This window comes from Canis lupus, chromosome 9 (assembly GCF_048164855.1).
Source record: "Canis lupus baileyi chromosome 9, mCanLup2.hap1, whole genome shotgun sequence".
Taxonomy (NCBI): Eukaryota; Metazoa; Chordata; class Mammalia; order Carnivora; family Canidae; genus Canis; species Canis lupus.
In genome coordinates this window covers 32850636-32994814 of record NC_132846.1, presented here as the reverse complement: position 1 = coordinate 32994814, position 144179 = coordinate 32850636, and the positions used below count along the sequence as shown (strand labels likewise).

General features: G+C 36.8%; 1 protein-coding gene and 1 pseudogene across 13 annotated transcripts; one reads left to right on the top strand and one right to left on the bottom strand.

The window, feature by feature from the left end:
- Window positions 1–8850: 8850 nt before the first annotated feature.
- On the top strand, window positions 8851–9886 carry LOC140640003 (3-beta-hydroxysteroid-Delta(8),Delta(7)-isomerase pseudogene; annotated as a pseudogene).
- A 15684-nt stretch (window positions 9887–25570) lies between these two features.
- On the bottom strand, window positions 25571–130698 carry KTN1 (kinectin 1). Of its 13 annotated transcripts, none has more exons than XM_072838676.1 (44): window positions 130566–130698; window positions 94026–94578; window positions 90211–90348; window positions 88664–88834; window positions 87380–87510; window positions 81817–81933; window positions 79144–79284; window positions 76020–76126; window positions 74848–74980; window positions 73386–73473; window positions 70669–70835; window positions 70187–70255; window positions 68939–68976; window positions 68167–68257; window positions 67732–67800; window positions 67186–67223; window positions 66950–67031; window positions 66112–66180; window positions 61222–61256; window positions 60729–60819; window positions 60087–60155; window positions 59460–59497; window positions 58560–58650; window positions 58324–58392; window positions 57217–57254; window positions 56218–56308; window positions 56073–56141; window positions 55595–55632; window positions 53139–53229; window positions 51340–51408; window positions 50325–50362; window positions 48216–48306; window positions 45874–45960; window positions 42323–42412; window positions 37770–37850; window positions 36897–36986; window positions 36674–36766; window positions 35704–35775; window positions 35376–35459; window positions 35138–35221; window positions 32663–32746; window positions 30734–30826; window positions 29766–29886; window positions 25571–26049 (listed from the first exon to the last, which is right to left on the bottom strand). In XM_072838676.1, exons 2-44 carry the CDS (start codon window positions 94546–94548, stop codon window positions 26045–26047), a joined length of 4074 nt encoding a protein of 1357 aa, XP_072694777.1. In that variant the 5' UTR covers window positions 94549–94578; window positions 130566–130698; the 3' UTR covers window positions 25571–26044. The 13 variants fall into 13 exon arrangements, with proteins under 13 accessions (XP_072694777.1, XP_072694778.1, XP_072694780.1 ...); XM_072838677.1 differs by lacking the exon at window positions 130566–130698 and adding an exon at window positions 129658–130361; XM_072838679.1 differs by lacking the exon at window positions 35138–35221.
- Between the last annotated feature and the right edge of the window lie 13481 nt (window positions 130699–144179).

Genomic DNA, 144179 nt, shown 5'->3' with positions numbered 1-144179 from the left:
CTGATTTGTCGTTAGTCAATTCTGGACGCATCTCCAGACAAAACAGCAGTCAGACACTCTGGCACCAAAAGAAGTCATCAAGAAAATGCTGAACCCTAGCAAAAAGTCTTTTGACTCCAAATGCATCAGACTGTTTTCATTCTGGTTGTCCCTGCAACAAACACATCCACTGACAAGCTCCTTTCAGAGCAGGCCTCAGTAACTGCTGCTTCTGAGGCCAGAGCCCCCAAGACACCCAAATGGAACTTCTTTGAAAAGCCCAGGGAGGATCCCTTTAAATGACTTCTCCTCCAAGCTCTGACTCCAGGAGAAGCTCCAGTCTCAGTTTAAGGGGCATAGACCTCACAGTGTACCTCTCTGCGTCAGGGCTGAGGATTTTGAAGTGGAAAAAGACAAAGATGTGGACCATGCACTACTGGTTGCTTTCCCAGTCCCTCGAAGACCTTCCTCCATCTTCTCTGTGATCTGACCCAGCCTAAAGAATTCTGAAGTCATGAACTAATCCTTCTTCTTCTCAAGGGAGCTGCTTTCATACTGACATTACCAAGGCAGCCTCTCATCATTAGCTTGGAATGGAGGTTCAGCAGCTTTGCTATGGGGTGGCTTTGCTCTGGCATTTTCATTATGATATCTACAGAAGAATTTGGGGATATTTTATAAACCCTAAAGACTTAAATTGGATTTCTAGAGAAATTCAAATTAGCCATGAAATCTTAAGTTATGTCATTGTTGTATGAGAGCCAATAGAAAGGGATTTGAAATATGTGTCTCTAGTGACCACATGGTTTCTCACAGTTTGACTTCTGTACAGCCAGGGCCAACAGATGAACAAGTGACATGCTAAAGGAGGTGGCATTATTAGAGGACACCAGGACTTCTGTCAGCATTTTCTTAGTCCCTGTAGGGAAGAAGTTCCATTTCTTATTTCTTTGTTTGCCAACAAGATGCTCAGTTGTCTAGAATTCATCTGTGAAGAGTCCCACAGGAATCTGGAAGTCACATCAGAGCAAAGGAATTCATTCCAAGTGATTAGAATGGAAAGTTATAATAGTAACTTGCTAATATCATTAATTCACAACAGAGATTTGCCGGCTTTGGGGGCTGAGCCATCATTTTGTTTATTAGGAAGGAATGATATAAGACTCAGAGGAATTCGGATCATCTAAGTACAATACATTTAAAGGCTGAAAGCATACATGCCAGTGCATAGACCAAAGAGAGAAGATGCAGCCTTATCAAGGCAGGTCCGGGTTAAACAGCAAGGAAATGAAAGATGGTCAGAAATGTCATAGTCCTCTGATTCTGAATTCCTAACTTGCCATGGAAACACTGGAGATCAGTCTCCCTGATCAGAGTCCACCTCTCCCATGTAGTTGCTGGGTTCTGCTTCCCATACTTTCTGGTCCATGGATAGAGCCCCTTCTCTTTTTCTTTTTTTTTTTTTAAGATTTTATTTATTTATTTATTTATGATAGACACACACAGAGACAGAGAGAGAGAGAGAGAGAGAGAGAGGCAGAGACACAGGCAGAGGACTCAATCCCAGGTCTTCAGGATTAAACCTCCAGCCGAAGGCGGCGCTAAACAGCTAAGCCACCAGGGCTGCCCTAGAGTCCCTTCTCTAAAACTAAATGGCATAGGACAGTGGCCTAGATGAAAAATTTAGAAGGAACTTCACTTTGAACTCCAAAGCCCATGTTAGATTCCTTGTAGTCAAAAATTAAAGGCTAATTATTTTAGTTGGGAAGCTCAATGCCAGGGCAGTAAAGTGAGGGGAAAGAAGGGTGAGTTAGGGAAGGATGGAAAGTAAATACAAGGTCATGTCTCATGCTGTCCAATATGTCCTGACAATTCTTTTTTTTTTTTTTTTTCGTCCTGACAATTCTTAAAGAGAGACAACCATTGTCCAATAAGTATACCTGCTTGGCCACACACAACATCTCCATTCAGGCTATAAAGAGGGGGGGAAATGTACCATAGGGCTCTCCATCAAAGGGAAGAATGGAGAGGGAATTTACCCATCTCTAGTCTCACTGGCCAAAATGTGGCCCATTTAATTTCCCTGAATTTCTGAGTGTCATTGAATGGCCCCGACCTCTAAGAAAACTAGGACCCCCAACACACATCTGTGGCGTGATGCTCATTCACATCCAGAGGTGTTGGAAGGAGACAGACTCTGGGCATCAGAACCACACCAGAGCCTTGCCAGAGTCAATCCCCATCACAACAGCTGAGATGAAGTAAGGAGCTGCATCTAGGAGGTAGGTGGAGGCCAAGAAAATAAGAAGGGACTCTGAGATGTGTCAGATAAAATGACATGATTTGTAGTTAAAGGAAATCATTACTCTTTGCTCCTAATTTTCAACATAACTGTCAATTCTGAACCCATCAATTGGCAAAATCTGGAGGATGTGTGAAGGCCAACAGAAAGGAATCTGAAATATGTACCTCCAGTGACCACAATGTTTCTCACAAGGAGACTCCTCTACAGTGTAATGTGAGGCAAGGAGCTCCCTACCCCTCTGCCTCTCTAAGTGACCTTGAGGAATGGAAGACATCTAATCCTTTGTTGCACCTGCTCTCTGAGACAGGCTTTCCACTTTCCATCCACAAACCTAATGTTGACCAAATTAAATCAGTTTTGGCCTATTGGACTATTGTGGGACTCCTCTCTAGTTCTTGGTTTGATGACACATATCAAGAAGCCAGAAAGAAAGAAGTATGCATGCCCTTTTACATATATTGAAGCAGGCAACATAGCATTAGGCCAAGGGTTTTAGGTTGGGCTCTAGAGTCAGCCTAATGTAAGTAGGACCACCAGTTCCCAGTTATGTAGTCTCTCTCTCTCTCTCTCTCTCTCTCTCTCTCTCTCTCTCTCTCTTCTTTTGTATAAAAATGGGTGTAAAATTAGAACCTCTTCAGGAGCACCTGGGTGGCTCAGTAAAGTATCTGTCTCTTGATTTCAGCTCAGGTCATGATCTCCAGGTCCTGGGATCAAGCCCCACGTTAGACACTGTGCTCAACATGGAGTCTGCTTGTTCTTCCTTTGCCCTTCTGCCAGTATGTGCGCAAGCACACTATCTCAAAGAGATAAATAAAATCTTTTTGTTAAAGATTGTATTCATTTGAGAGAGAGAGCGGGGAGGGGGAGGCAGAGGGAGAGAAAGAAGCAGACATCCCCCCCACCCCCCAAGTAGGGAGCCCAACACAGGGCTCCATCCCAGGACCCAGAGATCATGACCTGAGCCCAGGGTAGATGCTTAACCATCTGAGCCACCCAGGTACCCTATAAATAAAATCTTTTTTGTTTCAGATTTTTATTTATTTATTCATGAGAGACAGAGAGAGAGAGGCAGAGACACAGGCAGAGGGAGAAGCAGGCTCCATGCAGGGAGCCTGACGTGGGACTTGATCCAGGGTCTCCAGGACCGCGCCCTGGCCTGAAGGCGGCGCTAAACCGCTGAGCCACCTGGGCTGCCCCATAAATAAAATCCCTCTCTTCATAGAGCTGTAGTGAGGACGAAATGAGACATTCTCTGGCAACTGTCTAAACAGCACCTAGAAGTCAAGAAATATTAGCTATTATTAATAATTAAAAATTCTCTTGCCCATTATTATACTCATTTTTTGTCCTAGCTGCCAAGAAGTTGAAAGGTGAATTGTGACTGCATTTGACCTCATCATTTACAAACTTGTTTATTCATCCTGATTTCCTGCTTTATTGTATTTGCTTTGTCATATGAACGTCCTTTATAATAAGCTGCATCTTTTATCGCCATTATCCAGCTTCATCCCATGACCATTTATTCCAGATAAAGAAACTGGCAGCTGGCTTGTGTCCTGCACCCAGAACCCTTTCTAGGATAGGTGGCTGGCTGAGTACTGACCCTTCGATATTTTGTGTCTGGAAATGGCTGTACCCATTAGAAACGACGAATACCCACCATTTGCTTCAATGTGGATGGAACTGGAGGGTTTTATGCTTTGTGAAGAAAGTCAATTGGAGAAGGACAAACATTAGATGGTCTCATTCATACGGGGAATATGAAAAATAGCGAAAAGGAATTATAGGGGAAAGGAGAGAAAATGAGTGGGAAAAATCAGAGAGGGTGACAAAACTTGAAAGACTCCTAACTCTGGGAAACGAACAAGGGGTAGTGGAAGGGGAGGTGGGCCGGGTGACTGGGTGACGGGCAGTGAGGGGGGCACTTGATGGGATGAGCACTGGGTAATATGCTATATGTTGGCAAATCAAACTCCAATTTAAAAAATATACAAAAAAAAAAAAAGAAAGAAACAAATGGCTGTTCCCTCCATTAAAAGGTGAGCGTGGGGAGACAGGGTCCAGCTGTCATCATCTGTAATGCCAGGGGCAGCACAGTGCTGAGGCAGAGGAACTTAAGAGTAAGTAAGTCCTTAAAAATAGACAAATCCCTCCTCAGACAGCTTCGACCCCCAAAGGCCAGCTCCCCACCCCATGACCATTCTTGAGCCATTTAGTACTGGTCAACACTCTTCAGAGGATGTAGGAGGCATCCTATTTCCTCCTCCCCAAGGGTGCTTTCTGTTTCCTACAAGGGTGAGTCTCTTGGGTAATGACAGGGAGCTCATTACTCCAAATGTAAAACTCCAAGCCTCAGAATACAAACAGAATTGCAGTTTCCATGGGGCTACTAAAGCTGAAGATTTCTACATAACTTACCTGGGTCCCCAAAAGTCTCACTCACCTGTGTGATTCCTTCACAACTACCAGAAAGTCCCCAACAGCTCAGAGCTAGTGGCTTTTCTGAGATGCAGCCTCCCAACACAGCCTTTCATACAACAGAGAGAGATTGTACAAGGTGCAGAAGAGAGGAGGATGGGAGCCAGCAGCCATGCTGATGCCCACCCTACATCCCCTGCACTCCATGCTGCCACTTCCCCCACGCCCAGGGGCTGCATGCTTTCCCTTATCCTACAGTGCACCATGCTCCAGCATCTTCTCTGCCCAGTGCTCTCATCTGACCACCCCCACCAGCCAGGAAAGTCGTTTGCGCTGCTGAAAGAAAAACTGCAGTAAATGTTCCTGCTGCTGGGGATGGGAGGGGACATCCTGCTTCTTCAGGACCCCAGATGGTCTTCTATTGTGAGCACCTTTGGGTCTCTGTATCTCCAGGACCTTTACAGTCATATCCATCATCTCAGGCCACATGGGCACAGAATGAGAATAGGGAATGAGCCCTGGAAATGTGGAAGAATCCACTGCAAAACACTCAGAGCCCTCCTGGTTCAGGAACCCCACGTGGGCCAGGAGAACTGAGCTAAAATAAAGGGTCTGGCCTCACAGTCCTGAGAAACTTTTTAATCCAGAACAAAGCAGGAAAAGAAAATTCAGGTGCAGTCCACTTTTAATAATACCCAAACAACACCTGCTCATTTGTTAAGGTCCCAGCTAAACCCAACAAAATAAGTAGAGCCATTCAAATTTCATAGCCTTGACTCAGACTGTCAGGGTATAACATTAATTTTATATCAATCATTTTCGGGATCTGAGCCCCCATTTTGCTGAAGGCAGCAAACTTAATCTTGTCAAATTTAAATCAGTGTTAACACACACCATATCTTCATCAGTCTGGACCTTTTTCAGCCCCTCCTTCTCCTTTCAGGGAGGCATAGGACCTTTGTGTACTCTCATTGCACTAAGATGGGATGCCAGGACCCCACCATGCTGCCTCAGGGCCCCCTGGCTATCCCCCTGTAACCTGCGACTTCTCCAACTCTGTGGTATTCAATCAAGGACAGGGAACACAGGTCACCCATGCTCTGGGGTCACCTAGACTTATCTGGGGTTGCTATCAACATCTTTCCTCTCACTGAAATACTCCTAACATCAAATTCAATTCATCTATTAACTCAGAAAACAAAACCAAAGCAATTTATCCAAGGCCAATAAAAAGTTTGCATTTGTCAAAAAAGACTGTCCTTATTTATTGTTTCCAGTCCTATTGTGTATGAAATCAATCTTATGCTCCTTTGGGTTTTTTGACTTTTGGAACTCAAATAACAATAACAGTAATAATAACAATAAAAATGATAATTTTTAAATAGCATTGATGTTTCTCCTCTTGGCAAGGAACTATAGGTTTCACTGCCCACGGTATAGCCCAAGGAACTAAGAGATCCATATGACCAATTTATAGAGCCTCCCTTGTTCTAGGCATCTGCCTTAGGTATTGAGCCTGAAAAAACAAAGAAAGGAAATGCTAGGTTATTTAAATAAGTTACCTTTTGGAACCCAGAGGAAGTAAAAATGTCTTACCCCAAACCAGTGCTATGCAAGCACTTGTCCAACAAAAACAGAAATGGCCTCTTCCATCAAAGGCTGCGGATCTCTCACAATTGTCTCAAAGGGAAACACCAGTTAATAACCCAAGTTGCCCTTCAAATTGCCATTTCTTGGGCAACCCTGGTGACACAGCGGTTTAGCGCCGCCTGCAGCCAGGTGTGATCCTGGAGACCCGGGATCGAGTCCCACGTCGGGCTTCCTGTATGGAGCCTGCTTCTCCCTCTGCCTGTGTCTCTGCCCCTCTCTCCCTCTGTCTCTATGAATAAATAAAATCTTAAAAAAAAAAAAAAAAAAAACACAAATTGCCATTTCTTGATGATTTTCCCTCTTCTTTGTGAGATCCTTGTAACCAAAATATAAAGCAAAGAAAATTGAAAGAGAATATCAGAAAAGGAGCAAGTAAAGATCACAGGAATATTTACCAGCCTATAAAATTGGGAGAGTTTTAAAAAAAATAGAGATTAGTTTTCTGAGACACAAATGCATAAATAATAAATGATTTTTTAAAAATTATTGATTTTAGAGGAACAGAGAGCATGAGCAGGAAGAGGGACAGAGGCAGAGAGAGAGAGAATCTCAAGGTGACTCTGGGCTAAGCATTGAGCCCAATGTGGGTGGGGTTCAATCTCATGATGCTAAGATCTCAATCTAAGCTGAAACCAAGAGATGGATACCCAACCAACTAAGCCATCCAGACGCCCCCAATAATGAATGTCATTTTATTTCATTTTATTTCTAATTTAATTTTAACTTTTCCTCTATTATATAAATTATGATTTCTAACATTGATATAGTACTATTATTGACCATACTCAAACTTCCTCAATTGTCCTAATGCTGTCCTTTAGTATCTGATTTTTCCCCAATATCTAGGGTCCAATCAAGGATCACACATTGCATTTATTTTTTTTTAAGATTTATTTATTTGAGAGAGAGACAGGATGCATGCATGTGGTGAGGAGCAGAGGGAGAGAGAGAGAATCTCAAGCCAACTCCAGGCTAAGTGTGGAGCCTGCGTGGGGCTCGATCTCATGACCCTGAAATCACGACTTGAGCCAAAAGCTAGAGTCAGACGCTTAACCGACAGTGTCACCCAAGCACCTCCATACATTGCAGTTATTTCAAATGTCTTGTTAATTTCCTTTTCTCTGGTATATTTCCCTGATTTGGATGTTTGTTTCTTCTTGATTAGATTCAGGCTCAACACTTTTGGCAAGAATCCCATGGGGGTGGTATTGTATCTTCATGTGTCACACCAGAGGCCATGAGGTTGATTTGTCCATTATTTATGATGTTTGATCACTTAGTTAAGGTGGTGTCTGCAAGATTTTTCCATCATAAAGGTGCCTTTTTCCTTTTATAATTAGTGAGTGATATATGCTTTGAGACTGTGAGAATATCCTTCATGCAATGGCTCTATTATCTATTAGTAATTCTTACCTGAATTAATTATTATGGTCGTGGTTGAAAAATGATGGTTTTGTAATTCTGTCATTCCTCTGGATTTATTAATTGGCATTCTCCTACAAAGAAAGGCTTTTCCTTCACCCCTCTCCCTTTCATTTAGTATAAATGTAGACTGATAGATTCTTTTGTTAATGCAATGTGTTACTATCCATTACTGTCATCATTAATTTTGATACTCAGGTTATCCCAAATTTGGTTAGGGGAACCCCTTTAAACAAATTTTGTGTCCTGTTGACATATCCACTTCAGTTGTTCTTTGAACATGTAAGAGTGGTATTTAAAATGAAAGATGGGATGAGCACTGGGTGTTATACTATATGTTGGCAAATTGAATTTAAATTTTATTTTATTTTTTAAAGATTTTTTTATTTATTTATGACAGACACACACAGAGAGAGAGGCAGAGACACAGACAGAGGGAGAAGCAGGCTCCGTGCAGGGAGCCTGATGTGGGACTCGATCCCCGGTCTCCAGGATCATGGCCCCGGGCGGAAAGCAGTGCTAAACCACTGGGCCACTGGGGCTGCCCTGAATTTAAATTTTTAAAAAATGTAAAAAAGGGGCAGCCCCTGTGACGCAGTGGTTTAGTGCCGCCTGCAGCCTGGGGTGTGATCTTGGAAGCCCAGGATCGAGTCCCATGTCAGGCTCCCTGAATGGAGCCTGCTTCTCCCTCTGCCTATGTCTCTGCCTCTCTCTCTCTCTCTCTGTGTGTGTGTGTGTGTGTGTCTCTATGAATAAATAAATAAAAATCTTTTTAAAAAAATGTAAAAAAGAAAGTGAAAAATAAAATGAAAGAAAAAGATTGAGAGAAATGTGGAAGAAGGAAGAAGAACCATAAAGGATTGGACAAGAGGATACTTATAGTTTCAACTAAAGCAGAGATCTTCTCTTCAGCCAGAGCTTCCCATTGTCCTCTACAGGGGTCCAGATATGTTCAGGGGCCATGGGAATGGGTCTAACAACAGTCTATGTGCGTGAGACATAGTCTTGTGGGAAGAACTCAAGATTTGCCCTCTAATAGATTCAAAAACTGTATTATGGCAGGAGTGTGTGAGAGAGGCTGCCATGACCACACCGCTGGCCATCAGCCTACAAAGACATGACCACCAACGCCAGCCCCTTGCACCCATATTGGCCTCGGCAGCTGAGGCTGGACAACTTTGTGCCTAACGACTGCCCCACTTGGCATCTCCTGGCTGGCCTCTTCTCTGTCTCTGGGGTCTTGGTTGTGACCACATGGCTGTTGTCAGGTCGTGCTGCGGTCATCCTCCTGGGGACTTGGCAGCGACTGTCCCTGTGCTGGTTTGCAGTGTGTGGGTTCATTCACATGGTGATTGAGGGCTGGTTCAGCCTTTATCACAAAGACCTTCTTGGAGACCAAGCTTTCTTGTCCCAACTCTGGAAAGAGTATGCCAAGGGCGACAGCCGATACATCCTGAGTGACAACTTTACGATATGCACGGAGACCATCACAGCTTGCCTTTGGAGACCACTCAGCCTGTGGGTGGTGATCGCCTTTCTCCTCCAGCAGCCCCTGCGCTTCGTCTTACAACTCATGGTCTCTGTGGGTCAGATCTATGGGGATGTGCTCTATTTCCTAACAGAGCACCGGGACGGATTCCAGCATGGGGAGCTGGGCCACCCGCTCTACTTCTGGTTTTACTGTGTCTTCATGAACAGCTTGTGGCTGGTGCTGCCTGGAATCCTCGTGCTAGATTCTGTAAAGCAGCTTGCTCATGCCCAGAGCGTGCTGGATGCCAAAGGCACAAAAGCCAAGAGCAAGTAGAACTAATCAGTAGTAGGCTGGGCTTGAACATTGGCTGATGAAGAACCCTCCACCAGGAAGAAGAATCCAGTCCTTACTCCCACAGGTTGGAGGAACAAAACAAATTGATCTGTCAAACTCAAGCTGATGGGTAAGGACCAGAAGGACCAAAGGCAGGGGCAAGAAAGGAGTTGTGTGGAGCTACTGCCAGGAGCCACTGGGACAAAGGTGCAGAAGAACCTGGGAGGGCCATGATGGTGGCAGTTTTTAAAATCAGGAAATAAAAGATCTTGACCCTAAAAAAACAAAAAACAAAACTGTATTATGCCTGGCAAATAACCTGTTTTCAGAGCAGCACAGAAAGGTAGGAATCATCCTAAGGGAAAGAGTTCAGCACAACTGACTGGTTCTTAGTTGTTAAAGGAGATAGAGGTTTTCATGATAAAAGTGTGGAGGCTAGTATATGAATCCACCTCCAGCCAGTCCTGAATGTGAGAGAGAGGCAACCTGATATGGAAGCTTTAATGGTACTGCTTTGGGAGTCTTCCAACAGGTGGTAACATAAAAGTAAGAGAGACACTCTTCTCTTTAGCAACAGAGCCCCACGCAGCTTTGGTTCCAGGGAAGCCACAGAAGAATCTACTATGGCTGAGGGATCATCTGATGAAACATAACAGACTCTGCAGGTGGAGACTTCTTCATGAGTACCTGGGGACTGACTCCCAGAAATATTTCAAAGTAGGAGACTAAGTGGACTATTTGGATAATTCTGCATAAAAGCAGAGACAAGAACCAGATTAATATGGGTTACAAAATAATGGCTTGGAGAGTAAGCATGGAAATTATAATTATCTCTAAAACAAAGGCTCAGTGGGATTCTTCTGTGTCTCATGGTCAAATACCTAGTAAGGGATATTCACTAGGCTTGAACTCTTGGTCCAGCATTCTTTCCACCTAGCAGAAGGGAGCTGAAGAATTCTAGAAGAATGGCAAGAGAAGATAACAGAGAGAAAAATACAGATGACAATAATGTAAAAATAACCATCAAATGGTCCATATACAATAGTCAAAGAGGCCAGCTCAGGAGAACACCATTAAAGGGATAGGAAGGGTCAAGAACGTGCCTTACTGAACTGAAATGAAGTGGAGAGAAAGAAGGATATGCTGAACCTCAACAAAAACAAAAATGATCACAAAGGAGACAGAAGGCAAGAAGCCAGAGGACAAAGAGAAAGAGTAAATTCTTCACCTTTAATATCATCCATTCATTTTGGGGGAAAATACCCACTATTCAAAAGCATTCATAAGAGTCTAGCAGGCGTTTGTGGAAACACCTCAACAAATACACATGATCAAACCTTGATGAGAATGGCTACAAACCTTTGCTTTTCTATTTTAAACTCCTGAGCATCATTTACAAGAAAAATATATTTTCCTTCCAAGACCAAGTTTGCTTATAAACATTGTCTGTTGCCTCCCTCTAGTGATGGCATATGTGATGTACACTCAGAATCCATCGACAGAGTTGGAAAATTAAATGACCAATGACAGCAATAATAATGCTTCTTTTTACTTGGACAGCAATGCATGGTTCTCAAAACGCTTTCACACATGTAATCTCTGTATCCTGACCACAGTCCTGTGAAGTAGGCAGGGTGTTTTCTACCACCAAATTGCCTCACACCAACATTGCTTCGAAGCCTAGTCATCAAACTGGGAAAAGAGAACAAGCTAGGGGTTTAGAGTCAAACCTTCATGGGAAGCCTGGTGCTGCCAGTGGTTTCCAGCCGGTAACTTCTATGCTGGTTTCCAGCCGGTGGTTTCCAGCCGGTGACTTCTATGGTTTGTGGTTTCCAGCCGGTGACTTCTATGCTGTGCCTCCATTGCTGGATGTGTGAAATGGGATTGAGACTGCATATATCACGGAGATGCAGCAGAGACTCAGTGATTGTATGTGTCCTGGCTTGTGCATGGTGCTTGGGGTGAGCTAAGGCCTGTACAAATTTTACGGTTGTTGTGAACAGCATCTTTGAGGAGTGGTTTCCACTGCCTTAGAAACCCATTTATGGTTTCTGGACCTGCTCAGAGGCATTACCTCCTTGAAACTTAAAAACATGTTGCCACTAAGTACTTAAATATACTTTCTTTTGTTCAACTATCCTCATCTTGCAGTTATTTCTCCTTTTTTGGCCTGGCTTATGTCCTGTTACATACTTCACTTCTGAAGAAGAACCCTGGCATCACAGGGGTCCCCCTTCTTCCATCCCACTCCTTTGGTCTCAAGCCTAGAGCCACTGCAAACCCACAGGACACCCTATCCTGCTATTCCCTCAGCTCATATGAGAGCTGCCCTGTCCACCCCTCAGGCACACAGGTTCCTGAGCACAACCAGAAGGGCATGTTCAGGCCAGGCTTTGATCAGAATGGATTTCTTCCACAGAGGCTTTATACCCTGGTGGATAAAGAGGAACCAGTGATCATGAGGAGGAGCAGAAAAATCCATAGGGAGCTCTTTAAGACTCTAAATCAGGGGTGCGGGTGGCACAGTTGGTGACTATGACCAACAGTAGATGACTGACTCTTGGTTTCGGCTCTGGTCATGATTTCAGGGTCAAGAGATCATACCCCAAGTTGGGCTCTGTGTTCAGTGGGAGTCTGCTTCAGATTCTCTCTCCCTCTGCTCCTGCCCACTTACTCTCTCTCAAATAAATAAAATCCTGAGGGGGAAAAAAGAGACTCTAAATCAAACTTACTATCTGAGCAAGCTGATAAAGTGTGTGTGCACACACATGCAGAGGTTCAGAGTATTTATAGGCTCAAGAGATCGATTTGAGGATGGTGTGGAGGAATTCGTATCGCTGGCTACCAAAAATAGGTCCAGCACTGGAAAGAGGAGATGTCAGGATGAAGAACAAACCATTTGTTCCTGAGCAATCACCTTTGACACTGCAGGTGTCAGCCAGGCAGCCCTCCTAATCCGTGTAATAGCCTCTGTCTCTACTCCACAGTGGGGTCAAGACCTGCCAGGTCCCTTTGCAGTCTTATGAGATAACAAGTTGGGTAGAAAGGAAAAGAGAAATCAGGGACTACAGAAATGCTTTTATTGTTTGCTAAAGAAAACGCCGCCCTTGCCGCCTCCAAGGTGCAGAGGCCTGGAGTTCTTTTTACAGCACAGTAGGAGGATACTTTCTAAAAATCATGTGCTGAGGGACACTGGGGTAGCTGGGTGGTTGAGCTCTGCCTTCAGCTCAGGGCATGATCCTGGGGTCCTGGGATCAAGTCCCATGGTGGGCTCTACCCAGGGAGCCTGCTTCTCCCTCTGCCTGTGTGTCTCTGCCTCTTTCTCTGTGTCTCTCATGAATAAATAAATAAAATCTTAAAAAAGTAAAAATCATGTGCTGGGATGCAAGACATCAGCGCCACAACCAAGTGCATGCATGCTTCTCTGCAGTGAGGTCAGGGATCTCATTCTTCAGTCCTTAAAAGGGACAGCAGGAAACCCCATCATGGTCTCAATTCCTTCAAAGCTTCGGGTCAGCCCTGCAAGCCCACACCAAGGGCAGCCAGAACTGTAACAAACCGAAGACCCACTCTGCAGATTCACCCCCCACCTCCAGGAGCCAGGGTCACTTGGGAATCAGAAACCATCTACTGGCACACACAAAAGTCTATTAGATTGAGCTGAAGTAGTCAATTCACAGGTATTGCCCATGATTCAGACATGCTTGAGGGTTTATACTCTATTCTTCCTAGAAGTAAACTTCCAGACTGAGTCTGAGCTGAGAAGCACCTCCTATAATTCAGAGGTAAGAAACCCTCCAATAAAATTCCTGTGCAGCAATGTCATGAGCTATACGATACAGTGAAAAGGAAACAGCCAAATCTTGGCCAGGCCTGGTCTGAATCCCGGTTCTACCTCTTCTTGGTCAGTCAATCTTGGAAATGTTCCTTTTCTCTTCAATCCTCAGTTTTCTCATTCTTAAAATGGGCATAGTAACAGCAGCTCACTCTTGCAGGAAACCGAGAGGATTAGACGAACATGTACAACACTGGACCCTCATAGTAAGTGGAGCTTTTGTCATCGTTCCCCTGTAACCTAATCACAGGCCCCCGGTCGCAGCAGCTAGAGCGTGGTCGCTGCCCTGCCATTTCCGGCGCCTCATCATGCAGGGTCCTCCGCTGCCTCGAGGCTAATGGCCCTCACACGGCGCCTCTTACGTTATTCTTGTTCTTCCCGGCTTCACTAATTGTTTCAGAAATCTGTTAGGCACAGCCCTCCCGAGATTCCTACTGTGCCCCAGAATAGCTTACAATTCTTCACATTAAAAATGAGCATCCTCAACTCTTCATTTCTTGCCCTAAGCCCTCTGGGACATGTTTAAAACAATAATCAAAGCAGCATAACCAGTTGACACCAGTCTTGAATAAAAGCGGGCTGTACCTAATCCCATCCCTCTTGAGCTCATTAAATGACTTTCAGTGCCGCTTTAAATCAAGTCTTTCTTTCTAGGGGCGGAGACCGAGAAGCTGTTGAACATCTTAAAAGTCACCCTGCTAGCTACTTGGGTCCTCCTCCTCATTCTTCCTGAACTCCCCCTTCCTGCTCATCCTCTTTCAACATCCTGCCTGGCTTCTTTTTTTTTTTTTTTTTTTTTTTAATTTTTTTTTTTAATTTATGATAGTCACAGAGAGAGAGAGAGAGGCAGAGACACAGGCAGAGGGAGAAGCAGGCTCCATGCACCGGGAGCCCGACATGGGATTCGATCCCGGGTCTCCAGGATCGCGCCCTGGGCCAAAGGCAGGCGCCAAACCACTGCGCCACCCAGGGATCCCCCTGCCTGGCTTCTTGCCCTCCTGACCCAATAGCCACAGACCATGATGGTGACAACTGATAACATGTATCGAACACTTACAAAGTGCCAGGACTGGTATAAGCAATTTACACATGCTAAGCCATTTGCTTCCTACAACAAGCCTAAGTGCATTACTGTTAGCCCTATTTTTCAGATGAGATGACTAAGGCCCCAACATGTCTGAGTAACTCAGGACCACAGAACTGGTGGACACGCAAACCCACAAAGCATTGAAGTGCTCTCAGGCATCTTAGAGCCCTTCCTCTTCCCCTCTCTTTTCCCCAAGTCCTTACCAAGTCCTGTCCCTTCTGCCTCCTAAATGAGCCCTGGATGGAGCCCTGACTTCATCCACTTTCTTATCTGCATGGTCCTGCTTTGGCTCAGGATTTCATCGCCTCTTGCCTGGATTCTTACCAACCTCTCCTCTGGCCTCACGGGCACTAATGTGTATCTCCTTCCCCACACGTTCCTCCACACGGCCACATCATTCATTCAGTCCTTCACTCATTTAACAAAATAGTACTAAGCAGCTCTTATCTGCCAGGTACTATGATAGCTTTGGGGTCATCCAAGTGGTAGGACAGTCCCTGACCCCAACGAGCTCGGAGTTATTGGGAAAGTCATACAGACAAACCCAAAAGAAGTATTCAGGGATAATGGAAAGGAAGATTGTATGACATGTAAGGTGGAAATTCAGAGGAAGGACTACTAGGTTCTGCTCAGCATCATGTAACAACTGATTTCTGTTGTAAATCACTCTAGTGGTTTAAACATAGCTGGTGTTTTGTTTTTTTTTAAACAAGCCTGGAGGTGAGAAGTCACAGAGGCAAGTCAGAGCTTCAAAGATAGGGCGGATCCCTGGGTGGCTCAGTGGTTTAGTGCCTGACTTTGGCCCAGGGTATGATCCTGGAGTCCCAGGATCAAGTCCCACATCGGGCTCCCTGCATGGAACCTGCTTCTCCCTCTGCCTGTATCTCTGCCTCTCTCTCTCTCTCGTGAACAAATAAATAAAATCTTAAAAAAAAAAAAAAGATTCGGGGTTTCTTTTTCCAGTTTCTTTGGTTTGTCCTACATGCCACAAGATGACTGCCATATCTCCAGCCATGTGTTCAGGCATGAAAAAAAGAGAAAAGGCGAAAGGGCTAGATCCGCTCATGTGTTCCTTTTTTCTTTTTGAATCAAGTGAGATTTTGCTTTCCTAGAAGCCCTATCCTATAGACTTCTACTTCGGGTTCACAGCCCAGATCTGGATTACATCACCACCCTTAGCCAAAAGGGAAGCTGAAAAAGTATTTGGCTTTTCAGCCTCTGTAGTGGGAGGCAGCAAAGGAGAAGGAGGTTAGGTGTGGCTGCTAAGCAGATAGGCTACATATGCTCAAGAAAGTTCCAAGGCAGAGATTATGCTTGCTCTCCCAAAATTCATGTGTTGAAATCTCACCCTCAGGTGATGGTATTAGGAGGTGGGACCTCTAGGAGGTGACTAGGTTACAAGGAGGGAGGCCTCATGAATGGGATTGGTGCCCTTATGAAAGAGGCCCAAGAGAGCTCCCTTGCCCACACACCCCCCCCCCCCCCTCCGTTTACCACGTGGGGACACAATGAGAAATCTATGACCTGGAAGCCAGCCCTCACTCCACCATGCTGGCACCCTGATCTCAGACTCAACTTCTGTTTTCAAGCTGCCAAGTGCATGGCATTTTGTTATAGGAGCCTGAACGGACTAAGATACACTTAAGCTGAGTCTTGATTCCTAATACACCATCCATAAATGAGTACCATCACTGATGTGCTGGTTCTCATTCAGAAATGCTGTGAGAGTGAAACTTTATGGACAGAATTGTCTTGTCATCATTATCATGTACCTGCTAAACGATAGGAGATACTTAGATAAGGGTGGAAACACACCTCACATTATCCATCACCATCTCCTGTACCTCCTGCTCCACTCCCTCCTCCCACTGTCACTCCCTGCCCTATATTCCCTTCTTTGCCTATGCTCCCACTTTAAGCCTTAGTTTAGACATTATGTTCTCCTGAGAGCCATCCTTGACTTGGCTCAGTGGACCTCCCACTGGAGTTGCCATGATTTGTAACCCTGTGGGGCCCCCTGAGCTCTGTGAAGACACCACGTCTCTTGTTCTCTGCTGCATCCCAGCCCCAGACCTCCTGTCTCCTAGAAGACTTATGGTAAAAAAAAAACTTGTTGAATGAAAATGCTCCGTAAACATACTGTGGCATATCCATATTTACAGCAAGTGTCTTTAATCCTAGCCAAAAAGCAAACAAGCAAACACCTGAGAAGTGAAGCCAAGAAGGAATGGGCTTAAACTTGATGTGGTCCAGTACCAAGAAGCTACTTCCTGTTAAGATCTGTAGATAATCCTATCACTGGAACCAAAATTAGAATAAGACAAACCAATAAATTAGGCTGAGAGATGGTGCTCAAAGGATCTAAGTTGGTTTCCTGGCAACAAGGACCCAATTCCCCTGCCTCAGACATACCTCACTGCACAAGCCAGTGTTTACCATATGAGGCTTATCTAGTTCACCAGGGAAGGAAGATTAACATTACCCAGGGCCCAAAATGTGCCAGGCACCACACACATGCCATCTCACTTGCCTCCCCACAACTCGGGGGGCAAATGGCTATGCTGAATAGGCTACAGGGCTGTAACATGCTGTGGGGACAAATTAGCCCCAGTGGTAAACTAAGGTGATTTCTTGCCCACACAGTGTGCTTCTGCACAGCTCTCCTCCAAGCACAGATTCTGGGATCTGAGCTCTCTGGTGTGACTCCATCAACCCTATCCTGCATTCCCAGCCGTGGAGATCTCTCACCTGCACCGGCCTTGAGGGCAAGAGCATCTCTATCCCAACTTGCTGCTTACTTCTTCAACTCATAGGCATCTGGAGTTACCTTCAACTTTTGTCTGCTGAGGTCTTTTCCTCTCAGATGGCCCTTCTGGACAGAATCCAAGACTATCCCACTGGCTTTCTCCCTCCTGTGCCTTCTGCCTGGTCCATGCCAGATATCCACATATCTTTCATTCTGAAAGATGTGGGTAATGCAGGCCATCCATCTTAGTCACCTCTCCCCTAACCTGCCTTCAAAGCAACCTTCTTGGGTGCTGGGTGGCCCAGTGGTTGACAATCTGCCTTAGGCTGAGGTCCTGATCCCAGCGTCCTGGGATCGAGTCCCATATCGGGCTCCCCACGGGGAGCCTGCTTCTCCCTCTGCCTGTGTCTCTGCCTCTGTCTATGTCTCTCATGAATGAATAAATGAAATTGTTAAAAAAAAAAAAAAAAAAAAGCAACCATCTTTTGGTGTTTGTATTTTCCAGGAGTTATTCCCTGGTCCATTCTTTTCCAAATGCAGAGGATGCATTACAAGCTCTAGAGACAGTCTCCTTGAAAGCCCTGCCTCTTGACTGGAGATGAAGGATTCCCTCCTCCTACCACCTATTTCTCTCCCTTGGTGGAGATGGAACTCACAACACAAGAAGAGCAATTTCAGAAAAATCCTCTTAATTTGTTTCTAACTTCGAGCCCTTTTATGCCATCAGAGTGGATGTGGGAATTAAGAGCAGCAGCACAATCTCACCACATATAAGCTTCCACTTGAATATCTTCTACAGATTTGGAGCTCTTGGCCAGGCACGGGATAGGGGTAATGGAACTTAGTATATCACACACACACACACACACACACACACAAAGGAGATATTATGGACCAGAGAGAAAGGGAGGGATAAAATCAATAGGCATTATAACTTTTTTTTCAAATGTTGTCAAGGGGCTAAGCCCTCCATGAGGGCAAATAACAGGAACAGTGGCATTTAGAAGCCAAGAGATCTAGAATGATATGGGATTGTATCAAAGGATAGGATATGGAGAATAACTGCAAGGTTCAACGTGTGGTCATAGGTGTAAAAGAGATGGTCTTTGGAGTTGCAGTAATTTGAACAATGCCCCTCCCCCCAAGACAGCCACATTGTAATGCCCAGAACCTGTGACTATGTTATGTTACACAGCAAGGGGCGTCTACAGCTGTGATTAAGGATTTTGAGATGAGAAGATTTTCCTGGATTATCTATGCGGGCCTTCAATATAATCACAAGAGTCCCCAGAAGAAGAAGGCAAGATGACCAAGTGATAGATGTGACAACAGAAGCAAGTATTTGAAATGACACAAGCAAGGGCTGCTTATCAGCCAAGGAATGCAGGAGGGCCCCGGGGCCAGAAAAGGAAAAGGGACATTTCCTCAAGAGCCTCCAGAAGGAATCAATCCTGATGACACATTTTGTCCAGTGAAATTGATTTTGGGTAATTTGTTATAATGGCCATAATAAACTCTACAGGAGTCAAGATCTAAAAATTGTGAGCCTAGACTGCTGAGTGGGGGGATCCATGTAGAAGAGTTCAAATCACTTGTGATGGTTGTGGAACTTGCACTGGATAGACAGACATAAGGGGGGGGGGCAGTTTTTAATAAGTGAGGATGAGTGACAAGGAGATGTGTAGTTGACAGCAAAGAGGAGAGGCAATATTTCTAGAGAGCATGCAATTCAAAGGAGCATTCTTTTAGTTCAAGCCTCACAGAAGTCTTGTTGCAGCCTAGTGATGACAAAGGAGTCCCCTGGGTGGACCTGGGCCAGAGCTGGCCTAGTCACTGGATAAGCAGGAACATCCATCCAAGGTGCAAAGGACAGAAAACTATGGGCAGGAGTGGTTGTGTTAGTTTCCTCATGCTGCTATATGATAAACCTAGTGGGTTAAAACAACACAAACTAATTTCTTACAGTCCTCAAGGTCAGAAATCCCACATACGTTCCATTGGTATAGAATCAAGGTGTTGATAGGGTTGAGTTCCTTCTGGAGGCTCTAGGAGAGAATCTTTCCTTTGGCATTTTCAGCTTCTAGAAAGTCTAGTCTTTGAGTTAGCAAAACTCAACTTTGGCATTGGAAAACTCTACAAAGACTACAAAGAATATACTCCCAAAGCAATAATACATCTTCCTAAACTTCAAAAGCAAATCAACAGCAAAATGAAACCTGCACTTAAAACACTTAGCTTTCAAAAATAAAATAAAATAAAAATAAAATAAAACACTTAGCTTTCAATAATTTTGATTGCCACTTTTTATTATCATTAATTGAATGACCCCAAATAAATGGTTAATTAGTTGCTTTATAAGGGCATCAGCCATAATCCAGTTAAAAGTTGTAATATATATTGTCTATTGTAGAGTGTTGGGTGATATATTCTAAGGCAATGGGGTAGTTTATACTCCTAAATCATTCTGAGCGTGAATAGAGAGCAAGGCCAATTGTCTGTTAAGGCTACTGATAGCATTAAAACCAGCTGCTCAGCACATGTGAGAAAGTTTTGTATTTTCTATCCAAGTGTGGGTAGGAAATGAAATTCAGGTTTATTCAAAATAGGTGTCAAGTTAGTCAAAACACTAATATTGGTTGTCAGAAAAAAAAAACAAAAACCTGTTCCGTCTGATTGGACATGTTCATCTACAGAAAATCGAGTCTGTAGAGACTATCCCTAAGGGGATATCAAACATTCTCTAAGAGTCTTTATACCTGAGTTTCTATACCATCCTCACAGTGTTGACTGCATAAATTATACTACCCTTGGTATGAAGAGTAAGAAAAAATTTTATTACAATTGATTCTTCCTTTAAGAAGATAAAAATCCTAACATTAGTCAACATATAGAATAACATTCATACACATTCAGGTTTGGAGTAGTGGGGATAGAGAAATCCACCAAAGAGGGAAAAAACTTAAGATAAACTTGTTTTTTTTTAAAAAAACAATGTGGCATAACCAGGAAATATCATGAAACACCAAGAACATCAAGAAAACCACCAATTAGCACTTTAAGTCTTTTTAGGATTTGGGAGAATTTCTTTTTCAATGTAGCAGGCTGACATACTGCAATTGCTCTCCTCCTTCCCAAATTTATAGAAATTATGGAAAAGACATAAAAATAATTGATAAATATTTAGCAATGTTTGGAAATAAGAACTCTTTATTTGACAAACCGCAAAAAAACTTGCACAAGAAAAGGAAATTAAAAACCATAATGCATGATTTTCAAAGTGTGGTCACCAAACCCAAATCAGCATCACTTGAAACTCATTCCAAATTGCAAATTCTTGAGCCCCAATTCAGATCTAATAAACCATAAACATGATGGGAACACATCAATCAACAATTTGTGTTTAATAAATAGAAAATATTCATTCTCTTCAATCGCTTAAAATATTTACAAATATTGGCCATTGGTAACAAAGGAATTAAAGAAAATTCATTGTTGCATTTGGGTTAGAACTTACTAAAGCCACATCATCTTATTACGTGCACAGCTAACAAGGAGAAAAACTAGATGCCCAGGGCTAAAAAGCCTGCACAATTTAGAAGGTGATTAAGATATGCTTATCAACACAATTCATTAATGTAAATTTCTATTTCCTACAACTATCATCTATCAATTACAACGATACCATGTGTTAGATATTTTGAAATGAATATTGTGCATCGAGCAGATAAACTCTGTATTCTGGCAATGAATGAAATCCCAAGAACTCTGTTGAATAGCTCAAGAAAAACCTGCTCTTAACTCAAAAACCACCAACTTCTTGATTCTTCATAGCAAGAGAATGCACAAATGTAAAGAAGACCTGCCCATACCTCTTTGACTCTGTACCCTAAGATCACCAGAAAATAAGTATTATCCAATTCTTTCTCATTTTCTAACTGAAGAGAATCAGAACTATCCTGGTAATTTGAAATCTCAAATCATATAATGAAATTATTTCCTGCCAAAACTTATTAGCATTCTTGCTGATAACCTCTTTTATTCTAAACCAACTTTTTTTTTTTTTTTTTGGTTTATAATTTCTTTCTTCTAAAGTCACCACAAATTCAGGAAATTGGTGTCATATAAGTCATATTCACAGACCAAATGCAGGATTAGGAAACAATACTTAAAAAATCCATGAGGTCAGCTGCCTGGGTGGCTCAGTCAGTTAAGTGTCCAACTCTTGATTTCAGCTCAGATCATGATCTCAGAGTGGGGAGGTCAAGCCCCACTTTGGGCTCTGTGCTAGGCATGGGGCCTGCTCAAGATTCTCTCTCCCTCTGCCCCTCCCCCCTTCTCCCTCTCAAAAAAAATTAATGATGTGAAAAATACTCAAAAAAAAAAAAACCCTCTCTTAAAGGAAATCAAAATTACATAAAATTTTTATAAATTAGTGCTTTTAAATGTCACTTAGAGGGATCCCTGGGTGGCTCAGCGATTTAGAGCCTGCCTTTCAGCCCAGGGCATGATCCTGGAGACCCGGGATCAAGTCCCACATCGGGCTCCCGGCATGGAGCCTGCTTCTCCCTCTGCCTGTGTCTCTGCCTCTGTGTGTGTGTGTGTGTGTGTGTGTGTCTGTCTGTCTCTCGTGAATAAATAAATAAAAATCTTAAATAAATAAATGTATGTCACTTAGAGGAGTATATCGAATCAATTGTAGCATATCTACAGTGAAAATAAAGCTTCATATATAAATTTTAAAGTTAATATTGAGCAAATAAAGCAAATAGAATATTTATATAAAGTTCAAAAACATGCATAGTTTCCAGACACATGTATATGTATTAATTGTATAACAACATGAAATTAAATGATAAACATCACCTTTGGTGCAGCTGCTACCTCTGGAGAGGGAAGGAAATGGGACCAGGGAGCATTATACAAGCTATTTTTTTTAAAACATTTTATTAAAAAAAAAAAAAGATTTTATTTATTTATTCATAAGAGACCCAAAGACAGAGACAGAGAGGCACAGACACAGGCAGAGGGAGAAGCAGGCTCCATGCAGGGAGCCTGATGTGGGGATTCGATTCCAGGTCTCCAGAATGATGCCCTGGACCCAAGATAGCCGTTAAACTGCTGAGCCACCCAGGGATCCCCCTATACAAGCTATTTAAACTGTACCTTGTGCTTTAAAACAAAACAAAACAAAAACCTCAATTAGGACAAAACATTAATATTTGATATTGAGGGGATGCATAGGTTTTTTTCCTATCTTCCATTATTTTCTGTATCTTTAAAATATTTGTGATTTTTTTAAAACTCAAGACCTGAAAGACAAAATCCTCATAAATCAAAATCGGTGGATGCAAAGAAGTACAGAGAACTTACAGTCTAAAATGAATCAGGGCAGCCCGGGTGGCTCAGCGGTTTGGCGCCTGCCTTCAGCCCAGGGTGTGATCCTGGAGACCTGGGATCAAGTCCCAAGCCAGGCTCCCTGCATGGAGCCTGCTTCTCCCTCTGCCTGTGTCTCTGCCTCTCTCTCTGTGTATCTGTCATGAATAAATTAATAAAATCTTTTTTAAAAAATTAAATAAAATGAATCAGAAAACAAAAACTGAAAATAAATTTTAAGAAGTTGGCAAAGTGCAAATAAAGACTGAAAATGTTATCATTTTTAATTCATTAATAAATGAATTAAATATCACACAAAATACAAGAAAGTGCTCATTGAATTGCCCAGTGTTGGGAAAAAACAACACGCTAAGACTAGAAATAATTTACGCTTCCAAAAGCTTTTTTGTTATCTCTATACTATTCAATGTACTAGAAATTGAAACCAAGAACAATTTTTTTTAAACTTTTTTTTTTTTTTTAATTTTATGTATTCATGATAGAGAGAGAGAGAGAGAGGCAGAGACACAGGAGGAGGGAGAAGCAGGCTTCATGCCAGGAGCCCAACGTGGGACTCGATCCCGGGTCTCCAGGATCGCGCCCTGGGCAAAAGGCAGGTGCTAAACCGCTGTGCCACTCAGGGATCCCCCGAAACCAAGAACAATTTTAAATGTCCATGTCTTATTTTAAAAAACATAACAGAGGCATTTGAGTGGCTCAGTGGTTGAGCATCTGTTTTTTTTTTTTTTTTTAAAAAGACTTTATTCAGGACAGACACAGAGAGAGAGAGGCAGAGACATAGGCAGAGGGAGAAACAGGCTCCATGCAGGAAGCCTGACGCGGCACTCGATCCCAGGTCTCCAGGATCACACCCTAGGCCACCCGGGCTGCTCTCAGGTCAGGATTCCAGGGTCCTGGGATCAAGTCCCGCATCAGCATCCCCATAGGGAGCCTGCTTCTTCTCCTGCCTGTGTCTCTCTCTGCCTCTGTCTCTCATGAATAAATAAAATCTTTAAATAAAAATAATGAACACGTTTCCATGAAATGTAACTTCACTTTCCAAAACAAAACCAACCAAAAAGATATAGTGAGAAAACTAGCATTACTTTACACGTCTGCAAATTTCTTTACTATCTGGCCTAATGGAAGAGAACTGCTTGTGCATGCAGTCTGCTGTGGTATGCTATTTGGGTTGAAGCATACAAAATCTGACCTCACACAGGTATATCATTGGAAAACAGAGCAGCAGCCATTTCAGACAATTGTGGATATTCTGAGACACAACAGCAAAACTCAACATGTCGTAATTACAAATTACTTGCAACGTGGAGTCTGTGCTTTGGCACAGTTACATTAAAATCCCCTAGTTTATCTTGCTGTTTAGAATGGATCCTGTTACCATGCACGATTTTGTCAACATTGTGCATTGGTCATTCTCCCCTCCCTGTAGGCTCTCCTCGACCTGCGTAGTATTCTTAGGGCTTCCTGCCTCAACTGGCTGCAATAGTGACAAGGGGAGTCCCTCAAGATGGAGGACAGAGGACTCTCTTTTGATGCTCCTTTCCTCTTTCAGTGATCTACTTATAACACACAGGGGGAAAGGTAGACAGTTGAGAACAGAAGAGACAATTATAAAATCCCAAATTGGACCAGCAAGGTTGTGAACTTCCTGAATGTGTATTTGGTTGGGATGTTGAGGGTGGGGACACAAATTAATGACTGAACTGAATCCTTAATTGATTAATTTAAAATTTATTTTAATTTTTAAAAATTTAAACAAATGAAGAGGTTGAAAAATAATACAACTACACATTTCTTCTGAGGAAAGCTGTGAAGGGAGAGCAGCAAGAGGTTGTAAGATGAAAGGTGGGATTTCCGTCTGCATTTTTCAAATGGCAGAGACATGGTATCTTTATAGGCAATAGCCAAGGAAAACGACTGAGATGATGATGATGATGATATGGTATCTGGCCTTCAGATTTGCAGAAAGCAACCAGGTAAGGCTTGGAAGAGTCCAAATCCTCAGACCGGTCATCACTGGCCATGAGCAGCCTCTTTAGTTTATCTCTACATACTTTAAAAATACTGATTTGGTGTAGATGAGGTTATACAAAAAGGTTGGAAGGCACCACTTTAGATAATCCTCAAACTATGAAAATGAATTTTATCCATTCATTCATTTCAATACCTGAGCACAAGTAAGTGTCAGGCACTTGCTCAGGGCTGTGGAAAAAGTGAAGAAAAGACGAGAGGATTCCTGCCCTCATGGAGCTACTTCCTGGTGGGAGGAAGAGGTATACTGGAGACTACAAACATTATAAACAAAAGTAGATAGGTGGATAGGGAGGCCGGGGAGATATGGGATGGTAAAGAAAGGCCTGATGAGAAAGGTGACAAACAGATTTCAAAACGGTAAAGAAGCATGCCAAGCCCAATACCCAAGGGAAGGGAGTTCTAAGTAGAAGCATTACTGAAATAGCAAGGAGACCACAGTACGGCCTAAAAGGCACTTTCATACTCAAGGGCACAGGACAGCTTTCAGTGCTCAGTTAGCATCTGCAGGGTTAGCATCTTAGTGCTTGCATCAAATTATTTAATTAATTAAAACTTTCTTCAACAAAAAATAACACGTGCAAACTGTGTAACACAGTACCTGACAAGGATACTAAAAAGTCAACTATTACTGGTTAAGAAAAAAGCAGAGCTCTTCCACCTGGAGTTGGGAGTGGTGAGTCTGAAAGCTAAATTCTTGCCTCATCCTTTCTGTAGCATACAGCACTGCTGGACACGGCTTACACTGCACAGAGCCACAGAGAAGACCCAGAACTTCTCTTACACAAGATAAGCAACAATACCTATCTTACCTGTCTAAAAGTTGCAATTAATAAATGGATTCTAAATTACATTGATCTGTACTGCTAATGTTAAAGCGCAATGAAAATTAGAGCAAGTCTGAATAATAAGCATCCCTTTATTTGCTGACGCCATTACAAAAAACAGATTACATTAGCAACAAAAAAGTGTTTTCTTGAAATCAGAGGCAGTTACTCCCCAAAATGTTAAGTAAAACAGTGTACAACATCAGTATTAAAATGTTAAATTTTATATTGTCTTCACCACTTTTGATCTTCTGAACAATTTTATTGAGCAAAATAAGATAAAAGATTACATGTTTATCTTCAGGAATGTAAAGGTCTAATTATTCAAACAGTTTTTATTATAAAACTAAACTCTGAAGGTGTCTACAGAGTTGGCTTTTTTTTTTCTCTCTTTAAATCAGTAGTCTAACAAGGATTAGAAAAGACAAAACTCTGTTCAGTGTTTCTGACAAAGTAGAAAGGGTGAAAACATAAATAAGGCTTTAATTTGGCAAAATATAATACAATGCCTTCTGTTATCCTTGAATGAACAGTTTCCCAGTTACTTCACTCTGTAAAAGATCAGAAAGAAAGAAATTCATTTTAAGGCAAGAAACAAAAGGCAATCAGAAGACATCTGTCAAACACCAAAAATACATATTCTATTTGATCTAGCATGGCTCTTTCAACTAGGATCAAAGCAATTACAGTAATGGTAATCAAAAACAAGAGAGAAATAGCAAGATTCAGAAGCTTTTGAGGTAGATTTAAAAATATGGGTGAAAATCTCAGACCAAATGGAGAATAATGTGAGGATTTAAAAATATTAGAAAATTTAAGAGAACATTGGGAATCCATTTTTATTAGTTCTACTCAAGAAAATATAAAGCTAATCAGGTGAGCAGCACTAAAATTTACAACTCTCCCCCCATGAATAAACAAAGTTTCAGACAGAAATTTTCTGAGGTCATGTGAAGCTTTCTAAGTCAGAATAATTTTAAGAAATTAAACTTCAAGGATGCCTGGTTTGCTTAGTTGCTTAATCATCTGCTTCAAGCTCAGGTCATGATCCTGGGGTCCTGGGATAGAGCCCTGTTTTGGGCTCTCTGCTCACTGGGGAGTCTGCTTCTCTCTCTCTGCCCCTACCATCTGGCTCTGCTCTCTCTCACATAAATAAATAAAATCTTTTTTTTCTTTTAAAGGAAATTAAACTTCAGAAAGTCATGAGAGAGACTAAAAAGACAACCAAATGCAATGTGCAAATTCTGACTAGATCCTGGTTTGGAAAAAATAGCTAAAAAAATATATGCAGTGTAATTGTGGAAACTTGACTATGAGTTTAATGCTGGATAATTTTATATAACTACTGGTTTTATCTGTTTGGACGTGATAATGGTATTATGGATTTATAAGAGAATGCTTTTGTTTTTCAGAAATGCATAATGAAGTATTTAGGGATAAAATGTCACGACATCCAAAAGTTACTTTCAAACAGTTTGACATCAACCAAATACGTATATACGTGTAAAGAGGTAAAGCAGGTGAAGGATGTGTGAGTGTTGCACTATTCTTACAACTTTTCTTTATGCGTAAACGTTTTCAAAATAAAAAGTTGAGAGGAAAAGAATGAGAAAGTTAAAAGGCAAAGTTACCACTGGCTATCATGTTCTTTAATTAAAAGCCAGATTAATGTCGGATCAGGCAGTCTACCTAGCCCACCAGAACAGGGCACTATTAAGTGCTGTATAAACACATCACAAAATATGAAAACCTGAGCTATAGGATAGCAAGTGTGAAGTGTAGAAATAAAAGCTAGTTTTTATCTGGAGCACTAATTCTTGTACTTCAATACCACTGTAAAAGAACATCTTTCTTTCAGAAACAAGAAACAACTACATCATAAAAAAAAATCTATTTGCCGCATGGAATAGGTAGAGCACATACGTACAGAACACGTACACAAAATTCCACCTCATTTTTTTCCGGATAACATTGAGAGCCTCTCCAACTCACTATTGATAAACCAAATGCTAATTTTAGGAAAAAATGAGAATTGGCAACACAAACTCTAAGAGGCTGGCAAAAAAGGATTAGACAGAATGAGGAGGGAAAAAAGCAGCAACATAAAAAGGTCAGAGCACAGAATGCCTGAATTACAGAAGCAAAGTACCAATTAAGAGCATAGGTAAGCACTGGGCAGAGCTCACCTCAATTTAAATCCCAGCTCACCTAGTTACTAGCCATATGACCTTGGGTAAATTATAGAAGCTTTGTGGATCTGTTGTAAAATGGGAATAAAAAAACAAATAATAACACCAACCTACGCCCTGCCCTGGGCTGTTGTCAAGATTAAGCAAATGACCCCAAGTCAGAAGCCTGTTCAAGCTTAGAATGATATTCATAAAGTGACTGCTATTAAAATTAACCTTCCTCCACAGGATTCCATAAACTGGTTCCAAGCTAAGAGAACTTGAGTGTTAATGGTCTGAATGTTTGTGCCCCACTTCCCACCAAGTTCGTATACTGAGATTCTAACCCCTAATGAAATGGCATTTGGAAGTGGTGGCCTTTGAAAGATTCCATCACCACGAATGGGATTAGTGTCCTTCTAAAAGGGACTCCAGAGAGCTCCCTTGCGTCTTCTGCCATGCACAGACCGTCAGAAATAAATATTATTTAAGCCACCCACTCTAAGGGATTTTGTTATAAAAGCCCAAACAGACTAAGACTCTGGAGTAGTGAAATCTTCTGAGATGGTCCAATATACAGTTTGAACACTTAGAAGACAAGCAAATATAAAACAAGGAAAAATAGATATCTGGGTACAGAAAAGCATACTTTATAAAGTACTAGTGTTGCTAGTCCAAAGCTTAAAAAAAAAAATTTCTTAATTCATATAAATGAAGGGAAGGGATGACAATCCAATCTTCTTAGGCTCTCAGAAATGAAACCCTTTCCTTATCACACCAAGGCCTATGGACTGACTTCAGCAGAGTTAGCATGTTTTAGAACTATTTTCAGTCTCTTATACTGGAAACTTATACTTTCTTATACTTTCAGTATCAAAATAAAGGCCTGTATTAGTTCTAGCAATCAGGAAATTACTAATGATCTCAGCAAAAAAGTTTTCATTGGAATGACATTCTAGAGCCCATGGAGCTGTTAATATAGTGAGTAAAGAAGTAGATACTGTGAGAACAGTTTCTTATTTTAAGAATCTCTATGAAACAGTGAGGTAAAAAAAAAAATTAAGGTGATAACCTGAAGGGAAATGCAAGGTTAAAATAAGACGTTAGAGCAGGTTTTCAAGACCTAACAGAAGAAGCATGTGCAAGGAAGAGAATAAGACTGAAGACATGGGAAAAAGTTACCCAATGAAACAGGAAGGTTATTTTCTAATGTGGAGAAGGGAGGTAATGTAGCAAAAGTTTAACTACAGGCAATGGAGAGGTCAGCTTACCAAGGATAAAAAATAAAGATACTATTATTTTTGCTGACAGGTTAAAAGAATGAGCTGGGTTTATCTACAAAGTCTTATAGAGTTGACTGACCTGAAATAGCATTTTAAAGAGAGTTTGTGTTAAGGTAGGCCAGAGGACAATCATTCCAGAAAAGCGAGACAGAATGGATGCCCCTATACCAAAATGGAGATCCATCCAACTTTTCCAGGACACCTAACCTATCTGGAGGGCAACAAAATTTCATAAAAATGGTTTGGTTAACGACAGGTTTATTTATCCTCAATTAAGCCTCTTACTTTAGGAGTTAAAAAATGGGATTTCTTTGATTATCTTTATTAGCAGACTTAAGTAAAAGTCAGTTAACAATTTAAAGAAATTGTGATGATCGGATATTCAATTCAGCATCTTATCTCAGTAAAAACATTATAGTCACTTTATTTTACCAAGTTATCAAAAAAAAAAAAATCACACAGATACTTTAACAGAACTAAGATTAGGATAAACTAAAGAAGCAATTGCCCACATTATGCAATGAACAAAACCTAGGTAAACAAGTCATAAGAAAGTTTGTTTTATAAGAAAGTCAGAGGAGGTAAAAATAAAAGGCCCCCTCCCTCTTTCAAATTGCAAGACCAAAATATATAAGAGATGGAAATAAAACCCCAAGAAAGCTAAAGCTGTCAACTGCAGGCGTTGAGAGAACGAGGGACTATTTCTACCAGGGGAACAAGAGCTCCTGTACTCCTAGTAAACCAACACTGCGCATACATTCACACACACTATGTAAATTACCCATAAACAGACAATAGTAGTTCAATTATTCTTACCTAATACCTGGTAGTGTTCTTTCTCCTTTGTGAGCTGTTGGTTTACTGCCTGAAGCAACTGCTGTAACTGTGTGACAGTCTGATTTAGACTTACAGACATCGTCTCCTTCTCAGAAGACTCCTAAAAGAGAAGATCACTTTTGATGAAAAACTCCAAACATAAGGAAAAGGCATTTGCAACCTAAAACAGAAAATACTTTATTGCTCTTTTAAATATAAACATGAAAAATCTTGAAAATGACATTAAAAATGAACAAAAAACCACATACAAAAATAGCATTTGCTATCTATCAGCACAAATTAGGTTGCATCAAAGAAAGCTATGTTGTAAATGTCACTAGGCCAACAAAGGGAAAAAATCCAGACCCTGCCTAATAGTTGTAAATCCATTTCTCCTTTCAGGAAAAAAATCTGCCAGACACTAAAGGGGAGCACATTCATAACAGTAAAAAGAAGTTCACATATATTGAGCTAGACAACAGCTCTGTTGTAAGTGCTACACACTCTTCTAAAATCTTTTATATAGTAACTTCATTTACTCCTTTAAACAATCCTACAGGTGGTACTATTATCATTGCCTTTCTGAGATGGAGCAACTAAAGCACACAGAGGCTAAGGAAAGTTGTCCAAAGTCACACAGCTACTAAGAAGCAGGGTCCGGATTCAAGCACAGGCAGTCTAACAAAGTCCGCGCTCTGAAAGCAGTACACCAAAATACTTCCAACACAAACATTAAATTAATGTAATATCTTACTAAACTAAAGTGAAAAACAAACATTAAAAAGAACACTGTATTTCAGATAAAATATCAGGAAGACAAGACAACCTTCAGTAAGAATGCAACATACCTGATGGAAGTACATTACAAAGTCATTGTTTTAGTCAGAGAAGGATCTTGCACATTTTTATTTTTCACCTAATTTACAAGGTAATTAGCATAGAGATTTAGGGTAAAAGAAAATGCATACCGCTTCTGGGGAAACATCACTATTCTCAATAACAGTAGTGTCTCCAGCAGCTTTTACGATTTTTGACTGGATAAGATCCAGCGACTGTTGAGCCTGTTAGGAAAACAATATGGTAGCTTCTAAATACTACAATGGAGTATTAGGAGAAGAAAAATGAGTGATTTTCTTATTTTGTACAAGATTGAGGTTCATCTCAAAATACAATGTACAGCCAATCTATTAAGATTTTTTTTTTCTCCAAAATGAAGTTTCCTCCCTGACCAGATTGTAAAAACATGCTGTCTTTAAAAAGTTCAAAAGGCAGAGAAAATGTGTAAAGAAATTAAAAGAAGAAATTACCACAGTTGATATTTAGGTTAACATTAGTCTAGATCAAGTATCAGCTGAATCTGGCTACAACCTGTTTATCTATAGCTCATAAGCCAAGAATTGTTTTTATATTTTTAGAGAGTTGTGTTAAAAACACAAAGAAGAAGAAGAAGAAAAAAAAACACCAAGAAGTGTATGTGGGAAAAACCATATATGTCCTACAAATCCTAAAACAGTGGCTTTCCTCTGACCATCTTGTCCAGATCCCTCTTGTACACATATATGTGCTAAGAGAAAATTTCATATAAATGGGCTTTTAACATACACGCTCTTTGATACTTTTTTTACAAAGCATTTTGTTAACTTTTTATATGAATATTTATGTGCATTTCTAATCAAGTGTTGCATAGTATTTCTGGTCTACAGATATGAGGCAGCTGTTTTCTACTGCATTATCATTTATAAATAACATGGTACGTCCATCCTTTAGCACCTGTTTACTATCCTTAATACCTGAGAAACTAAACTACTAGGCTAAAACTGCATGCTAGTTTTTTGTTTGTTTGTTTAAGATTTTACTTATTTTCTTGACAGAGAGAGTACAAGCAAGGGCAGTGGGAGAAGCCTGACATGGGGCTCAATCCCAGGACGCTGGGGATTGTGACCTGAGCTGCAGGCAGACGATTAACCGAGTTAGCCACACAGACACTCCTAAACTTGCATGTTTTATATTTTGATCAAAAAGGTCAAAAAATAAAATCATCTATCAAAGTAAATCATATTGCTCGTCCTTGACACCATATCATGAATCTACGTTTGAGCTCTGAAATAAACATCCTGAGTTCACATTTTGTCTACTGGTAATAGTAACACCAAAATAACTTGAAGCAATTCTGGATTCCTATACTTTTTTTATCATGCTAAATGTACACTTTATGGATTCCTAGACTTTTATATAACAATCAGAAGCTGTATCATACAAAAATATTTCAACTTTAAAAAAAGTGACATTTGTTTTGCTAATGACTCCTACAAACATAATCCTAGCTCTAAAGCAGCTTTAATATAAGCATATGTGAACGGCACGATTAAAAATATCTAAAAACAGAATTAAAAATAACTTGCTAAGCTAATGTAAAAAGTAAGAAATATAATCTTAAAAATTCCCCATTTATACACAAGATTAAGAAAGTCTATTTCCATGAAGAAACAAAAGGAATAAATTTCCGAAACATCAGAGGTCTACACATTTTAAATCTATAAAAATCAAAGGAAACATACTTTGTAAGCAACTACATAGGAAAATCCCAACAAAACAATATATGGATGTGGCCAAATTTTTTTAAAGAGTACCTACAATTACATTTAAAACTTAATCTATACTTCATAAAACAATCACTTATATAAATGTGTTGAAATAATGAAGCAAATTAAGAATGGAAAATAAGCCAAAAAGTTTAGTTCCAAAAATGTAACTGTAGAATAAACAGCTTAAATTTATAAACACATTAATATGCAAAAAAAACCCCATAAATCCAGAATTAGCAGTATGTTTTACTTAAGATTCAAGGCACAACACAGCATGATGATATAGCATCTTCAAGACAAGCAGTGTCTTACCTTATGCAAGTCACCAGCTACCTTCTGTCTTTCACTTTGTTCAGTTCTAAGCTTTGTGAGTGTTTCATTTAACTGTGTCTTTAACTGTAAAAATAAAGGGAATACTACAATTAACTTAATTTGCATTCCTCTTTGATTGAGACCTCTAGAAGAATGAATGAGAAAGAATGGGATCGCTAACAGTTATTATGCACAGTGGATTAGCCAATATGCTGCACCAGATGTATAGAAAAGCTAAGCAGTGGAGGTTTCCATCTGGAAAGCTAAATATAAGAAAAGCTACAGAAACAAACTATGGTTCAGAATAGAAAACTGTAAACGTAAAAACAAAAATTATCACATTCCAGTAAAGTGCCTTTTTTTTTTTTTTTTTTTTAGTAAAGTGCCTTTTAAAAGTATTACTCTTCACTATTCATAAAGTATTTCATTCACAGTTAAATTATTTCAAATTAAAAGGCAAGTAGCCAGAAATTTTACTCATTAGTTTAAGGCTTTCTGACCTATACAGTTAAGAGTCAACTGTGTATTTTAAGAGACACTGAACAGATGAATCTGTAAATGAAATCCATAAAATGAAAACTTCAAAAATTTAAAAGTTTTGATCATCTTTTAAATCATCACTAAAAGAGATCAGTGTAAGATCACACCAGCCTAATTATACAAGCGATGTCTTAAAATATACTTCTCAGTAGTCAATTTGTCCAGTTATAAAGTTCTATAAACTCTATTGCCAATACATAATGCCTCTTCTCATGATAAATGTTCCAATTAAATATGCATAAGGGAAATGGACTACACTGACAACAAATAACTTTATTAAATTCATCCAGTTAACAGATTTTGCCACACACCAATAGGTGCAACATTCCAAACAGTTTCTGGAGACCTAATAGAGAGAAATGTAAGATACTAACCTTTTGAACTGGAGAAAGAACTAGTGAGGGACATTTCATTTGGGGAACTCTATCTAAATACTTCAGTTTTTGCTCCTTCACTTAACTCTATTTAGCACATCAGAAAGATTATTCCTTCAGCTCCCAAACACAAAACGTATGTATAGGCAAACAAAGTTATTTTATCTTAAAATGTAGCAACAGTTATCCTGACCTGAGCAAACAAACTGAAAAACTAAAAGATTATGAATTCAAGGCAAAAATAAGAAATACCATTTAAAATGGTGCCCCTTAACAGAAGTAGAGAGGCAAAAATACAAAAAGAACATTAGGCTGAATGAAGACTCAATTATAATCCTATGGGTATGATGCCTCTGTTGGGAGTCAGCTACTAAGCACCAAAGTTAAAAGTAAAATCTCCAATAGTTAAAGTTAAAATGATTTTTAAAAAACACATTCTAGGGTAGAGCTTATGGCTTGTAGGTATGGCATAACCACAGTCCTGATCTGTGCAATATATAGCAAGCATATATATAAAACTTCACACTGCAGTGGGAATTATTCGATTAAATAAAATGAAAATAAGTAAAACCAAAATTTTATTTCGAAAATAAAGAGGGGAGCTCTATGTGTACATTTCAAAGAGCCCTACTTTGAAAACTCATTCCCATAAATCACTGCCATAACACAGAAGACCAACTACAAATGAGTGAGTTAAGAAATTTTTGATACATAGAGTAGTACTAAGAAAGTTCCAAACTATGCAGGGTTAATTTGGGGTAAGGAGAAACTTACTATGATCTTCCTAGAGTTCATTCAGATATTTCAAATTTAGTCAAGTGTTATAACAATTTTTCAGTCACAGAAAGACATAATTATTGTTTGAAACATACAAGATAGTCATATTTATCTAACAGCTAAGCTTGTCATAATCTGTAAATTTCTAGAAAATTTAAGAATGGGAATATAGGGTATTCTATGTCTTTATAAGGCATTTAACTTTATAAGACAACCATAGTTGTCTTTAAGTCTACAGTTTTAGAATTACTATATTCTAAATGTTATGTTGATGATAAAGAACTTCACAAGCTTTCTGTTATCTATAATCAATAGAAAGACCAGTTAAAATAAGAAGCTGGAATGAATTGTTGCCCCTGAATGAAGAATATGTATCTACAATCTTCAGTAATCTCCTTTCAGATTAGAAAATAAGAGGTCCAGTTAACTATCATTAGCTCTGAGAAGAGAATCTTCACAATTCAGGCAATCTTTATTTGTTTCACTTCTTTTTTCACTGAAAATAATGCTAAGAAATTAGGTTTTATAAAACATGAATTTTTTTCTGGAAAAGAGTTGCAAGCCAAACATGCCATTGTTAGGAGCTAAGAAAAAAGGATCATCTTAGGGAGTCAAGAAAAGAAAAGATCATCTTAAGAGTCATCAGAATATGAAGATTATCTTAAACTTACAAAAATGCCAAGCTAAAGATGTTAGCAAGGAGAAAGTTTGGATGGTTTCTCCACATGTCAACACAAGTGTTTTCAGAGCCTACTTGATACCCAGTGGAGAACAAGCTTCTTACCAAATTTAGCTCTTCATTCTGTCTTACTGCTTCAGAATATGAATCATCAAGTTTTTTCTGCAATTCAGTCAACAGATCTTTCAGCTGCAATGAAGTTTAGAGTTTAAGATTGATCTCCTTATGATATCCCATGTTTTGTATGCTACTTGGAAGTTCTGCCACAAACAATGTACACTGAAATATTTTATCACTATTATAAACTTAAATTGAGAAGCAAAGTGGAAAAAATTCTAAGTACCTCTCTGACTTCTGTAACATAGGTAGATCGTTCAATTTCTGCCTTCTCTAGTTCCATTTCCAAATGCTCTCGTTCTCTTCTCAGCTAGCAACGCAACAAAGAAGAAAAGTTATCACATTTAAGAACTCCTTTCATGATGCTCCCCCACAATGGAAAGTTATGACATGTACAAATACAACACTGTATCATCTCAAACACTACCAAGATGTTCTTAAAAGTGTAACAACTGTATCATTAAAGAAGTCTTAAAACACAGATCTTAAGACAACCCTTAATGCTAAAACTGAGTCCACAGGTTATATACAAATCAAGCAAGGAAATAACATACATTTTCAATATCTTTATTTTCTCTTCTTAATCGCTCTAGCTCTTGTTCTGAAGATGTGAATGACAACTGCATCTGAAATATGAAACAATTATATGACCAAGTAATCAAGGATAGAGAGGCTTCTATCTCGTAGAATTTTAATCAAACTTCAGAGGTTTTGAGATCTTATTTAAAGCCATACTGAATTTTAAAAGACCTTGAAAAGGAGAGCATGACATTTAACTTGATCTAAATTGTAGTCAAAACCTACTCCATTTGCATGATATTAAGGCCCAGCTCAAGGTGTGGGTTTTTTTGGGTTTGTTTTTTTTACAACCAACGAATAACTGGTCCTGGCCATATTTAATTCCCAAATACATTAACATAGAATACCACCAACAACCCTAAATTCTGCACAGGCTGGCCCAAGAAAACAAGTGAGCAACAGATTACACTCTTTACTTTCCCTTTAATTGTAATTTTTAATTAAAGTATAATTGACATATCATATCCTGTAAGCTTCAGATGTACATTACAGTGATTTGATACTCTCTTACATTACAAAATGATCCCCACGAAAAGTCTAGTTACCATCTGTCCATACAAAGATGCGACAACAGGACCCATTAACTTTTTCTTGAATACTATATCATGGGGTCACATATCAACATTGCAAAGTTTGTTCTGAACCCCCAATTCTTTGCCTTATATTACCACATAGTAGTTCTACAACCTCCAAAGCACTCTGCATTCTAGATTACCACCTTTCAGTCAAACTTTGAACCACCTATTCTCAAACATGGGTGGGCATCAGAATCAGATGTGGGGGCCCTTCAAAACACACACTGCTGTCCCCACAGAGTTTCAGGTTCAGAAAATCTCAAGTGGGGCCCAAGAAGGAGCATTTTTAACAAGTTTCCAGGTTGTACTGCCACTGCTGATTGAGGGCCCACACTCTTGAGAACCACTAGCTCTATGCTTTTCTAAATACCTGTTTAATAGTCTTCTGTGATTCATCGACCTTAACCTTCCATTTATTTTCTTCTTGCTCCACACTTCTCTGTAGCTTCTGTAAAATTCCTTCCTAAAGCAACAGTATAGTTGTTTTGAAAAATTCATGTGTTAATGACAAGATAAACTATTTAAAGCCACTAAGGAGTAAGTTAATAATTTAAAAATAAAACCAAAAAGTAGATTAAAAAATCATTTCCTACTGTTTCTGCCAGGACAGATTTATATTTTTCACACTCGAGCTGTAACAATGTATGCATTTCATCAGCTTCTTTCAACTTGTGCTCTAGAACCTACAAAGAATGAAATAAAGAAAAATTCTCTAGTTTTGCCAGTTTTGTGTGGTTCAAATTTGCTCCTGTATTTAACGGTATATTGTGACAAATGGTTTCTAACTGTTTTATAGTGAGATATTACATTTCAACCTTATTAGGTAGTAATAAAGTTCAATGACCTTTTTGGTCATTTAGGCTTTACTAATAAAACTCCCTGAGTCTGATTACTACAAAATATATAATACAATTTATAATAAACAGGCTTATCATTCTTTAGCAGGATGGTTAAAATCAAAGCAGAACCACATGTGAAGTCAAGTCACAACGCCTATGCTACACACACGGAAAAGAGGATTTTATTCATGCCACTTGAGATACATATAAATCTTCCAAATTTAAGCAAAGATAAAAACACATCTAGATTCTGAACTCTTAATGATGTATTTGGGGATACTTTAGCAAACCAGTCAGTTTCTACCTACCTACCTCAACTGATCTTTACTTTTTAAACCCAGGCTAAAAAGAGAGTAAGAGATAGTTAAATACACAGTTTTAAAAATGATTACGATACAGAGTTAAACAGCAAACATTAGCTTTTTGTACTTATCAAAGGCAATGAAGATTTATAGCATTTCTATCAAAATTTATACAAAATGAAACCACTTTCTTATACTTTCTCAAAAGGTCATTATTCTATTCATAATTATATACTTTATCTTTCCAAACTTAAAAGACAAATTCTGATTTATTTCCTTCTTCCATGTCTGGTTATAACACAGATACTTCATTTCTTGAACTAACCTTAACCTCCTCTGAACCTGAAGTTTCAGCCACACATTCTTTTGCCTTCTTTTCAAATCCACGCAACCACTCACCATAATTCTGTAAAAGAGAAGCCAAAATAACCGATTTCCAAAAATATTTAAATGAAATAGGTAAAACATTTTAAACAACCAAATTAGATGACTATAAAAAAACAAAAAACAAAACAAAACAACAACAACAACAAACCTAAAGACAAACACCACCTCCCTGGAAATTTCAAAAAACATAATTGCTGGGGCACCTGGGTGGCTCAGTGGTTGAGGATCTGCCTTTGGCTCACTCAGTTTTTTCTTTTCCCCCCAACTCAGCTTTTGATCCCAGGATTCTGGGATTGAGTCCTACATCAGGCTCCCCCCTCCCCTACCCCCCCTGAGAGCCTGGTTCTCCTTCTCCCTGTGTCTCTGCCTCTCTCTCTTTGTATCTCTCCTGAATAAATTAATAAAATCTTTAAGAAAAAATAGAATTGCTGCATAAATTGTACCTAACCCACCTTGAAAATAAACACTAAAAATATACCTCTATATTACCACCAAAATCATACCTTATTTACTTTGAGCAAGGATATCTACCACTGAACTCTGGACTTACATATAGAGCTATGCACTCAATTAATTCCAGCTTCTACCACTTACTAGTGCCAGGACTAATAGAGTCAATCTTTAAAACAGAGAAAACTGAAAATAAATTTCAAAACTTTTCTTGGGTAAACCAGTTCTCAAAAACTAAGTATTCTGAGTTTATAAACTAAGAGTTTAACTGAAAATATTCAGAGGATTTCAAACTATGAAGGTACTCCAGGGATTCTGGAAATACTTTCAAAATAAATACTTAAAATGAAATGTTTTTAAAATCATAATGAGAGATGATAAGAATACATCAACATTTACTTGTTTAAAACCAACAAAAAAATCCTGATAGGTTAGCTGATGCCAACACAAGGCATATATTTTGGTTTTAGTCATTATTCTAAATTTTAGAATAAATTATGCTATATTTTTTATGCTCCTTGTCCAAATTTTAAACTCTGATATAGAGTATTTGTTTAAAAGAGTAGAATAAGAGGAAATTTGATTTAAAATCTCTGGTTTAGTTTACTCTAAGAAAAAATTAAAAAAACAAAAAAACAAATGAAATTTCTATTAACTGCTCACATTTAAAGCTTTACTTATGTGGCCTAATCAGAATCCTCTATACTCTATTAAATAAGAATAAAAAATAAATAGAGCTGGACGCTAAGACCATCCCACAGAACAAATTGTCAAAAAAAAAAAAAAAAGCCTCTTTTTTTTTTTTTTTTTTTTAAAGATTTATTTTTGAGAGAGCGCGCGCATGCGCGCAAGCATCTGGTGCGGGAGGGGAAGCATAGAGGGAGGGAGTCTTAAGCAGACTCCACATTCAGTGTGGAGCCCAATGCAGGGCTTGTTCTCACATCCCTGAGATCTTGACCTGAGCAAAACCAAGAGATGGATGCCTAACTGACTGCAAAACCCAGGCATCCCCAAAAAGCCCATTTAAAAAAAAAAATTACATTCTTATATTATAAATTTAATCCAAGACCAAATGTATGCTATTAAAGTCCTACTTAGCTTCAAATACCAGGATTCAGTAAAAGTTAAAGTCAGCTGAAAAGCTGATTTAACTGCTTAAAGTTTATAAACGTTCTTCTAGGTTACATAGTTTAGATCTCTCCTATACAGATTTGCTTAGCAGAAAAACAATAGAAAACAGTAAAAAATTTTTTACTTCATGTACAAGACCCCTTTGTATCTACTAACTATATTAACTTAAGATTAAATTTCATTAACATTGTTTTAATGTAAGTTAAATAGAGGAGCTTATCCTTCACATTTTTAAAAACATAAAAATGCTACACTTTTTAAGTAGTAGAGTTAATATACTTCTCAAATACAGATTACATGCAGAAATATTTAACTTTTAACAAGTGATGAACAAAAGCCAAATATCATCATCCAAGTCTTATGGTGATTTATAAATATTTACAGTGTCAAAAACATGGCTACTGAGGGTAATATTGCTTTAAGAATGAATCTGTTACATTAAGAATTTTTAATGCTGGTGATCTTATACAATCTTTAAAGAACAGATAGTATAATCACTAACTGTTGGCTCATAAAAACACTGCCAAATAAATCTCTCAATTTATTTCCATTAAGTAATAAAATTATAAAGTAGGAATAAAGAAAAAAAAAAAACAGGTCATGGCCACAAAAGAAACAAATATGAAATAGATGAACAACAACCTCTTTTTTCTAGGCTCCATGTAACAGCCTAGAACTACTAGGCTCTCAACCACTATAACAAATAATGTATCCTTCAGTCTGTTCAGTACAAGTTGTCTCATCATTTGAACCCACAGAGTAGATAGCTACTAAAGTGATCAAACCTGAATGTACCCTCAACAGTGACAAAGGAAAAAAAATTTTTGCTTCTTGTACTAGTTAAATGTAGACTGTCTGTAGATATAATCTGAGAGTAACAGCTAAACTCACACTACATATAAAATAGGCTATGAAGTTTACTTATACCACACTTAGCACACACAGAAAGAAGAGCCAAGAGCTCCTTGGATAAACAGCTGATTCCAAGTTTGGGGCAGAAAATGTAAATGATAAATCAGAAACATGTTGTCATACCACAAAGTAAAGCAGCTATGAAAGTTTAGCAGTGCTGTGTCAAAAAGGATTTGAGATTTGATAGCCAGCCTAAATAAGTTCCAATGGGCCAAAGAAAAATATGGAGACATTTACAGACCTCATGATAGAAGTGCACAATACTGCCATGAAGAAGTTTTGCCCCATTCAATCCCACCTCCAAAATACTAAGCCTGAGTTTCATCAGGCCTCTACTAACTACCAATTTATAGGAATAAAAGGACAGACAACACACTGACACTACAAGAATGCAGTCAATTAAATTCAGACTGGGAAATTTCATATGAAACCATTAAGCTTAAAAGGTGGGAGGGGGCGCTGGGGGGCATAGTTAGCTAAGTGTCTGATTCTTAATTTCAGCTCAGGTCATGATCTCAGGGTTGTGAGATGGAGCCCACGCTGGGTGTGGAACCTACTTAAGATTCTCTCTCCCTCCCTCAAGGAAAGAAAGAAGAAAAAAAAGTTGGGGAAGAGAGGTGTAGCTGACATATTGGAGAGGATCTATGGAATCAAAAAGATCTAAGAGACGTCTTAAACCAATTACATATCGACCTTACTTAGGTCGTGATTATAACAAACTACAGTAAGCGGTTGTTATTTCATTAAAACTGAAAATGTATATGACAAATGGAGAAATGCATTGGCAAAATAAATGAAATTAAGGATTTTTAATGTAATTTTTTTAAAAGAGATTTTTTTTTTTTTTTTTTTTTTTATTTATGATAGTCACAGAGAGAGAGAGGCAGAGACATAGGCAGAGGGAGAAGCAGGCTCCATGCACCGAGAGCCCGATGTGGGATTCGATCCCGGGTCTCCAGGATCGTGCCCTGGGCCAAAGGCAGGCGCCAAACCGAGGCGCCACCCAGGGATCCCTTAATGTAATTTTTTAAAGGAATCCTTATCTTTCATAAATACATACTAAAGTAATTTCAGATGATATGCTCTGATGTTTGACTTACTTCCAAAGTGTCTAGGAAGTATAGGAAAGGAGGTAAAACAAGACTGTGTATTGATATATGGGGTACATCAGGCTCATTATGTTATCGGAGTGTGTATACAATTTTCCATTAAAATAAAGCTTAAAGAAAGATATAACACCATTTTAGGAAACTATATGAACTCTCACTGGCTTTCTCTACCCTCAAATATTCACTGTAATAATTCTCTGAATCAAAGCTACTTTTTCTCTCTCATTTAACCTCAAGTAAAGCAAGTTATTCTGAATTATCCTCAAGACTTTTCCTTAAAGAAGTTAACAGATGACCAAAATCTTGAGCCTTGGTATGAAAAAAGCCTGGTTCAAAGTATTAAACATATTTCATTAAAAAATAAAGTGTTCTAAAGCTAGAACCAATCATTTCTATTAAGCTCTATTTTGGGGCTCCTGGGTGGCTCAGTCAGTTAAGTGTCCAACTCAGGTCTTGGCTCAGGTCTTGATCTCACCATCATGAGTTAGAACCCTGTTGGGCTCCATGCCCAGTGTGGAGCCCACTTAAAAATAAATACATAAATATATAGATACATAAAATAAAAATAAAATTAAGCTCTGTTTTGAATAAAGCCATTAAAAACATAACTGGCTTAAACGTTAAGCAATATTTCTTTCCCAAATGTTCATGTTCCCCTAAATAAGATATGTAAATTTTATAGCATACAAAAGAGTATCAGTTGAATAAACAGAAATGAGTTTTGAACCAAGTTATCTTCCCTAATCAAAAGCACCCTAGGTTAAAAATGGAAAAAATTAAGAATAGATGTACTTCTAAACCAAGTGCAGAATGCAAATGCTGCTTATTCATAACTTCCTTAAATAATGATAAAGAGGACACATTTAAAGAAATGATAAACCAATCTTACCAAATTAGGAGGAACAGACACCTTTGGAAATAATTTTTTGAGAACTTCTTTAGCTTCTAATTCAATAGCTTCTACATATTGTTGTCTTTCCTAAAGCAGAAGATGAACCAAGTCAAACTTACAAGATTATAGAATTTTTAAAAAAAATCTTTCAAGCTCCAAGGGAGGAAAAAGTCACAATATTTAAAAAAAAATCATCTTGATACTGATGAAAGTTAAAATTCCTCATTTCAAAATATTAAAATGCTTGCATAAGAAAAAATCTGCAAAATCTCTAAAGCATCCTAAATAACAATGTCTTGTATTAATTAAGCCAAGGCAGTATCTCATAACATGGACATTTTCCTTGCTGTTAGAAATCAAGTGATCTGCTCTTCTAAAAACAATTAAAAAAACAAAGAACAAAAAAAAATTAAAAATAAGCTTCCTATAGCTAAAAGTTTAAACTACATGTATAAAAACCAAAAAACACTTCCTATAGCTAACACTTGAACTACATGCAAAAAGATGCACCTGAGCAACATAACTGAGGCTTACTGGCTGGGCAATCTCTATTTAAAAAAGGCATCACTGCTGGACTATAATGCCGTGAGATTAAAAAGGCAACTTTCACATTTCCAGCTTCAAGGTCAAGTGAAGTTACTTATGCTAAACAAAGAAAAAAATAGGCCATCAAAATTTGATGGGTGGTACTTTATGGGAAAAAGAGAAAAGAAAAAAGAGGAAAAACTGATGGCAATTAATTCACCAATACCAAGCATCAAGAAGAATAATTATGACACAGGGACTCTGTCAGCTGTAAATTTATGACAAATGCATGTCTAAATCTGGTGATTTTAAAACCAGCTATAATGGATATCAATTATTAACTCAAAACCATGGTTTGTCAAAATTAGGGTAATGACTTGATCACACGCAAAATAAAAATCTAATAAATCATCTCTACAAAACTAAAAAAATGACAGCTAAAAAATGCACATCTAAAACAAGCCAAGAAAAAAAAATACTTGTGAAGTTCAACAGGTGACAAGAAGGCAAGCAAGCTAGCAACATCTCAACCCTATCTTTCCCACATCATTTAAATGTTACTTTTGAAACCCATTACTGAGATAAGATGCACACTCATCAACTGAAATCTAAATAATATGAAAATCTAAAATTACACAATAAAGTTAGAGATTCACCACATGCTATACACACACACACACACACGAAACTTACTTTATTCAAGATTAGTGGCAGTATTTTTACCAGATGTTTTAATGGAGTATTTTCAGTGATTCAATAAAGTCCACTATTTCTCAGAAACACACCCACCTAACTGGATAAGATACATTCACTCCAGGAAAACTAAATGCTAATTCAGAATGTTATTTCACAATTAAGAGGTCATTTTAATCATCTGACCATAGAAGTCGTAGAACAATCGCTAAAGAAAAACAGGAAGAGAATACTGTGCAACCAAGTGTTTTGGAAAACTTTCCAAGGGAAAAAGAATCTAAGTAAAAGAAGCAACTGTCTAACTTATAACAAGACACAGAAAAATGAGAAGTTACTTTTGATCTGTACTAACTTTCCATTTTTAACATTTAAAAAATATTCCATTTGATATAGCAGCTTGGTTGTGGATAGCAATTTCCATTCCACTTTACTCTGGAAAAGATCTAATATTGAAAATTGCTATCTTTTTCTAAATATAATATATATGAAGTATCTTTCAAGTGAACGTATCATTTATAGTAGCTCTTCAAAAATATTTGCTACTTTAAAGATAATCCTGAAAAAGCAGTGTATCACCCTCTCTCACATTTTAGATAAGCTTATTGTTCCTTATTTATCATCTAATACACAAAAGGAATTCTACAGTTATTTCTCCTTCCAGCATAACTTGTGGTTTTCTGAGTCAATCACTTTATACCTAGACTATTTGAAAACAGTCTAAATTCCATTAAAATAGAGAAAGACTGTAAATTCTATTCTCTTTAGATAATTAGCTATGCAAGAAGCTACTACCATGCACTTGATGATGAGTTTGTTTTGTTTTGTTTTTTGTTTTTTTTTTGTTTTTCTTTTGTTTTTTTTGTTTTTTGTTTTTTGTTTTTTTTTTTGGTGATGAGTTTTGAAAGAAGGGTCAATTTTTATACTCATCACTGAGCACATGAGGAAACATGGATAAATTTTAGTTCTCTTTTAGAAACAATATGCAAGAATGCCTACACAGTAGCCTGTTAATTTCTTGCAGGAATGGTATAGTAAGGGAGTAGCACTTCCCCAAACCCCAATCTCATGAACAAATAAAAGCTAAAGGTCCAGGTGTTAAGAGTAAAAAACAAAGTAACAGAAACAACCAGAAACTACACTAGAACCCTCACTGTTAATAGAACTGACTTCAGCCACTTCCAATAAAACAATATCCTACCTAACCTAGCTTATTCTGTTCCCTGGCCTAGATTTCTCTAGTCCCAGTATCTGTTCACTGTCTCACATTTAGGTTTTAGTGAAAATTAAGGCAGGGGAATAGGTACAGAAATAAATACAAATCTATCACACAAGAGAAAAAATAACAACATATATGTGATTTAAAAAATTTACAGAAACTATCCTACTTTAAAAAGAAGTCCTCCAAATGTCATTAAGACCTACATTTAAAATTTAACAAGTTACTGCAATCCACAAAATACTTCCAGAACGCTCAACTAAATCACATAATTAACTTTATTAAGTCATCTACAAAATTCAATACTTCTGTTCCACGTTTATTCTTTCCAGGAATTTTCATAATGCTTGACTAAACTGGCACATTAATTTGTCTCCATCTTTAAGAACAACTCTTCTTAATTACAATTCATTAGAATCTTCAAATTCATGGAACGACAAACTCATGGAGAGTATCTTTTATTGTTTTGAAGACAGAGGGAGCTCTATGTTTCAGGAGTACTTTTTACATACTCAGGTCAAGAGAATTATTTCTTCTATTAATAGCCATACTAAACATAACACATACCTCATTACTGTCTAGCCACTTCAAAACCTTAAGTTTAATCTTAACGCCATCTCTTCTAAGAAACCACTCAGAATTGATCCCTTCCCTCTACTTAGCACTTTGATCATTTTCTACCTTCTGTGAATCATCTTGATGCGCCCAAACAACCTCTGAGAGTTTGTGTACATCAAGATATTCAAATGTGTTTGTTGATTCAGTTAGATTTGGGGGGAGGGGTCAGGGTTTTTACCAAAGTGCCCTTAACCAACCCACGAGGCATACAGTGTGACAGGAGCTTACATGGGTAGCACAGGTCTCCTGAGATTCTTCAGCTTAAAGCAGGAATCATCAAAGCTCAGACAATCAGGTAATCACAACAAATTGCATGCCCAAAATTAAAGCTTCAAAGAGTAGATGAAAAAAGCAGAGATGACAGAGATGATAAATGTGGATGATAAGGAGATTTTATATTTAAATTGCAGTAAAATTAAATGCTTTAGTCTGATTTTAAGACAAGCTGCAGATTTTCTCTGTTCAATGGATTGCTTCTAGGAGTTAGCATTACAACCTTGGAAGTCTTGTTCACTTTGTCCTGCAGCATTTTTTCAGTTGATGCCAATGCTTCCATTGCTTCCCAGTTTTTCTCCCGAAGGTCCTAATCATTTTTAGAAAGAATGATTTCAGTTTATCCATTATTGAAAGATTTTTGCTTTTTACTTCATCAGTATTTTGCACTGCATTTAAATGCTGGTTACTGCAAAATTATTTCAATGGGAAATATGTATATTAGCAAAAAAATAAAAGGCAATGTTTAGAAGTCTGAATGAGAAAATAAAGATGCCCACTTCCCATGTTTTAGTATACACACCAGATATGCCAGCTATAGAGTAATTACTGTGCACATGTGACAAAGAAGAAAGCATTCAAAAGTAAACACACAAACCAAGATAAAAATATGATTTCAGGTACACCAAATATTAGAGGATTAAAGACAGGGCAAATACACAAGTACAGCAAAAAGCTTTACATGTCATTTTTAAACAAGGCCCATGTTCACTCAGACTTCCACTGCAACATAACATTTTTCCCTCTAAATAGGTTTTATTGAATTAACACTTTTCAAGTCTACCTATGAATAACAGAGTCACTCACTGTGCTTGCCCATCTTTTTTGGCATAGTCAAATGTGTATGCCATAAAGCAACCTGACATGAATGCATGAGCTACTTGATTGAGGTTGAAAACAGGGAGGCTGGAAAGCTCAACACCACATTCTCTTGGAAGAGAAACAGAAGTCATTGGAAACTGAGCTCTGAAAGATCTATTTTAACAGCATTTCATTAGCAAATACCAGTAAGGACAACCTGCTATATTTCAGTCCTTCTTCAGAGTGAAATCTACACATTAGATTAAACAAAAAGCCAATCATCACCGTTTACTGAATGCTTACTTATGTGCCCAACACCAAACTTGGTGCTTCAAATAAATTCTCATTAATCCTCACAACAACACTAACGAGTATTTACTCCCATTTTATAGATGGGGAAACCACAGCTGAGGTGGGCTAAGAAGTTTGGTCAAATGTCCACAGCCAGGTAAGTGGCTGAACTAGAATGTAGAATAGACTGCCGCCGCAATCTGTTGGCCTCCAGCGTCCTGGCTCTTATCACACACTTCAATGCCTGCAGCGATGCTGCTGCATTAGACTGGTATTACTATGTCCTCCTTATCTCAGAATCCAGATAATAAAACAGTGCAGATGTTAGCAGTATACTGCCAAATTCACCTCAGGTTTTGTGGCCAAGCGTTGCTGTTAGTAAGGTTACACAAACATACAAAGGGCATATTCACATTCCTAATTTTGACAAACTCAGGGGTGCAAGGACATGTCAACTCGTTAAATTAACAAATTAATGCAAACTTTGAAAAATTAAACTTTCATTAGAAAACACTTATCAATTTCCTATCGATATCCCCTTTAAGAGATTTCAGTAACATTTTTCAACTTTAAGTCTTAGCAATCATACTTTTTTGCAAAAATTCTCTCTCTAGCAAGAATGTTTGGATTCTACTTCTGATTAGAGAGAATTTAAGAAAATCACCTAAATTCACTATTTGTCTGTTCAGCAGAAGTATTAGGATTTATACTTCTCAGGACACTATCCTTTCCCATTCTAGTATAAATGTATTCAGGTTTTGAGGCCCCTACCATGCTTAACTACCAAAATTTGAACCACCTCTTAGTTTAAAAAATGAGGCCAGAAGGCTCTGAAAGGCATTTAATTACTGAAAATACTGAGTTTCAATACTGAGTTGAATGGAAACTTAGTTTACAAAAAGGCTAGCCCAGTCAAATTAAAAGGAGATACCACTGATTTTAAAATATTGAGATGAGGGGATCCCTGGGTAGCTCAGCGGTTAGCGCCTGCCCAGGGCATGATCCCGGGATCGAGTCCCGCATCCGACTCCCTGCATGGAGCCTGCTTCTCCCTCTGCCTGTGTCTCTGCCTCTTTCTCTCTCTCTCTCTCTCTCAGTCTGTGTCTCTCATGAATAAATAAAATATTGAGATGAAAAAATAATTTTTTTTCAAATTATAGTTCAACAGAAAGTCAACTGTATTTTAATTAAAAATTAAAAATCTGAAGCTGTAATAATTATAGTTTCAATATCTAAAGTGATTAGAAGTATACAAATTAGTCTTTTCATTAATTTCATTATTCATTAAAATATCTGTTCTCCAATAAAATGATTACTCTAATAATCCTCCCTAAAAGGTACACATAAAACAGTACTTTCTTATAAAGATTAAGAAAACAACAGTAAAAGTACATTTTTTTTAATAATGGTGAAGCATGATATTTCAGTGAAATAATAAAAAGAAAAGCTTTATTCTGACAAAGATTTGCTTACATTGTTTTTCTTCCTCTGGTGTTCAACAGCCTCCTTCAAAGAATCTAACTCATTCTGAAGACCAGTTATTTCCTTCTCTCTCTCTGAAATTCTAAACCAGAACACGAATACACATAGCAATATTTTAGGTAAACAGCGAACATGATATTTATTACTACAAAATTAAAACAGAAAGTAGACGATGCTTTACAAAATGTATTAACTTAATAGGCAAACACTTTCAAGCTTAGCTATTAACTGTAACCATAGAAAACCTATTTGTGATGCATTTTTATTTTCACAAATGACTTTTACAATATGGCATGCTGATATTTGTGCTAAAGAGAAATCATCCCCTTAAGAAACAGTTCATGAATATATGAACTGCTACAGTTATAGTTGTTTCTATTTTTATCTGTGGCAAGGAAGTAGCTATTTTCAGAAGGGTGAAAACTGATATAGAAACATTCCCTTAAATATTTTTCCCAAAAGGTAATCAGTTATGACTTTCTTTAAATGGCTAACAAACAACAAAAATATATTAATGTGAGGTAGGTATCATTATTTTCATAACATTCTCAGGGCTCAGGTTTTTCTAATCCTAATGAATTATTTAATTCCCAGAAATGCAAAAGCAATGTCAAAAATTCACAATTCAATTCCACTGAAGTTGAGAGCAGCTTGGGTAAAAGTTAAATTACAAATAGCTTATCCTTAAGAACAAGGCTCTATATAAGAGGTTGGCAAATTAGGGCTCTGAGCCCAAACCACAGTCCTTTTTGGTCTGGCTTTCAAGCCAAGAGTTGATTTTATGTTTTTAAAGAATCATTTAAAAAAAAAAAAAAAAAAAGGCGAGGGGAGGGGCACCTGGGTAGCTCAGGCAGTTACGCGTCTGCCTTCTGCTCAGGCATGATCCCAGGGTCCTAGGATCAAGCCCCACATCTGGCTCTCTGCTCAGCGAGGAGTCTGCTTTTCCCCTCTCCCTCTGCCACTCTCCCCCTGCTAGTGCTCTTTCTCAAATAAATAAATAAAATCTAAAAAAAAAAAAAAAAAAAAAAGGAACATGAAACAGAACTCTATGGCTCACAAAGCCTAAAATATTCACTACAGGCCATTTACAGAAAAAGTTTGCTCACCTTTGTGCTATACAGCCAAACTCCAGACTCAATTTATCAGTAAGTAATTCTAAACTAGTAAACCAATAGCCTTGTAAATCAGTCAAGATGAAAGAACATTTAGATTACTTTTATCACCGAATACACTTAATGTGGTTGACATCCAGCAGTTCAAACATACCAACTTAACAGAAATGACCTTAAATGTACCATCTTAGCAAAAAATACAAGCCAACAATGAAAGAAAAATGCTTCAGTAAAAAAAATAAAGTCTCTTTAAGGGGAGTTTGGGTGGCTTAGTCAGTTAAGCAGCCAACTCTTGGTTTTGGCTCTGGTCATGATCTCATGATCTCCCCCTCTCTCTGCCCCTCTTTTTTGAGCTCTCTCTAAAATAATAAATCTTCAAAAAACAAAGAAGTCTCCTTAAAAGAAAGCAACTATTGGGGTATCTGGGTGGCTCAGTCAGTCAAGTGTGCAACCTCCTGATTTCGGCTCAGGTCACGATCTCAGAGTCTGAGATTGTGCACGGGGCTCCACACTGGACATGGAGCCTGCTTGGGATTCTCTCCTCCCTCTCCCTCTGTCCTACCCCCTTCTCCGCTTGTGCAATCAATCAAGCAATAAAATTAAAAGAAAAAAAGCAACCGTAAAGGTTATGAGATTTTATTTTTTTAATGCAGAAGCAGAACCTTATTTGCATTATTCATTGCCACGATATCAGGATAACTGAGATAATTTAAGGTAAGTAAGTAAAGCTCTAAAATATATTTTAACTTTATTAGATGTTTTCAAAATGCCTAAAAGACCTCACAACTTCCTTCAACAAAACTCCAAGTACCAAAAAAGGTACATCAGTTCATCCAAGGGCATAGCTCAACACTTGTGACCTGAAGAGTTCACATATCAAATAGAATTAGGTGCCATTTGAAATTACATTAAATTGCTTATCTAAGGAACCATGTAAAACAATAAAAACGATTACCACTTCCCAAACTGAATCAAAATTATTACTTACACTTTTAATAGTTCTTCATGTGGGGGAAAAGATGATGCCTATTAAAAAAGTTAAATGTTTTTTCAAAAAAAAGTTTTCTACACGACTATAAACAATTAAGCTCTTCTCATATATAAATTAACAAAGGTAAAAATACTATATATTCTGTATGCCTACCACCAAGTAATTTTAATAAAAATATGTATAAGTTCATAAAATGTACTAAGCACTAAATCAAATCTTCACTGTCACTACATACATAAACTCTTCATTTAACAAGTATTTATCAAATTTCCTACTATGTGTAAGGCACTGAGCTAATGCCTGAAATCTTCCAACTGTACAATTATTTGACTATATTAAGACTCCAGAAGTAAAAAAAAAAAAAAAAAAAAAAGACCGTAAATGAAGTCAAAAGAAAAATTAAGAAAAATTTGCACGTAAACAGAAATTTCACATAATACGTATATACACAGACCTTCACATAAAATATTTACATTCTTTAATGACTATAATCTTCCAAACTGAACTATTATACTATAATCTTCTCGTTGAGAAGGACACATTCTTTGCCCCCTCACAATACTCTAGTTTACATCCATCAGAGGGGGAAAAATAAATTTTTTTTTGTAATATCTTAAAAAATTTTTTTTTTCGATTTTATTTTTACCAAGCAGAATGATACCTTGAAAAAATATTTAAATAGTGACCAACTATTACTCATAACATTGCACAATTCCTAGCTTCTCTCCAAATACTAATTTGGGTGGGGGGGGGGGGAGCAGAAAAAGAACTGGAATATAGATAGTAATATTATTTGCATACACCTTATAAATTATAGATTATTTTATCTTGGATGTAGCATAGCAAACAGCATAAAAATTATTTTTTTTTCCATGACATCTGCTAAATACTTATAAATAAAACAAGATAGTCTCAGTAAAAAGGCAAAATAGTTAAGAATATTTATAGACAGTCATGGTTTATATAACTTTTTACCACATAAATGAAAGGCAAGCTACCTAATAGTACCTACCTGTTGGTAGTTATATTGCTTAAGCTGCTCGATTTCAGATTTGAACAACTTGTTTTCATCCTGTACTTCCTATTTAAAACAAAAATTAAACATGAATACCTGCACAGAGATTATTTTCCATATAAACTTTTGAAACCTTCCATACAAGCCAGGAAATTTCTAAAAGAGTAGTTTTTTTTTAAGTGACAATTTTAAAAGTAATAAGTTCTACATTAAAAAACAGTATGAAATTAGAATAAATAATTCAGTATCAATCTGGGAATGAGTATGTCTCAATGGAAAAAAAACAGGATCCAGAAACAGATCCAAATACCTATAAGAATTTAGTACAAAGTGACGTTTAAAGGTCAATAGGGCAAGTTCTAGTGACATTTTGGGCTGGATATTTCTCTGATAACAGGACAGTCCTGTGTACTCTAGCATGTTTAGCAGTATCAATAGCCTCCATCCACTATATGCAGTAGCACTCCTCCACCTGCTGTGACTGTCTCCAGACAGTGTCCCATGAAGAACAGAACCAGTAAAGTAATAATGGATTCTTTAATAATGTGGCTAGACTTTTTTTTCCTTCAAGGTTGAAATGTTATTCTAACTTATTCAAATAAATTACATATGAATAAGATCTCAAAAAAGTAAGTTTTAATAAACACTGAAATGTGAAAATATTTTTATGATCATAGAGTAAGAGAAATCTTTCATTCTAAGACTGCTCAGAAAATTACTTATATTTGAGTACATAAAAGTTTTAAACTTCCAGAAGTAAGGAGAAAAACACAAATGAAATAAAAAGAAAAGCTTAAGAAAATGAATCACTTCTCATATGACAGAAGGTTAATTTTTTTATGTAAAAAAAAAAAGTTATAAACTGGTAAGAATAAGTCAACCCAGAAGAAAAATGCAGAAAAAATTAAAGGCCATTTAATAGACAAATGAAGTACTTCTCTCATAATCAAGTGTAAATTAAAACAACCCAACCATCTTTCAAGCATAATATCAAATGTTTTCATCTTTGTCAGTCTGGGAGAGGAGGAAAAGGAAATGGCCCTCTGTTGGTGTAAATTTATTAAAAATACTTTTGGAAAGTGATTTAGCATTATCTAACAATATTAAAAATGAATCCACTTGGGAGAGAAAGAGAATGTAACAGAACCAACACTTGGACTATGAAATGTGAGCAAGAGTGGTTGGAGACAATGCGGCCATCTAAATTTGCTATCATTTCAAATCAATGTTCTCTAAGTACTTTCAAAATTAACAACATGGAGATGAAGAGATAAAGAATTTTCAATTTTAACTACCTCTTTTCAAAAAGAAATTGCATAAACCTTTGACCCAAAATGTCACTTCCCAGATTTTTAAATACAGATATACTAGGAAAAGTATTGAAAATGAACAGAGAAGGATATTTGTTATAGTAACAGGAAGCACAACGTTAAATAATCTAGGCATCTGTAAGCCAGGATTCGTTCTATAAATGATGACAGATGATACAACAGAATACCATGAAGACAGAAATGTGCTTATGTGGAATGATGTCAAAAACATTAATAATTGAGGGAGAAAATCCAAATAAAAACATGTGTATGGTTAAATACAGTGTGTTTAAAACAAGTACACATATACGTATTTTATGCATTGGCACTTTCTCAAAAGATACACAAATATTTGATAGTTTCCTGAAGAATGAGACCCAGCATGACTGGGAGGCAAGTTTCTATTTTCTTTTGTGGTAGTTAAAATTGTTTAAAATATGCAAAGACAATAATTAACAATAATTAATTATAACTAAATATATTCACCTGTAACAGCTTTATATTGCTAGAAAGATCATTCTCCTTCTCTTTTAGTATAGTTTCTATTCTCTTCATTTCATTTTCCTTTTCTTTCAACCTAGAATTTTTATAAAGACCTTATATTTAGTTACATATAAAAAAGGACAACCAGATTTCAATAGCATCCCTAAGAAAAAAAAAGACAGCAAAAACAATGCCTCACAACTCCTTCTTTCCATACTACACCAACTTATAAATTTGTTTTAAAAGACATTATTTCCAGAATCACTCAACTCAAAGTACATCATAAAACTGCTACAGTTTATTTCATAGTTAACATTCCTTAAGCAAGAATGGCTTTACCTAGGAAGAAAACTTTAAAAATTTTAAAAATGAAGCCATTAATTGGTTGACCCTGGAACTTAAAATATGCCCAAGCCTTTGTGAAATGATTCTACATATAATTTAATCTGGTTTTCCCTTACCCATAATACATTTTAGTCTTACTCTATCTAGCTCAAGTGAATCCCAACTGGCCTTGTCATCCTAAGCAACAGACTTCTAGTATAAACACATTATTTTAATAGTGTTAAGTGTTATTTTCTCAGGGCGAGAACCCATTTTAGCCATTCAGTATTTCTGTGCCAGAGGGCAAACAGGTTCTCAAATATCTGCTGAACTGAAAGTTATTTTTATCCCACCTTAAAATGTAGTAAGAATTTCAAGATGTTTATAGATCTACATGAAAAATGACAATAGACCACACATGAAGAATAGGATTAAAAATTTCTGGGGAGGGGGATTCCTGGGTGGCTCAGTGGTTTAGCGCCTGCCTTAGGCCCAGGGTGAGATCCTGGAGTCCCAGGACTGAGTCCCACATCCGGCTCCCCTGCATAGAGCCTCCTTCTCCCTCTGCCTGTGTCTCTGCCTCTCTCTCTCTGTGTCTCTCATGAATAAATAAATAAAAACTTAAAAAAAAAAAAAGTTCGGGGGAAAACCCCAGCAAAACTTAAATACATATTGCTAAGTGAAAGATGCCATTCTGAAAGCCTGCATTCTATAGCATCTCAACTATATGACATTCTGGAAAAGGCAAAATTATGGAAACGGTAATTACAGAGATCAGTGGTAGCCAGAGACTTGGGGGGGGGGGGGGAGGGTGGAAGAAGGAAGGGATGAATAGGTAGAGCCAGGAGATTTTTTTAGGGCAGTGAAACTATTTTGTATGATACTGTAATGATGGATACATATCATTATACATTCCTCAAAACCCACAGAAGTCTCTGGGAAACAAACTAGGGGTGGGGGAAGGGGAGGTGGGCGGGCGGGGGTGGGGGCAACTGGGTGACGGGCACTGAGGGGGGCACTTGATGGGATGAGCACTGGGTGCTATATTATATGTTGGCAAATTGAACACCAATAAAAAATAAATTTACAAATAAAAAAAAAACCCACAGAAGAGTGAACCCTAATGGGAACTATGGACTTTTAGTTAATAACACTATCTCGATGCTGCTTCATCAACTATAACAAATGTACACACTAATGCAAGATATAACAAGAGAAACAGGGGCGGGGTGGAGGAAAATAGGAACTCTGTACTTTTCTCCCAATTTTTTGTAAACTTAAAATTGATCCATCCACAAATTCTATTGATTTTTTTTTTTAAAGAAAAATGTGATGCAGAAATACAGCTAAAATCACATACTTTAATGAGTTATATACTACAAATGGGCCGGAATGTGTCCCCAAGCTTTCTATTAGCAAATGAAACAAAAAATACCTTGACAGTTACACAATGTCCCCATGATAAACAATTAGCTATACAAATGAGAATTTTAGTGTCAAGAACAGAGACATCTCCTTTGTCTTCATAAAGACAATGACCTAATATCCTCAATATCTTACTTTTAAAGACACAGTTTCAAAGAGCCACTTCTTAAACATCCATAAAGACTGATGGCAGCACAGCAAAGTAAAATCTCTTAAAAGTAATTTTATAGCATGCCAAAAAAATGAAGTCCAAATATCCTTCTCACCACTGTGGACTCATTTAAGATAAGAAAACAGACTTTTTAAGACAAAAATTTCCTAGGATGAACATCTATAAAGATGGATACCTCCTATGCTGATCAGATTCAATGTTTTTACTCTTCAGCACAGTAACTGATATGACGATATTAGTCTCCTCAAGCAAGTTAGCTTTTTTAGAAAGATTCAATAATCATCAAGATCATAACTAAGATTATCTCTTGGATGATGGGTTTGAAGGGCTTGGAAAGGATTAAGTCTCCGGGTATCTAAAAGCACAGAAAGAGCCTCTGTTTTATAAAATCCAGAGACTTACTAGTTTATTTGCCTCTGGACTATCAATTCCTAATTTAACAAGAAATGACTGAGAAGAAACTCATCATGATATTCAAGTACATTTTAGAAAATAATGAGAAGTCCCTCTTTAAAATGCAGGTGAAAATTATACTTACACAGTCTCAAGTTCTTCCAATCGTGATGCAGAACATGCCTAAGAAACAGATTTACATTTTTAATTCTAACATCAAAAAGATCAGGTAGTCATCAATGAAATAAAAACATTAACTATATGTTAAAATTAGGCCATTTATAAAACAAAGACAGAATGAACTTTATTTAACTGAATTTTTTAACTGTAATCCTTTACTTAAAGGATTACAGATTAACATACCAAATAAACATAGATACTTATGTGAGTTTAAGAGTCAATCTCAAAAAGTAAGGACGAGAAATGCTTTTAGGCTCAGGCTGACAAATCAAGGCAGGAAAACTTACAAAGATAAAATTTAACTTATTTTATCAACAACTGCTCAACCATGATACGGTAATTTTTATGGCAAGTAAACTCAGAGAACATAGTTATTTCCTAGCACAGTAAAAAAAAGATTCCTCATCTTTTATGTAATACGTTTGGTAATGTTTATACTATACCTCTTTCAAGTTATGCTGTGCTACCTCCTGAATATGAGTTTTTAAAGATTCATTTTCTTCTTGAAGATCCTGAAAAAGAACTGGTATGAATTGATCTGATACTCAAGTATAAAAAAGTTGTTTACTTTTGTTTTTAATTTCTCACCTGTAACCATTTCCCTCGACTAGCCAGGTCTTTCTCCTTCTCTTCTAAAACAGTCTTCATGGTATTCATCTGTTCCTCTTTTCCTTTTAATCTGACAATAAGGTAATAAGAACTATCAGTGAAAATGTTACACAACTACACAAACCAAAATTATTGAAGACTGGAAAAGTAGACTTTAAGCTGTATTTACAGCCCAAACTAAAATATATAAACTAAAATATACATAAAATAAATTAAAATATATTTTAAGTATAAAGGCCTACAAGATTTTGCAGATAATAAATTAAGAAGTATGGGACAACTGGAGCGCTTGGGTGGCTCAGTCGGTTAAATGTCTGCATTTAGCTCAGGTTATGATCCCAGGGTCCTGGTACTAAGGCCCATGTCAGGCTCCCAGCTCAGAAGGGAGTCTGCTTCTCTCTCATCTTCTGCCCCTCCCCCTGTTCCTCTCCTGCTCACATGTTTTTCTCTCCTGTGCTCTTTCTCTCAAAGAAAATCTTAAAAAAAAAAAAAAAAAAGAGTAGAGAACAATTAATGAAAAAAGTTCATGAATCACTGAAGATCCAAATACTAAATAAATTAGGGTAAGCCCTACTCTCACCCATATCCTGTTTAAATCAATACCAGCAAATTTAGTTCATTACTACTGGTTTGGCTATAAAATATATAGCCAGTTTCACAATGACCATCAAAATGGACAAAGAGCAACATCTCTGTCTGAGGTCATATTCAGATTTTAAATTATGAAAAATAAGACTTTCCACTCTATCCCCATTCTCAGTCAAAAAGCCTTTTAAGTGAAATTCTAATGAAAAACTTAAAACCATGATAACTTTGAGACAGATTTTCATATTCCTAAAAATGCTACTTGAAATTAAATAAAAAGCAGCTATAATTTTCATTATAACTATATTTGATTTGTATTTGATTTGTACATACTTGTATTTAACTTGTGGAAAAGACTTATTAAAAGGAAATAAGAGAAATGGTACTACTTACAAGTTCTGAAGTTCCTGAATTTGAGAAGTAATAGATAACTGAAATATAAAGAAAAAAAGCAGAAAAAAAGCAATTTATAATCCTTTCAATTTACTGTAAGCTTTAGGATAAGCTTTAAAATGCATTCAAATTACCAACACCCTAGTTGAATTTGCCAAAATGAGATGTGTTTGGATTTTGCCTTCTCTTGATTTCAATGACAGTTACAAAATAAAAATAATACGTCTAAATAATGTGATAATTTCTAAAGTTGTGAAAATTAGAGTATTAACTGTACATTTACCTCTCTACTATGTCAGAGCTCTTCTTCTTTCCAGGCTTCAAAGCCACCTACTCAACAGTACTCAACATTATCCTTTCCTCATCACACACAGTAATTCCAACAGCACTTTTTATCCCCCATATGTCGTCTCATAGTCCCTTCAGATTTTGGCTTAGATGTCAGATCCTTAAGAGACTTTCCTAATCTCTCAATCTATACTAGAGAACCGTGATTTTTTTCATCATAATCTGTTTCATTCACATATTATCTTAAATCACTAACCCAGTGCTTTCACAAGTAGAAGAAACTCAGGAAATACTGTTGAATAACTCTGTTGGATAAATGGCTGAATCATCAATTCCATGCACTCTCACTGTTTTTTCAATGAAGCCTTATCAGATTAAATTCACCAAAACCTATCTATGTCCAACAATGCCAGCTACCTCTGAAATCCCACAACGAAGTTTGTACTTGTTCTATAAGCAAAGGTTGAGCAATACATATTCTATAACAAAATATTTTAATCCATGCAATAAAAAATAAAGGTTAAAGAAAGATTTACCAAACTGTTGTGTGTTCAAGTTGGCAAACTAAAACAAAACATTAATACACAAAACTTTCTAGAAAAGAATCTTTAAAAGTTAAAAAATATATTGATCAAAATATCAAGAACATTTTCTCAAATCAAGCAAAAATAATTAAATAAAAAGCACATAACCCAAAATACTTACAGCACACTAAAAGTTTTTTTTTTTTTTTTTTTCAAGTGACAAGAAAAAAATCAAACAGCTCATAAATACACATACACTAACAAATCTGTCATGCTATGGCTCTGGGATTTTTACCTGTTGAGCCTTTTCAAGCTGGATATTTCCTATTTCTTCTTTTAGAGCCTCTATTTCCTGTTTCAAATCCTTGACAATGACAAAACAGACAAGATTGGACAATGGAAACACAGAAATTGACATAAAATGCAATGTACAGACAAACACGTGAAATTAAATGATATTCACTAAAGTTGATACACACACACACACACACACACACACACACGCACGCACAGTTTTCTCTCTCCCAATACCTGAATAGTTTTCTCCTTATTAGCAACTTTGAGAACTTCTGCTTCCAGAAGCTCTTCCACAGACTTGATCTTTCCATCCTTTTCATGGATCCTTAGATGAAGAAATGCAGTATTTTAAACTTTAATAGAAATCATCAAGATCCACCAATACATAAAAAAAATAGCACCAACAAGGGTCATCCAAAACAACTCTTCCCATTTTAGTAAAACAGCAACATATCTTGCAGATAAGGGGAAAAAATACTTAAAAGTCTTCCTAAATGAGGCATGCCTGGGTGGCTCAGTCGGTTAAGCGTACAACTCTTGATTTTGGCTCAGGTCATGATCTCAAGGTGCTGAGATCAAGCCCAGCATTGGGCTCAGCACTAAGTGTGAAGCCTGATAAAGATTCTTACTCTCCCTCGCCCTCCCCTTGTCCTCTCTCTAAAAAAAAGGAGGAAAATAAAAAGAAGTATTCCTAAATGAGAATTAACCAGTAAATACCAGATGGCTAAAGCCTATGCACACAGTATGCACAACAATACTGGCTTCCAGAGTTCTGAAAGCAGTGGCAGAACCTATACAAAATTATGGGATCAAATTTTTCAGAGATCAAGAGAATACATGATCTCTATATCCAGTATAACCTGGTTTTCTTTTTTAATAATTCTTACTGCAAAAACAGAAAATTAACAATTTGATGCCATAAGTTAAGAAAATAAATGGAATTATAGAAATAGATGTTTTAGCAATCATACTGCACTAGGAAAGCACAGCTAAATTTCCTTAATCCATCAGTGAAAAATTCTAGAGTGAAGGCTTAAACTAACACATATATCAGGCTAAATTGCACAAATCATGATTTATAAGCACTAAGAAAATGGACCAAAAAAGAATGACGAATTTTAAAATGTCACTTACACTTTCTTAAGTTCCTCAACTAGAGATGCAAAAGAAACCTGGAAATAAGAAGGTATCCTACTTAGTAATTTGCTCAAAATATAAAAGAATTCAGAAATAGAATAGTATATTAGACCCTTAAATTTTCCACTACACCAAAATCCAAAGGAAAACAGTAAACTCAGGAATTGATTCTTTCTAGATTTTTTTAAATGTCATATTATGAAAATGAAAAGCATTCTGAAAGTAAGTAGCTTTAAGTCTACTTATGATAAGTGTAGGCCAAAAGAAAAATCAATAGATACACGTCATAACTAACTTAATAATTCTAACCAGGTAAGAAAAAAATACAAGTTGGAAACTGCCTTATTTCAGATAACTTCTTCTACTGCTATTTAGAGCCTTTACATTTGTACACTCAAAACCTTTTATCATCGCATTAAGCAGCAATGATATCCCATCTAGAGTACTCTATCCGGTGCATGGCATAGTCAGCATTCAATAAATTGCAGCTTCTTATTCAAGTCACTAATCATTCACAGATTAATATTATGATTGACAAATCCCACATCGGTGAAAGGAGGAAAAAACAACAGACTTGCTCTATTTGAACATAACAAGTTTGTGTAGTTGCAGGATCTACATTACCTGATCATTTTGCTTAGCCTTTAAGTCTTGAACTTCTTTCGTCAGAGATGAATTTTCTGTTCTTATTGCCTTTTTCAAAGATACAAAAGCACAACATACTTTCACTTTCTAAAAAGTTACCTAACTTCAAAATATCCTACCTTCTCATTTTTTTTAGCTGCTTCTCCCCCTCTCTGGAAGGCCCAGACATCTCCTTGTCACACCTGTCTACAATTCTACAACTTCTAGAGATAGTCAAATGAATTTTAATTCATTTATCCCCAACAAGTATTTCCACTTATGTTTCCACAACCTCAAGAACACACAGTATACCACTGTCAAGTCATTTCTTCCCCTAACTCAAACTTATGAAGTCTGTTAGTTATCATTCGGTTATACTTTGGGCATAGGTGAAGGTAGGGAAGCATATATTACTAACCATAAAAACGGTATTTCATTAAGAAGTAAATGCTATAATCAACTATGCATTTTTTATTCCTAATAAAATGTTAAATTTAATGGGAAAAAGAGATCATATATTCATAAAATGTGGATAATATTAAGTTTTAAAAGCTGTGGGGAAAAATCTTACATTACAATAAATCCCCTTCAGGATTTTTACTGACTAACCCACAAAGAAAACAAATGCACAAAATGTTTTACATTCAGTTCCTCCTCTTTTGTGGCCACTTGAATAAGTCCAGTTTCAAGTAATTCTTCCACAGTCTTCAATTTTTCATCTTTTTCTTGAATGCTGAAATCATAAATTTAAAACATATTAACTATTTTTCAAGGTAAATGCTATCACTGCTAAATATTGCATATCAATCAACTCCTGTGTCTTTCTTAGGAAATGAATTCTAGGAAGATATCTGAAGGTCTTTGATCATTGTCTAAAGGTAGTTCTTTACCAGTAAGTAAAATGTGTTCAAGTAATTTATGCTTACATGCTAGCCTAAACAAAGTCAATACCATACATAACACTACTAACCAAATGAGATCCCAAATCAAACCAGCTAACAGCATACCACCCTCTTCCATTATGAAGTACAAAGAGTAATTTAAGAATCTAGATTAATATAGTTAATAATTCTGTTACCTTGAATTTGGTAGAAATGAGTCATTAAAATATAAAAAGAAAAATTTAAACTCTTACCATTTTTCCATTTGTTCCACAACATCTTTATTAGGCTAAAATAAAAATCACCCAAAAAAAGAAAAAAGTTTAAAAATAGAATTGTATGAAAATTGTTTAGTTTTAATTAGATCCAAAATTTAGAAGGCAATCTACACTTAAAGACTGCTAATAATTAAAGAATTAATTCAGAAAACACAAGACAGAAGATAAGCAGCTACACAAACACCACATAAAAAGATGAAATGTAATATAAGCTAGTAAAATGAATTAGTACCTTATGAATAATTTAATTACTATAAAAAAAAACCTTAAGAAGAAGAGAATTTGCCTTAATTCTTCTACATCAATTCAATTCTTAAAAAAAAAAAAAAAAAAAAAAAAACCCAAGGCTCTAAAGCCTTGAAGACCAGGAAGGAGGCTTTGTTCTTTCTTCTAATAAACTGACTTTTTTACTTTTAAAAAACTAACATTTACAAAGGCAAGTGAAAAAAATCTTGTATACAAATCAATTTTTAACATGTAGATATTATGTGACTACCACCTAAACCAATACACGGAAGTTTTAAAATTGATTAAAAACTGCAGGAGCCACACATGAAATATATTCTCCTTGTAAAGCATTAAAACATGACGTAAGCTGATCCCCACTTTAACCACTTCCCTTCTAGCATCTCCTTAAAAACACAAAAGTCTCCACTGCTATAATTTATTTTGTCCAGAAGAGGGGCTTTCCCCCTTAGCATTCCCAAGCCTCCAGGCAGCTAAGCAGCCTATTAAAACAGGCTTGGGGTCTTCTTTGATTATTTTTTTCTGCCCATCCCATTCTCTACCTGTACTCTCCTAATCTTGTTTCTTACTTTTCCCCCAATTTTATTATAACCATTTTTCACAAATACTATTGTTTCCATTGCCAAACCCAAGTCCTAAGACTTCATTTCTTACATATTTCTAAAACTGACTCCCTTTTTTTTTTTTCAATGTCTTCATTCATCTCAAACATCACAATACCAAACAATTCTTCTCCCTGCCTGTTGCCTATAAGGAATATTTTGTGAGGGGTATATGAAGAACTTCCCAATGGGAAAAATTTCTGTCACTGAAAGGAGATATGAGCTATCAAAAATACATGGTCAGGTTTATAAACTATGAAAATAAATAATTCAGTAAGTCTATAAATCTTTCATCAAGATGGGTTTTTGCCCATCTTTATTTCTGATGAATGCCATCTCACATAAGATTTAACAGGGGCATTTGGGTGGCTCAGTTGGTAAGCATTAGACTGGATTTCAGCTGAGGTCATGATCTCAGGGTGGTACGATCCAGCCTTGCATCAAGGTTCATACTGGGTATGGAGCCTACTTGGGATTCTTCCTCTCCTTCTCCTTCTCCTTCTCCCTCTCCCACTCCCCCCTACCCTGCTAGCATGCATACTCTCTCTTAAAAAAAAAATTAACAAAAAATTTATAACTATGTATGGTGATGGATGTTAACTATCAACCAGACATTATTGTGATCATTTCACATTATATAGACATAAATCATTGTGTTGTACACTTGAAACAATGTTTTATGTCAATTACATTTCATTAAAAAAAAAAACACACATTAAGTCCAAGTTATTTCCACCTTAATCATTCATTGCATTATACCTTTAGTTCTACGTATTTCTCCCCCACACAAATTCAAATACCTCATTGTTATTAGAGTGATCTAAAATGCTAGACAAAACACTCATCCTTGCATTACCCTTAAGGGATTTACCAATATGCTAGATCAAGCTCATGGTCCATACAGCATACAAAGTCCTTACTTCGTGATTGACCCTAGCCAATCCTTCTCTACGCCTTACTTTGCATGCTTTGCATTTCTACAACATGCCAATAAACTCTGATTACACCAGTCTAACCACACTGCCATGACTTTTAACACTGTATTCCCCCAGCCTAGCTTTCCCCTTAGCTGTTGGACAAATTCATGGTCATTTTTCAAAGTCAAGTTTAGCAGGCCCTTCTATGCAGTGCCTCTTCACCCTCGCTGCAGAATTCATTATCTCTTCCTCTAACTCTGTAGCAGAGTTCAAGAATTTTATTCATCATACTTTTCTGTGGTACACATCTATCTCCACACTAAAAGTCATACTCTTGAGGGCAGGAACCAAGTCCTATCTATCTCTGTAGCTTCAGCATATAGCACAATGTCTAGTATATACTTAATTCATAAGCACGTAATGAAATTAATTTCCTTTAACAAGGTTCCAGTTTAACATGTATTCTTGGTCATCAGCTTACCAAATATTCAATTGTAGAAAAGTGACCAACTTAGCATCTATCCAATCCTTTTCCTTTATACATTATTGGCCTAACCCAATCCAATTTTGTTCTCCCTAGATGTTTTTCCAAAACTACACTTTATACAATAAATTCTTTTGCAATAAAATACAACCAGGCAACAGGGCAAAGAGAAAAAATTTCTCCAACAGTTTTTACTTAATAATCTTGATCAGTGAATCTTAGAAATCTATATTTGAATAATACAAACACTCCTCCTCCTTTGCTAAAAAGAGCTTTAAAAAAAAAAAAAAAAAAGGAGGGGATCCCTGGGTGGCGCAGCGGTTTGGCACCTGCCTTTGGCCCAGGGTGCGATCCTGGAGACCCGGGATCGAATCCCACGGGCTCCCAGTGCATGGAGCTTCTCCCTCTGCCTATGTCTCTGCCTCTCTCTCTCTCTGTGTGACTATCATAAATAAATAAAAATTAAAAAAAAAAAAAGGATAACTCAGAACCCTGCCTCATCAGAAATTTTAATTTATTCTGAATAAATGAGATCCTAGTAACTGATTTATTTGCACCATCTATCCACAGGCCTATATCCAAATGGGGCCTTCCCTTCATTAGTGTAGAAACAAACAGGTTACCTTACCTGGTATTTGCTGTCTTTCTGCTTCCTACACCTGAAGAAACAACAGCTTGGCACCATTACTGGTTTCTGTTTTAATAGGCTCAATCTTTTCCTCCCAGATAAAAATCCATGGAGCAAAAGGACTGAATTTTTCTTTACATAACTAAACTGTTCATCTTTCAACTGTCACTTGGAATCCTAACTGCTGGATAGGAAGGGTTTAAAGAAAGGTGGAAATTGGGCAGCCCTGGTGGCACAGCAGTTTAGCGCCGCCTGCAGCCCGGGGTGTGATCCTGGAGACCCGGGATCAAGTCCCACATCAGGCTCCCTGCATGGAGCCTGCTTCTCCCTCTGCCTGTGTCTCTGCCTCTCTCTCTCTCTCTCTTTCTCTCTCTCTCTCATGAATAAATAAAATAAAATAATTTTTTTAAAAAGGCGGAAATCAAAGAAATTAAGATTATACTAATCTTTATCTTTTCTTTCACTAAAAATGATCAAAGAAGAAGCCAAATTTATGGCACTTTATGCAGCTACTAAAATTTTAAATGCTGTCAGCTAAACTATAACCAGAGACTGTAAAATACATCCAGACTTCAGAGTTAAAAAATTGAGGGGAAAATTCTTACAGTTGATAAAATATATCTCTTATAAGCTATACCACAACAAAGGGAAATAAAAATAAGATTTAAGAATAAGACTTAAATATTTTAGGATTACAGCGGCATGAAGTCATGTTCCTGCACAGCACTAAATATCATCAATTTACATTATCTCCTCCACTGCCTTTTGTTTGCAAGAGTAAAGCATATACAAAGTAATGAAGATTATGCGAGGCACTTACGATCATATTCAAGAGGGGGAGGAGAATAAGTAGATTATTTCTTAAAAAAGTAAACAGATGTTAAATAACTTCTATAGTATTTGGTACAGCTACTTATATCAATACCTGCACAATGTGAATTAAAGAAAGCAAGCATGCATCTGTGAAAAAAGTACTATCATTTGCAATAACTTACATTTCAGCTTCCACTACAAGTCTCCAAATTTAATACTATTAGAGAAATATTCAAAGCTTCTATTTTAATGTGTCATCCAGTATCAAGAGTTTTCAGAACATCTTTACACACTGGATTTTGAAGAAGAGTTGTGTAAGAGAAAAGTCTGAAGGCAACTCTCAGGAACAGCCACAGAACAGACATTGCCAGGGGCTCTAGTTTATGGAGCCATGCTTATTCAAGCTGCTATAGTTTTGATAGCTTGCTATAAATATAGACAAAGTATGATAGCAGTAGGAGGTAGAGAGATGAAAAATATTCTAAGGGAAGGAATTAAGGTTTAAGAAGATGCCTGCCAAGCACTAGGCTATGCACCATACAAAAACTTCTCCATTTAAATCTAACAAGCTTATGATGTAAATAAAATCTCATCATTAGGGCAGCCCCAGTGGCTCAGCGGTTTAGTGCCGCCTTCAGCCCAGGGCCTGATCCTGGAGACCAGGGATCGAGTCCCATGTCCCTGCTTCTCCCTCTGCCTGTGTCTCTGCCTCTCTCTCTCTCTCTATACCTCTTATGGGTAAATTAAAAAAAAAAAATCTCATCGTTAAAGACTTGGAAGGAAAGGTCTCAGAAAGGTTAAGCAGTTTGATCAACATCATTCTGCTTTTAAGTGCTGTAGCAGGTTTCAAATCTCTTTTTAAGAAACCATGCTGCCTTAGAGGAAAAGCTCCAAAAGTGTAAAGACTTTTATCTTGAGAGCCAAATATATCAAAATGACTTAAATGCTTTTTTAAGTGCTTATAAACAAGAGATTAGCATTAGTTTCCCCTCAGGGAAAAAAAATATTTTCCTTAATTCAGGTACTTGATAAGCACAAGATGAATAGAAATGCAATGCAAAGATATATCCATACTTAGCAAAACTCCTCAAAAGGAATGAGTTGGTTAATATTTAAGAAGAACTAGATCTTGTTAATATTAGATATTTCTACCTTATAATTCATAAAAAGCCTTACCTGCTCAGAAACAAGAATCTGTAGCTTCTGAACTTCTAATTGCAATGCTTTGTTCTGGTCATTTAGAATCTGGAAAAAGATAAAAGAATCTCCAATTTACTGCTTTATTAAGAAAAGATAACAAAGTAATCATTTTAATAAGTTAAAAAAAAATCAACCCTCCCTTACCCCCAAACTCAAAACCCCTATTATTCCTTCAAGTATTCTTAAAGTGACAAGTGAATTATGTATTGACATAAGAATGCAAATCTCATGTGGTTTCATTTTCAATGAATTTCCAAAATACAGATATGCAGTACTAGCTATAAGCTACAAGTATGATGATCTTGTGCCAACGGATTCTGGGAAATCCTGCTTTCATAAGCAAATATTTACAAGTTTCCTATTAAATAAAAGCAAAAAGTAAAAGAATGCAAATCTCATGCACATGAAGAGATGGACCCCAGCAATAAGACTGCTTTCCAATACTCAAGCTAAGTGGCCATGACCAGAAACTAGCACTGCATTGACAATGGAGTGTTAAAACCATCACAAACTATCAAGTGAAAATTGTAGAGCAAAGACTGAGGCAAAGCAAATTTCAAAAGTCTATTATAAGAACATGTAATATAATCTAGGCAAAAAAACCAAAAAACAAAAACAAAACAAAACAAAAACAAAACAAAACAAAAATAATCTAGGCAAAAATTATATGACAACAATTCACTGTCTGTATAAGCCCCCAAATAAGCTACAAAAACATTGCTTCAGGGTGATTTTATGTAAAAACTAGTATTTCTAGACTCATTTCAACTATAGAAAGTTGTTCTAAACTCAGTTGACAAGCTTAATTACACACCTTAAATTCTTCCATTTTGTTTGAAATTTCACATTGTAGCTGTTCTTCAAGCAGTCTTATCTGATCATCTTTAACATGAATACTATGAGAAAAAAAATCAATGAAAATATTTCATATATTCAAAAATATTACATAAGTTATATGCACAAGTATCTGTTATGAGTAGCAATAATTTCTACAATTACACTTGAACATGAATGTATGAACGGCTCCATGCACAGCAATGCTTTAATCACCTTTTTTGCATCTTCTCCAGTTCATGTGCAGCAGCAGCCTGTGTTTGGAATGGGATGAGAATATATAACTTCTTAGAAAGCACTCAAAATTATTTTTTATTTTTATATACTGAAAAACTACATTTGATATATTTGGAGTAAATAAAAGTTAAAGCAATGTCATACACATTTCTGTAATACTTTGTACAGTACTTTGTACTTCTCACTGGTCAAATTTTATCCAAATAAAGGTATATCTCTTTTTGATTAAACAGCAGAAAGCTAAAACAAATCAGCACATTAATGTTTTAATGGATTCCTCTGAGATCTTAAAAATGATCAATTCATTTGATTGAATGTTAGTTTCTACATGAAAATAATAGTATCTAAGTGGGTTGTGAAAATCAAGGTCATAGACAAGGCTTTCAATAATAGCCATGCAGGTAAACACAAGTAACCACTGTATTTACTATGTATACGAATGAAATTAGGGCTTGCGATACCAATGAAAGTAAGTATAGGCAAGGTCAAATTCTGAGTAAATGCTCTATAGCAATAAAAATCTACCTGTTCATTTGCCAGAGCCTGTAACTTTTGAACTTCAGCTTTTAATAAGAAATTCATATTCTGTATATCCTAGAATAAGAATGAAAAATAGTATAAAGTCAATTATATTAAATATTTCTAAAAGTTTGTAAGGCATCTCTTCTACATAAGGTCTCAAAGCAAAGGTCTCAAATCATAATTTCTTAAATCAGAAATCATCAATTCTTGGTATTTAGCATATTTGCCAAATTACTGTGAATTACATCATGTGAGAAAAGCCCTCTGAACATCCCTTCTTAGAAGGCTAAAGAGGATTTTGTAGTTTAGAAAAGAGATGGACACTTTTCAAATGAATTTAGAGTATTTTCCATTCTTCATAAAAGGTCATACTGATTACCTTATCAGGGTAATTCAATGCCTATAAAATACTGTCGCCATTTATCAGAATTACTGTACCTTAAGTTCCTCTTCTTTACTTGTTAAATGATCATGTTCATTTGCTAAAGAATCTTCAGTCTGTTTTATCTGCTTATCCTTTTCAGCAATCCTTTAACAAGAAATACATTTGTATATTCAATAAACGTTTAGAAGTCATCACAAATCAAAGGATTAAAAGCTTTAAGTATGGTCATGCCTATTTAAGGAGTTTCTCATGTATCTGTAACCTCCATTTCTGCAGCTCCTTTCAGTTTAGTAGTAACTATCATATGCATTACTTTAACTCCCTAAAATACATACCCCTGTTTTAAAACTGGAGGTAAAAAGAGGTAATTTACTTAAGCTCACAAGCCTGGTAATACCAAAGCCAGATTTAGGTCTTCTGAACTCAAATGCGCTATGTGTATGTAAATTAAACAATACAATAAAAACAAAACCTTGTTTTGGGAATACTACCACATAGTTAAGATACAGAGCAAGTACAACTACTTATTAGGCACAAAAACTAATTTACTTCCGTTAATCTCAAATCACTATTCTCTCTTCCACTGCTAAAGCCCAAATTAAACAAAGGCTCCCCAACTCTTTTTACAATAAAGACATAAAAACACAAAATGTGCAATGTTTAGGAATTCAACTCACTGAGAGGGAGGAGAGCAAAAGTTGTTCTAGATCTAGTTAGGATTATTTTCTGAACAAGTTAGAATATCAAGTAAATCTTAAGTGCTGATGGAACAGGTATCATTTAGTGGTGACTAAGCAATTATAAGAGAAGTGTTGAAAGGCTTACACTTTATGTAATTCTTCTGCTAGAACTGAAGCGGAGGTCTAAGAAAGAAAAACAGGGTCAAGATAAAAGGATTTAAGTCTAAAAGTTGTACAATAAGCAAACAGAGCTTTAAAAATTAAAAGAAATTAATGTATATCAAGTTTCTATGGCAGTATCGGGCCCATGATGAGTGGTCAATAAACAGTAGCCATTATTCTGAAAACAACTTTGATCACCAACAACCAGTATTAGGGAATTTCATAGCATAAGACAGTTCAAATAAAACAAATTGCCAGGCCTGGAAATTATATAACTGACAAGTAACAAATATACAGGAAAAACACCCACAAAAGGCCATTTTTCCTATTTACCCTTCTTTATCTTAGTAACAACTTCCAATAATGAAATGATACATACAGTTCATGATTAAAATAACAAGTCATCTGGTAATACTCATGTTCCTCTTTACATTTCAAAAGTGTACTTACAGCATTCTCTAAGTAATTGAATTCCTGCTAAATCTTCTAGAGCTACTAACTCAAAATTTCAATTCACTTTGAGTTATAGTTTTATATATACATGTGCATTCACATACACCCACTCTCTCCTATAGTAAAAAAATTTCTAAAAAAAAAAAAATTCTTACCCAATTCATTTTAGACGATTGTTTTTACAAAGAAACTAACTAGAAAAAAAAAAAAATACGTGCAGTCTCAAAGTTTTGGGAGTCTGAATCTGCCTGAACCTTAAAAACAAGTTTTTAATGTTAAAATTATATCTTAATACAGAAAAGGCTACTATTTTTTCTATAATTTTAGAATTTTAAAGTTGAGGAATTAAAAAGAACAGTATGTATGTTATGGAAAATGTACTTCCCTCATGGCTGGTCAGTATTTAGTGAGCATCTTTAATATGTAAACCACTATTCCTAACACTATTTGACCAATTTCTGCTATTTTGTGTCAAGATTATGAACATTTCTTCCTCCTATGGTAAAAACGCTTCATTAGTTGGAGTCGGATTTCTTTCTTGGTGTTTTCCCACAGCACTATACATAATTATCAGGATCATCACTGTTGATTCACTGACTAGTTTTCCAAATGCTAATCCAGTGCTTGGCACTCTACAGGCACTCAAGTGATTAATTTAATGGCTAAGAATTATATTGTTACACTATATATTTCTACATATTATATATTATATAGTTATATTAATATGCTGTTACTATTATTATATTAGCAATGACAAGCAATATGAAAGCACAATTACCTGGGCTGCTATCTGGGAATGGAACTGTTGAATTTGAGCTTTCAAAGCCTCATTCTGCTCCAAAATATCCTTTCAGAAAAAGCAACCAAAAAGGAAAGAGAGGAAAAGTGGGCTGTTAACAAATATACCAACTTATATGAACAAAATGAGGTATAAACTTCTGTTTATCTTTAAAAAGACATCCTTAGATTCCAAAAGGCATAATTTAAAGAACAATGACTAGGCACTCTATTCTGAGAGTTGATATATACGGTAAAAAATATAAGTTGTTAACCCTAATCTAACACAAAGAATTTAAGACTGTGAGTGAAGATGTCTTTAAGCATATATTCAAACACACCATTTGTGACAAATGCTCAATGATTAAGTTGTAATTATTCATCACCACTCCAGAATTTGGATAAGGTAGACTATCTCCTTTCTCCCACAGAGACACATCAAGCCATGATCCACCTTTATTTTTTAAAAAGAGAATTAGATACCTGAACTTGCATTTGTAAAGACTCCTCTTTGGTCACCCTTTTTTGCTCCGATTCCATTAACTGCATTAGTCTTTGCTCCAACTGTTGTTTTGATACCAAGGTATCTGTAAGCTTACTATGCAGACTCTGTACTTCACTTTCTTTGGCCACAAACTTACTCTGCAAATCTGTAACAAAGCATTACATTTTACAAAGTTATCTTCCTCTGCCTGGTTACTACTACTCATCTTTAGTGTAGGCATTACCTCCTTTGGAAAAAACTCCTTGAATACCTCTTCTTCTTACCCTCCTGCACATGACTCCCCTGAGCAGTCTAGACTTACCTTATCACAGAACCTGTCACACTGTACTAATTCTTCTCTTCGCCCAAGAAGTAAGCTTTCTGTGATCAGAATTGCCTTTTTTCTATATCCAGAGCAGTGTCCAAGTATGTACAAGTATGTATCCAGAGCAGTGTCCAAGTATGTACACAGTACATACTCAATAAATGTGTCAACCGAATGGTACATGAATGTTTAAAAATGCTGCTTCTTGAAAGCATTCTTTATTTCCCCAAAGACACTTTAGTAAGTTATCTAGTGAATTTCTTATAAATTCCCTGTACTCTCCCCTACCTGGAAAACAAAGAAAGATGCTGAGCGCTGACAAGTGTTCTGGTGTAGAATGAAGTACAACTTTTCTGTCTGCTTCTCTTCTTAGCAATGACCCCAAAACAACAGAGAAAATGAGAAACAAACACAAGCTATCTTTGATGCAATCAGAAAATAACTAACTCCAAATCACAGAAATTAAGATATAATGAATAGAGAGATGATCACTAATTTGGAAAAGAAAGGTGTTTCAGAAATCTGGAAAGGCTCGGGAAATGGAGATACTAGGTATTATGAGAGCTATCATCTTGGCCCTAAACATAAACAAGTCTACCACCACTACCACCAAGGAAGAGAGGCAAATACAGAGAAAAAGAGAAAAGGCATGTGTGTGCACATTTTAAGAAAAGATGTTATTACCATAATAAGACATTAATAACAGAATGAAATACAACTCAAAAAGAACTCCTTAATAAATATAATGGTCATATCCAGGATTAGAACTCAGAAGAGCACAGTACTTCTTTACCAGCAACAGTAAAAGTTAAAACACTGAATTAATGCCTTCAAAATTCTGTGGAAAAAAACATTTATAACCTAGAACTCTCCATCCAATCAAACTACCAATCAAGCATGAAGGAGAAATAAAAACATTTTCAAGTATGCAAGGCCTCAACATATGTTCTTAAAAGCATACTCTCATGGGACTAAAAGATATGCGATTAAATGAGGGAGGAAAGCAGGAAAGATGGTGGTGACATAGTATCCAGAACACAGGTAGTCTCAGGAAGACAGCTATGGAGCCAAGAAAACAAGTCCTGAAACAGGAAGATGCCAACTCCAGAGGCACAGCTAACACAGGCCTCTAGAAAAAACTGAAAAGATTCTCCAGTACCTCCTATGTTGAGAGGTGGGGAGAGGGGAGAGGTAAGAGTTTAAACACAGGTAAAATTTTAAATCATAAAACAAGGATCAAACAAGTTAATAACATAAATCAATAATTAGCTCTAGGAAATTAAACAACATTGTTCATGAGATTTACAGTTTTAATATTTATCTTGGCTCAGGACTGAGTTACACTGTCATAATGATGTAAACAATGGATACTGACATAATCAAGAAGTATGCATAATCCTATCAGTAGAATGAGGGGAAGGTGGGAGGAATGATGTAGGAGTGTTAAGTCTTCATTTCCTGTAACAGAAAGTCAACAGATGCCTATTAAGAAATAGCAGTACATGTACAAATAATATGCTTATTTAGAAATAAGATGGAAAATACTAAAAGTAAAAGTGACTGATTCTCGCAAGAGTGAGATTTTATGGTTTACAGAGAAATATATATAGTTTATAGCTCAATTCTTTTGTTAAAATTCATACGTGCTTCATTGATGGAGCATAAAATACAAATTTAAAAAATAAATGTATTTTAACATAAACTTTATACATAAAGAAAAAAGTCTTTAAAGTTCTTGAATATATTTAAATATTAAGCTAAAGGGAAATACAGGGGTGGAAGAGTGGCAGGGATGGGGAATCAGAGGAAACCCAAAGGTCTAAAGAGCCAAAACTCTGTATGATCTATCCTACTGTTTGGAACTGTATTTTACTAGTTCACTGACTCCTGTGGGAGGAAAAGGAGTAATGTAGACAAATGATGCACACAATACAAGCTTCATTATCTATCAGATGGATTCACCAAATTAAGAATAAGTAATAAAAGTTAACATTTAAGTAGATGGTTTTAAGTCAACTATTTGAAATGGTAAAGCTCTTGCTGTTTTTCTCTTCACAATGCAGGGATCCTCCCTTACAAACAAAAAATAAGGAGGTAATCAAGGAACCAAAAGGAGTAACTACAGAAAGGAAACATACACAATTAAGTTCCTATTACCCTATTATAAACTATAATATTATCTGCAACTTAATGCTTCAGGATAAAGCTAGTAGAAAATTTATTTTAGAAAGTCTAGGAACTCTTAAAAAAATAAAGGTACTCTGGAAGTGCAAAAGCTATTTTTATTGTCCTCAACAAAAAGGTCAACTCATACTTTCTTCATCTCTAGAGAGGGGAGAAAATCTTACCCAGAACTATATACTGAATGTACATGAGTATCTCTCCCCTTACCTTGCTGTGCTGCTTCATGCTCTGCTGTTCTCTTCCTGATATAGCTCTGGACTTCTTCCCACCTTCTCTCAGCTTCTTGTAGTTGAACCTGGATAAAGTCAGCACAATCAGAGGATTTCAAATTTAAAAAAAAAAGCATCCTCTCTCTTTATTCGTCAAATAACTGCTTATTCCAATAGTCCCCTACATTAATAAAACATAGATATGCCCAGACTTATTATATACAAAGATATCAGCCACAGTCATTCTACCCTCCAATATGCAGGATTTACAAAAACTGAGTATTTGTGTAGGTGGATCACTATAGCTAGGCTACTATGTATATATCTCATCTACTTAGCTATGATCTGTTTCCATTTTTATCTTCGTCAGCTGATATGCTTTCAAAAGACAGGATAGTATCTTTACTGCCAAATCTCAGTAGGGACCTAAAATTCAAATTCTGAGGTATAGCACATTTCAGTGATGACTTTAGTATCCATGATACTAAAAAATCCATGATACTTCAATGATGATAGTCTTTAGTATCCTTTATCTGCTTATCCATGTCCATATGGAACCTCCATATTTGTAAGCACCAGCAGTAAACAAAGCAGCAAGACAAATCTTTTTTTTTTGACACATCTTAATAAAAGACAATTTTATCAATCTCCCAAAGAGACCCATGAAAACTTCAAGAAAACAAATTGTACCATTTTCCACATTCAATTATTCTCAAAGTCCTTTTAACCCCTACCACTCTGGATATGATATCAGGTATAATTCTATCAATGATCTAGGAAAGAATCTAATATATTGGACTTACGCAAACTGAACTGTATGTTCAATAAATCCTCTATTAGAGGAGGAAAGGACAGTTCTATTTATCATTCTACTCAATGTACGTATGCTATGAGGTGCAAAAAAACAAATCTATTCCTCTGTAGTTTGAGCAACCCTGTGCATCACTTCTCAGCATGAGCTTCTCATGGTACTACCATTCTGGTTATCTAAAGAAACTGATTTTTTTTATACTATGGCTCAAGCAAAAGCTACTGGAGCATTTCTCGGTCTTGTGCAAAGAAAAGGAAAGGAAAGGAAAATCATCTAGTCCAATGGTGGAAGAAAAATACACTCTATTGAACTTACTGAAAAATCCAAGTTATGGTGGTAAGTGATATTAAAGGTAATTTTAAACTACTTGATTTTTGCCTCACACATGTGAAACCTAACCTCCCTACAGAGAAATTCTGTTTGTATCCATCAATCAGCAAATTTAATTTTTCCTATCTTCAGTCTTTAACTTCAAACTCAAGCCTATACTCAATTCTCTCATTACTACTATACATGCTTCCATACAAACAGCTCTTAAACTACAGGTCCCTTTAAGCCTCAAATTACATTTCTCAAACCTACATACACATTTAGATCCCTGGATTAAGTATTATTTATGAAATGATAAATAAAGGTGGGAATATATCACCTTCAACTGAGTAACTGCTTGCTCAGCATTCTTCTTTTGGACTTCCTCTTGCTGTAGCTTTCCTGTTTTCTCAGTTAGTTCATTCACCAACCTAGCATAATCCTGGCGTAGTTTATTTAGTTCAGCAGACTGCCTGAAAACAATAAGTGGATTAGGAACCTTCTATTATTACAAACACATAAGAAGAATAAACAAAACACATTTAATATTTGTTTTTCTGAGAAATTCCACTTACAGCCAATAGAGAAGGAAATGTTGTAAGAGACTATTAATAATGAGGTCTGGTTGAGTATAATCTCTGAATAATTCTGATAACAATTAAACAAATTCTAAAATCGCCATAAAATAATCAAGGAAAATGGATGACCACACAATCATGAGCATCAGTCAACAGTGTCACCCTCAAACTGGTGTCCTGAAAATCTATTAAAATCAGTCAGTCAGGGGATCCCTGGGTGGCTCAATGGTTTAGCGCCTGCCTTCGGCCCAGGACGTGATCCTGGAGTCTGGGATCGAGTTCCACATCGGTCTCCCTATGTGGAGCCTCGTTCTCTCTCTACCTGTGTCTCTGCCTCTGTGTGTGTGTGTGTGTGTGTGTGTGTGTGTGTGTGTGTGTGTGTCTCTAATGAATAAATAAATAAAATCTTAAAAAAATAAAAATCAGTCAGAGTGCTTATTCTTGTAAGCATGCTAATTCTTCTCTAAGGCACAGTTCCTCAAAATATGGCCCAGAGACGATTTCATCACTATCACAAGGAATGTGTCTTAATATACAGATTCCTGAGCTCCACCTAAGAGCCACTGAATCATAATCTTTTAAGGGTAAGACTCAACAATATGCTTTTTTAATGAACATGTCAGATGCCCTTCAGAATAATGAATTTTAAGAACTACTGTTAAAGGGGATAGAGGTTTTAAAACTTATAAATTCCATCTCATAAATTTGTAGACAATGTTCCATTGCTGGCACTAGTAGATATCACACAGTTTAGCTGAAAAAGTTCTTTACCAAACAAGAAATTTGTTTTTGAAAATTCACTTTAGAAACAAATGTAAAACACAGAAGTCTACCCAATTACTACCAAACATCATTTTGATGGTTCAAGAAAATATTCTGCCATTCAATGAAAATATTCTGCCATTCAATTAAAAATAAAGCATTTGGAACATACTTGCTTTCTAGTTGGTTTGTAGTGTTGCTGACAGCATCTCTCAATATGCCATTCTCCTGCTTCAAGTGAGCTATCTCTGCCTCCATCTGCTCACGAACTTGTTGGAACTAGAAGTATTTTACAAACATAAGATTTAGAAACAATAACTGCCAAAGCTAACTTAAAAGAAATTTTATTATAAATGAGTATGTAAAAAGCATCAATAGAATGAAGTCTGGACCATCTTTCTCAAATAAATATAAACAAATTTAAAAACTGAATTACATTTTGATAGTGGGGAATACAAAGTAAATACAAGTTGCCAACATTCAAGAATGCAAGTAGATGCTAGCTGCTATCATACTGGAAATGTAAAATAAATACAAATAGAAATATAGTTTTAGAAATAAAAGACTTTGAATTTCTTTTCTACCCAATAGACTCATACAAAATAATCCTATCTTTGTCCTCTATCAATTTTATGCCAGCAGTTTTTAATGAAAGATTTTAGTAATCAGAAGTTTAAAAAGTGAAATTTGTCCAATATATTTTTATTAAGTTACAAATTGAGCTATAACCAAATAGATGGAAAATTCGTCATGCAATAATTTATTCACAAAAATATTCTGGCCTCTTATTTCAGAATTACAAAACCAAGAGATGAAGAACAGTGCATCTTACATTCCCATAAGGATAGATCTTACTTTAGAATGTGAAATAATCTTGATTTTAAGAAAACCTACTCAAGTAGAAAAATTAAAGTATATGTTTCTGTTTTTCAGAAAACTTATCATATAGAACCTATATCCTGACCTCTAAAAAAGAAAAATAAAAATGATAAATCACCTGCCACCCTCAATAAAAATACCACAAATATTTGACTAATTTCCAAATTAGTAGTTAAGTAGCAATTAAGAAAAAGAAAAAATCACTTGAGACTAGAAAAATCAGTTCTTCTATAATTTATTTATTAATGGGAAAGAATACCTCAAATGGCTGAGGGTTGGAAAGATAGAGAATTGGGTCAAATGAAAGCACAGAGTAGTGGACACTGTAAGAACCTGAAAACAGATTCATTCACTTCTTCTTTGTTATTAGCGTATGTCCATGGAAAACACTGGGACTTTGCTAGCAATGAAGACTATTTTAAAAATTTTTTTAGCAGACTAACAATGGGATCAAAGTAATACCTTACAAACAAGAATCTGATACTATTTACATGATAGAATGGAAATCAGAGATTGAAAAGACACTATAATTATGCCAACATGAAATAATAAACTAAGGTGATGGGTGATGTCTAATAACTGAATGCAAGAGTACCTTGAAATAAAGAATCTTAAAGATTTCAGAACTATAAACTGGAAGAGAGAGAAGTCAAAGGATTCAATCATAAGGATAATAATGCTTCAGATATTGGAAAATAAGAACTTGATCAAAAACAAGTTTGATTTTATTTTATTTTTTAAGAGTTTGATTTTAGATGTATGTTAAATTTGAGGTGATGATGAGTTTCCAAACTGAAGCATCAGCTAGCAATAATAATTTTAAAAAATCACTGGTCCAGAAAGTTCAAATAAGGAGAATATTAGATGCCCACTAGACAGCCTGACCCAAATCATGTTCTTCAACACCCTCTTCAACAATGATAAAAGTGGTATTTCAATCTTAAAAAGAGAGAGAGAGATAACAAACCAACTAACCACTGGTCCAGAGCTAGATGGATTCATGAAAATGAATAATTGTAGAAAAGACAATAAGAACTAACACTTCTGAAACAATGAAAGAAGAGAGATTAAAGTAAGACCAGAGACAGATTACTTAGGTCAAAACCTTAGGAGTTATCCTTCAATATCAGCTCGCTCTTACTCTCTCCTCCACTCCATCACCAAGCCCCATCTCTAATTCTTCTCTATCATTCAAACTCAACCCCTCATTCTCAACATCTGATTTTAGACTCTTTTTCTCAGACTTGGAATTCCTGCAAAAGCCTTCCAATTATCTCTTATTCCACTCTCCATTTTGTTACCAGAGTAATAATTTAAAATACTAATATAATCAAACTGCTGAGTTTCTTAATCTCTTCTAATGGGTTCCCACTCTTCAGGTATGCAAGGCCCTTTAAGTCAGGGCCTCTGTTTACATCTCCAAATTTTTTCCTCATCGTAGCCCTTATTTCCAAACACCAAAACTCACATTGCATCTCTCACAAACTGTTATCACTGAGCAATCTCTATCGAAACACCTGGGATGTACTCATTAAAAGATCCATCCTGGGCCCCAAAAATAGACCCACTGAACCATCACCTCTAGGAATGAGACTAAGTAATCACACCGAGTAATAAGCCAGTGCCCATTTTTTCATTCTCTCACCTAATAATGCCTAGTTGTTTTAAAACATTCAACACAGTTTGTATATTATCATTTCTAGCAAGTCTTCACTATCATCTTCCTCTTCCCTACATCCCATTCCAAAGGTTCCAAAACACCCATGCTTACCTCTACAATAATCCCTCCTTATCCATTGGTAATACCTTCCAAGACCCCCAAGTAGCTACCTGAAACTGCAGAGGACTAAAACCCTAGGTATACTGTTTTTTTCCTATACATACATACACATCACAAAGTTTAAGTTATAAATTAGGCACAGTTAAGAGATTAATAACTAAAAACAGAACTGTAACAATGTACTGTAATAAAAGTTACATGAAGGTGATCTCTCTCTCTCTCAAAATATACTATACTGAATTCACCCTTCTTGTGATGATGTGAGATAATAAAATGCCTACATGATGAGATGGGAGGTAAGGATGCAGACACTATGCACAGTCTTGGGCTACTATTGACCTTCTGACAGTATGTCAGAAGGAGAATCATCGGATTTCAGCCACGGCCAACAATGGGTAACTGAAACCACAGAAAGTGATGAGGATAAAGCAGGACTACATTATTGTACTGGAGTATTTCAGCTTCCAGCCTCTGCCTCATCCCCACCTTGGAAAGGTGCTTACTTACAGACAGGGAGCCAATTTAGCTAGCCATTGGATCATCACCCAGCACACAGCCTTGCACATATTAGGCACTTTAAGTTTGCTAATTAAATGAATGCAAAATTTCATTTTGTTTTCAAAAAATAAAAAAATACCTTCATCTGCATCTGCTGAGTCTCTTGATAACTAACATGCATTTTGTTTTGAAATACATTATGTTCCTTTTCTAATGTTCCAATCCGATCTTTCATTCTCGCTATAACCACATTGCTTCTTTCTTTCTCTGACATCATTTCCTAGAAGAATAAACCAGAAAAAAATTATGAAAATTATTTTTTTAAATACCATACGATTATAATAAAAAACATTTTTAGCATCAGCAAAAATGATGTCAATAATCATGAATTTTGAAATAACTACATGCTTGAGATCAAGGGTTTAAAAAAGAAACTGTCAGGCAGCCCCGGTGGCTTAGCGGTTTAGTGCTGCCTTCAGCCCAGGGCGTGATCCTGGAGACTCGGGATCAAGTCCTATGTCAGCTTGCATGGAGCCTGCTTCTCCCTCTGCTGTGTCTCTGCCTCTCTCTCTCTCTCTCTCTCTCTCTCTGTTTCTAATAAATAAATAAAATCTTTAAAAAAAAAAAAAAGAAAGAGAAATTGTCTCTGCATCTTACCTACATCTACCCTTACATCAATGACTTTCATAAACACTTTGCTATTCTGTTTACTCTTATTTCAAATGCACTTTCTGGTCTAAGAGTTAAAGAAGTGAACCTAGAATAAATCCTACATTCTAACTTGATCTTAAGCATAGTTTTAAGGCAAAACAATTAATTTTCTATTATTTGCAGATACTAGCTTTTTTAGGGTTTAGAAAAAGGCCTAAAAAAGTAACCTAGCAGGGGAAAAAAAGAAGTCTCTTTTCTAAGAAAGAGAAAAAGACCTGTTTATAGCAGAATAGAAGCTTACAAAAAAGACATGTTTATAGCAAAACGGAAGCTTAGAATAAGACAAAGTAAAAAATCAGAACTCTAAATCTTATTATACTCAAAAGCCAAATCTTAAAAGGGTGATTTCATTTTGTATTTCAACTATCATGAACTAGAATATTAATTATCAAAGTAAAAAAGAGCCAACCAACTTTCAAGTTATCGGCAGGTATGATCAATTTATACACCTCCTCTAAGAAAGTGACAAAATTTTAAATTTTTTAAGAAAGTGAGTGTGCACCCACATGTTGGGAGAAGGCAGGTAGGGATAGAGTGAGAGAGAATCTTAAGTAGGCTCCACACCCAACATGGAACCCAACACTCAATCTCACAACCCTGAGGATCATGACCGCAGCCAAAATCAAGAGTCAGACATTTAACCAAATAAGCCACCAAGGCACTCCCCCAAATTAATACTTTTATGTACTTGGAAAAAACTTACGTACTTTTATGTACCCATAAGAGTTTACTTACATCTGGAAAGTGTTACACTAATGTATATGAATACACTTAGGAAAAAAAGTACACACATCTTTTAGGTATATGGCTCAATGAATTACTACCAAGTGGTACCCTTCTTAATTTTTAAGTTATAGTTAAGATGCTGTAGCCACAGAAAACTAGTGTCTAATCTTAAGGAAACATGCTTTAAAAAAAAAAAAAAAGATTTTATTTATTCATGAGACAGAGAGAGAGAGAGAGGCAGAGACATAGGCAGAGGGAGAAGTAGGCTCCCTGCGGGGAGCCTGATGTAGGACTCGATCCCAGGACCCCAGGCCAAAGGCAGACACGCAACCACTGAGCCACTGAGGTGCCCCAGAAACATGCTTATTTTAGTAACAACTTTGATTAACCTTATGCTGACCAAGTTTTTCCATTAACATTTATTTCAAATTCACATAAAGTTTTATATTCAAATGAGGCTATCCTCATAATGTCATCAAGTAGCTTCATGAACAATAAAAAAAAAATAAACCTCACTTCCTGTATCTAATTCCTAAAAGGACAAACAAGTACCTCAGGAAGACTATATTTTCTACAGAATCTCAATTACATTCTCAGTCTATGTAATTTTTTTGAGAGATATAACTGACAAAGAACATTATATAAGCTTCAAGTATACAACATGGTTCAGTATTTGTATATACTGCAAAGTGATCACTGTAAGAAGTCTAGTGAACATCACCACCACTATAATTACAAATTTTTTTCCTCGTGATGAGAACTTTTAAGATACACTAACAACTTTCACATATATATAATACAGTATTACTAACTACAGTCACCATGCTGTACATTACATCCCCAGGACTGATCTGTTTTCTACCTAGAAATTTTTATCATTTGACATGGTTTTTACATGAGTTTTTAAAGGTCCTTTTTTTTTTAAAGGTCTTTTTTTTTTTTAAACTCTCAGAGTAAAATTTCTGAGGTTTTAAGAACTTCACTGATTAAAAATTATATTTATCACAAGAACCTTTATAAATTACCTATTAAGAGTTTCACATTTATCCAATTGGATTTAAACAAGATCACACCCAATTTTGTGCTTCCTTAGAGACTAATTCTAGGTCAGATCCAAATGAAACATGTTCCCAATGTCCAAACGCTTCTGTTATTTGAAATGAATATATCTAGAAGCACTGTTATTTTAAATGTATAATTCAACTGTAGGCTATAACAACGTGAAAAAGTGAGACACTTCCATAATTCTATAAGAAATTTAATTTTACTGGGTATAAATTTGTTATATAATTAAATCTATAATTAGACAATTTCTGAAATCCTTCACTGCTCCTGATTCAGAATACATATCCCTTAAATATAAGAATGTCTTCACCTGAGTTAACTGCTTACAGCGATCCTTCATAACAGCAGCATCTTCCTTCACAGCAGCAAGTAACTTGTCTTTTTCTTGAAGCTGATGCACAAGTGCAGTCAACTCTCCTTTACTTGACTACAATTGAGAAATCAATATAGAATTAGTAAAAGTTAACATGGGCTAATGAAAATGAAGTATCTAATATCTAACATTCTTAGGCCAATGCAGAATTCACAATACATAAAATAGAATCACAGGCAAGTACTAGTCAGTGAAATATCATTTGTGAAAGTCACTGTATCATTCTATATTCTGATGCATACAATAGGATACATATCAACCAAAAAATAAATTTTTTCAAAGAATTCTAAGACTCCAGTTTTAAACCCATAGTCAAGGTAGCAGTCTCCCCCTTCTCCTCATAAAAGATCAAAAGAGGAATATGAAACCAAAATGCAAACAACCAAAATGACACAATCACCTGTAATATCAAAACATAACATCAGAAAAGACTGCCAAAAGTAGTGGAGATCAAACACAAGTGCTTGACAACCCCATTAAAATATATTCAAGACTACAGAAGTGCCCTGGTGCCTAGTTCTCTGTAATTAACCGGCATATTCTGAAAGGAAAAACCAACAATCTTCCATTTGACATGAGGAACAAAGAAAATACGACTCTTTTTGAAAAAAGACCTCAAGAAGCTAAAGAAGTGGGAATGAAGAAGAAATCATACAGATAAAGTTTACTCCAAGAGAGCAGCTAGTTAGGAAGAGTCGAAAGAAATTCTCTATAGTGAGACTCAGTAGTTAAGTCTTTTACCCACCCAGGAAGATGAAAAGACTAAAATAATTTATTTTCACACACAGCCTGAGGAAAACAGCAGTTAGCCTTGGTCCTTTCATTATCAATCTCCAGGCCAGAGTTGATCCAAGAAGAATATGCTCATCTAAAGAGTAATGATTAAAAAGAAAACAGGGTCTATGCAAGATACATGAAAAAAGGACGGAAAGGAACAAAAAACAAATGACAAGAAAAATCACCCAAAAAAGACTGTCAAAGAGCAGACAAAATTGTGATAAAAAAAAATATCGTCATGATTTTTAAAAATCTTACAGCAGTCATTTCTGGAAAAACAAGAGCAAAGAACAGAGCGCACAAGAAGAGGTAAGCTCAAAGACAGACCAGAGAATGAGATGAAATATGAGCTGGCAAAACCCAGAGTGGAAGTAAAAGTAACACCACCTCAGAAATACAATCCAATTCGAAGCAGAGAACAGAAAATGACACACTGCTGAACTATGGTAAGAAAGAGTCCAGGGTGGAGAGAATAAGGAGAAATAAACAAAAAGCTTTTATTTTTAAGCATTAAAATATAAAAGATAAAGATAACAGGCAAAGGTTTAGTATATGCTTAATCAATACCCATTATTTCAACTATGTTAAGGGACAAATATCATGATTGGAAAGACATGCTTTATCCAAAGAAATACTGAAAGAGGACACAAGAGTCAAGGCCAAAACCATATTAACTTTACTGATGAACTTAAAAGAAGCTGAATCCCTTGATGTCTGTAAATCAAGTTTGTAGGGTAGACACTGGAAAAATCCAATAAATAATAAATACTTAGGTAAATTGCCCAAAGGATGTTTTTGTTGTGAGAGTATAGTCTGACAAAAATACATGAAAAGAGTGCAAAATTCAGTGTGGTCTCAGATCTCTATCCAGCTATAGGTGTAGAGGACGGCATAATGCAAGCATGAAAAATTTTCAAGAGAGTGAAACCCAGAAATATTATACCCCACCAAATTATCATTCAGATATAATGACAACAAAAGAGCATTTTAACTTGCCAGAATTTGAGAAATATAGTTCCTATGAGCCCTTCTTGAAGAAAATAACTTCAGCCAATCAAGAGATGAATACAGAAACTATTGCAAAAAAACTGCTACCAAGCTTTGACCCCAGCATTAACCTGTACAATTATGATTAACCCAAACGTGAAAATCATAGTCACAAAACAAACATTAAATATTCTAATTATCTGAGAAAACAAATGCTATAATTAACAAAAGTTGAGAGGTAAAAAGGAGGATAAGAAAAAATTTAAGTAGGTAGACCTGCTCCTATTATATAGCATAGAGTCAAAAGAGAGAAGTTAAAGTTGAAAAATCACATAATTGAGGCAACTATAAAGAACACTAAGGAATTAATAATCAATTAAAATATAAAATATTTTCTTACTAATAATTACATTAATAGTCTATGGTAGGAACTCTAAGCACCTACTATGTATTACTTCATTTAATTTTCAAAACTTGATTATCATTCCTATCTGGAAGATGAGGAAACTGAGGTATTGGAGTTAAGTCACTCTCTTAAGGCCAAACAAATCTCAATGTGGCAGAACCCAAATTTGAATCCAGAAAATCTGACTCTAGAACCCAGTATATTACCTGGCTCTAATATAAAACACAAGTGTCTTGTAGTTTAAACATAAAGGCACATGCGTGGATGCACACACAGGCACACAACCTAAGATCTCCTCAACTCTGCAACCCGTCTAGCATTTATTCTCCTCTTCCCATCTAAGGTTATTCAAACTGGACACACTATCACCTTTCCTATTTATTCAGTATTTATTTACAGTCCAGTATTCTGATGAAACAGCTTTCACTGAGGATATCAAATCCATTTTTTCACATCTTTATCCTCCTTTATATCTCTAAAGCATGTCACTGTTGACTTTTCCCCTCACCCGTGAGCTCTCTACCTTCCCTAAGCATCTATGATTCCACTTGCCCCCTGGCCTTGCTACTTCTCTTCAGTATCCTTTGTGGTGGCTTTCCTGGCCCTTTAAATGGTGGTGGTTTTCAGGGCTCATTCTTGAACTTTCTTAGAACTCTGCATATATAGAGAGGTCTGGTCTAATACACATCTACCATGTGTATTGGTGATAGCGGGTTACTTTCCTAAATCACACCCATTGTGATCTTTTTCCAACTCCAGAGAAATAGATGTTCAACTGTGAAATGAATATACCCACTTAAATGATCCAAAGGATGCCTAAAACAACTTCCTGAAATTTTTCACAATCGTCTGGTCTCTCCTTGGCAAAGTGTTCATAAACACCACTGTCACCACAATCTATCCAGTTACTAAAGAGACAAAAACAAGCATTCATTCTAGACTCTTCTTTAGCTACCATAGGTAACTGGTCAGCAAGTCCTCTAACTCCTGTATCTCTATCCTATGTTGGTTCTCCTGCACTTATCTTCACCCTTTATCTGAAGCAATCCTTATTAGGTGTGAGTATTTATTTATACCTGGAACCTTGAGATCTAGTAAAAGGTATGACAAAGACAGTTTCTATGACAGGGAAAGGAAGACACTAAACTTACTTTTGCAGATACTGAGTGCCTACAGATAAGAGAACCACTCCATAAGAAACCCAGAACAGTAAAAGTTTAAAAGAAAACCAAAAAGTTCCAAAGATGGGGAAAAATGTGAAGTTGCAAAATACTCTATTTCGAAACACTATCTTTAAGAGGACCCAACTTCCTCCTTGACCTGCCTAAAAGAGCTATCAACCCAGTCTCTAGAGTTCAAAGCTACCTCAGACAATAAAATAATTACTCTTTCCTCCATAAGCCACCACCACCATCCTCACAAGAGAACACTTAAAGCAATTATTTTCAATTTTAAAAAGCAGTAATTTCAATCATTAGGTCAGCTGTAGGCTTTTCTCTTATCCCTATCAATAACTAAGATATACACTTTTAAGATAAACACTTATCCAATTAAAATAAAGCAAATCAAAGGGCAAATTCTTCCACTAAGAATTTCAAGTCTCTTGCAACAGAATGATGAGATTTTGTACCCAAAGTCACACACAGTTACACACTTTCCCTGATTACACTGGAAGACCTTGTTTACTCTGGGCCATTGCTGGCACCATGTGCAAACTGTCCAACAAGCATATTACATTATAAAATGCCAGAGTTGTAAAATACATTGTCAATACATCCTTGGAGGTATAGACTTAATATGCTATGATAAAAGCTACAACAAAAAAGTCTAGATAGGAGAAAGAATAGCAGAGTGAACAATTTAGAGTGGGAATTCAGATTAGCCTTATATGAGGAAATAATACAGAAACATCAACTAGGAGACTACTGAAGGTAATCTGGTGAGTGAGATGGCTTGGACTCAAGTGTCTTTAAGAAAAAATGGGCAACACCTGGGTGGCTCAGTGGTTGACTGTCTCCCTTCAGCTCAGGGTGTGATCCCATTCGGGGTCTGGGGTCGAGTCCCACATCGGGCTCCTTGCAGGAAGCCTGCTTCTCTCTCTCTCTCTCTCTCTCATGAATAAATAAATAAATAAAAACTTTTAAAAAAAGAAAAGAAAAAAATGGAAGCCACTCATAGTTTTAAAGCATATAAGTAGTTAGAAGTGTATGTGTATGTTTAGAATAACAACAATTAAGTCCAGCGTCTAATATTGAATACCAGACACCATGTCATTTTATCTTTTTTTTTTTTTTTTTTTTTTATTTATGATAGTCACACAGAGAGAGAGAGAGAGAGAGAGAGAGAGAGGCGCAGAGACACAGGCAGAGGGAGAAGCAGGCTCCATGCACCGGAAGCCCAACGTGGGATTCGATCCCGGGTCTCCAGGATCGCGCCCTGGGCCAAAGGCAGGGGCCAAACCGCTGCGCCACCCAGGGATCCCCATTTTATCTTACACAATATTTGAAAATTTGTCACCTTTCCCAGTATGACACAGTATACATAATACTATTCATGAGAAATTAAATATTAATTCCATCTTTTGTTTGGAGGGATGGGGCTTGGTTTTGTTTTTGTTTTGTTGTTCTTTTTCTTAAAAAAATTCAGTCATAGCAATGATTCTACCATCCAAATCACTTATTTCAGAAGGATGATATCTCTATCATGCTCTCTCTCTCTGTCACACACACACAACTCTCCCAGATTCTTTGATGTATGCTATATTAAGTCACAGAAACATTCCATATAGTCTATCCAGATATCACCTGACCTTGCCTTCAATACCTCCAAGCAGAGCAAAGCAAGGTTAAGTGCCAAATGACCTTAAAATCCTATAAATCATCTTATTATAAGCACTTCACTTTTGTCAAAATATCATATGACTCAGACACCTGACTAAATAAATAAGTATACTGATCAGTATGGTTTAAAAAAATAACTTCTGAAGATATTCTGGAACTTTTAAGTGTGATTATGTGCTTTGGAGTATGAAAGATGGGAATGTGAATTTATTCATTCCTCTAGCAAAGTCTTACTTGGTGCATCTTTTTCCTTTTCTTTTTGAGAGTGAGAGAGCAAGCAGGGAAGAGAGGGGGAAAAGGGAGAGATTCTCAAGCAAAATCCACACCCACCGCAGAACCTGACAGGGGCTCCATCTCCCAACCCCAAGATCATGACCTGAGTGAAAATCAAAAGTTAGACACCTAACTGACTGAGCCACCCAGGTGCTTCTTGTTTGATGAACTTCTAATCACTGTTCCCAAATATGCCCATAACCAAAAATATGCTTACCCTCTTCAAAGCATCCTGTATCACACCAGACTTCTCCTTTAGCAGGTCTACAACACAAAGGGCCTCATCTTCAGAAAACATCATAGTCTTCAAGGACAGAAGAAAATCTTTAAATTTCACTTCAGCATTTTCTTTAAAAAAACAAAGAGGTGCCATTTAAGAGACCCAAGTAATAACTTCAACAAAGGTAAGCATCAAGAATTCTTGACCCAGAAAGTCAATAAGCAAGAGAAAACAGATTTACATCTCACGCCAAACAACAAAAAATGTTCCAGTCAGGAGAGAAAAAAGTGTTCACCGTCTTTAATACATTATGGAAAAATTACACCAACTAAAAAGTTGGCCAATTTGCAAAATACTAAAGTGCCAGTATGCCTTCACTTTAAAAACAAATATTCATGTGTCTAGTATGCTAGTATCTATACCAGACATGTTCACAAATATTCTCATTTAACCTTAATACTCATGGCATATAAATCAAATTTTACAGATGAGAAAATAAGCACAAAGATAATTATAAAAAGGAAATCTGACTTATAAATATCAAATACAAACAATCCTGACACTTAAAAAAATTCATGTATCAAGTATCCTCTGATTCACCCAATTTCCCTGGAGGCTCTTACATCAAGCACAAACTTCTTCTTCTTAAAAAGCAACTGCAACCAATTAGACCCAAAGAAGCTCAAGGCTTTAATAGTTAAGCAACGTCGTAACTTTAAAGTCAGATGTGTGCATGTGTGAGGACAAGGGGTGTATAGGAATTCTCTATACTTTCCACTCAATTATGCTGTGAAGCTACCCTTGCTCTTAAAAAAAAGTCTATTATAAAAGTAATATTAAGAGATGGTTGTGAATTAACATAGAAACTTCACAAGTGACAAGAGTCCAAGAAAAAAAATCACCAGACAGTAAAATAACTGTGAGATCTTGGGCAAGTCAAATTCCAGGGTCCAGCTCTACAAAACTTAGTAGACCAGACTAAAAACTACCAATAAACCTTTTACTGCAAAGATTCTATTATTACTTTACAGCTCATTCCACTAGAACTCAAAAATGTATTTTTTGGGATGCCTGGGTGGCTCAGCGGTTGAGTGCCTCCCTTCAGCCCAAGGTGTGATCCTGGAGTCCCAGGATCAAGTCCCACATCAGGCTCCCTGCATGGAGCCTGCTTCTCTCTCTGCCTGTGTCTCTGCCTCCCTCTATCTCTCATGAATAAGTAAATAAAATCTTTAAAAAAGAAATTGTATTTAATACAACAAACTGTTGCATGCCATTTGTTACCTTTGTCAGTTTCAGTCTTCAATTTTTTAGCCCCCGTTTTCTGGATTCCTTCCACTTGGTCGGGTTTAATTAGATCAATAACCTCTCTCTTATCCAGCACAGGATTTGAATCAGCATTATCCATCAAAGGAATATAAGTAGTTGCATGTATAAGGGGCTCATCTACCAATACTGCAATTTAAGTTCAACAAAATTATAATCACTCACGGTTTTAACTCATGTACACACATTTAAGTTTAATGATAAGTGCAGTTAGTTTCAAATATCTAACACCAACTTGGCTTTAAATTCCTATTTTATCATTTAACAAGTCAAAACACTCTAATTAAGCAGTGCCGGTTCAACATTATTTTACAATAAATCACTTACATTATCTAAAAATGTGTTAACATATCTCCTAATAGTATCTGAAAATTTCTTCTCTATCCTCTACTAAAATGTAGAGTTTACTTAGTTCTCATTTTCTTCCTGTTTTAACTAAAACTCCACTCACATTTAATTAGTGCCCAAGGAAAAATATTAATCTGTATTTATGTTGGTACTTTACTGAATTCTTACTACAAATGATAGCTTTTAATTGAGTCACTTCCTAGTACAAAAAAATCAGTCATTGTTCCTTGCAGATATCGTCTCATTTCTAAAAATTATGTCTATAATTTCCATGGTACATTTAGGTTAAAATTTGCAAAACAACATTAAAAGTGGAAAAAGGAAGCCTCCTTATACTTTGCTTCCAATTTTAATGGGAAGAACTGTAAGAGCTTAAACATTAAAGTCTGACATCTGTTAGCTAGAGATATAAACTTCCACACACATATGAAAATTTCTCTAAAAAATTTTGGGGGCATATGTAGTTTTTATTTAAAATATATAATAAACATTTAATATTACCAAATATTTGTGGGTAATATTTTTCTGTACCTAGTTGCTTCATAATTTTGATACAAATTGAATTTCATATTTTCTCTTTCCAATTGTACTATTTTCTAGCACTAGTTGATACCACAGCCCAATTATTATCTTAATATAACCATTTAATCTACATACATTTCATAATGCTTTCCCTGGACAATTCTGAGCATATAAAAATTGCTCCATCACTCTTCATTGGATGCTTTCATATATACATGCAAAACTATGTTTAGGAAATAATTGGGAGTATAGGGTAATGACAGATGTAGCCAATGCCCTCAAGCATAATTTTTAAATAATACTTAAAAGTACAAACATGTCAGGAATACTTTTCTTCTATAATTTGTATGCTATTTATATTATTTTCAAAACTCAGTTAAGAATGAGAATATTTAATAAATGCTTTGTCCTTTTTAAAATTCAGATAAAATTCTTCATCATAAACTTAGACGCTGGCCATCTGTCAGAGCACTATGATACTCCAAGGCTCTAGAGATCCCTGGACTTCTATTAGCATTAACAGTTATTATAATACATTAAGTGGGAATTAATAAGCATGCGAGGTTTCTAGGATCCTTGTTCTAGTGTACTTCTCTAGAATTAGTATTTATTAAATACATATCTACACATTTCACCATTTTCTGCCTTTTGCTTCTTTGAAGAAACTTTCTTCTTTCCTGATCCACTTTCTTGTTTAGTCTCTTGCTGGAGGGGTAATGATTCTTGCTTTTTTGAAGGTGCCATAAGAGTTTCCACCTTTTTATCCTGGTCATCTTTATTGAAAATAAATGAAAGCCATCATTGAAAACAATGTAAAACATTCAATTACTAATGAATAATTAGTAAACACAGCAGAAGATTCAATAAATGAGTAAGTCCCAGAATGCTTTACCTTCAAATTTTTAAACTCTCTAGTAACATCACTCTAGCTTTCTTACTCTGTTATATCTGTCTTTAACTTCATCAAGACTTCTAAGTACTTGCTCCTTCTTTTATAACCCATTTTTTCAGACACTCTTAATCCTACTACGGGCATGCTCAAATCTCTACCATTTAAAAAATAAAAAATAAAACCCTTCCCACCACTGTAATTCCTACCTTCCCACATCCATTTCCTTATAATGATATAAGAATGATCTGTACTTCCTTTTCTACCAATCATTTCTCAACTAAGTGAGACCTGATTTTTATCTCCTGCATTATATCCATGAAAGGATTTACACAGCAACCTAGTGTCCCAAACACCCACTCTATCAATATCCTTTAATTTTTCCTTGACTATTTCTCATTACTACTGATCTCTACCCTCTTTAAAATTCTCTCCTCTTCATTAGGCTAAGTGAAATCAGACAGTCACAAAACGACAAATATGATTTGACTTATATGAAGTACCCAGAGTAGTCAAATTCACAGAAACAGAAAGTAGAATGATGGCTGCCAAGGGCTGGGGAGAGAGGGTAAAGGAGAATTATTGTTTAATGGGTACATAATTTCTGTTGGGAAAGATGAAAAAGTTCTTGAGACAACTGGTGGTGATGGTTGCACAAGAATATAAATGTACTTAATACCACTATATACACTTAAAAACGGTTAAAACAGTAAATATTATTTTACCAAAATAAAATAAAATTTAAAATTCTCTATCAGCTCCCATAATTCTTTCTTACATTTCAAATATTCCCTTTCAGACTCTTGTGAGCCACTCCTGCAAAATACTTCATATGCTTGTATTCTTCAGGGTAATGTCTTTAATGTAAATAATTTCCTTGGATGCTTTATCTACACCTATGTCTCCAACTACTACTTTTCATGCTTAGGGCTTCTGAATCTATATTCTAGTCTTATGCCTCTCCTTACACAACCTGTTGCATCCTAAATTGCTCCTATGTAAGTGGCCCCCCAGGAAAACCTGAAACAAACTGGAAGCATTTCTCCTCTCCATACACATTCACTCTCTCGCCAATCTTAGTGCTACCAACCACCTCCCAATCAGGGGTTGACAAACTTTTTCTATAAAGGGCCAAACATTACATAGGTTAGGTTCTGTAGACCATACAGTCAAAATTATTCATCAGCTGTTGGCAGCATGAAAGTCAGTCATAGACATATGTTAATGAGTGAGTGTGGCTGCATTCAAAAACACTTTAAATAAAGTGGATGAGGAGGTTTGAATTTCATATAATTTTCACATTTAACAAAATACTGTTATTCTTTGAATTTTTTTCAAAACATTTAAAATGTAAAAACTATTCTTGGATCATGGGCCATGTAAAACAGGAAGCAGGTCAGATTTGGCACAAAGGTTTTTAGTATGCCAATCTTGAGAAATTTAGAACTTCAGTAATTAGCTTTGATATTGCATTCTCCTTCATCTGTCATACTTAATCTAGTAAGATTAGTCATATTGATTTACTTCGTACACCTCTCTAACCTACTTTCTTTTCTTTTTTTCTTGCCCCCCTCACCCCCGAAGTAGGCTCCATGCCCAATGTGTGGCTTGAACTCAGGACCCTGAGATCAGGAGTCAGATGATCGACCAACTGAGCCAGCCAGGCATCCATCTCTCTAATCAACTCTGTATTTCTTCTGTCACTACCATAGCTCAGTCCTCCTATTTGACTTTGTAAAATAACCTCTTAACTAGTCTATATACATAATAAAACTTGCTCTCAAGTTCTGCCAAAGATATAGTTCTAAAATATAAATATGACCATGTAAACTGACCTGCTTGAACTATAACATCCCGCTCCTTAACAGTGTATACAAAAACCATCACAATCTAGCACCAGCATATCTTTTCATCTTTGTTTACTACCACTCCCAACCTCTAATTTCAATACACTGTATTCTTATCTTTGAGCCTTTCTACATGATATCCTGCCAGCATGGAAAGAGGTCCACTAGTTGCTTGATAAAGGTCAAGTGAGTCATTAGGGAAGATCTCAGGCACTGCCTCCTCATAAAGCTCTTCACCCCGGTCCCCATAAGTAATAGTCCTTTATGCTTCTTGCAGTTCTTCTGTATTTCATATATCTCTTCCACAAGTCACATTTTATTATTGGCTTACATGTCCTTCTCCTCCACTAAAACAGAGGTGCTTACTCATTTCTCTAGTACCATGCCTTAATCATGCCGGCAAACAAATATTTAGAATCCAATATAACTGGGGATCCCTGGGTGGCTCAGCGGTTTGGCGCCTGCCTTCGGACCAAGGCATGATCCTGGAGTCCTGGGATCGAGTCCCACAGGGCTTCCTGCATGAAGCCTGCTTCTCCCTCTGCCTGTGTCTCTGTCTCTCTCATGAATAAATAAATAAAATCTTTAAAAAATAATAAAATAAAATCCAATATAACTAATTTAATACTCCACACACAAACAAGTTAATGTTAAACACAAATCCTTTCATACAAACTGCAGTTTCACATATCATGACACTATTTCTTATGTGCTTTCCATTATATTTGCTTTTTGTTTTGTCTTGTTTATTAGTAGGCTCCATAGCCAGTGTAGAGCCTAATGTGGGGTTCAAACTCACAACCCCGAGATTAAGATGTGAGCTGAGATCAAGTAGGACGCTCAATGGACTGAGCCATCCAGGCATCCCTCCATTACATCTGTTAACCCCTCTAACTGGAATACCCTTATCCCACCCATCCCCTAACACCCAAAACTCTAGCTAGTACTTACGTTAACATCTAAATTAATTTCAGGCATCACATCCTCTAGGTGATCCGTCCACCTTAGAACTATTACACTGGTTCTACATTGGTATTACATACCAAGATCATTATTCTAAACATTTTATAAGAGGGGTGCCTGGCTAGCTAAGTTGGTGGAACATGCAACTCTTGATCTCAGGGTCATAAGTTCAAGCCCCATGATGGGCATGGAGGCTACTTAATTAAAAAGAAAAAAATTGAAATAAGTATTTTATAGTAACTATGTTCATGTCCACAGCTTAAATATGCACTACTTTCATCTCTGTAGTCCTAGTACCTAGTATAATCCTAGTATAAAATAACTACATGATAAATGTTTGCAGAATTAATCAAAGGCAAAAAATGATATCTAATTTATCTTTTCATCTTTAATTCCTATCACATTAATTAGAAAATATTGGTTGAAATAAATGTAAACTTCTAACTGCTGCTATTTATAGGTCCTTAGTTGTGTTAGTAAAACAGCTGGATTTTATATATTTCCATTTAATGTATTTTCTATGTTTCTAATATAAGTTGTAGTTTTAAATGCTATTTTATGATCAATACTAATTATTTTATCAGCAATTGATGCAAATGAAAGCAAACATATATAGTGAAAATGACAGTGTTCTTGGTTTTTAACTCAGGATTTAATATAGTGGACACACCTAACAAACTATCTAAATTTCAAGTTCTAAAGTTATTAAAACTAATATAATCATATAATAAAGTTAAAAAGATTATAATACCGCTTCCATTTTTAGACTTCTTCTGTCCTGGTTTCTTCTTTGAGGCAGCTGCTTCAGAGGGGGGGGTGGGCTGTTTAGTAACTGGGACAGGTTCTACTTTTTTGCCTGGAATCTTTGACACATCACTTTCTTTGGTGACCTGCTCTTCTAGTACAGGCTTGTGTTTCTTCTCCTTCTTCTTTCTTTCTCTGACACTACTTGAAGTTTCAACTACATTCAGTGGAACAGGTACAACTTGCTCATCTTCTACAGCCAAGGCATCAGATAATTTAAAGTCCCGGGGTACACTCTCAGAATCAGATTCATGGAGGTTCCCATTCTGGATCTCTTTCTTTTTATTCTTTTTCTTTTCTGCCTTCTTTTTATCTGTTTTGGTAGGAATAAGCTTTTGTTCTCTTTTCTGCTTTGCAAGAACTTCATCATATAATGTTTCTTTCATGAAAAGCCAGAAGAAGAGGAAAATTACTGTAATAACTACTGAAGGAATAAGGACAATAAAATATGTTGACTCATAAAACTCCATGGTGCTTTTGTTAATGTAATTCTGTAAAACCTAAATGTGGGAAAGAGAAAAAAACAATCTCGAGTCAGTATTATAAAAGTTAATAAACACGCAAAACTGCTTTTGAAAATAGTATTTCAGATCAAACCTGGTGTATAAATCTAAACAGGTTAATTTAAATCACACAATTATTTTGCCACCTACAATTCAAATATACTATGAAAGAAAAATTTGTGGTAATAACTAAAAAGAGTGTACACTTCCTTCTACTTTTAAATCATGTGAAAAGATCCTGATGGGAGGAAAAGAACCTAGACACCCATTACTTTTTTCTCCAAGTATCAATTTTTAACATGTATATGGCTTTTTTCCTTTTATTGCACATTGATTGGTACAACTATATGTAGAAATAGAAGAACTATTACCAAACATTGGGTATTTATTAAAAGTATCATACTTTTAACAGAAAGAAAAGAAAAGAAAAGAAAAGAAAAGAAAAGAAGAAAGGAAAAAGGAAAAAGGAAAAAGGAAAAAGGAAAAAGGAAAGGAAAGAAAAAGAAAAGAAAAGAAAAGAAAAGAAAAGAAAAGAAAAGAAAAGAAAAGAAAAGAAAAGAAAAGAGAGGTTGCTCATTCCTTCATTTAGAGATTTAAGCTCTTCACAAACTCCTAGCACCTTCATTTCAGGGACGAACTGCCTCAGGATATAATGGGATACAGCACAGACATGGAGCTATAATAAAGTGAAAATCAAAATGTTAGGTTGTGTCATTTGGTATTAAAATTATAAATGAGATGCTTTTCTCCATTTTTGTTCATGGTACTCCTTACTGCAACAAAGTATATACTGCAAAAACAAAGCTGGCCCTCACAATATTTCCCAAATGCTAAAAGATAAAAGAAGACCTCCCTCTACAATAGAGAATAAGTCCTACTTTTAGATTAACCCAATAGCTACAGAATATAATGGTATGAACTGATTACCCAGATCTACCTCAAATACAGACACTACAATCCCTCATTCTGAAGGATAGTTATAGCTAAAATTAAACCTCAAAGTAAGAATGATTCTTATGTTTAGATATCAATATTCCTATAAGTAGATATAAGCCACATAAATATGGTTTATATTCTTATAATGCATATCAAATTTATTATGGAAAAAGACAAGGTATGTAATTCATATGAAATTAAGCCTGTGAACATGCTTAAGATAAAGCTACTTAAATACAACTTTTGTCCTTTAAATGTATAAATGAATCTGAGAATTTTAAATTTTTTAATTATCCATCTTAAGTCTCAAAAAAAAGGTAATGATTAAAGAAACAAAATTCTACCTAAACAGAGGAATCACTGTAAGAATTATTTTAGATCTTACAAAAAATCAGCTTTAAAGCTGAATAAATCTGAATTTAATGAATCACAAGACTTCACCAAAACCATTTTAAGAAGACTTGAATTTTCTAAGACAAAATAAAGCTATTCATAGTGGTCTCTACTGCCAGATAGAAAGACCTAGAAATCCTATACTGATAACATAATAAATGATTTAGCCTTTCAACTTGGTTATAACTCATAATAAATGTGGAATATACTTTTTTTCAAGTTACACCAGCAATGACCTAAGTCTGAAAATAGCCAGAAATGGAACCTGAAAACAAAGCTGTTTATTAGGCACACTCTTGGTCTTTATGATTAAAACAGCATTTGTTAACATTTTATACTTCCACAAGCAATTTTTTAATGATATTAACAGAACCCTAGACTTAGGCAAAGTCTTAACAAGCTGAAGGGGAACAGAAATCATGTGCTAATAAAATACTAAAAGAAATTTTATACAGAATTGTTTTTCCCTTATAAAGCATGAACTCTCCAGGTTTTCAATCAATTAGACATATATTACTGTGTGTGTAAATGTTACCAGTCAACCAGAAATGCTTTCAACAAGCAGAGACCAAGTTTTTTGTTTTTTATTTAACATTATCATCCATAGCCTACACATAACCTGTCCAACTTAGCTGGGGAATTAGGAGAAAAAGGACAAAACGAGTTAGAACTCAGATTTTTAATTTGGGGAAGAAAAGACGCAAAGTTACTTAGCAGCAGCCACAGATGCTGAAGAAAAGGTCATGTCAAAGTCAAAGATCTTGATGAACAGCAAACTGCAGCCATGTGCAGCTTAGGTTTTAGGAAAGCAAGGAGAGCAAAAAGCAAACATTCAGGGAAAAGAGAAGCCATGAGACCACAAGAACTCTGAAACAGTTTCCTCAAATGTTCTGATGATTTTCTGATTTCCTTTTCCAGGTCCCATATAAGCCTGGAAGAATCAGGATTCTCATCTTTGGATTTTCAGGAAATGCCCTTCACACAATTCAATTCACCCTGTCTTGAACTTGTTTTCCACATCTAGAGGAGCCTAATCAGAACACCAAGACAAATTTAAAGTCAAGAAAATGCTTATGTTTCTTTAATCCAATAATCCCAATTCTTTAACCCAAAACACTTGCAAGGAAAAGTACATATAAAGATGTTCACAGCAACATTGTATATGAAAAATAAAGAGACAGACATAAAACATTCAACATCCAAATGGGTTCAACTAGCAAATATCAACTCAATAAAATATTGCTTTTAAAACTGTAAATATTTTTTAAAATTAAATAAGATTTTTGTCTAATTCAATAAAACTAAATAGTCAAAATCATAATTTTACTTGTATGATCAAAACATTTTATGTATAACAGGGTATATCAAGATCATTAGAGTTGTACCAGAATCATGGGTGGTCTCACCTGCTTTAATATTTTAGTTTTACACTTTGTCTTTTTTAAAAAGGAATCCACAAAATGTTTAATACTTAGCTTATTTTTTAAAATGGCAAATGAGTGAGTACCACAAAAATCAATAATAAACTTTATTTTCACATGTATATGTACCCATATACATGGGTAGAAGAATAATATAAGGAGAGGAGTACCTGAGTGACTTAGCCAGTTGAGCACCTGACTCTTACTAGACTCCGCTCAGGTCAGGATTTCAGGGTAGTGAGATTAAGAGGCATAGCACTCCAGGCTCAGCAAGGACTCTGAGATTCTCTCCTTCTTCCTCTCCACCCCACCTCAAGTACATACATGCACAGGCTCTCAAATAAAGTTTAAAAAAAAAAGTAACATAAAGAGGGTAGGATAAAGAGGCAAAAAGGAACTGGGAATGAAATCCAGAAAAAAACAGAGAAGAGCAAAGGCAGGAATAGATTTTAGGTGGGGGCAGGGGATAACAATGGAAAAATAAAAAGAATGGGTAGGAGAGGATGCAACAAAGTTAATTTTTAGCTCAAAAAAAATTTTTTTTAGCTCAAGGTGATACTACTCAAGTTGCTAAAATTTTCTCAGTCTGCAATTTGCAACTCAATGTAATGTCTGAGTTAATAAAACATGGAGACAAGCAGCAACTCAGGTTTTGAGATGACAGCAAGTCACTAATATTAATAATTGCTCCCATATTCTATTTCCTTTGTAATATTAAGAGCCTTGAACCTAATCATACCTTAAACCTTAATAAATTCCAATCTGAATGTAATTAACAGCCAAGAGTAGACAACTAAAGCAGGACCGAAATAACCATGGAATCATAAGAAATGGAGTTCAAACTATTCTCAAACCACATTCCAAGCCAGTGGCTTTCATATTTTATTTAGACATACTCCCTTAAGAAACTTATCAAACATCAATGCACTTTCTCAAAAGTGTAACATGCTAAGGTGTACATATAATTCAGAAGGTTCCTGGACTCCCTAAGGGGTATGCATGAATCCCACATTTAAAATCCTGCTCTAGAGTAAGAGAGGAAGAGTTTTTATCCCTCCCCCACTGATAAAGGACTTAAATTTTTTTTTTAAGTTAACAGAATGAAGAAACAATATATATAAATTGTTTCATCTGAGTATTATGAATGCTAATCAAATAATTTTAAGATTCCATTTACTTGTCTTCTTATAACTTAATTTGTTCAGACAAAAATTGAACGGCATTACTCAGTTAAATCTTGTAAATTTCTCAGAAGACTCAAAAACCTTTTTATATTAATAATGTAAAACCTGAAACTTTAAATGATATAAAATCTAGGAGCAATTATTACAATTTCAACCAAACTGCTTAATCAAAAAGGATAAAACTACATACGTAATAACAATAGATTGTTTATAATGATAAGCAATGAAATTATCTAAGTGTGGGACATCTACAAAAACATCACATATTTAAACATCACACCATTTGGGGCACCTGAGTGGCAAAGTCCACTGAGAATGGACTGCTCAGATCATAATCCCAGGGTGGTAAGATGGAGCCTGGCTCTGCACTCAGCGTGTAGTCTGAGACTCTCTCACTCCCTCTCTCTGTCCTTCCCCCTGGCATGCTCACCTTCTCTCTAAAATAAATAAATCTTTAAAAAAAAAAAATCACACTATTTAAAATAATGGACAGTGTAATACAGCAAAATACAATAACAAAAAAGCTAAAAATTACATTGAGCACAATTATATACATATAGATAACACCTGAGGTTATACAGAAAAGGAGAAATCATTTTTTAGAGTGAGATTACAAATATTTTTAATGTACAGCTGACCCTCGAACACAGGTTTCAACTGTTTAGGTCTTTACAAGCAGCTTTTTTTTTTCAATACAAACTTTCATTACCAGTAAATATAACACAGTGCTGTAAATGTATTTTCTCTTCCTTACTATTATCTTAATATTTTCTTTAGCTTTCTTTACTGTAAAAATACAGTACATAATCATATATTACACAAAATATGTTAACTCTTATCAAGAAGGCTCCTAGTCAACAATAGGCTATTAGTAGTTAAGTTTGGGGGCAGGGAAGTTAATCGTAGATTTTCAACTGCCTCTAACCTCTGCATAACTGTTCAACTTTTTAAATTTCTTCTACATTAAAACAGATTTAACCATCCTGAATGCCCATTACAGTCTTAAAGGTTTAAGTAAACACACATGAAAAGGAATTGCTTACATGTTACAAGAAGGGAAAACTAAAGCAATTTGATCAGTATATTACTGAATTTCAATTTCAATGTAAGATTTTGAATTCTACTTTCTTACTACTGTAGCATTTCAGTTACTCTTGCTTCAGCCATCATTTTGTTTAAACTAAAAAAGAGGGATCCCTGGGTGGCGCAGCGGTTTAGCGCCTGCCTTTGGCCCAGGGCGCGATCCTGGAGACCCGGGATCGAATCCCACATCGGGCTCCCGGTGCATGGAGCCTGCTTCTCTCTCTGCCTATGTCTCCGCCTCTCTCTCAATGTGTGACTATCATAAATAAATAAAAATTAAAAAAAATAAAATAAAATAAAAAAGATTTAAAACAAAGGGGATCCCCAAAAAACATATTTTATAAATTCTGTTGATAAATTGATAAAATGACGTCAACTGGGATGACTCAAAGAACTACTAGGAAAAATATAACAAAATTTAGACTAAATTCCAAACAAACTGAAAGTCAATTTTTTTCCACTGATGTACACCAAACAACATACTAGTAAGCAGGCACATTTGTAAAAAAGTAATCAATTGAGGGAAAGGCAGTTTTCAACCCAGGAATACTAAATTTCTATATAAATCAATACAGTCTGGACAACTAAATGAACACACCTTTAAAATATAGAGAGACTCTCTCTCAGATTAGCTTACAGAAACTTTATACAATATACAACATAGTTAAAATTTTGTAAGTAGCTGTGAAACAAGCCTAAACTGAAAAATTTTATTACAGATTCTTTGTAAAAATAGTGTTCTTAAGTAAAAAAGAAACCTATCTGTAACCTGACCACACTGAATTGAAATAGTATGCATTCCAAACATACCATTACTCATACCATGTTTCCCTTCCTTCAAATCCATGATATCTTCCATTGTTTTTTAAATGAACAAGTTAATCTTTCTATGAAAATGGTTTATAGAAAGTACAATGATAAAAAGTCTATTATTGGTAGACGAGTATCATTTAATCAAATTTCCATTCTACAATAGAAGTACCTATAATATTTTCTGAACTCTTCTTGCTAAAATTTAAGAGTAGGCATTGTGTTGTGGCTAACCTTCTAATACAGTATGCATGCTATAGTATTGATATATTCTAAGCAAAAATAAATTTTAAGACCAATGAATAGCAATATAATAAAGCACTAAAGTGAAATTGAGGGTCCTGACTTTTGATTTTAATCTGCCTTGGCTCCAGGGGTCTTTTCTTACAAAGCTCTTAAGGTCCAAAAAACCTGCATGATCTCAGAATACAAAGCCAAAAAATTTAAGTGGTCTCAAGATGATGGTGCTCACAAGTGCCTGTCACCAGAAGTAAATGCACATTCCTTCTGGTGGAATACCCTCCCAAGTGCAAAGCTCAAGATTTCCCAAGACTGTCATCCAGATAAGAGCTAACAATCCAAAATGACAGAACACAAAATAAGCCACCATGAGCAACAGTCAACAAAAAACAAAATAAGAAATTAGATCCCTAAAGATTTAAGATACTGGAACCAATAAATTACCACATACCCACATAAACAAGAAAGAGGGAATTGTGAAAATAAGCAAAGAACAGAAACTACCAAAAGTAACTGGGTAGGTGTAAATTAGAACTTCTACAAATAAAAATATAATAAAAATATTAAATTCAATGGATAAGTAAAACATGGATGCAAGGAAGCCAATTAAAATTACTATCTCACTCAGCCAAACAGATCTGATGAGAATGAATTAAGTCAATGCAGATAGAGACACCTGGGTGGAATTAAGGAAGAGGCAACACTCAGAGCATAGTGAAAAGCAAAGGAAGAAACTACTACAATTCATTTCTAGCTTGGAAGAATCCATAAATGATAAAATCACTTGCCAACATCAAGAATACAGGTTCATGTCTGGGAGTTTTAGATACAATTTTGAAGACTATAAAGCATAACCAGCTACAGAAGATCAGCAGTCAATTGAGACAAAATCAGCAGTAAGAAGTTACCACAGGTTCTAAATCATAAACCAAAAAAGTCATTTTTCAAAAAAAAAAAAAAAATCCTATCTCACCTCCTCCCTACTATCCAATCTAAAAAACTTTGCCTTGTCCTTTGCATAAATCTTCACTTATCCTTCAAAACCTAGCTCAAATCATTATCTATGATATTATCTTTTTAACTATGGTATTCCATAATAAGCTGTCATTCATTCATACGGTTACCTGGCACCAATTATATGTCAGCACTGTTCTCTAGGGTTTTCTGAATAAAAAAAGCTAAAAAAAAAAAAAAAAAGGCCACAATCCCTGCCCTTTTATGGCCATCATTCTACTACAGGGAAGACAGGCCAGCAATTAATTTACAGTATGGGAGACAGGAAAACACATGGTATATTCGAGCAAGAATAATAACAGTGTAATTCAAGTATAATAAACAAGATTAAAAGTAGATGAAGTTAAAGAGATGATCTGAAGTGGGCAGGAGCAGTGAACACCATGTACTTTCTTAACTGTAAAGACTATTGCTTGGGCTTTGAGTAATATGGGAAACTAGTGGAGGGTTCTGAATAGAAAATATGTAGGGGAGGCTGAAAGCAGGGAAAATTGTTAAGAGATGAATGTAATAATCTAAGCAAGAGATGATTAGAGCAAGTTGGTGGCATGGGGGGTATTAAAAAGTTGTTAAATTATATACATTTTGAAGGTTGAGACAAGATGATTTGCTGAGGACTATAATGTGGGGTGTGAGAGAACAAGTAAAAATAAAGCCAGGGATCCCTGGGTGGCGCAGCGGTTTAGCGCCTGCCTTTGGCCCAGGGCGCGATCCTGGAGACCCGGGATCGAATCCCACGTCAGGCTCCCGGTGCATGGAGCCTGCTTCTCCCTCTGCCTGTGTCTCTGCCCCTCTCTCTCTCTCTCTTTCTCTCTCTGTGACTATCATAAATAAAAATTAAAAATATATATTAAAAAAATAATAAAATAAAGCCAACTCCAAAGATTTTAGACTATGCCAAAAACAACAGAACTGCCCTTTACTGAGATGAGGGAAATATGGAAAGGAGATATTAGGGCTGAAGATCAGGAAATAGGTTTTAGACAGGTGGAGATGTCCAGGAGACAGCTAAAAAAAAAAAAAAAAAAAAAACAGTATGTGACAGGTGAGACATGCAAGCTGAAAATACAAATTTAGGAGTGTTCAGTACATTTATTATACCTAAGGCAATTAAAGAAAATTAGGAGTACGCTACCCTGGTGGCTAAATGAACAATGTATGAAGGAGAGATCAATCAACTTTATCAAACGGTGTTGGTAATAAAGTACGACGAAACATAGAAAGTGACTGTTGGATTTTGCAACACAGACATCAGTGATGATTTCTGGCCAAAGGCAGTAGAGTAGCTGTGATCAAAACTGAAATGACTTCATCTGTGAGAAGAATGCCAGCAAGTGTGGACAACTCTTTGGAGGAGTTTCTACGAAAAGAAAGAAATGAAATGGAAGAAGCTAGAAAGAAATATATGAGCCTGAGAGTTTGATTTTTAAAAACAGAAGAAATTACAGCATGCTAATATGCTGACAAAGATGATCCAGCAGAAAGAGAAAGATTGATGATGCAAGAGAATGAAGGGCAATGTTTTCAAATGGCAAGAACGAACAGGATTTGGTATACAAGTAGAGAGTGACCTTAGACGGAAGCACAAACTTCTGTAAAAACAGACACAGGCAAGGAAGTAGATACGGTAGAGAAGTTTAGTGAAAATTCTCATCCTTGATGATACTATTTTCTTTTTTTTTTGATGCTACTATTTTCTTAATGCCTAGTCCAGAATAAGGGTAAAAATGGTGGTATGAGAGGTCCTATCAAACACATCCCAATTATTATACTGTTAATTTTTTATTCTTTGTAAATTGTTTGTCCACTTAAGTTTAAAAACGTGAATGGAGGGCACCCTGGGTGACTCAGCGGTTTAGTACTGCCTTCAGCCCAGGGTGTGATCCCGGGTCTCGAATGAGTCCGACTTCGGGCTCCCTGCATGGAGTCTGCTGAGCCTGCTTCTCCTTCTGCCTGTGTCTCTGCCTGTCTCTGTCTCTCTCTGCATCTCTCATGAATAAATAAAATCTTTAAAATTTAAAAAAAAAAAAGGGAATGGAGAATGCTGGATGCTTTAGCAGTGTTGCACAAATTGCTGATATTAAATGAATTCATGATCTTGCTGAGAAAGTTAAGCACACAGTATCTATAAACCAGAGCATAAAAACCAAACATGAGTCTCCATGTGGTTCTACTCTTTCAGCTCAAGTACCATTCCTACAGCTAGTTCCCCTTTTCCTAAAATCCTAGAGTAGTTATTCTTCATGTATACATTTACAGAATTCTGTGACATAGGAGACAGTCTAACAATTAAAGGGAGACTGTAATCTACTGCAATGTGATATAGATAAAAGGACAGATAATAACACAACTCAAAATATAAAACAGATCCAAATAGACATTTAGTCTATATGTTATTTCAAGCCAATAGAGGAGGGCTAGATCATTTACATCAAATGAAGACATCAAAGTTTTATTTTTTTTTTTTAAAGATTATTTATTCATTCATAGAGACAGAGAGAGAGAGAGGCAGAGACACAGGCAGAGGGAGAAGCAGGCTCCATGCAGGGAGCCTGACGTGGGACTCAATCCAGGGTCTCCAGGATCACGCCCTAGGCTGCAGGCGGTGCTAAACCGCTGCGCCACCCGGGCTGCCCTCAGACAAAGTTTTAAATATAAGAAAATGTATAAAGTACTAAAGAAAACAGGAAAATTAGACTCACCTTATTTTGTACAGTTGTATGCATATGTTTAAAAGTTTACAAGTGTATTACACCTGAAATAAGAATTTTTTAAAACTTGATTCTACAAATCAAGAAAAATACACCAGTGAGAAAAATCAAGGCATTAGCTGCTTCCTGGAACAGCCATCAAAATACAAAAACTCATCTAAGTTTCCCTTCTCTAGTCAGTTGCTACACAGAAAGTATAATGGCCCCAGAGTCCACAGTAAAACTATAAATTTATCTTTTAAAATAAGAGGAAAAGAATTCAAAGTAACAAAAAGATAAGCCAGTAAATGAAACAATGAGTTGCCTGACATGGGAATTCAACTAACAACAGCTTTTCTAAAATTAACTTCATAGACTACACTGAAATCTCAAAGCTGTGGTGCAATTTCTCCTTTTAAATTGCAACACACACAGTTATTTCTGTGACTCATACCTTACTAACACACCTCTTATTTCAAGCAATATCCATTCTAAAGTACTGCTACCCCAATCTAAAACAAATCCAACTAATGCCAGAGATGAGTAATAAATCTAATTTCTCCACTAGGTATCACGTCACAATACATGAAATGGCCAATTTTTTTTAACCAAACTTACTTTTCTTCTTTTATACAAGAGATAAATCAATTTGAACAGCTTTTTAAAAGAAATTAAAAAGGATCTGCATAACTGAACGTTAAACCAGTATCTTCCAGACTTGTGCTTAACCATCAAGCCCAAACTACTCCACTTTCTCAGCAAACAACCTTGCTCATTTCAAAACATCACAACAGGTGATAATCTGGTTAAAAGTTTATGTCTGTAAAGAAATCTAACTTTTGATAATTAAATCAAAAACTTTAATGCCAAAAGCACACTTTAAATATGCAGTATTTAAAGTAGGCTCCACATCCAGCATGGAACCCAATGCACGGCTTGAACTCACAACCCCAAAATCAAGACTCCAGCTGAGATCAATAATCAGATGCTCAACCAACTGAGCCACCTAGTTGCCCCCAAATACTCAGTATTTCAAATCAATAGAGAATTTCTAAAGACAACATAATTCATCAAAACTGTTCAAAAATTAACATTAAAACATGAAATTCACATCAATAATGTAACTATAAAATACTTATACCATATAGAGAAGACTTCCTTCCCCTAACGTCTACAATCTTGACCTACCTTTACTTTTACTACAAGATTTTTGGATTAGAAATTACCATCTAATCCAATTAACCATTCAAAGGTTGGACCCAGCTGAATGGTCAGTAAGTTTCTGCTTGAAACCCTGGAATAAGCACTTCCCATAAGCCCTTTTTATAGATTTTGAAAGCTGTTAGAACATTTTTCCTAGTTATGATCCAAAATCTTATCTCCCTGTAACTTCTTCAACGGTTCTACTTCTTCCTAACCTCACCAAATAGATCCAATCCCACCACCAAAAAGAAGTTCTAATAAATGATGTCTGGTATCAATTCAATTTATCAGCAAACAGAAAACTTCAAAACCTGTCATCCCTTAGAAAGCCTGACTAAAGTTGAACATAACAGGCTGATAAAATAATGCTACGGCGTATCACCTTAGGTCACTCAACAACAAAAATACTAAAACAAAATGTTGTATTTATTTTTGCCTATTCCCAGGAAAGACATAACACTAAAAAACATCATTTCACAAACTAAACATGAAATGCAAATGATGAGACAAGAATGCCAAATATTAAACAAAAAGACTGAGGGAAATACTGAAAAAGCTTCAAAAGCTTCACTTAATGAAAACAAGAATTTGCCCAAGAACAGCCAAGTAGAGGAAACAGACCAAATTCATATGAAAACTTCAGTATATAATCAACGGGCCATTTCAAATCAAGATGTAAAAAATATAGATTATTTAATGAGTAGTACTGACACAACAGCCATTTTCAGGGGAAAATAAGCCATCAATAATACACCTCAATAATACATGAATCAAAGTTTTAAAGGGTAAAAAAAAATTAAACCATGAAGAACTAGAAGACACAAATGTATTTCTTTGCATTTTAAAGTAATCCTTGTCAAAGACTTTTCTGTGTCTCATGTAAAACCAAGCACCATAAAGGAAAAGACTGAGAAATCTGACTAGAAAACATCATAAAGATTTTTATGGCAAAAGAAAAATGACTAAATCCCTAAATTGGTGAAGGTCTGACTGCTTTAACTTACAAACATCACTTAAAATGTGATAAAAATAAACCCGAAAAGGTAAACCCAAAGGACATGTTTTAAAGGTTCTCAAAGGAAATAAAGATATCCAATAAATATGTTTTAAAAAAATGCAACCTCAGTCACATTAAAAAAAAATTCAAGTTTCTACTTAGGTTGGCAGGGCAGGAAAAAGTGGAAATGAGGAATTACAAAGGGGTACAAGGTGATGCATATATGTTCATTATCATGTTGTGGTAGTTTCAGCAATGTACACCTGTCAAAACTTATCACATTATACACTTTAAATATATGTAGTTTATTGTGTGTAGATTATAAAATAAAATCAATTTGAACAGCTTTTTAAAGAAATTTGATAAAGCTGCCTAAAAAAAAAAAAAAAAAAAAATCAGGCATGGGACACAAAGTACAAAACCCAGTATTTTCATTTAGTGTTAGTTTGATTATTACTAGTGCAATCTCCTTAGAGAAATTTGGAGAAATCTTTAAGTATAAAAACAGTGCATAATCCTTGACAGGGAAAATTATTCCTTTCCTAGAAAAACTACTAGAAAAGAAAAACTACTAGATATCTATATTCTATAGTTATGATCACACAAGTAACACGATATACCCAAGAGTGTTCACTTAGCAATGTAACTTTGTAAAAAATAAAAAGGACTGTATGTCCAGCATTAGGGAAATGACTAAGCCTGTAGAAGAGCTTCACGTGTAATATGGTAAGACATTTAAAAGAAATATTGTACATAAACATATATAAAATGTAAGTTGCAGAAAGTATAGAAATAAAATTATCTTTTATGGGACAGAGTCATGCTCATACATGCTTAGAAAACATTTAAGACACATCAGAAACCGATAACTCTATGGTGATTTCTGAGTACTTTTCTTGGTAACTTTTTGCTTTATATCCTTCAGAATGTTTACATTTTTCCATCATGCACACATAATACTTTTATAACACAATAGAAATTTAATTATATTTTTAAATTTTGAACTAATTATGACCTAAAATCAAATTGAAGAATCCATGTTTAGCATTATGAGCAAAAATTCTTCCAATTATATATAACAAAAATTGTTTTGCTCTAAAATAGGCAAGTCTTCTGGTATTTAAGGGAAATTCTAAGAAAGGGGAAAAATCAAACAGGAAATGAAAGTGTTAATAGCCATTTGAGAGAAAGAAGACACTGTGCTGCAGTTGGGAAAATGGAAATGAGATAAATATTAAAACTGAGACTTTCAAGGATTCCACAGTCAGTGAAGGCTAAATGAAGACGTAGAAATTCCCTATTTATACAAAGAAAAGAAAGACTTTTGCATGGTAGGAAAAGTGGGACAAGCTAACAAAAAAGTCTTCATAAAGATTTTGCAATCATAGGTTCTGAGATTTGCATCCACAGTCTCTTGCCAGTCCAGGTCATTCCCACTCCTTCAATCAAAAATATTAACACAAAAATGGTGCCAACATCATGAAATTCTCTGGAAAAAAATTCCTCTACCCAGTGTAACCTGCACAGTACAGTATTTGCACATACGCTCCTGATGAAGGTAAACTTACAAACAGGGATTATATCCCCAGAATCCCAAATAGAATAATGTGGTGAGAGTATAAAAAAATTTCAGCTGTTGGAAGCATAAAAGAAATCACACGCAAGAATTAAAAACTTATATATATATAAAAAAAGATCAGATTAGAAAGAATTGAAGAAACTAAATTGTGAGTGAGCATCCATACACATATGCACACACAGAAACACAGACTTTTAAAACTAAATGGACTGATAAGAATAACAGGAGAAGGAGCACCTGGGTGGCTCAGTGGATGAGCATCTGCCTTCAGGTCCTGCATCTGCCCTGGGTCCTAGGAGGGGAGCCTGCTTCTCCCTCTGCCTATGTCTGTCTCTACCTCTGTGTCTCTCATGAATAAATAAACAAAATCTTTAAAAAAAAAAAAAAAAGGAACAGATCTGATAAAAACTGAATGCAGCACAAAAGAATACATTAGAGAAAACATGAAAAAAATACTAATAGACACAAATGAAAGAATGAGAAAGTCCAAAAGGTCAAATGGCAAGTCAAGGAGAGAAGAGAATCAAGTAAGGTAGTATTTGTTGAGATAATAACAGAATTCTCAAAAACTATTGAAAGATAAGAACCTTCCAATTCTGGAAGGGCAACAAAATCTGAACAGGACAAACATATTTAAATATGTAGTAGTAAAACAATATAACAAAAGATGCAATGATCTTAAAGCAATAGAAAAAAAAAACTATAAAGGAACTAAATTAGACTTACATATTACTCAGCAATAGAAGCCAAAGAATAATGAAATAAAATCTCCATAGAAACAATTCCATTAACACGGAATTCCAGATCCAGCTAAACACTGGAATATCCAGTTTTCAGAAGCAATAAAGACTATCAGCTATAAACTGAACACCAATAAAAAATAAATTTATTATTAAAAAAAGACTATCAGCTATGTGTAACAAAAAAACTGCTGTTAGCAAACAAAAATACTTGATGTGAAATTTAATAATCCAAAACATAGTTTTTGTAAATGAGCAATACTTCCTACCAGAATATGACTGAGAATATTACAAAACACTTTCATTACATTAGGGATTACAGCCGATCTTTTTCTTAATGAACTTCTGCGAAAGCCAAGAAGAAAACTGATAGCAAAAAACTTTCTCTTCCTGGCCCCTCAATTACAGTGTTCAGAGCTTCCAAATACAGAACCATATAAAGTTAGAACAAAATTTCACAGTATTTTGCAATCAAGTGCACCAGAAGTCTGATTATTTTTTTTAATATTTATTTATTTACTTATGATAGACAGAGAGAGAGAGAGAGAGAGAGAGAGGCAGAGACACAGGAGGAGGGAGAAGCAGGCTCCATGCCAGGAGCCCGACGTGGGACTCGATCCCAGGACTCCAGGATCGTGCCCTGGGCCAAGGGCAGGTGCCAAACCGCTGAGCCACCCAGGGATCCCCCTGATTATTTTTTTCTAAGACAATACAATCTATTCTTCAGTCTACATTTCAATTTCTATACTTCTACAGTCTGTATTTCAATTTTTTAAATGTCATTCCACAATTCCTAATTCTTTTACTTAAGAGGAAGATATAAAGTCTATACAAACAGCAAAATTGTGAATAGCAAAATCTTACACATATCCAAACTGCAAGCACATATAAATTGATGGAACTAAAAAAGGGCAAGGCAACTACTTACATGTTTTCATTTTCGTATTTTTCTGCAACAACACTTACATAATAAATTGATTATTAATCCACAGTGATGTTAAACACTTTAAAAAATTAAGAAATGTTCCCATTCCCATTTACCAAAATGAAGCAGTATTTGCTTTTACATTAACAATCTTATAAAGTCACCTTTCTTTCAAACTGTACCTTGAGAACCACAGTTTAAAAAAAATTCACTTAAGACTTTACCTACTTCTTATACAAGGCTTACTCTACACCACTGGAAGTTTAACATGCCAAATGAATGAGTCTCCTATTGATCTGTACCTTCTCTCTTACTGTCTGTAAGCCCAACACGATGCTCCACAAATAGCACAGCATAAATCTATAGAGGAAAAACAAAAAGTTTCCCTCATGATACAAATAATTTCAAAACAGGGGCACCTGGGTGACTCAGTGATTGAGCATCTGCCCTTGACTCAGGTTATGATCCTGATGTCTTGGGACTGAGTCCCACACTGGGCCCCGGAAAGGGAGTCTGCTTCTCCCTCTGCCTATGTCTCTGCCTCTCTCTCTCTCTCTCTCTCTGTCTCTCATGAATAAATAAATACAATCTTTAAAAAATTTTTTTCAAAACATAAATAGCTTTATACAGGTAATCCTTATGAGCCCCTCCCTTTGGATTTTCTTTCAAAATAAACCTTCATAAATACAATACACATTAATCCTGTGTTCACTACTACTCTGAAAAAATCAAGGACTTTTAATCACAATATGGACTTCATTATAATGTTCTTGAAGATGAAGACGGAATATATAACAGAAAGTTAAAAATCAAATAGTCCAGCTAAAACTACCATAAACTGGAAGTGGAACTTTTGTATTTTAACACTTAAGCCTGCAACAGCCAAGAAAAAGAAGTTTTGTTTTGGTTTTTGTTTGCTGTTGATACAATTCTTTTAACTCCCAATAAGCAACCTAAACAACAACAACAACAACAAACAGTGAGAAAAGTTACCTAAGAACAATCTCCAAGAAAAACTCAAGTCTCTGAAATTTTACCAACTGAATTCCCACACTCTTCAAGTTGCTTTATAAATTATCTAATTAACATAATTGAAAACATTGAATAGTGAACCTTCAAAATTTGTGATTACAAAGCCTCCCTTCCAGACAACAGAAATATTTAATGATTCAAAGGTGACCAAATAACAGAAATCTAAAATATAGCCACAAGAAAACAATCCCATTTATAATAGCACCAGAAACAATACTCAGTAAACATAACCAGGAAGTGTGTACACTGAAAGGTCTAAGACAATGAAAGCATTAAAGATACAGATAAACGGAAAGGTATCACATGTTCATGGCATCCATAATGTCCTAGCCTTACATCTATAGATTCAGTGCAATCTCATCAAAATTCTAATGGTACATCTTATAAAAATAGAAAAAACAATCCTAAATTCATATGGAACCACAAAAGACCCTGAATACCCAAAGTAATCTTGAGAAAGAACAAAGCTGGAAGCATCACACTTCCTGACTTACAACTATACTACAAAGCTATAGTAATCAAAACAGTATGGTAGTAGAATAAAAACAGACACGTGAAGCAATTGAACAGAAACAAGAGCCCAGAAATAAGCTCACACATTATCTCTCTGGTCAACTAACATTAGACAAAGGTGCTAAAAAAAAACTCAATAGGGAAAAGACAGTCTCTTCAATAAATAGTGCAGAGAAAACTGGATATTCACATGTAAAAGAATGAAACTGAACCCCTAATCTTACAACAGTCACAAACATCAGTTAGAAATGAATTAAAGACTTAAATGTAAAACCCCTACAAGAATAGGACAAAGTTCCTTGACATTGGTGTTGACAGTGATTTTTAGATGGGACACCAAAAGCACAACCGACAAAAGCAAAAATCAACAAGACTACATCAAACTAAAAAGCTGCTGCATAGCAAAAAAAAACAGCAAAATGAAAAAGCAACCTACAAAATAGGTCCAAAATATATATAAACTATCAAGGAAGGAGTTAATGTCCAAATTACATAACTCAATAGCAAAAAAAAAAATTTTTAATTTAAAAAATGGGCAAAGGATCTGAATGGACATTTTCCCAAAGAAGATATATAAATGGTCAGATACATGGAAAGGTACTCAATATCACTAGTCATTAGGAAAATGAAAATCAAAACCACAATGATATATCACCTTGCACCTGTCAGAATGGCTATTATCAAAAAGACCAGATAACAAGTGCTGATGAGGATATGAAAATACCTGGTACACTTTTGGTAGAACGTAAATTGGTACATCCACTGTGGAAAACAGTACAGAGTTTCCTCAAAGATTAAAAATACTACTACCGGGAATCCCTGGGTGGCTCAGTGGTTTAGCGCCTGCCTTCAGCCCAGGGCATGATCCTGGAGTCTGGGGATTAAGTCCCACATCGGGCTCCCAGCATGGAGCCTGCTTCTCCGTCTACTTCTGTCTCTGTCCCTCTCTCTCTCTCTCTCTCTTTCTCTCTCTTTCATGAATAAATAAAATCTTTTTAAAAAAAAATACAACTACCATATAATCCAGCAATCCCATTTCTGGGTGTATATTCAATGGAAATGAAATCACTATCTCAAAAAAATAGCTACACCTTCATGTTCATTGGTGCATTATTTACAATAGCTAAAATTGGAAACAACCAAAGTGTCTGTTGAGAGATGAATAGATAATGAAAATGGATAAAGAGGGACTCCTGGGTGGCCCAGCGATTGAGTGTCTGCCTTCAGCTCAGGGCGTGATCCCAGCCAGGTCTGGGGATCCAGTCCCACACAGAGCTCCCTGTGAGGAGCCTGCTTCTCCCTCTTATGTCTCTCTCTCTCTGTGTCTCTCATGAATAAAGAAATTAAATCTTAAAAAAAAAAAGAATGGATAAAGAAAACACACACACACTGGAATATTACTCAGCCATAAAACAGAAGAAAATCCTACCATTTGCAACATGAATGGACCTTAAGGGCATTATGCCAAGAGAAGTAAGTGAGACAGAAAGACAACTACTGTAACATCTCACCTATATGTGGAATCTAAAAAAATAAAATAAAAATAAATAAAAATAAAAACAAAATAAATAAAAAATAAAAAATCCAAACCTGTACATACAGAAAGTAGATTGGTAGTTACAAAGAGATGTGGGAGAATCAGTAAAGGTGGTCAAAGGATACTAGCTTCCAATTACAAGATGAGTATGTTCTGGAGATCTAATGTACAACATGGTGACTACAGTTAATACTCTATTACATACTAGAAGTTGCTAAAAAGAGTGAATCTTAAGAGTTCTCACCCGAAACAAAAAACACTGAGGTGATGGATATGTTTACTAACCTTATTGTGATAATCATTTGGCAAAATATATGTATATCAAATCATTACACTCTACACCTTAAATTTACCTAATGTTATGTCAATTACATCTCAGTAATGCTGGAAAAAATAAATAAAATAAAATATAGCCAAAAGAAAATGTTCCAATCCTATGGATACCCTGTTCTGCAGACAGTTCTTAGAAACTTATGTTTACACAACCTTAGATACTGCCTTCAAAAGACAGAAAGTACATAGCTGCCACAATCCTAAATTTCAAGATCCATGAAAGACTTCTATTTTAATTACAAGATGCCTGAGAGGTTTTTTAAGCTATACTGATTCCTATTTTAAGATTTTATCTATTCATGAGAGACACAGAGAGAGAGGCAGAGACATAGGCAGAGGGAGAGGTACCCTGCCTGAAGAGTTTAAAAAAAAAAAAAAAAAAGTAAAACACTCATGTATTGAACATAGCAGGAAGTAGCCAAACTAAAATTGGTAAAGTTATTGTGGATAAATCCTGACAGTGTCACTAAAAAATTTAAGTGTATCAAAAGTCATTCACTATAAAAGAGTCATTACAATGCCTTTTTTTGAGACAAAAGGCTTACTGAATCAGGAAAACCCAATACACATTATAGAATATCTGATTTTAGCAGAACAGTTGATAAAGTAAACAAGCTATCCCTGGAGACAAAATAGGAAAATACTGAACATGGCTGAATGGTAGTACAAATCAGTTAAATGTTAAAAGATTAAATGATCATATCTCAAAGTTGCCATCTAATGGTTAAATGATTAAATGATCATATCCCAAAGTCGCCAGTTAATGGTTTAGAAAATGTTTTAATAACATATCAAAAGACTGTTCTTTGCCTGAACTTACTAACATTTTAATCAATTTTTGGATAGTAATACTTGCCAGTCTATAATGATGTGAATGTAAGAATATTTCAAAAGAGAAAAACAAAGGATAAACCAACTAAATAATATTTCATAAAAGATTTTTAGGGTACTTGGGTGGCCCAGTTGGTAAAGCATCCAACTCTTGATTTTGGCTCAGGTCATGATCTCACGGTGGTGAGGTCAAGCCCGAAACAGGCTTCACACTCAGAGGGGAGTCTGCTTGAGATTCTCTCTCCCTCTGCTCCTCCCCCCACTCACACTCACTCTCTAAAATAAATAAATCTTTTTAAAAAATAAGATTTTTATTTTCTACTTTGCCACCAAATTCTTTTAGTCCCCTAGCTGAAACAGCAGAAATTCCAAGAGCTAGTTTAGATAAGGAAGGATACAACATTATTTCAGTCTACAGACTTACCTCACATAATTAATAGTTCAGTTAACTAGTTTTCATCAAAATGGCTCTTGAAAAGTACTTTACTTTCCTTAAGATTTTATTTATTTGAGATAGAGAAGAAAGAGAGAGCAAGCACGAGCTGGAGATGAGGCAGAGGGAGAGGGAGGAGCAGACTCCCTGATGACCAGAGAACCAAACACAGAACTCAATCCCAGGATCCCAGATTCATGACCTGAGCTGAAGGCAGACACCTAACCGACTGAGTCACCCAGGAGCCCCAAAAAGTACTAATTTTCTAACAAGGGCTTTTGTGTGTGTGTGTGTGTGGTATTAGTGATTGCTCACCTAAAACACACACAAAATAAACATTCTATAATGAAATTTCAGTATTATTTCAGCTAAACACACAACTTATTCAACATAATGGCTTCCAGTTATATATATGTATGCTGAACTACACAAATTAGGTGAACCCGGAGCATTCTGCTTTGTATACATATCAAGAGGAATACAGAGCTGTCATCTCCTACAACTCCTTAGTCTTCTCTGCATATGTTCTATTTCCATACTGTTTATAGGACTCGTGTTAGGACTTTATTCCTCTAAAGGTGATGATCTGTGCCATAATTAGACTTTTAAGTGCAGATAAAAATGCAAGATAACCCTGAGCATCAAAAAGGCTGACATTAGTCAATAAAATGGTACAAAAATAATAGATTTTCCAAAGAGTGCGGCTCCACTAACCACCACCACCCAAGTTTTCTCTTCTTCCTTTGGCAAGTACAATATACCTTCATTTTATCAATTACATTTTACATTCAAAGTGTATTTATTTTCAAATTGTTTAAATTTACATAAACTCATCTTCACTGCTAAATTAATATTTTTATGTATGAAACTGGTTGGTTGAGATGGAACAACAGCATAATTCTCCATCAAAATTAATGGAAATATGTCTCCATGTAATGGCTTTTCACTTAGCAAGGTTTTCAAGAATGAACTCAGGACATTAAACAAAGGATAGGTCATGTGATTCTGAGTTTGAGGAAGAAGAAACCAAGAGTTCAGAGAGCAAGAGATACCAGTTTCACCTTGCAAAAATTATTCAGTCTCTTAGACTAGCAAAGGATACCTACACTCCAAAACAGACTAAAGAAACATAAGATGAGTGAGATCAACTACCATGACAAGAATCACACTTCAAGGCTTTTGGATTTTCATTGACTGCAATCACAACAAATCAGTGTGACACTAAAATCAATTTGTTCTTATAGAGTTAAATAATACCCAACAAGATTAAAAGAAGGCAGAGTTTTGCAAAGAGAACAGATAACAGAACTAGGGCAGTCAGGACACTGAGCTAAGCATCAAAAAAGAAATTAGGATTATAAGAAGTAATAATGAAGATGAAGATTTCCAATAAGGATGGTTCTATCCCAAACACTTAAAATGATGGAAAAAACATAAAGATCATCAAAGATATGGCTGAACTCAAAACTAAGATAACATCTCCCTGAATCAGAAACAATAAAAATCCAAAACAGTAACCAATACCTAAATGCAGTGTAGAAAAGAATGGAGGTGACGACCAGATCCTGGCTCTAGAATAGGCAAAAGTATTCAGCTCCTGCAGGTAACAGCAACAGAAATGAACCAGAATCACTACTTGACACCAAGGAGTAGGAATGGGAACAGGAGTTACACATGTTGTGGGCAGGAGGAGAAAGTGGGAAGGAGGGGAGGCAAAGAGAGAGATGAAAAATAACCAGGCTGCAAACCTATTACCTAGAGTTACAGCTCTATAAAAGCTCTGAACTGGAGAGGAAAAAGGACAAAACATCTAGCCTTACAGAAAATTTTAAACAACTCCTTATTATCAAGTATTAAGCCAGTATTCATATCTCCCCAACTACTTTGTAAATATCTTTTCAAAAAAAAAAAAAATATCTTTTCAGTTATTCTGTGTTGACTGATTCATTTTATCACCTAGGCTTCTCTTTTTATTATTCGGTTTATTGTTCTCAGAATTTGGGGAGGTGGAAGAACCAGGGAGTTGGTCCTGTAGGGATTCCCAGTATGAATTTTGTGGATGGTATCTTCATAGTATTTAACAAGTTTTTATCCTTTTATTTCCCATAAATTGGTAAATTTAAAGGCTCCATCAGGGGGCACCTAGGTGGCACAGTCTGTTAAGTGACTACTCTTGGTTTTGGCTTAGGTTCTGATCTCAGGGTCATGAGATCAAGCCCCTCATGCTCAGGAGTCTCTCCCTCTGCTCCTCTCCTGTGTGAACTACCTCAAATAAATAAATGTTTAAAAAAAATAAAGACTACATCAGATTCAGGATTATGACTTGATTGTATATACGACTATGGCATAGACAGCATGGCATACTTCTAAAAGTAGGTATCTAATGTCCAGATGTCTCCCCCTTTGTAGTGACAATAGCAGCTACTGGTGATCTTTGCCTAAACATTAAGAGATACAAAATGGTGATATTCTATCATTCTTTCTTGATTTGGTAGACTACATCTATAGAAATTTCTCTCCTGATCCATTTGGTTACCCTGAAACACAAATTGTGGGAATAGGACAAATGTTTATTTACCACGTGTCAAAATAATAAGCTGGACCAAGAGCAACTAAGTAAAGGTTTTTTTAAGGTTTAGTTATCATGAATTCACAGGTTAAACATTTCATTTGTCAATTAATTAATTACTATCTTAATCGATGTTCAAATTCCCCCCCTTCTGGCCAATGGAATTCAAGATGGCTCTTGTGTTGTTTTGACACTACTACCCTCATAGCCTTGAGTCTGTCTATTGCTGCTGGTATGTTCTAGGCTGTGACAAACAGACCATATAGAGTAGTCCCCATGGTCCCAGCCTCCTGGTAGTCTCACCTTTGTTCAACCTCCTCCTATTAAGTGTGAGACCTGTAACTTGCTTCTAATCAATAAAGTAGGGGAAAGGTAATAGGATCTAAAGGATTACATATACATGATGTTACCTAAGACTATAACCCATTTTATTAGGACACTTTCTCTCCCTCAACGGCTTTGAAGAAGCAAGCTGCCATGCTGTAAGCTGCCTATGAAAAATGGCCATATGGCAAGGAGCTAAGTCAGCTGCCTGGACAACAACTAGCAAGAAACTGAGGCTTTCACTCGGGCAACTTTCAAGGAAATGAATACTACCACCAACCACTTGAACATGGAAGCAGATCTTTCCCTAGCCTAAGCTTCAGATGGGGCCCCAGCCCTGGTCAACTTGGTAACAGTTTCGTGAAACACTGTAGATCTAGTTAAGCAAGGACCCAGTTAAGCAAACTCCTGACCCACAGAAACCATGGTATAATAAATGTGTGTTGTTTTAAATATATAACATGTGTTCTCTCTATAACCTTATAGTAATATTGTAACACAGAAAGTAATCTTTAATTTGTAGGTTCAGTCTTATACATTTCCTGCCTTAGAAAATGCCCACTCTAAGCACTAGTTTACTTTTGTCATGAAAGGTATTTAAAGACTACAATATAGGTACCAGGAGTGTTTTTTTGTTAATAGGTTGATCATTGCTTCTAGGTCTTTTTAGTCAACAGAGCCAAAAAATGCATACATTTTTAATAAGCTAAATTACTGCATGACTCATACAGATCCTTTCATTCAAACTTAGTACTATAGCATTTCTACATATTTCACTGACCTTAACACTACATCAGTTTTCAACAATGGCAAAAATCTGTTTTCAACAATACCAATGTAATCACTCATTTCATTTGGCCCACAATGCACACATTACTTAGTACTGGAATAACAATGTATATGTTACTACCAAGATTATGACTGTAATAGTTCAACTTGCTTTCCTTTTTTGCCATCCTTCCATTCTCTTCCCAGAGTACATTCTAATTGGGACATATAGTCAAGTTACCAGGTTTTAAAGTCACACGGCATAGTTCACTCTGGTGTTCACCAAGTGAATACGAGTAAGATTCAGTGGTTTCACTTAACTTTGACTTGTAGAGATTTTTAAATTTTTGTTTAATAATTATGTAAAATATTTAAATGGCTCCAAAGTCAAGTCTTAAGAAAAAAGAAAATTCAAAGCATGGATTATACTCTTGTACTTTCTACACTATGCTTCTCTCCCCCATAAGTAACCATCATTTAGATTTCATTTCTCTTCTACTTTTTTAAAGCCATTTTTTCTAAAGATTTATTTATTTGACAGAGAAAGCGAGAGAGCGTGAGAGGCACGAGGCAGCAGGAGAAGCAGGCTTCCCGCCGAGCATGGCTCCATCCTAGGACTCTAACATCATGACCTGAGCCAAAGGCAGACACTTAACCAACTGAGCCATCTAGGTACCCCACACACACACACATTCTCTTCTATTTTTAATAAGAACAATAGATATATATACATATATATACACACACACATACACACACACATATATATTATCTTCTCCTTTCTTATTCTTAGTACATGATTGTATATTAAAAACACTTATAACCACTTCTTTCTTTTTCTTTTTACTGTGACTAGAGGTATAGTGAGTCTGGGTGAAACTGATAATAACTTAGAATGGTACAGGGAGTTAGCACTGATGGAAAAAAAAAAAAGTGTTAAAAAATCTCCAAGCCTAACAAACCAAAATTCCAAACCACAGGAAGAAATTGATGGGGGTGGGGTCAATAAAGTTAATTAACACCAAATGGTATTAGTTTTATAAAATAGTCTTCACAAAGATTTTTAAATTTGAACAAGTTGAAGATGTTAGAGAGATAAGAGATTCCTTTTTTAAAGTAGCAAAAAGATTACAGAGAAAAAAAAAAAGAACGGAAACAGGTGTATTTGAAAAAGCAACTCCCAAATCTAAGAAATGAAAACTGTAGATCCTGGCATATAGATTCAACAGACAAAATGGAAGTCTACGCTGAACAGAGCAGAATTGGAAACTACTACAGAGTACTGACTGAATTCACCTAGTATGAGGCATAAAAAAACAAAGGGAAAAAAACTGAAAGAGCAATTAACATACAAAGACCCCACTTAGGTCTTTCAAAAGAGAAGTGAAAATAACAAGCCATATTTAAAGAGCCAAGAATTTTCCTAACTTGAAAGATTGGATTCCTCAAATTATACATATACCCTTAATACTAGTTGGATATAGATAAGTTTGTCCACACTTACAGGGCACTGTGGTGAAATTGCAAAATACCAAGCACAAAGAGAAATAATTAACCAGACTACTTCACAACAATGTCCATAACAATTCAGGAAAACCACATACAAACACTGGCATCACTAAAATGTTTACAAATCTCTTATAATGTCACATGGGGTGAGTGAAGATGTTCAAGTTACCTATACTTTGGGCAGCCCCAGTGGCTCAGTGGTTTAGCGCCGCCTGCAGCCCAGGGCGTGATCCTGGGGACCTGAAATCAAGTCCCACGTCAGGCTCCTTGCATGGAGCCTGCTTCTCCCTCTGCCTGTGTCTCTGCCTCTCTCTCTCTCCTCCCTGTGTATTCTCACGAATAAATAAATAAAATCTTTAAAAAAAAAAAAAGTTACCTATACTTTATCCATACTTTAACATTCTTACATAATTATTTTCTTACAACTCTAAAAGCAAGCTATAGACCGTGCACAAAACTATTAACTCAAAGACTTATTTCAAAGCATCTAGTAAATTCACACATTTTAGCCTTAAAAAACAAACTGAAATGCTAAGCAGTAAAATTTTAGAGAAAACAGTAGCATAAAAAAGAAGAAATAAAAATCAATTCTAGGCAAAGAATTGTGAAAGACAACATAAAAGGACATATAAGAGTACCTTTATAACATTGAGGTAGAGAAGGATTTCCTAAGACACAAAGTATAAATCGTAAAAGGAAAATACTGATAAATTCAACTAAATTAAAAATTTTAACTTTTATTAACACACTATACAAGAAGACCAAAAAAAAAAAAAAAGATGACAAGTCACAAAGTGAGAGAAGACATTTGTGATACTAATCAGCAAAGAACATATTCAGAACATATACAGAACTCCTGTCAATCAAAAAGGAAAAACAGGGGTACCTGGGTGGTTCAGTGGTTGAGCACCTATCTGCCTTTGGCTCAGGTCATGATCCTGGGGTCCTGGGATCAAGTCCCACATGGCGCTCCCCGCAGGGAGCCTGTGTCTCCCTCTGCCTATGTCTCTGCCTTTCTTTGTGTCTCTCATGAATAAATAAATAAAATCTTTTAAAAAAACAAACAGATAAACAGCCATTCCAGAGAAAAGAAAAAAATGGCCAGTACACATTAGAAAATATGTCTCCTCTCAGTAAGCATTAGTGCAGAATCCACAAGGGATCATTTCATTAGGGTATCTAACTTTAGTATTTGCCAATTTGGAAACCACCGAAATGCCCATGAACAGGTAATAAAGTGAAAAATACTCACACAATGAAATCTCCATGCAGCAGTGAAAGTGAATGAATAAGAGCTATATATAACATGGTAGAAGAATATCAGGACCATAAAGCTAAGGGTAAACAGAAGTTGTAAATAAACTCATTCAGAAGGATCTCATTTATAAAGTTCAAAAACAAAACAAAAAAAAGTTAGGAATATATGTGGCAAAACTAAAAAAAAAAAAATTAAAAGGATAACATTCTTAACTGGATATTAGGTACAGGCTCTTCACTATATCCTTACTCTTTATCTTACATATATTTTATGAATATTTTTATGTACTTAATTTTAAAAGAAAAAATTTTAAATAAAACTGATGAAAGGTACACAGGTATTTGGTACAGGGCTATTTCTTTTATATTTAATCTTTAAATTCTAGACAGTCTCTTGTATACCTGAATCATTCAATATGTTTTAACTCTCAACAAAATAAAAAGATAACAAGTACAAAGAGGTAAACATAAATTTAAAACTAACAATCTGGGCAGCCCGGGTGGCTCAGCGATTTAGCGCCACCATCAGCCCAGGGTGTGATCCTGGAGACCCAGGATCAAGTCCAGCGTCAGGCTCCCTGCATAGAGCCTGCTTCTCCCTCTGCCTGTGTCTCTGCTCCCGTCTCTGTCTCTCTCTGTCTCTCATGAATAAATAAATAAAATCTTTTAAATAAATAAATAAATCTATGTAACAAGCAAACAGGCATATGCTTTCCTGCTTCTTAATTTTATAAATTATGACAGTGCTAAGCACCTCTCGAAAGTTATACTACAGAACAAATCCAACCCCCACTTCCCTTTTTAATTTTTTTAAAAAAAAATTTTTTTTAAAGCAAATACTTCAAAATATAAGAAAGTTCTAAAATCTTTACAAAAATACCCAGGATTTTCTTGACTAGCACAAAGCTACCTTAAGAAATCAGATATAGTAACCCAAAGTAATAACTGCTGAAACTCCCTCACAAAAAGTAGTATGTTATTTTAGAGGCACCACGTGGCTCAGTTGGTAAAGTGATTTGACTCTTGATTTGGGGGTTGTGAATTTAAGCCCTATGCTGGGTGTAGAGATTACTTTTATTTTTTGTAATTTTTTTTATTTATTTATGATAGTCACAGAGAGAGAGAGAGAGAGGCAGAGACATAGGCAGAGGGAGAAGCAGGCTCCATGCACCGGGAGCCCGATGTGGGATTCGATCCCGGGTCTCCAGGATCGCGCCCTGGGCCAAAGGCAGGCGCCAAATCGCTGCGCCACCCAGGGATCCCCAGAGATTACTTTTAAAAAGATAAATAAAATCTTTTGAAAAGCAGTATGTTATTTTAAATGCTGCTGGGATGTTTTGCTTAAATAAAACTGAAAGCATATAGAATATAATTACTCATTTATGCCAGATAAATAATGCGAAACAAGGAGACAAGAATTCAGCCTTACTGAATTTTACAGTTATTCTATGTTTATTTATAAAGTATTTCTTTTATCCCCTACCCCTATCGGAGAAGGTAAATGCATGGGTTATATCTTCCAAGGCTATGGAATATATATGGGTTATATAATTCCAAGGCTAATCTTAAGTGTATATTTTACTTGAAAAGTACCCCAAAAATTTCAAGTCCAGAAAGACTTCATTCAAGTTAAAACTAAATGTAATTTTTCAGACACTCCCCCACCCCCAACCACCAAAGGAGCAAAAGAACGAAGTCACTTTTACAAAGGATCCAATTTAAACTTAAAATTACAGTTAACATCTAGGTCAAGCTCAAAGCGCTTTAAGAAATGACTCCCATTCATCAGGAACAGTGTACCAACCACAAGTATTATACACCATAGTACCTGAAACTACCCAGAAATGAAGAGTACCAAATGATATGACAAGCTTGAGAAATTCACATCACAGAAATCAAAAACGTCAGTCAACCTCAGACATTCAAGTTATAAAAACTGTAGAAGAATTATAGAGCACATTTCAAATAAACATAACTTCCCAATAAACTAAGTAAGTACAGGTCAGAAGCAACATAAATGAATTTAACCTGTGTGTGGATATTAAAAATATAAGAAAACATCTTAAACGTTCAGCAACACAGCATTCAGAACACTTGAGAGCTTTCGATGTACAGCTTAGCTTGTTCAAGTTTATTTCAAAGATAACTAGATCTCAACACATGTAATCACTAAATTATGTATACATTTTACTCAGAACACTTACATTACTGATCAACAAAGTTAACTGGAACTGTGCACAGATATATTTTTGCTGAAATTCGTGTATTAAGTAGTTTTCCATTCAGCTCTCAAGAGTAACCCAGAAACCCTTACTCTCGAAGTCTCATTTTACACGGCATTTCACGTAAATCAACTAGCAATACTATAAAGGAGAATGGCACAAAGAACTAGCAGAAGGCTCAGTGAGTCCCAATCATGTTCAATCAAGCAACTCATTCATCATCAAATCGAATGCCACCCACTTGGGACCCCTGGATGGCTCAGCAGTCTAGCACCTGCCTTCGGCCCAGGCCATGATCCTGGAGTCCCGGGACAGAGACCCGCATCAAGTGCCCTGCACAGAGCCTGCTTCTCCCTCTGCCTGTGTCTCTGCCTCTCTCTCTGTGTCTCTCATGAATAAAAAAAAAAAAAAAAAAAAAAAAAAAAATGCCATCTACCAGAAATATAATTCAGTAGTAAACAAGACAAAGTTCCTATGTCATAGTGCTTATAAGTGACACAGCTATCAAGCATATAAATAAACAATACTACAATGTTAGGTAGTAACTAATCAATGAAAAAATGTAAGGCTGGGATAAAAAATAGAGTATATATTTTAAATGGGGTGACAACAGTTGGCCTTTCTGATATAACCACTGAGCAATGCCTACAAGATCACATGGCAGTAACTCATAATACATACTCATAGGAACTGAAACTGAAAAGACTTCTTGGAATCTAAAAAGATCACAGTCTACCTATTTTCTAAAAAGAAATATAAAAAAATCTGTAACATTAATGTAGCTTTCTAACACCTAACAGAAAATTGCACAGAGACAGTACTTTATTTACTTTTAAGTAATCTCTATGCCCAACGTGGGGCTTGAACTCATGACCCCAAGATCAAGAGTGGCACACTCCAAAAAAAAAAGGGTGGCACACTCCACCAACTGAGCCAGCCAAACACTCCATTATTATTATTGGTGGTGGTTTGTTGTTATTATTGTTTAGAAAGCATTCTTACAAAACAGCTCAATGAGTGAGGATGGACTCTAGAATCAGAATACCTCAGTTCACATTCAGGTTCTTCCTCTTACTTGCTCTCTGGACAAATTATTAAACCTATCTCCCTAGTTTCCACCAAATAGTACCTGTCTCATATAAAATTGTTTGAAATGACAAAATATAGTTCTGCACCTAAAGTGTTAACAGAGACTTACAGCAAATAAGCACTCTAATAATTAGCTATCCCTTATGTAGCAACTAGTAAGATAATACAAGCCAGGCAAATGAGCCTTAGGGAGGTTAACACACAGTAAGGGGTACTAACTAGCAAAACCAAAACTAAGCTCTTCAGACTCCCTAGTACCCATGCTTTTTCCATTACGCCACACATTATACATAGTGAAAAAAAGAAACTTGCATAAAATCTGGGAGTTATTAAAGTTTAAGACCTGTAGATCTCTACGTATGGACTTCTAGCTTATTTCACTAGACCAGACTGTTTCCCTGGCAACTTAAATGACTCATGCGCAAAAATAAGTAATAATTGTCCCATGTTCTCCAGTGAGAATGTAGCATAACATCAGGCCTCTTGATAGACAATTACTAAAAATCATTTAAGTTCTGATAACTAATCATACATTTTAACTAACCAGTCAAAATAAAGAAATGTGGATTAAGGACATTTTCCTCTAGTAATTGTAGGCTAAGAAGCTATGGCCCTTATGAAATGTATTCAATATGGAAGCTATCTTAAAGGACCTCTCTCACTGGAGTACTGACATCCTTCCCCTTGGTAAAAATACATGGGCTGGTGTCTACAGAAAGCTAAATGTTCCTGGTGAGCAGTCTACTCTCCTATACACTCACTTATTTCTATAAAATCATTAAATAGTAGAATAAAAACAGAAGCTGTTATTTCTTTTAAAACTATGTTACATTCTTTGGAAGGCCTTGATGAATGAGTGGAAAATCCAGAATGATTTTTGACTTGGAAAGTTTCCCAGTGCCTACATTTTCATTCCATTTTAAAGAAACAAATACTAGAAACCAAAGGCAATGCTTTTAGGGTACGATTTATAGAAAAAAAGATCAGGAACCCCTACTAAAGACAAGAGATTGATCCAAATAAAAAGAAAGACAAAAATAAATGTTTTAAGTTAAAACAAAACACTTAAGGTACACAAATATTTGAGTTTGTGTTTTAACCAACTTTTTAAGTTACCTAACCAATGAGCCTAATCACAGAGGGAAGGTCCAGAAGAGTTCCACATCACTACCTCCACCAAGGTAATCCCAGAGGCCTCCTGCCACTTTTCTTTGGTTCTCTGTTCCTAGGAAATGAGCAAACTGAAAACTATATGTGTTCAAGAATGAGGTATCATAGTAAGAAACTGCAGGATAAGGAATTAATTCACATATAATGAACAGATAGTTATTTAATAAATCTTTATTGAACATCTGCCCAAGACTCTTAGGATCCATCAATAAACAAAACAGACAAATGGCCCTGCCTTCACAGAGGTTACATTATAGTATACGTTTGGGGCAGAAAAGAGAGCGAATGAATACAATCAACAAGGAAATTATATAGTGTGTTGGAAGGTGGCAAGTGCCATGAAGAAAACAGAGCAGGATATAGGGACCACTAAATAGGGGAGTGCAGCTTTATCCTTTTTAAAGATTTATTTGAGGGATCCCTGGGTGGCGCAGCGGTTTGGCGCCTGCCTTTGGCCCAGGGCGTGATCCTGGAGACCCGGGATCGAATCCCACATCGGGCTCCCAGTGCATGGAGCCTGCTTCTCCCTCTGCCTGTGTCTCTGCCTCTCTCTCTCTCTCTGTGACTATCATAAATAAATAAAAAAATTTAAAAAAAAAAAAAAAAAAAAAAAAGATTTATTTGAGAGAGAGAACCCATGTGCACATGCATGGGGTGAGGTGGGTGGGGAGGGGGGACAGAGGGAGAGAGAGAGAAAATCTCCAGCAGACTAATTCAAGCAGACTCCCCAGCTGAGTGCAGAGTCTGACTAGGGAGCTCCATCTTGCCACCCTGAGACCACCACGTGAGCCAAAACCAAGAGCTGAATGCTTAACCAACTGAGCCACCCAGGCACCACAGGGGAATGCAGATTTAAATAAAGCAGTTAGACTTTTTTAAAAACATTTGGGGCAGCCCCGGTGGCCCAGTGGTTTAGCGCTGCCTTCAGCCCAGGGCGTGATCCTGGAGACCTGGGATCAAGTCTCACATCCGGCTTCCTGCACGGAGCCTGCTTCTCCCTCTGCCTGTGTCTCTGCCTCTCTTTCTCTCTCATGAATAAATAAATAAAAATCTTAAAAAAACAAAAAAAAAATTAGAAGGACAAAGATTTGAAGGAGTTGGCCATGCTGATATCTTAGGCAAAAAGTGATCCAAGGAAGGACAACAGTCAATTTAAAGGCCTTATGACAGCCAGTGGGGCTGGAGGGAAATAAGCAGGAGGCAGAGTAGTAGCTAACTTGAGAAGTAAAGAATAGGAAGAGTAGATTCTATAAGGCATTGCGGGCCATACGGACTTTGGCCTTTACTCTGCATAGGAGAAGTCACTGCAGTGTTTTGAGAAGTGATAGGATCTGTTTGCTGAGTTGAAAGAGACCTAGGGAGCTAGTGAAGAAGCAGGAAGACCAGTCAGGAGGCTAATTGCAGAAATCTAGGTAAAGATAAAATGGCTTGAACCAACCTAGCAAGCAATACAGGTGGTAAGAAGTGACTTTATTCTGGATATATTCCCCAAGATGAGAAAGTCAAGTGTAACCAACAAAAGAGTAAATCAGGAGTGACTCCAACTTTTTTTTTTTCCTTTGCCTGAATGTTGGGTGGGGCTGCCATCAAATGCGATAGAGCAGACCAGACCGCAGGGTTTAAAGGGAAAAATGGAAGGTCAGTTTGAGTGGACTACTTCAACTACAAAAGGAAATGCAGAACAGGTTGTCTGCAGTAAAGAAGGAAAGCCTGGCTTGGAAATATAAATATGGAAGCCATCAGCATATAGGTATTTAAAGCCATGACACTGGATGAGATAACCAGGGAATATAAAAAGAAAAGTGAACCAAGGCCTCAACACTTCCACTTCAAGAGTAGAGGATGAATCATAAGGCAGAAAGACCAAAGCAATTAGTGAGAGAAATCCAAAAGCAATGTCCTGGAAGGAGGGGAATATAAACCAATTAAGTTCCACTTACTGTACAAATCATTTTCTGAAACCAGATTTAAGTTAAAAGTTCTTAATCCACTTGTAGCAGTTAAGGTGACAAGTAAAATAGCAAATCACAACGTTTTCAAAAGGAGGAGAACATTTCTTAAATAATTACTAAGAATATTCTATTTCCTATTGGGAGTCTCTACTAAAACTACTCTTAGTACTAAAAGTACATTTTGCCTATTTTATCTTTTTAACATTAAAGTCTATACTAGGGATCCCTGGGTGGCGCAGCGGTTTGGCACCTGCCTTTGACCCAGGGCGCGATCCTGGAGACCCGGGATCGAATCCCACGTCAGGCTCCCGGTGCATGGAGCCTGCTTCTCCCTCTGCCTATGTCTCTGCCTCTCTCTCTCTCTCTGTGTGACTATCATAAATAAATAAAAATTTAAAAAATAAATAAATAAATAAATAAATAAATAAAGTCTATACTATTGGAGGAGAGGATAGCCTAAATGGTTTGCAGTGCTCTCTCTCTATCAAAGACCAATATATATTATATATATATATATATATTTAAATAGCAAGTCAACAGTCTGGCATGCAAACAATTATAAATTGTCATTACTTTTCTTTTTCTAGAGTTCAGATACAGCAGGTTAAGTTAATCAAACTCCTTAGGTTCATAGTATTTAAGATTTTTCCCATTTAATTCTGTTTATAGAAAAAGTAGCTTATACCCTTATCTAAACCAATGTTTTCCCTTTGATTTGCACATAAACATTTTTCAGATCAGAACATCCAAAGTCATGTTCACAAAAATTGAAAAAGAAAGCAGTGAAACTCTATTTATGCATGAGTGATTAATCTCATTTATAGAGAACCAGTTACTTGCTTCTAACCTCTAGGCATACTCTGGATTTAACTAAATCTTAACTATATAGTTATATACTTCGAAATAACATAAAAACAAAGAGTACAAGAACAAGCAGTTTCTAAGATGTTAACCTCAAATAATTGAATGTTCCTGCAAAGCACGGTCTCTCCATTTCTTTATTACATATTAGAAGTCAGATTCCCTAAAAAACCCAAAACCTTCCTGGAAACATTAAGTTTACTAACAATTTAAATTTTTACAATGTATTATGAGATCTTTTAGATTACAACTTTCTTTGCTATACAAAAATTATAATAAACATTCAATTAAAAGTACATCTTCCATATTTTTTCAAGTAAAATTCAATTTTTACTTTAGTAACAGTATAACAATCTTAACACGAATCCTTTAGAAGTTAAGCCTCAAAAAAGCTTTCACTTCTCAGGCCCTTTAGAAAAGCTATATTGACTGTTATTTCACATCTAATTATTAAAACGTTTTCCCTACTGAAAGTAGACTCAAGCCTACAAACTAGAAGACTTGGGATGAGAGACTGAAGAAAACATCCACATCAAGCAGAAGCGACACTGATGCTAAGGGATGATACAGAAAAAAGTCCTATTAATGGCTATTCATAATGTTGACCCTGAGTCTTCAAGAAAGAGTTAAGTAATACTGGATGTCCTGTATCATTTTTTTTTTGTCCTTTATCATTTTAAAGTGCTTAAATACATTGAAGAAAATTTTTCATTAGGCTTTCCTGTATTTTAAGTTTCAGTATGAGTCTCAGAAAGGTAAACACTTCATTCTCCAAGCACACCTGACAGAGATACTGTTATGACTGCTCATGCAGCCAAATTAGAAAAGTCATTTCTAATTCAACGTTACAGAGGAAAATGGATTTTTTTCTTAGAACCTACAAACAATAAGCCCAGCTATGTCTTGTTAGATCCTAGAACTAAAAGGAGACGGGGGCAGCTTGTTTCTTAGAGAACACAGTAAACACGCAAGTCGGTAGTAAAGCAGGGTATCCATCCCAAATACAGGTCAACTCCAGAGTGCTCAGTGTTATCCTTGGGAAGATCATTCCGTTTCTCCTGAGAAACCGTTTTTTGGCCAAGCCGGAGACAGTGTTGCCATTTGCCGGCTAGGTGAGGTAGAGAGAAAAAGCGCAACCTAATTTAGCAAGAATTCAAACTTTAGGTCTATTTCTGTGCAATTCGACATGCTTCGTTTACCTCAAGGTACTGATCTACGGCAGGGTACGGGTGTCCAAAATTTTCAGGACTTTCCACAAAGCATCTCAGAAAAAGAAAAAGAGAAAAAGAAAAAAAAGAAAAAAACCACAACTCTGAACAGCTAGCTCTTTTAGGCAGTGCTTATTCACAGGTCTGCTAAGGAATCCTCTTCTGATCCAGGCCCGACTGCGAATTTCGATTCCTCCCTCCCTCCCTCCCTCCGGAGCGAAGGAATGGCTAACATTCAACAGCCCTCTTTCACCTGAGCAAGCTGCAGCTGGCCGGGGTCAGGATGCCGCTCCCCCGCGACGGGAGCCGCTCGTCTCCGCGGCACACACGCTCCTTCGAGACAGACGTGCGCGGCGGCACATCCCACCCCAGGTGTCTGATTACCCAACGACTTTTCTAGGCTGCCGGTTTGGTTTTCGGCCGAGATGCCCAAACGCCAAAAAATCTCATTGTTGGAAAAGGAGGGGGGAGGGGGAGGGAGGGGGAGGGGAGGAGGGGGGGGAGCCACTGAGGAAGGACACACCCCTCGGGGAGAGGAAGGGGTAACTTCCCCCGCGTCTCGAGGGCGGGCCACACATTTTCCCCAAGTCCCCTCACGCCGCCTTCCCAGCCCCAACCGCCCCCCGCCGCGACCCGGGGACACGCACTCGGCGGTGGGAGCGGGCCTGGGAAGGCGGCCAGCGCCGGTCCCCTCAGTATCCGGAGGGGCAGCATGGCGTAAGCATGGCCCAGCTCCGGCCCGGGGACGGGCTCCCTCTGTCCGGCGGCCGAGGCGGCGGTAATCCGCCTTCCTCCTGGGGGCCCCGAGGCCCAGCTAAAAATAGGCGCCTCGGTCACCCCAGGGCCCTCTCGGGCCAACCTCGCACCCGGAGACGTCCCCAGGGGACTCCGCAGCCGCGCGGCCGGGGTCGCGGTCGGGGTCGGGCCCTGGGCGGCCCCTCGGAGCCCCGCCGCGGCGGCCCGGCTCAGGCAGAAGCCCCACCAGCGGCGCCCCGGCGCCCTAGGCCTACGCGGCGGCGGCAGGCGGAGTCCGGGCCCCGGGCCGCGCCCCCCGTGCGGCGCGGCGCCCCCCCCCCCGACACCGCGGCCGGCAGCGCCCTCTCCCCCGCCAACCCCGCGCGGTCCCCGCGGCCGGCGGCCGGCCCGGCGCGGCCTGCTCACCCTTATCCTGCGCAGCCGGGGACGGAGACCGGGAGGACGCGGCGGCGCGGGCAGCACAGCCCGGGCCGCCCGCTCCGAGGCGCCGCCGCCGCAGTTGCTCAGGTGCCGTCGCGCCGCCCGGGAGGAAACGGGCGGCTGCGGGGCGGGGCGGGGCGGCCCCCGGCACGTCCCGGCGTCTGGGCCGGCGGTGCCCGGAGACCGGCCCCTTAAAGGCACAGGCGCCGCCGCCTCGGCCCCGCCCCCCTGCGCGCGCGTCCGCCAGCTCCCGTGAGCCCCGGCGTGCTGCAGGCTCGGGATTCCCGGCTTCCCCCACCCGGGCGGCGTCCGGCCGCTAGGCAGCGGGTGGGAGCGCAGGGTCGGGAGGCTCGGCGCGACTCCCTGCTTCATCCCTTAGCCCCGCTCTGGTCCTCTCGCCCTCTCCCTCCTTCGCCCAAAGCTGGTTTCGTCGTGCACGGCCCTCCCACTGAAGAACCACCTGGCCCCCTACGCTGGATGATTCTTTTTTTTTTTTTAAACCTTAACCAAATGGTACCCGATTTCACCCTGCCCGTCCTAGATTTCCTCCCAGAAATCACTGGGAAACGAAATCTTCCCCCTCCTCCGTCTCCAGAGTTTCTCTGAATTCTCCTTCGGGTAACCCCAGCTTCAGGCGGAGAGAGAGAGATTAAAAACCGACCCAAACAAATTGTGTGCAAATATTATGAAGCTGTTGTGCCTGCCAGCTGGTGGCCGTTCTTTCAGCCAGAGCAAATAACGAGAAGCTGCAGCGGGAAGGAGAGGCTGCCCGAATCCCTGCTGATTAGCTTGCTCTTTGCTGAGAGGATAGCAGCGATCTTCCTAGTCTACCGGCAAAGGCGATGCTCATCAGTCTCTTGCAAAATGCCAGGCACCACCCAGACCATACACAGATACCCCAAACTCTCCTCGAACGTTATGAGAACTCAGAATGATTTAAACGCTTTTAGAGCGTAGACTGAGATCAATAAAATTAGGACTTGTCACTAACTCCTCCCCTTACATCCTGACCCAGGGGGAATAGAAGCAAAATCTGTAAGGAATGAACATCAGAACAGTTCCTACAACAACAGAGGATTTCCTGTATATGAGCTGGTTAAAAACGCCCTACTCATTTGAATCCTATTTTGTCTGAGCTTTCTAGAGCACCTCCAAAGTACAAATGAAAACTGAACAAGAACGTGTTAGCCTGAGATGCTGAGGATTCTGCTGGCCTCCAGCCACTATGTCCTCCAAAGATGCATTGTCTTATTTTAACTCGAGAAGTGTCCTCTTTTTCCTTTCTCAGTAGTGTTACTCAGTCCCTCAGCTGCTCCAATGCCCTCAAAGCAATCTGTCTCTAAACTACTGGCTGCCTCCTGAGTGTGTGCCAAAGGATCCAGCGTTATTGAAGAGTGAAGCCATCAGACCCAATACAAAGGGGGAAATGCATCATTTCTATAATGGAGTTTAAGGACTCTTGATTAGCTTATAAATAGTCACCTAATTTCCTCTGGTTAATACTAAAGCACGTTTTAGACTAGAATAAAAATTTCTGCCATTTTCCTGACTTCAGTAAAACCTGTGTCATTTTAGAGACAGTAATACTTAAGTACATTTGTACGAAAGACAGTAAGTGGAATTTGGGGACATGTTTACCCTAAATATACTGTTTTCCGGTCAGAGCACGCTTATTTTCGTGTTCCATAGTTTGAAACAAAGAAGCATAAGTGTATCAGCTATTTCAACTTTTCTGGGTGATTGAACTTTGATTTTTAAAAGGAAACTGATTAGTTGCTTCATTTATAAATTTTCTATTTATTCACATGTAAACAAAAAGGCTAACTAGAACTGTTATGCATGATAAACCGTATTAGGAATTAAGACCTACCCTCTAAGTTTTGAAATATAGTATAATTAACAATAATTAACACATAATAATTAATCTAAAATGTAATTAATCTCAGTTGCTGCTTCCTACCTTCCAAAGCTACTGAGACAGCAGCTAACCTGCTAAAAAGGATTAGCATCTGAGTTATCTCTTACTGTAACAGCTAAGAAATTAAATTTGATTGAAAATTGTAAAGAGCGATGGGCACTAAGGAGGGCACTTGATGCAATGAGCACTGGGTGTTACACTACATGTTGGCAAATTTAATTAAATAAAATAAACTGTAAAGAGTAACACCTAAAGAGTACTCATCTCTTTTATTTTTAATTTAACAAAGTGCAGTTTATTGGAGCATACCTTCTGGTAATTATTCTCTCTGTTCTGAATTTTGGACAACTTTTAAAGACACAGTACACATCTCTCCAGCAGAAAGAGAAAGCTGGCTATTCCTGTTTTGTCTAGGGAAGATTTCCCAGAAGTGGTGAGTTATGTAGAGATCTGAGTAATATGTGAGTAACAGATTACATCTCCTACTCCACCAGATCGGGGATGGCAGAGATGAAAGTATAATGAAGCAATTCACCGAACCAAGAGTAAAGATCAGATTCCAGGTATACCTTATCCTCCCACGTAATGGAATGGGGAAGTTCATAGTAACATCTGCAGCTGCAGACATACAAGTAATCAAAAGTGGCACATGACTGGGCTTATTAGAAGTCTGTATTGTGCCCCTTTGACATGTAGTCTCTTCAAGCATATAGTATTCAAGTGCTTTCATGACAAATTATTTGCCACTCTTTGCATGGAGAGGTATGATCTGTGTCCCCTACGCTTGAATCTGGAAGGGTTCTGTGACTGCTGTGACCAATAAGATATGCTAGAAGTAAATACCCCAAGTTCTGGGTCCAGACTCCAAAAGCCAGGCAGCTCCACTTCCTGTCTCTTGGAAGCATTAATCTTAGAACCCTGAGCTACTAGGTGAGAAGCCCAACCACCTTGCTGCAAAGACCACGTGGGGAGGTTCTGAAACTAGGGGAGGAAGAGAGACCTACCTGGGCCTACCCTTCTAACTGTACCTACCACTGTGCCAGATATATGAATGGAGCCTTCTAGAACCCCAGATTATCCATGCCACAAGTTAAATACTGCAGAGTGGCCCTACTCAGTACCCCATGGAGAAAAATCACCCAGCCAAGCCCCAATTGAATTTCTGACCCCATATCATTTTTATGATTTTTAAATGGCTTGTTAATCAATAATAGATAAGCAGAATAATCTTTCTTCTACTTCTAAATAGCTTCAAGAAATATTAGAGCCTCCCAAAATCGCTAGAACTCACACAGAAATTCAGCAATGTGACAGGATACAAAATCAATGCACAGAAATCAGTTGCATTTCTATACACTAACAATGAGACTGAAGAAAGAGAAATTAAGGAATCAATCCCATTTACAGTTGCACCCAAAACCATAGGATACCTAGGAATAAATCTAACCAAAGAGAACTCTACAAACTACAGAACACTTATGAAAGAAATTGAGGAGGACACAAAGAGATGGAAAAGTATTCCATGCTCATGGATTGAAAGAATAAATATTGTGAAAATGTCAATGCTACCCAGGGCAATTTACACGTTTAATGCAATCCCTATCAAAATACCATGGACTTTCTTCAGAGAGTTAGAACAAATTATTTTAAGATGTGTGTGGAATCAGAAAAGACCCCAAATAGCCAGAGGAATGTTGAAAAAGAAAACCAAAGCTGGGGGCATCACAATGCCTGACTTCAGGCTGTATTACAAAGCTGTGATCATCAAGACAGCATGGTACTGTACAAAAACAGATACATAGATCAATGGAACAAAATGAAGAATCCAGAAATGGACCCTCAATTCTATGGTCAACTCCCCTTCAACAAAGCAGAAGAGAATATCCAATGGAAAAAGGACAGCCTCTTCAATAAATGTTGCTAGGAAAATTAGACAACCACCTGCAGAAAAATGAAACTGGACCATTCTCTTACACCACACACAAAGATAAACTCAAAATGGTTGAAAGATCTAGATGCGAGAAAAGAATCCATTAAAATCATAGAGGAGAACACAGGCAGCAACCTTTTTGAACTTGGCCACAGCAACTTCTTGCAAAACACATCAAGGAAGACAAGGGAAACAAAAGCAATAATGAACTATTGGGACTTCATCAAGATAAAAACCTCTGCACAGCAAAGGGAACAGTCAGCAAAACTAAAAGACAGCCTGCAGGATGGGAGAAGATATTTGCAAACGACATATCAGATAAAGGGCTAATATCCAAAATCTATAAAGAATTTATCAAACTCAACACCCAAGAAATAAACAATCTAGTCATGAAATGGGCAGAAACATGAACTGACATTTCTCCAAAGACCTACACATGGCCAAGAAGCACATGAAAAAATGCTCCAAATCACTTGCCATTAGGGAAATACAAATCAATACCACAATGAGATACTACTTTACACCAGTGAGAATGGCTTAAATTAATAAGACAGGAAACAACAAATGTTGGCGAGGATGTAGAGAAAGGGAAACTCTCTTGCACTGTTGGTGGGAATGCAAGCTAGTGTAGCCACTCTGGAAAACAGTGTGGAGGGTCCTTAAGAAGTTAAAAATAGAGCTACCCTAGACCCAGCGATTGCATACTGGGTATTTACCCCAAAGATACAGATGTAGTGAAATGACAGGACACTTGACACCCCAATGTTCATGGCAACAATGTCTACAAAAGCCAAACTGTGGAAGGAGCCAAGATGTCTTTCAACAGTTGAATGGAAGAAGGCTGTAGTATATATTCACAATGGAATATTACTCAGCCATCAGAAAGGATGAATACCTACCATTTACACTGACGTGGATGGAACTGGAGGGTATTATGCTGAGTTAAATAAGTCAGTTGGAGAAAGACAATTATCATATGGTCTCACTCCATATGATATGGTGGAATATAAGAAATAATGAAAGGAACCATAAGGGAAAGGGGGGAAACTGAGTGGGGAAAAATTAGAGAGGAAGACAAACCATGAGAGATTCCTATCTGGGAAACAAAGGGTTGCTGAAGGAAAGGTGGGTGGAGGGATGGGGTAACAGGATGATGGGCATTAAGGAGGGCACATGATGAGATGAGCACTGGGTATTATACTATATGTTGGCAAATTTAATTTAAATACATTTAAAAAAATATATCAGTTTCATATAAGCAGAAGTGAGCTCCAACTTTACCTATACAACCCCAAAATCTCACTGGGGACTTTGAAGGGAAACTTGAGTAGGAATGGGTAGTGAGGTAAAGCTACTTTGTAGCATAATTTAACATTATTGAAACTACCTTGGTGTGTCTCCCATCTTCAAAGGATTGTCCCACAATTGAAAATTGGTGGATTAAATGAGGAAAGATGAACCGGTATTGATTATACCTATGCACTATGCAGGTATTTAATGTACACTAGTTTACACAATTACCAAAACCACCCGATGGTATAGTAAGTTCTAGGCTTATGCTGAGTAACTAGCTCAAGGACACAGAACTCAAAAACCAGAAGCTAAACCCAGACTCCAATTCCCATGCATGTGCCAATGTACTATGTTAATTCCCAAGGTGTAAACCCTTAGAAACACAAACATTTAAAACATTCATTTATATATAGATTTCACTTACTCATGATACCTTTTCTGCCATTAGCATAAATAATGAGTACATACATTACATCCAACTAAATCAGCAATATGAAAATGGCTACCAGCCAGCATCCTATAAACTCTTAACAGAATTCACTATTGAAAAATGTATACTTTGTTCAAGCATACCTAGTAACTGGAAGAAACAATCTCTTTGATTCTTGATCGCATGATTTTATAAACTTCCTCATAAGGATTTTTGTTAAATATTTTTTTAAAGATTTTATTTATTCATTCATAAGAGAGAAAGAGGCAGAGACACAGGCAGAAGGAGAAGCTGGATCCATGCAGGGAGCCCGACGCGGGACTCGATCCTAGGTCTCCAGGATCACACCCTGGGCTGAAAGTGGCGCTAAACCGCGGAGCCACCTGGGCTGCCCGGATTTTTTTTTTTTTATTATTAAAGATTTTATTTATTCATTCATGATAGAGAGAGAGAGACAGAGACAGAGAGAGAGGCAGAGACACAGGCAGAGGGAGAAGCAGGCTCCACGCAGGGATCCTGAAGCGGGACCCGATCCCAGGACTCCACAGAACCGCGCTCCGGGCCAAAGGCAGGCGCTAAACCGCTGAGCCACCCAGGGATCCCCCCTGGATTTTTGTTAAATGTTGAATTTGCAATCACAGAACCTAGTTTTGCTCCCTAGCTATGCTCCCTCCTAGCTGTGTGACTTTAGACAAGTCATTCACCTTTCAGAGTTTTAGTTTCCTCCCTGATTACAGAGGATAAGAGCACTTAGCTCTAAGACTTAATGTGAGAATTAAATGATATCATGCATTTTTTTTTAAGTAATCTCTACACCCAACATGGGGCTTGCACTTCATGACCTCAAGATCAAGTGTCATACATATGCTCTACCTACTGAGCCAGCCAGGTGCCCTGAGATCATTCTTTTTAAATATTTTGAAACAAAATTATAATATAACTACTCTATTATTATAGACTAACCACATTATAACAGGTTCTTACTCAATATAAATATTAGATAGGATATTGTGTAAATTATATCTGAATTATAACTACAATGTCAGCTTTTTATATACTGCTTATAACTGCAAATTCTAACAGTAGTTAAGTGAGATGTAACTATGCCCATTTTGCAGTTGAGAAAGCAGGTTCGGGAACTCAGATAACTTGCCTAGGCCAAATGGCTAGTAAGTGGCAGCACTGAATTTGAAACTCCAAAATCCAAGCTTCTTCCACTCCACCCCTGATATGCCAACCAACTAGTTGATAAACTGTATAGTTGATACAACTGCTAGTTGATAAACTGCTTGTATAGCATAAAAAAGAGAATTGACATTTCTCCTGTCACCTCAGGCCAAACCACTCTCCTGCCCCTGCCAGATAGGTAGAAATCATTCTTATCTCTAAAGACATTACATATAATCCAATATTCTTCCTCAAACAGCTACTTCAGTTTTAAATATTCAGTGTCCCATCGTCCTTCCCACCACAACCTTACTGTTGTGTAATCCTTCCTAACCTCCATCCTAATCTCCATCTTAGACACCTTTTTAAAAAATTTTTTATTTATTTATTCATAGAGACACAGAGAGAGAGAGGCAGAGACACAGGCAGAGGGAGAAGGAGACTCCATGCAGGGAGCCCGACGTGGGACTCGATCCAGGGTCTCCAGGATCACACCCCGGGCTGCAGGCAGCGCCAAACCGCTGAGCCATCCAGGCTGCCCCAACCACGTTCATTGTTAAAATACACTTGGCAAAGAAAAATAAATAAATAGAAAGAAGCAAAAAAAAAAAAAAATTATTACCTATAGACTTATATCCAGAGGTAACATTTTTACATTTCTTCCATTAAAAAAAATCTGTGTGCATTTTTATCATAAGTACGATTGTAAATGCCAAGTGAAGTAACATATGCAAAAATTTTAGATAACATCCTGTTTTTTATTATCGATTTTTTCTGACTTTTACTCAGGAAGTTGGCAGGACTGCTACATATTAAAGAGAACAAAGAAATGTGATAAGTTATCCTTGATTGAATCATTATGCAAAAAAATGTTATGAAAGACATTTGGGGTACAAATTGGAGTTATCTGAATATGGACTAAGTATAGACAATATTAGAGGACCAATGTTAATTCCTTGTGTGTAACAATATATGTGATTGCAATAAGTAACTATGTCAATCCTTTTATTTTTCAGAAACACCTGTTAAAATATTTAGGTGAAAAATCATGATGTCTATAACATACTTTCAAATGATTCCACAAAACTATACATGGATAAAGGAAATACAGAAAAATGTCAACAACTGTTGAGTCTAATAGGTAGGCATGCAGGTGTACATTGCACTATTTTTCAACTTTTCTCTATGTTTGAATTTTTTTCCACAATAAAATGCTGAAGGAAAAACTCAAAAGAAACATATGGTTATTATAGAAAATTTGCAGAAAACAGAAAAATGTAAGGACAAAAATCAATATGGTTTTAAACCTTTTCTTTTGTCTTTTGTGATGGTCCTATTTCTCTGTATTTGAAGAGTTTATGAAAATCACCCTCACAGCATTTCTCTTTTCTCTAATCCAGTTACTGCCTGGGGGCGGGGGGGGATGTCTTACTTTCCAGTTCTCTCCTCATCTTTGGGGTCCTCTCAACATTTTCATGGCACTCTTTAATAGTGGATATTGTACTTTTACTAATTAGAGATCTAAATAATGCTCAGGGTCAAAGATTAGTTCTTCATTCTTTAGTCTTCACATGACAAACGTCATTTGTTCAGTAGGTTAGATCTGTTCATTAGAATTAGCTATTCAATAAGGCCTAAAGAAGAAATGTTGTCAGCATGAAGGCTGCTTAGTGCCACATAAGAAAAAAACAAAACAAAACTCTTTCACCACTATTGCCTACAAGCTTCATCCTAACCAGCCATGTTGCAGAGATGAACCATGACCTAAGGAGTCTGGCAAGAGAACATGGATATTTTAGCATAAACCATCACCACTACTACCCAAATAATTCTTAAGAGTCTGACCTGGTGAGTTCAGATCAAATCAAACAAAATCAGCAATATTTGCAACATGCATAGCATCACATTAGATGTTTAAATATAAAATGTGCATGTAAAAAATTTTGTCCTCCAGGGACACCTGGGTGGCACAGTCAGTTAAGTGTCCAATTCTTGGTTTTGGCTCAGATCATGATCTCCAAGTCCTGAGATGAAGCCCCATGTCAGGCTCCAACATTCAGCACAGAACCTTGCTTGGGTTTCTCTCTTCTTTTTCCCTCTGCCCCTCCTCTTTCTCACCCTTTCTAAAATAAATAAGCATATCTTTAAAAAAAAACTTTTTCCTCCAGAATGCTTTTTAAATCACACTTCTTTTTGCTGGTCCATATTCAGCTCCTTGTTATGACCCTTAGATCCCAGCCAATCCTTACGGGGTTTTTTTTCCTCTTCATAGTATGACAACCCTGTAATTAACCTTCCCCAGGTTTGTTCCATTTATTTCTGACCACATCTCCAGTTTACCAATGTGCTTTGATCCAACTCAACAATTTTTAAAAGCCACTTTTTGGTACTTCCAAATATTGTTTTGGAAATTTTATATTTATAAGACAAGATAAACAGATTGCAAGCTTCATTACAGATCATCATTCTGTGAAGGTTATAGAATAATTCCTCTGGATGCCAACTCTCATAACACAGAACTCTGGATGTCAGCCCTTCTGGCCTCCTCAGAGACCTCACTCAATCAGCACACCCTTTCTGTCTGTATCTTCAATCTTTCCTGGCAGCCATTTGTGCATTCAGGGCTCTCTCCACTCAAACAGAGGAAAAAAGGGGAGCTCCTTTAAACTCCAGACCAGGGACACCTGGGGTAGCTCAGTGGTTGAACAGATATCTGCCTTCTGCTCAGGTCGTAATCCTGGTGTCCTGGGAAGGAGTCCAGCATTAGGCTCCCTGCTCTCTGCCTCTCATGAATAAATAAATTAAATAAATAAATAAATAAATAAATAAATAAATAAATAAATAAATAAACAAACTCTAGACCACCCCATCTACCCCATGCCTTGCAAAGTCAGGTTTTTGGTTGGTTAGTTCATTGGTTGGTTAGTTCATTGGTTGGTTAAGAGGCAAGTTACTTAACTGTATCCTCACTACCCATCCACTTATTCGTCATACTACAATAAACTGCTCCTGCAACCACAACTGGATTCTGAAATGCTTCTCATCAATGATGTCTCCACTGCTAACTCCTCTTCGTCCCTTGACACCACTAATTACTTCTGGAAATGCTTCTCTTTCCTTGACCTCAGTGACCATACCCACATGGCTCTTCTGTCTCCTCTTCTCCTTCTCTGCAGCCTGAAACTCCTTCTCAGTCTCCTTTTTAGTTTCCTTTCTCTATCAGTTTTGTGTTCCTGTCCCTCAGGGTTCCAGCCTTGTCCTTTTATTACCTAATTTTACAATTCCTCCCTCATCTTATATTATAGTCTGTATTCTCAAGCAAGGGCCTAGTTGGTGCATTTTGCAACTCCTACCACTAAGGAAAAGGCAATTATGTTAATCTGCATTCTCCAAAGAAATAGGACCAGTAGATTGTAATATTTATTGAGAGAGAGAAAAACAGATTTATTTTAAGGAATTGGTGATTCCTTAACTTATGTGATTCTGGAAACTGGCACGTCCAAAAATTTTATGAGTGGGCAGGCAGTATGGAGACTCAGAGAAGAGTCAATGTTGCAGTTCAAGTCCTAAAGCAATCTACTGGTGGAATTCCTTTTCTTCCAGGGAGGTCAGGCTTTCTCTAGTAAGATCTTCAACTGATTAGATGAGGCTCACCACATTATGGAGGATAATCAGCTTTTCCCCAAATCTGCTGATTTATATGCTAATTCCATCTAAAAACTATTTTCATGGAATCATCTAGAACAATGTTTGACCAAATATTTGGATACTGTGGTTTAGTCAAGTTAACACCTAAAAGTAACCATCATGGGCATCTTTGGACTCTGAGGGCAATATATACCACATTTGGGTTTGCTACGCTAATTTACTAAGTAATTTAGATTGTTAACTCTGAGTGGGGCCCAGAACAAGAAAGAACTCTGTCCAGGGCTTTTGTGTCTCCTATTATCAATTGAGCGTTTTGACCCAGCAGATTCAATAATGCTAGAGGTATCCATAAAAGATGAGAATTCTGTATATAGCCTCCAGCAAGTCTCAATAGAAGAATCACGAAGCAGACTTCTAGGTTTTAGGATATACTTAATGCCACTATGACCTAATCGAGTTCAAATACGTGACTATGAAACAACACCAAGTAACCAGGTGACCTGAGCTGCCCATTATAGATTGAATGTAATCCAACCCATCAACCCATTTTGAATGTGGGAAAGAATGTTCATCATCAAAAAGATATGGTTCATGTAAGATCTAGCATGAGCAGACTCTGAAAGCACAAATGAGTTACATAAACATGTCATCTACTCCAGTGCTACCTCTCCTTCATCACACCCATGGTCTCATACAAAATTCCACTTGATCAGGGAAGCAAAAATTTGAGCCTGGTTTAGAGATACAACTATACATTATGTGAGTATCAGCTGAAAGTCAATTGCTGTAGAATCATAAACCCATCCAAGGAGGGCCCTGAAGCACGATAAGAAGAATAAATCTTCCCAGTGGGAATAAAGTCAAGCCATACATCTGGTGTGCATTTTGCCTGAAAGGAGAGATGCTTTTATGTTTAGATCTACACAGATTCATGGGTTGGAGGTTAGTAACCTAGAAAGTGCAATATTGAAGAACTGATAACAAGGAGATTTGGGAAAGAGGCATGTGGATATGTCCACTTTTACAATAGATGGAGAATGTAAGGACATTTCTTTTCCATGTGAATGCTCATCCAGGGCACAAGGTTGCCATTCTCTATAATCAAGTGAGCAAGATGAGCCACTATGGGTATACCAATCTCTGTCCTCTGCCAACCTACAATTTGTTGAGTGAGCTCATGAATAAAACAGCCATAAGAAGCAGGGATGGAGGTTAGGCAGGGGTTAAAGCATGTGGACTTCTCACCAAGACTAATCTAGCTACCATCACTGCTAAGTGCCCAGCCCACCAACCAGCAGAAACCTACACTAAACCCTGGTACACAGCACCATACCATGGGTGGAACAGTAGTCATCAGACAGCAGGTTGATTTTAATTAACCACCTTCCATCATGAAGGGAGTAGTGATTGGTCCTCACTGGAATAAACACTCATTCTAGATGGGGATTTGCCTTCCCTGCAGGCAATGCTTCTGCCATCACCACCATCTGTGTATTTACTGAATGCCTATTCACTGTCACAGTATCCCACACAATATTGTTCTGACAGAAGAACTCATTTCACAGCAAAAAGAGGCAATAGGCTAAGACCCAAGGGATTTTCTAGAAGTAGCTGACATTATAGAATGGCCAGGATGACTATCAAAGACCCTGTTTTGGTGACAAACAAGAGACAAAGATGATACCTTACATTAGGCTGTTGTTCTACAAAACACACTATATACTGCTAATCAGCTACCAATATGTGTGGCTCCTTTTTTCACTCCACAGGTTATATAGGTGCAGAAACCAAGAGGAAGACAAGAGAGTAGCCTTTCTTGTTATTATACCTAATCATCTACTTATACAAAGTTTTGCTTCTGCTCTCTTCAGGTTTAGAGGTCTCAGTTCCCAAAGGAGGAAGGTTCTACCAGGAGATACAACATGGTTCAGTTTGAACTGAAAATTGAGGCTTCCATCTGGCCATTTTGTGTTTCTTCAAGCCACTGAACAAGAGGAGGGATATACTCTACTGTGTGTTGTGATGGATCTGTACCAAGGATGTCTGGCCTCTATTTAGTTCTATTGTATCTATGTTAACCAACTTATACAAAAAAGCCTGAGGTTTTCCCAATTTTATCACTCAAAGTCTCCCATCCCAGAAGACCCCTCAGTCCTAGGCAAAGTGGAGCAGTTGGATACCTGACTAACTTCCTTGAGACATAGAAAGCATTCAGTAAAATTACTTTAAAGTGGATCTTGTGGGATCCCTGGGTGGCGCAGCGGTTTAGCACCTGCCTTTGGCCCAGGGCGCGATCCTGGAGACCCGGGATTGAATCCCACATCGGGCTCCCGGTGCATGGGGCCTGCTTCTCCCTCTGTCTGTGTCTCTGCCTCTCTCTGTGTGTGTGTGACTATCATAAATAAATAAATAAAAATAAAAAAAATAAAGTGGATCTTGTTTATATCAGACTAAATCCATCACTACCCTCCCAAAATATATCCTTTTTTTTTTAAGTAGGCTCTGCACCCAGCATGGAGCCCCACATTGAACTCCTGACCCTGAGATCAAGATCTAAGCTGAGATCAAGAGGTGGACAAAACTGACTGAGCCATCCAGGCACCCCCAAAATAAATCTTTGAGGACACTCAAACTTATTTTGTATCCCAGGGAGAAATGTTTGATGGTAACATTGCCTTCCCCTCCTTTCACTCACTTCTCATAATTATCTTCAATAGCTTACATGCCTTTGAGGACAGAGTTATGCTTTCTTGGCAAGTTGAAGACAAAGCCCTGGAAGTCACACACTTCAGCTCAGTTTTGCTCTTCACTCATATTTTCCCATATTTTCTAGGGCATGGATGTGGTAGTTTGGTCTTTATCTTTTTTGTGTGAATTTTTATTAATCTAATTTTTCCAGCACTATGGAAAACCTATGTTAGATCTGGAAGAAACCATAGAAATCATCTCATCCAAACCCAACATTTCACGTTCATTTACAATGCTCTGTTAAACTTCTTTATTTTTCTTTTAGTTTATGATTTGTCATGTTCACAAAGCATTCGTTTCCTTAAGTGACCGAAAATTACATTTGTATGTTTAATCCAGTGAGTAATTTATTTTTTGCATGTATAGTAATTGTGAGCTCTGACTTTCAAAACCTAGAAAAAGCTCAGTGTTCTTTAGCATCTCATCAAAAATCACTACTCAATGAGGGCTTGTTGGCAAGGGACC

Excerpts from the sequence above, each read along its gene's own strand:
- KTN1 (XM_072838676.1), bottom strand. The coding sequence starts at position 94,548 with ATGGAGTTTTATGAGTCAACATATTTTATTGTCCTTATTCCTTCAGTA. Across the intron at positions 61,257-66,111 it reads AGATTCTTGTTTCTGAGCAG|CCTAATAAAGATGTTGTGGA; the intron begins GTAAGGCTTTTT and ends TTTTTATTTTAG. Across the intron at positions 58,393-58,559 it reads ATAAGGAGAAAACTATTCAG|GATTTGAAACAGGAAATAGA; the intron begins GTATTGGGAGAG and ends GTCATTGTCAAG.